The 141,677-nt window shown below is 53.3% G+C and overlaps 1 protein-coding gene across 1 annotated transcript; it reads left to right on the top strand.

Annotated features, from left to right (window-relative positions):
- Nucleotides 1-21,943: 21,943 nt before the first annotated feature.
- Nucleotides 21,944-140,997, top strand: SEMA5B (semaphorin 5B). Its single transcript, XM_038583039.1, is given in 23 exon segments — nt 21,944-22,036; nt 100,084-100,285; nt 105,668-105,767; nt 110,745-110,790; nt 120,632-120,694; nt 121,088-121,186; nt 121,698-121,911; nt 122,516-122,801; nt 125,139-125,274; nt 126,408-126,615; nt 126,716-126,923; nt 133,751-133,868; nt 134,033-134,113; nt 134,115-134,215; nt 135,189-135,332; nt 135,496-135,643; nt 136,670-136,895; nt 137,772-137,990; nt 138,406-138,576; nt 138,680-138,829; nt 139,150-139,194; nt 139,496-139,701; nt 139,923-140,997. Coding segments are annotated over 22 exon segments (3,282 nt in total). The 5' UTR covers nt 21,944-22,036; nt 100,084-100,131; the 3' UTR covers nt 140,082-140,997.
- Nucleotides 140,998-141,677: the final 680 nt, after the last annotated feature.

Below are 141,677 nucleotides of genomic sequence, written 5' to 3'. Positions count from 1 at the left end.
CTATGAAGACAAAGCAATAACATGAAAATGCTTGTGCTGTAAAGTTAAATGAAAATGCAGGACCAGGACCGTGCGGATACGTTATATTCACAAACGCATGCAGGGAAAACTAAATGTAAAGGAAACAAATTAGAAAGCAAAAGAACAAAATGCTAACATAGACTATGTTAGCATGATGATGATGATGATAGGATAATTTTTTCTCTTCCCTACTCCCCAAGATTTTATAATGTGATTGCATTACTATTTCAATGAAGGCAAACAGTAAGAGAATTTTGCCTCACGTGTATTTTCACTTGTCTGTCTGGGACTGGGAACAGTCACTACACACCGTGCCGAGGCCACTGAACAACACCCAGAGCTTCACGCAGCACAAGAGTCTTGACAATAATGGGTCAGAAGTCAAAGGATCTGGTTTTCAGTCCCTGCCCGCATTTTACAGTATGACCTTGAGCGAATCATTCCTCCATTCTGAACCTCAGTTTCCTCATCTGTGAAACAATGAGTGTAACTAGGAGGATGCACAAAAACCTGGTCTCGTGCTGAATTGTGACCATGCTGATGATGCTAATGAGCCACAGGTGCATTCAGAACTGGAGACTAAGGGGCAGGAAAGTCCCTCCCCTAAAATGTCTGCAGACCAAATGCCTTTGCTCCGTATTGCTACATTCAGAACCGTCCGTTGTCCCCCACCCCACCCCCGTTGAAATCCTTAAAAGCATAACTGAATAAATGTAAGGCAAATCCCACACCTCTCTTCCATATTTGGTGATTTCCCTCCACATCACTCACACATAGTCCTGACGACTTGTAAATATAAGTACTTCTGGAATATGCAGGAGTGCATGGAGCCAAAAAGGAAATCGTGCTCCACCCCCACCCCTGACTTTTCATCTTGATAAAGTGATTTCCCTCAACAGGCAGAGGACGGGGAGTCATAAATCAGTGACAACACAGCTCCTTGGGTCTGCGCAGCCCTCTGCTCGGGAGAGATGGCTCTCTTATAGGATGTGGATGCACCAGCCCGGGGCTACAGAATAACAGGGAGAGAGGTCTGGGGTTGTTAAAAGCAGAATCATTCTGATGGGAAGGGAAATTGAAACCCCAGGATTTAAAGAGAGCAATAAAGGTGATGATGGGAAACGGGAGGCCTCACTCATCCGGCAGGAGGGGATAAGCTGTTAGGATTAGTACATTTTCCACATGACTGATGTTTAACTGTTGAAGTGCCAGGACTTGACCCATAACCCCATTATGATGTTTCTCCATCTTACGAGTGTCCCATATGGGGCATAATTTAGCCTTTTTCTCCCAACACAAGGGATAAACACCAAGAAGTATATCATATATTGTTGGGGTGATTATCTGTGATGGCCATATTCCCCACTGAACCGTGAGTTCTGTGAAGTTTGGGACTGTATATCCCATCCCTAAAGACGTGCCCAGCGTGGAGTGGGCACAGAGACGTATCTGTTGAGTGAGGGAGAACCCACTGTTGTATAACACGCTCCATTGCTATTAGCAGAAAATGACTGTTGCTAAACTAGGCAAAAATAAGGATGATCAGAGGCATTTATGGGGTCTCTGATTGCAATCTGAGCACCAGGAGTTGACGGGGACCAGGCTGGAGTCCGGCTCTGGGGGGGTGGCGGAGTGGGGGGAGGTTGGAGGGAGCATGGGAAATTCACCCTTCTCATGTCTGCTTATCTTTACACTTCTCCTTCCTTCTTCTCTCTCATTGCTGACCATGTTTTTTCTGCTCCGCAGAATAGGGTCACCTCCTTTTCAGTTTATTGGTTTTCGGTTTCAGAAGCAGATTAGTCTTTCTGCGTTGTTTCAGTTCCTCAACTTCAGTTGGGTTCGTGTGTCTCTCGGGCCAGTCAATCGTGGCCATGACACAGGAGTCCTGGTACCAATATGACAAACGCTCTGAAAACCTGGTAGGTGGAGGGGAGTTTCCCAAGCCAAAGGATTATGGATTTACAAAACAATAGGCATCCACTACATTCATATTATCTCCTTTAATCTTTATAGTAAAATTTTGGGGCAGGGGAGGCTGTGATGGGTACTTTACCAGAGGAAAAAAATCAGGTTAAAAAAAGATCAAGAGTTTGCCAGAGGTCACACAGCTGGAGATGGGTGGGGGCTGGAGCAGGGAGTGGTAGGAGGTAGGTGGCATCAAAGCCTGGGGTGTCCCCCTCACGCCACGCAGTCTCCCTTCAGCCTCTCAAATGCTGGCCATCACTTTGCACTGCGGTAATCGTGGCAGACAAGGATGGCCATGGGGCTAAATGATCACTGACCCCGGGAAACCCTGCAAATTGCTCTCCTGGAAAATCCCAAAGTCAGCTTGCTTCTTGGCTATTTGCTTCTCTCTCATAAAGCTAGGTGAAGGTTGCATTCCTGCCTATTCTTGGGGGCAATGTACTGCAAGTTGCCTTTCTGCAAAATTAATTAGCGAATCAAAGGCCAGAGCTGCCTCCTCCCCACTGATTGCTTGGTCCTCCAGAATAGCTTTCCCCTCTTCGCTGTGGCCAACGTGTCTTTGAACCTCCTGGCAGCCATGGAAACCATATCAGTCATCCCTGTATCTCTACCTTCTGAACTGCACTGGGACCCAGGACGCCTTCATGTGTGGGAGGTTTGTGTTTGGATGTGAAGCAAGATTATATTTTGCCATTGCCGAGAAGTTGTGCAAGAGTGCTTTGACACCAATTTATTCAAAATATCATTGATATTATCATCCTCTTTCTCGTCAGGTGACACTTTTCTCCAAATATGCCACTGATCATGATTTCCTCAAGTTCTTTTTAATGTTTGAGTTCTGACAGACTCTCAGGCACAAGCAATATGAAAGCCATATCTTTAATATTGTCACAAGGCGGAAGAAATCCTCTATAGTGTCTACATGATAAAGCAGCTTGCTCATGACATTTGTTTTGTAATAATATTTCATATTCAGCATATCCCCTGGTCCATGGGCCAGATCAGGGAAGTTGCATGGAGCGGGAAGGGTGACAGGGGAGGGCAAGAAGCTGGTAAAAATGTTATCAGACCATAACCTCAGGGAGCATTTTATAATTATCTAGTAATAGGATAGCTTTGCTTACCTAGGGAATTCTGTGGTTCTCAAGTAATCTTTCATATAAAGTTCAAAGACTGTTAGTACCAGTAAGGAAAAATATCTTTGACAGAAATTGCAAAAATTTTAAAAGACATTATAAAGGAGACATTATAAAGGAGATAACGCTCCTTGAGGAGCAAGACTTCCAAATACAGAAAAACAACTCCAAATGACCGGGGGGGAAAAAAAAAGATTTACCATTAATTCTCAGAAGTCTAAAGGTAAGACCATTTTAGAGTCGGTCAATTAATTGATTTAACATTATTGGTGATCCACGTCCTGTCTACCTTTCCTGTTATCCAAGCATATTAGTTAGCTTTCCTCATGGGCACAGGGTAGCTGCACAATCTCTGGGCGTCACGTCCTCACACACCACCCTCCAGAGGCCGAAGAGCAGCTAATCTCTTTCTGGTGCCTTTGTTTAAGACTAAGCAGTCTTTCTTGAAATGTGCTATCCAGCAAATGGATGCTAATATCCCACTGGACACAATTCAGTCACATGTCCTTTTCAAAGCCCATCGCTAGCAAAATAAAGAGAATTATTTTGAAGGACTAAGATGACCTGTTGGATTGGGACTGGGGTGGCATATCCCTGAAATACATGACTCCCTGACATCTGAACAGTACACATATTCTGTTAGGGAAGAGGTGATGGTAGGAGGATGGCTATTAAGCAGGGCACCAGCAATGTCTGCTACAGGCCTCGACATACATTTCTTAATTTTAATCTATTTCATCTGCTTAAACCTCAGGACATTTGATTCACTGACACCTACTAGGATAGAAATCATTAAGCCTCGCGTAATAACAAACCAGTTTCAGAAACACTATAAAACTGCTCAAGAGAGACAGTATTCAGAAAACAGTTTCTTGAAAAAAGCCACAAAATTGGTCTATAGCTTCATGACGAAGTGATTGCTTTTCACTAACTTGGTATAACCTTCTAATTATGTGCCTCATTTTGAAATGCCAAAGCAGCTCTTCAGAAAATACATGACTCTGCCAACCACACTTGCTCGTTCAAATCCATACGTCACTTCCATTAGCACTGGCCTAGAGAGATGGCTCTATGATATATGAAATACAAATTTTATCCATATCTACGTACACGTCTGGCTACCTACCTACCTACCTACCTACCTACCTACCTGCCACGTTCCACAAAAGCAGAGATGTGCTCTGTGACATTTTCATTGGAAGAACCTGGGAATCCTCCTCAAAGGAGGATGCTCATCACGTCACCATCTCTGTTCTGGCACACATGGTTTCTCTCCGGTTTGACACTTAGGATCTTTCCATTGCAAGCAGTACAAATTAGCAATGACTGATGTATGTGGAAAAGAAATTTCTTTGAAGGATATTTTAAAAAATTACATTAAATTTTAAAAAATGAAAGACATGGGGTGGCCCATAGAGTGAGGGAAATTTCCAGAGATCTGGATAGAGGCAATAGTCAGAATGGCAGGGAGGAAGTAACTCTAACATGCCAGTCCTGCCTTCGAAGTCCAAGAGTCTGGAGAGAAGGTCCAATGGACTTAGTTTGGGTCCGTGCCCTTCTCTGAGCCAGAGCAAGGGGGCGCCTGGATTATTAACAGGTCTACCCAAACTACCACCTGGAGGAAGTCATTCCCCGCCCCAGGGAAATCAGGCAGGATAGTCCAGGCTATATAGCTGTCCACTTGGACAGGGCATCCCCGCCTGAAAACAATACACAATCAGTAAAAGGATTCATAGGTTGTAATAACAAAGCGACTCTTCTTGCTTCCCATGTCTCTTTAATCCTTGCTTTGCGGAGGAAATCGACTTTCTGTCCCTGAATGGACAAACTTTACTCATTTTTAAATAGCCAAGCAGCCTGTGATCACTGGAAGGTGCAAACACAGTCTTAAATTCAGTAAGCAGAATGTTAATGCTATTAGCACTTTAATCTGCATTCAGAGAGAAGACTTCTCCCCCATTGGCCAACTGGGACCAGTGGTAGGCAGGCTGTCTGCCTGGGGCGATGAGAGTGGTCAGCCTGTGTTCTCTCCTTCTCACTACCTGCTGCTTCTCATCCCTCCATGGGCACAGCAGAAGACGAGGGAGTGGGAAGGAGGAAAGTCTCTCTTTAACTGGTCCTGTCATGAAATGGCCTGGTGCGCCTCACAGCACGGGGAGTGGCGAAAGCTGACTCTCCTATGGGCACTTTCATGTGTCTTCTGGAGGCTTCCCTGCTGTGTCTCTGACTGTGACTCTCCTGCCCTCAGCCTCCCAAACAGTCCATCCACCTGGCTTGCCCTCTAGGCTCATAGGAACAGATACCAGCCTCCTGTACTCCCATCCTCCAACCGTAGGAGCCACATGTCTAGTTTTCGGAGCTGCCCTGTTGAAATCCCCTTCACCAGGCTTGAGTTGATGGCTAGGCACTGGCTTCCTACCCCTGACGGGGTGCGTGTGTGTGTGTGTGTGATTCTCTGCACAACACTCTCTAGGAAATTCTCTTAAAATAATTCTTTCTTCCTCCATCACCATCCCCCGGACTTCATTTATATCTTCATAGAATGTGAAGGGTTCAAGAATTAGGCTTTTTTAAAATAAGCTTTGCCAACAGGTGACAACGGTATTTTGTTTTCTTTTGCATTTCTTTAATTATTAACAAGTACCCATTTTTCATATGCCCCATGGGTGTGTCTAATAATCAAAATAACAGAGCTCTTATCATGCACCAGTTACTTTGCTTATGCTAACTCATGCAATCCTCACGTGGACCCTATGCAATAGGTACTATTATTTTTTTAAAGGTTTTATTTATTTGTTTGAAGATTTTATTTACTTATTCACGAGAGAGAGAGAGAGGCACAGGCACAGGCGGAGGGAGAGGCAGGCTCCATGCAGGGAGCCCAATGTGGAACTCGATCCTGGGACTCCAGGATCACCCCCCCCCACCGCCCCGAGCCAAAGGCTGACGCCCAACCACTGAGCCACCCAGGCATCCCAAGATTTTATTTATTTTCATGAGAGACACAGAGAGAGAGGCAGAGACACAGGCAGAGGGAGAAGCAGGCTCCAAGCAGGGAGCCAGATGCAGGACTCAATCCAGGGACCCCAGGATCAAACCCTGAGCCAAAGGCAGATGCTCAACCACTGAGCCACCCAGGTGTCCCAGTACTATTATTTAAAGATTCTTTTTTTTTTTTTGAGAGAGAGAGAGAGAGACAGAGAGAGTTTGTGTGTGTGTGTATGTGCAGGGGGAAGGGTCAGAAGGAGAGAAAATGGGGAGCAAGGAGAGAGCAAGGAGACTGACCTGGGGTTCAATCTCATGACCTTGAGATCATGACCTGAGCCAAAACTAAGAGTCAGATGCTTGACCAACTGAGCCACCCAGGTGCCAACCCCCCCTTAAAAAATATTTTATTTTATTTTATTTTATTTTATTTTCATTTTAGTAGATAATATTATCATTCCCATTTGGCAGATGAGGTCCAGCATGATGAATGACCTCGGCCAAGGTCACACAGCTAGTGGGTCTGGCTCTGGAGTGCTCCTGCTTGACTTTTCCACTGTTTCTTGCTCTGTTCATTCTGCTCTGCTTCTGGCTCTTTTTCTTCTCCTTCCTCTCCTTATTCCTCTTCTTGTTTTCTTAATTTTCCCAAGGAGCATGCTGACCTTACTAGCTGGGGTCAACCTGTTTAGTTCAGTTCAACCCACATACAGCGAGCATTTAGCCGTGCTGAGCACTGGATCAGGGGCCGAGAGGCAAATGCAACCCAGTGGGACCTGCAGTCATGATCTGGCAGGGAAAGCACACACTGCAGTGCGCTCACACTTCTCCCACTGTAGTTCTTGGTCTTAGAGAGGTTAGATGACTTGTCCAAGGTCATACAACTAAGAAGTGGTGGAAAAGAGAAGAGACAGTGAAGGCTTCTGGCATACAGATCAACCATCTCTTAGTGAGCTCTTCAGCCCTTTCCTACTTTTACCATTTAGTTGTCACTCCGCATCCAGGGACATTTTTCATTAGAAAGATCTTTAACTGGGATGCTTGGGTGGCTCAGCAGTTGAGCATCTGCCTTCAGCTCAGGGCGTGATCCCAGGATCCGGGATCAAGTCCCACGTCGGGCTCCCCGCATGGAGCCTGCTTCTCCCTCTGCCTGTGTCTCTGCCTCTCTCTCTGTGTCTCTCATGAATAAATAAATTAAAAATCTTTAAAAATAAAAGAAATAGCTTTAATCTCCACTTTGGGGCTCTGCCTGAAGTTTAAAGCCTATAAGGCTGCTCTCTGGTTACCTGAAGTATTACTGTAGCAACAGTAACAATAAAAACCAAAACAGCGGGTACAAATTTCACATCCGCAGATTAGGGTGTGCAAACAGGCAACTTCATTTGCTTAGAACTCAGGCTAACTTCTGCTCTCATTCTGCTTGAGACAAGAAATGTATTCTAGTCACTTTCAAGTAAACTCAATAAAATTCAGTATTTCCAGGCCATTTTTTATTTGACATTTTGTCAATTTAAGATGATTTCCCCTTTCTCCTTGGGGTTGGTATTGGGTTCCTGTAAGAAGATGGGGTTCTGCAAAAGCTCCTCCTTTGGTGGGGTTGTGAGGTGGATGGTGGCTTCTGTCTGCAGCTTCCAAGGCCCTTATGGTTGGGCTTTCCTGGGGTAAAATTTGATCCTCTTTTGGATGGAGACTCCTCTGTCCCGGGACTGGGGCTCCCTGACTTGTGGTCACATCCTCAGCAGCTTCGCTGTGGGACTGTCCAGATCTCATCCCTCTGGTGCCTGTCTCTTCATCCTGAGACATCCCTCCCAGGTTCCAGCTTTCTCTCTGGTGCTCTCTCAATTAACTCACTGCCCCCCCACCCCCCAAGAACTAGACATGCCCTCTCACATCATTCCCAAGGTCCAGAAAATTCAGGGGGCTTTCTCTTCTCTTGCCTTGAGGCCAGAATGAGATGGAGAAGAGGAAAAAGAGGAGAAAAGAGCACAGTGGTTAACCTCTCAAATATTGCTCTGTTGCATCCACACATACTATCTTCCAAGCAGTCCTATTTTTTTATTTCCAAGTTCAAATAGATCAACATCCTTTATTTGGTCATATTTTAGCTAGATTTCTACTTCATTCTTAGGTTGACCAAAGAAACACTGAGCACTTCCCTCACCCAGGACTCCCACAGATGTATCTCTATAGTGTCACCCCCTAAAACACTCTCCTATGACGGGTTCATCCACCAACAACCATCTCGGCCCAGCCATCGGGCCCTGCCCCGGGGACGTGTCACTCTGTCCCCAGCGTCACTATCTCCATCCTTTCATTACACAATCCCACCCAACCAGTCCACATATTCATTCTTCTTTTCCTCCTTAGATACGTGTTTGTTTTCCAACTTTTTTTTGCTTGCCTTCAATCCTCTTTGGAACTAGATAAGCATCTAAAGTAAAATTGTAATAAATAAAATCCATGTAGCCCTTTTAAGGTTCAGTGAGTAGAACTACCCACATTATGTCACATGTGGATGCACCCTAATTTTCCTGATTCCAAATTGCTTTCATTTTGAATCAATTTCTTTGTGTGAAGCCTTTGATGTTTTTTCCCCCTTCTGAGTCAGTGATCCTAGTTAGGCAAAAGAAAGAAAAGGAATAACAATGTTGAATTATCTACAATATCCCAGGCTCTATGCTGAACACGTTTATCTACATTATCTCATTGCATGCATCTTGGATTCATAGGGTCCTAGCAGAAGCCTAAGCCACATTTACCCTAAGGTTCAGACAAGCCCATCTGGAGTCTGAAGAGAGAATGAGGTGAACAAGTATGCATGGGCTGGTTTGAACCTCCTGGGAAAAAAAAATTAATTTTCTAAGTTTAAAGAGAGAATCCACTGGAAGAGAAATTTGCACACTAATTCATTTGACAAATATTTGTTGAGCCCCTACAATGTGCTGGGCACCAGGGATACGATTGTGAGAAATTGAAGGGCAATGAGCCAGTTTTGGAGGAGAGGGTGGATTCTGAGAGCAAGCAGGGACTGAGCCATTCAGATTGTCCTGTTGCCCAGACCCCAATCTCAAGATATGACAGCTGCGTAGGAAGTAAATAAACACCAAAAATTATTTTGTTTCCATTTTTGAAAAACAATGAAGGGGGGGTACAGCAAGAGGAAACCCAGTGCTTTCTGCACCCTGTGTGACAATGTTCTCTACACAAACACCAGGATTGGACTTGTAGATGCTATCGGACACCAAGAGGGCACTCAGATGGGACACCAGTAGAAGGTGGGGACATTAACCCAAACAACCAAAGCAAGGAGGAGGGACATAGCAAGAGCCGCCAAGCCACCCTGGGCCCAGAACTTGGCTGAGATCTAGGCTGGAGGGTGCGAGGACCAAGTGGGAGGCATTTGGGGAAAGCTACCATTCCAGCAGGAGGATGGGCGAGGAGTCCGAGAAATACAGCTTTGTGACTTGTGCCAAGTTTCTGCTGTCACCCCAGGCCTGGCGAGGGTTATGTTCTTTCACAGAGGCCCAGGGGAGACAAGACACCTGCTAAAGGTCATTGATTTCATAATGATCTTTCTCCAAAGTCTTTCCCAGATCCAGTGCACCACGCGGTGAGGTAGAAAGGCCTCAGGATTCTCCTCTCTGCTCTGCTGTCAACACATTGTGGGACCCCAGGCGAGCGACTTCCTCGCTTTTCATCCTATAAAGGAAAGGGATGGACTAGAAGAGCTACCACATTCTGTGGCTCTTGGACTAATTTTAGCCCCTCAGCTCCATCTGGGTGCTCTTGATAACCTCACCCAGTCTTGCGTGTCCAGATAAACCCCCCTCACTTCCTACCATGGCCCCTTCACTCAAGCCAAACCCGTTCTCTCACTGTCCTTGAACAGAGCACATTCATATTCATTCCTGACCCTTTGCCAAATCCCTCCATAGGGACACTAAGAAGATTGGAATACACATCCTGGTCACACCGGTCTCTGCAGGCTTTGTTGGAAAGGACAAGCTCATTGCCTTCCCCAACGCCGACCTCAAGGTGGCCATACATCAGCTCCCCTGGGCATCCCTTTTACATCTCTGACATTAATTTGTCCAGATCCTTTGTGAATTCATTTATATTTCCCTCATGTGCTACATCTCAGAGTAATGTGTTTCACGAATTTATTACCCATTTCCTTTATTTGTTCTAACTGTTCCTCACTCATCTTCCCCTCCAGCGAGTGTTTGGCTTGAATGAGTCCTTGTTCCCCTTCTCCTGGTTATTGATGAGTTTACTGATTTCCATCATGTCCTTTTCCAGGCTGGAGCATTCTAACCTTTATGGCCTGTCTTCCCTCCGCAGACCTCAATTGTTCTATCTCCTTTCCTTCTCCAGGGTGGGAACATCCCTTTGGAGGTTCGCGGACCAGAACCCGCCACAAATCAATTAGGGGAGGATGTATGGTATTTGGAAAAATGCAAAGGTGTGAAGTCAATTATTCTCAGTCTCTTCCCCCCACCCCCCCACCCCCCCAACCCTCCCCCCCCCCCCACCAGAGCACTTGCTGATGCCTGATGTGTGTTTTCTTGGCCTTTGGAGCAAAGCAGCTCTTCAAACTCATGCATTCCAAAGACATGGGTTCTTTCCCAGCTTTTCACAAGTTTGGATTTGTTTATTTTTAAACATATTTACACAGGCCATGTTAAATTCATCCGCCCCCTTTCTGCCAATTTGTACAAAATTGGTCGATAACAATGATAATTAACATTTAGTAAGCTCCGAAAATGCCCCAGGCACCATCCTAAAATGTGCGGTATCTTTCTTAATCCTCTCTGCAACCCTCTGAGGCAGGGATTATTATCACCCAATTTTGAAGACGAGGATTTTGAGAAGCAAAATATTGAGAATGCTGAGAAATGAGAGTATTAAGAAATATTGAGAAAAAGTCACTGGATCATTGCATAGCTGGCAAATGGCAGACTTTAGACTCCAACACAGAGAGGCTGAGATTTTTCAGCCCGAATACTCTATGCAGTTAACCCTGGCTGTAGACTAGAATCACCTGGGAGCTTCCCCAGCCCCACCCCAGGACAACAAAGCCAGACTCTGGGGGTGGGGGGGCGGGAGGCTGGGGTCCAGGAGTTAGGCATCTTTAAAAGCTTCCCCAGGCAATTCCATCCTCAATCCAGGATTGAGGACCATTGCTCTGGTGCCTCCTACTGTCAAAGTCTGTTAGTTTATTTCTACGGTGCCCAGAATACACTTAGTCATCTGCTATGCAGAGGTGCATCCTGTGACATTCCCTCCCTCCAGAACATTTATAGAGATGTTAAATCTGGTCAGTCTCAGCACAGGTTCTTTTGTGATGGTGGCGGTGGTGGTAAAGTATACATAATATAACGTTTAGCAGGTTAACTATTTAATTTTTTTTTTTTAGGGGTGCCTGGTTGGTTCAATCAGTGGAGTGTGTGACTCTTGATCATGGGTTGTGGGTTCGAGTCCTACGTTTGGTGTAGAGATCACTTAAGTAAAATAAAACCTTTAAAAACATATTGCCTGGGATCCTTGGGTGGCTCAGCGGTCCAGCCCCTAACATTGGCTCAGGGTGTGATCCTGGAGTCCTGGGATCAAGTCCTGCATCAGGCGCCCTGCATGGAGCCTGCTTTTCCCTCTGCCTGTGTCTCTGCCTCTCTCTCTGTGTCTCTCATGAATGAATGAATGAATGAATGAATAAATAAATAAAATCTTTTAAAAATAAAAAAAAACATATTTCCTTTTTAATACATAAACTGGATCATTCTACATATGTCGGGTTTTCCCCCATTTTTAGTTGTGGTGAAATACACATAAAATTCACCATCTTCATGATTTTTTTAAACGTACAGTTCAGTGGTATTAAGCATATTCACATTGTTGTATAACCATCACAACCATCCACCTCCAGAACTCTCATTATTATAAACTGAAACTCCATACCATGAAGTACTAACTCCCCATTTCCTCCTCACCTTAGTCCCTGGCAACCACCATTCCACTCTATCACCCACTCTATCGCCACTCTATATCACCCTCATATAATTGGAATCATACAATATCTGTCCTATGTCTGACTTATTCCATTTAGCATAATATCTTCAAGATTCACCCATGTTTTAGCACGTGACACAATTTCCTTTCTTTTTTATTTATTTAGTCATGAGAGACACAGAGAGAGAGAGAGAGGGAAAGACACAGGCAGAGGGAGAAGCAGGCTCCATGCTTCTCAATGCAGGACTCGATCCCAGGACTCCAGGATCACGCCCTGGGCTGAAGGCAGGCACTCAACCACAGAGCCACCCAGGCATCCTGAATTTCCTTTCTTTTTAAGGCTGAAGACTATTTCACTGTCTATGCTACATTTTGTTTATCCATTCATTGCATCCAGTCTTGAGGAGGGAGTTTTAACAGTACACCATCTGGAGAAACCAAAATTTGCTCCTAATTTTGTTTTCTGAATCTAAGCCATTCACTAATCTTAAGAAAAGAGATCTCATTCTCTCTTATAGCCACATGGTGACTTAACCTTTTAAAAGAGCCTTTCTCAGGGGCACCTGGGTGGCTCAGTCAGTTAGGCATCTGCCTTCAGCTCAGGTCATGATCCCAGGATCCTGGGATCGAGCTCTGCATGGAGCCCCACATAGAGCCCAGTATTGGGACTCCCTGCGCAGTGAGGAGTCTGCTTCTTCCTCTGCCTCTCCTCCCAACTCGTGCTTTCTCTCTCTGTCTCTCAATTAAATAATTAAAATCTTAAAAAAAAAAAAAAAGGAGTCTTCCTTAGGGAACTTTGTCAAAAGTTTTAAAAAGTCTAAGTAAACTATAGTTTATATATATATATATTTTTTTACTGTCTCAAAGAACTCCACTAAATGTGTCTCTTCACGCCTGTGTCTGTGTCTGTCCACGCCTGTGTCTGTCCACGCCTACATTTTCTGTGTGGTCCAGGGCAATTCCCATCTTCTTCAAGGAGCCCTCCCAGACACAGCTCCATGGGCTCCTTCGCTCTGGAGCTTGTCTGGGTGTTTACTGCCTATAGCAGCCAATCTGGCATTTACCTGCTATTTACTTCTTCACGCACCTCACACTCCCAGCAACATGATCATCCCCTAAGTATTACTCATCCTCTGTTGTCTTCTCTAGCCTCGCTGCAGAACTGAGCAAATAACAGCGGGGGGAAAATTCTTATTTAATTGAAATGAAGGTGTTTGCTGCCCCTCCATGAGAATCGGGGCTTCTCAGCCAAGGTCTGAGATCCGAGCCACCTGCAGCATCACTAGGTTGTGTTAAGGGCACATCCCATCCCCCTGCACTTCCCAGACTTGGGGAGGAACCAACCCTAAGCCTTACTGAGGGGTTGAGGGGGCGGTGGCAAAGTTCTCTCCATCAAGCCTTCCCTTATTATTCACTTGTCTCCCTTTCCCAGCTTTCCTGGGCACCTGTGTCCCTGCTCTTACTCATTTCACCTTTTTTTTTTTGTCTCTGTTCTCTGTCATGCACTCCAATCCCTTAGCTTCCTTCCTACCTTCCTTTTCCACGCAGCAAAGGTAGACATGGTTTTTCATGCTTTTTGTCATCTCTGCCCTGGTCAAAGTCTCAGCAGGTTGCAGAGGCTGTTGTAACCATCTCCTAGCTGGCCTCTCTCCCCCACATCCACCCACAGCCACCCATCTCACCCCATCAGGCTCCTGCTCCACACCTCAGATAATGCTCCTCACCTGGCCTGTAGGATTAAATCCAACCCATTTCCATGGAATCCAAGGCCTCTTCAGGCTGGGCCTGCTCACAGTCGGGCATCACCCCCTACTATATCCCTCCCTCCATGTGTTCAACAGTGACAATGTATGGAATGATTCTTCTCCCCTGGCTGGGGTTCTAGGGACATTCTGTGGTCCCAGTACAGTAGTGTGCTAAGTAGATAATACAAAAGGAATGACTGGCACCTGGGTGGCTCCATCAGGCGTCTGCCTTTGGCTCAGGTCATGATCCCAGGGTCCTGGGATCTAGCCCCTCTTTGGGGTCCCTGCTCAGTAAGTCTGCTTCTCCCTCTGCCCCTCCCCACCCCCCACTCATGCTCTCTCTCACTCTCTCTCTTTCTTAAATAAATAAATAAATAAATAAATAAAATCTTTTTAAAAATATAAGAAAAATATATAAAATATATAAGAGGAATGACTGTTTATCCCCCACCTCTACAAAAGTTCTGTTAATTTATGGGTTGCTTGTCTAGATAAGGCATTATGCCAACCTATTGTTCCCCTAGCGGAAGGATTTCTGAGGTCACCGAATACCAGAGGAGAGACATTTTGGTTAGGGCAAAGAATCTTTCTATAACCTCTCAACCAGGTTAGTGATTTGCACCCCCCTCAGGCAGCAGATCTTCCTTGTTTCCTGTTCAGAGGCCTAGCCCTGCTCGGGTCCTCTCAGTGCCAGGCCAAGGCTTCTTATTGGCTACAACTTGGGATCCTTTTCTCAACAGGATTTAGATCCCCCTTCTGGGAACACTGCCTTAGGTTTCCTTGACCAACATCCATCCTGTCCTGATCAATTTGGGACCTCTGTGACCTCACCCTGGTCTTGGGAGAAAATCACATACACTGATCTCATATTTTCAAATGTCATCGAGAAGAGCGACCACACTTTGTCTTCTTCCTTGAATCCAAATGTCCATGGGACACCTGGGTGGCTTAGCCATTGGGCATCTGCCTTCAGCCCAGGGCGTGATCCTGGAGACCTGGGATCGAGTCCTACATCGAGCTCCCTGCATGGAGCCTGCTTCTCCCTCTGCATGTGTCTCTGCCTCTCACACACTCTCTCTGTCTCTCATGAATAAAGAAATAAAATCTAAAAAAAAAAAAAGAAAAAGAAAAAAAATCCAAATGTCCTGACAGTGACCCCTGCCTGCTGGCTTACAGTTGAGTATCTGACTTGTCCCTTTGCAGCTCATCCATCAGGAAGCCTGGTGTCACCTGTTGGACCAGCCATGCCTCTGTCCTTCCTTCTGATCTTCACACCCCTCCCATACCTCGCTTCCTCCTGACTCATCCGCAGCCCAGATCTGGTAGTGTTGGCTGGGACAGCGACAAAGAGGAAGGTGGAGAGACACTGTTGAGTGTCTGGGGAGAGACATGTGATCACCCCTGGGTGTTAGTGCAAGGACAAGCTACACAGTCAGCTTTTATTCTTTCTCATCACACCCCTGATTTAGGAAACATGAAAATGATGTGTGTGTGTGTGTGTGTGTGTGTGTGTTATGCATGCATGTACACACTCGTTTATACATGTTGCCAGAGATAATGTATGAGGGTAAATATGTGAAGGCCTGGAAGGGGATTTATTTTTTCAAGAATTGAGAAGAAAAACCAGAACTGTAACATAAGAAACAAAATGATGGGATCCCTGGGTGGCGCAGCGGTTTGGCGCCTGCCTTTGGCACAGGGCGCGATCCTGGAGACCCGGGATCGAATCCCACATCGGGCTCCCGGTACATGGAGCCTGCTTCTCCCTCTGCCTGTGTCTCTGCCTCTCTCTCTCTGTGTGACTATCATAAATAAATAAAAATTTATAAAAAAAAGAAACAAAATGATGTCAAGATGAGTATGAATATGTGGGACTAGTGACACTTTAGAGGTTCAGGGTTTTCAGAGCGAACTCTACTCTGTCTTGACTGTGTAGCTCAATGGACCCATGTCGTTAACTGAATGGAAAACCATTTATATATTTTTTCCTCTAATATGCATTTTCTATTAAAAAAGTTTTTTTGGGGGGCACCTGAGTAGCTCAAGTCAGTTGAGTACCTGCCTTGGGCTCAGGTCATGGTCTCAGGGTCTGGATCAAGCCCCACTTCAGGCTCTCTGCTCAGTGGGGAGTCTGCTTCTCATTCTCCCTCTGCCCCTCACCCCACTAGTGCTCTCCCTCTCTCTCACTCTCTCTCAAATGAATAAATACAATCTTTTCAAAAGCTTTTTTAAGTGCAAATATGGATGTTAATTAATAATCAATTGGAGAGAACAGTTTGATATGGAAAAACCTAAGTTCAAATTTCCACTCTGAAAATGACCAATTGTGCTATTGTGCTTCAATTCCCCTACCTGTAAAATGGGGATAGCAATTCAGTCATCAAATTGTTATTGTGTACTTCTCTTTACCAAGCACCATTCTGTGGGCTGGGATGATAGTAATGAACCAAGCAGGCAATCTCTCCACTTTCATGGAATTCATATTCTGGTTGGGGAAGACAGACGATAAATAGGTATGTACACTGTTGGGTGATGATAGAGAGTAAAAGGGGGTTGTTATTTTTGAAATGATAGCAACGTATCTCCAATGAACTGATATTTGAGTGCGGACTGAAGGAAATGAGGGAATATCCAAGTGGACATTTGATGAAAGAGCTTTCCAGGCAGACAGAAGATCAAGTGCAAAGGCACTAAGGTGGCGGCCTTCGTTGTTTGGGAAACAGTGGAGGGGTTGGTGAGGCTGAAGAGGAGTAAAGGAGGGGAAGGTGGTAGGAGATGGTGTCAGCGAGTCCTCGTGGGCTTGTTAAAGATGTGGTATTTCCTCTGGCAAGGTGGGGTGTTTGAGCAGAGGAGAGGCAGGCTCTGATTTAGAATGGCTTCTGCTTAGAGAATAGACTGTAGGTGTGAAGGTGAAAGCAGGCAGAGCAAACACCCAGGTGAGAGAAGACAATGGTTTGAATTGAGGTGCTAGTGGAGGAAGAGGTGAGAAATAGTTTGATTCTAAAAACATTTCCAAGGTCGAGACCATAGTATATATGATGGCTTGGGTGTGACATCAAGATTTTGACCCTGGAGGACTTCAAAGAATAGAGTTTTTATTCACTTCGTTAGAGAAGTCGGGAGGAAGAGCTGGTTTTGGAAAAGAAAACCACAAGTTAGGTTCGGGGAACGTTCCGTTTGAGATGCCTATCACATGTTCACGTGCAGGAGAGCAGCAGACAGCTGGGTCTCTATATCTGGGTCTCAAGGGAATGGTCCGACCCAAAGCTACAAACTCGGATGTTGTCAGCACAGGAGGGTGTTTACCACCTCGGAGCTGGACAAGATCATCTGGAGTGTCGGTGGAGCTACGTCCTTCCCAGGTGTGCGGAGGTCAGAAGATACTGAATGGAACATAATTCTGTAAGCTGAGAGCTTACATGGAAAGGACCAAATGCATAAATACAGAAAATAACGTAATTGTAGGGAGTGTCTGCCGGAAGAGTCAGAAGCAATAGAAAGTGTGTGCAAAGAGGACCTTAGAAACCAGTTGATCAACCCCCCTCTCTTACCTCTCTATTACTCTGGAGGAACGTAGGTTAGAGAGGTTAAGAGGCCTGCCCAAGGACACTCAGCTCATCAGCAGCTGAGCTGGTCTTACAACTGAGAAGCCCTAATGGCTGGTGCAGTGCTCTTTCCGAGAGACACACACACACACACACACACACACACACACACACACGACGCACCGGCTCACATTTACTGCCTCAGCTCTCTCTGAATCTGTTAACCAGGGCCAAGCAATTCTTCCAAAACAGAAATCTAATGATATCGCCTGGTGCTTTCATACCTGCTATTTCCTCTGCCTGGAATGCTCTGTGTCCTCCTGCTTCTCTGTCTGGCAAATTCTTGCCCTGTCTCCATTCCCGGCTAGAAGGGCCCTTTGCTGTGGGGACTTCCTTGCCCCGCGAGTGGAGCCGGTCACTGGCCCTCCACTAGCCTGTGGTGCTCCAGCCCTGCGGCAGGCCTTAGATTTGCTGTGATTATATCTGCCTCTCCCGCCTGCCCGTGAGGCTCAGGCTTTCTCCTCGTCCTATGTGACCTCTCTAGTTAGCATAGTGAATGGCACTTAAATGTCTGGAGAGGAAGGAAGGAAGGAAGGAAGGAAGGAAGGAAGGAAGGAAGGAAGGAAGGAAGGAAGGAAGGAAGGAGGAAAGGAAGGTCTTTTCTCTCACATTAGCTCAGGACAATGGCAAAGCTGCCATTTAGTGACACTTCAGTTCCTCTGACCTAAGTGTGCTCTTGGTCCACAAATTGACAATGACTTGTGGGGTGGAGATGTTCTTTTTCCTTTCCTCTCTCCCCAGGCGCAATAAGCAGGTGACTCGGGGACCTGGCAACTATTCAGACAGTAAAAGTGATTGGTGCCTTCTTTTCAAATCTCTCTTTCCTATCAATGTATGTGTGGCTGTTGCTCGTTTGCCTTTTGCTACAAGGCCAGATTTGTGTTTGTGCCCGAGCCATGCACAGGCGTGTATACATACGTACACACACATGTATGTGCCTTCTTGGGAGAAGCTGCAGTAGTAGTTTTTCAGAGGTACCTACATCTCCCAGAAAAATGCCCTCAGATGGGAGGCAGGAGGCAGTGTTGTGCTCAGGTTTGTTATCTTAGAGCAGGAAAATTTGGACTTACTTCTCTTGGCAACTTCATTCAAGATAAGTTTGGAATTTCCAGGTCGAGTGAATTCTAGCACAGCCCCGGTGGTGCAGTGGTTTAGCGCCGCCTGCAGCCCAGGGTGTGATCCTGGAGACCCAGGATCAAGTCCCTCGTCAGGTTCCCTTCATGGAGCCTGCTTCTCCCTCTGCCTCTCCCCCGCCCCCCGCCACTCCCCCCCGCCCCCCCCCGTCTCTCATGAATAAATAAATAAATAAATAGAATATATTTAAAAAAGAGTGAATTCTAAGAACTCCTTTTCACCCCCTTATGTTCACTGCTCTTTAGCATGTTTGTTTTGGATAATTCTGTATTAATTGCTGTATTTGCATTCTACTTAATTAACACTGTTCCGATAAGTAGGGAAGTGCTTCTAATAGAAGTAATTGCTGTACAGGTTATTGCAAAGGTTTTTTTTAAAGATTTTATTTATTTATTCACGAGAGACACAGAGAGGGGCAGAGACACAGGCAGAGGGAGAAGCAGGCTCCATGTAGGGAGCCCGACCTGGGACTCGATCCTGGGTCTCCAGGATCACACCCTGGGCTGAAGGCGGCGCTAAACCGCTGAGCCACCCAGGCTGCCCCCATTGCAAAGTTTTAAGGAAGGTGATAGAAGGTGATGGTGACACCATGGTGATGAGGTCAATGCTCCAGGTTTTGTTCCTAGTAAATGAGTCGGAGATTCTAACTAGGTTGGATTTGCCCAACTCGGGAGATGCCTGATGCATGTGGTGAGCCAGGCCAGTAAAGCAATTGTCCCTTCCTGAGGTTTGGACTTCTGAAGCTCTCTTTTATTGAGAGCTCTTGAGTAATCACTGTTAATCAATACAATACTGTAGGATACAATTAGGGTTAATTAGCCCAGCATCCCAAGAAGCTCTGCTCCTCTGTCTGTGTCTCCTTGGTGTCTCCCCTTCTTGGCCCCTTCTTCCCCTGGAAAGAAAGAGTCTCTGGCCTGTGTCCCCAAGACTGAGGTTTCTTTTCTTCTCTTACTGCACCAAGTCCTCTGTCATTCATTCACTCATTCATAACGTGCAGAGGGAGAGCCAGGAAGTGGCATGAAGTGATGGTGGGAAAAGCAGAAAGATAAGGCAATCAAAATATAGTGGAGAAAGAGGGAGAGTGAGAGAATGTGGTGGAGGATAAAGATGATTTTTATTACCTTTTAAGAGAGAGCTGCTGCCAGAGAACCCTCAGAAGGCATTTTGTCTACTTTCCCACCCAACAGACAAATGGAAAACTCTCAGGCTCATCCTTTTTCCCTGCAATATATGAACTATTTTCCTGTTTTTGTATTAATTAAAGTAACGTGTGTCTCTATATTGCACACATTTATATTTTTGCGATGACAAAAGCAATCTCAGGATCTGTAGGGACTGAGAATGGAGAGGTGGGGGTGGGGGAAGCAGCTCTCACAGCAGTGGAAGTGGAAGTGTCTCAGACAGAGGATCAGGAGCCCGGCCCTCACCCCAGCCTGGAGCTCTGGGAGAAGGTTTTTCCTTCTCTAGATCTCATTGTCCTTACCTATAAGATAATAGGTCTGGATCCAATGCACTGTGTTACCTCTTTCTGTTTGATTTCTACCCCTAATTAAATGGATGGGCTATCAGACTGGTATGATAGCCCCCCCCCCCCCCCCACACGTTTCCTTCCTTTTTTCCTCTTCTCTGCATCCCTGTCGTCTCGTCCAGAGTGTGTCTTTCCTTTGCAAGTTCCTCCCCATTCTGCACTTTATGAGGTCTGGCATTTCTGTTGCCCTAGAAAGTCTTTATTTCTGAGATTGTGCACTGCTTCCCTTTTTACTGCATCCCATAAACTCCCTTCTTAGGATGCTTCTTTCCTTCCCAACATCCTGGCCAAAACTGCTTCTCACCTCAGTTCAGGGGTGCGTGTGTGTGGGTCTGTCTGTGTATGTAGGGAAGTGCCTCTGGGGCTCAAACCGTCTCCATTCCTCTGCTTTATCTGGGATTTCCTTTATGCAGAATTATGTTATATAAAATGATTCATTCTAATTCTTCCATTTTTGGCATACTCTGGAAAGTCTTTTAAATGCTCTCCTTCTTCCGACGCATCCATTTTTATTTCGCAGTTCTCTCTGGTTACCTCTCAAAATCACACTCCTTGAGGTTTGATTTCTCAAGTCTTTTGTCTTTATCCTTCATTCTTCCGTTTTCTTTTCTTAGGTCACCTTTTTTTTTTTTTTTTTTTCCTTTTAAAAATACCTTTTTCTGTTCAGCAGAGGGCTCCCTTCCCATCCCTCGTGCAGCCCGGGCAGCTCGATTCGAAGCCCCCCTCGCTCCCCCCCGGGCCCTTCTCTCCCTCCCGCTGTCCAGCCAGCAGAGACGCCTGGTACCTAAACTTGCAAACCATCACATCAGCCTGGATCGCTGTGATCCCGATGAACCTTCGCTCGCAGCGGCGAGCCCTCCTCGGGCCTCCGGGGGTCACTCACCTCCTGGACGCCCTCCCAGTGGTCCCCGGGGTTATTTTACTCCCTGCAGCCCCTGCTGCTCCTCAAATCCTGCTGTAGGGTGGGGGGGTTGCCGACCCTCGTTTACAGTCGAAGAAACTGAGGCTCGGAGGGGTTCACTCAAGGTCAGGCAGCTTGTAAAGTGAACCCTGATGCAGCCGGTGCCGGCCTCCCAGTGCAGCCCAGCAGCCTCCCCTCACTCCCTTGGAGTGCAGTTTGTTCCAGATTCCCCCCGTTTTGTACGAGAGTCCCCCCCACCTCCCACCTCCCACCCCCCTCACCTCCCACCTCCCACCCCCCACCTTTGCATCTCCAGCCCGGAAGACCATCTCCAGCTAATAGGGCTGGGGGATTCGGAAGGCGGGTGTGGGTGGGGGAGGGAGGCTGCGCTGAGGCCCCCGGAGGGAGGCAGGCGAGAGACGGGGTGGGGGGTGGGGGTCGCCGAGGACAATAAGGCCGGATGTGGCCACCGGCAGCAAGCGCTCCGGGCGCCCTGGGTCTCGCGGGCCCGGGGTCCGCCCGCCCGGAGACTCGCACTGGGCAGGCGGGGCCCGGGGCGCGCAGATGCTCGGCGCCCCCTCGCGCCCCGCCGTGCGCCTCGGGGCCCGGGGCTGGCGGGGGAGGCGCGGCCGCCGCAGGTCCTCTCCAGCCCCCTCCTCCTTTCGCTCCCGCTCCCTCCTCCTCCTCCTCGCTGCCGGCTCCCAACTCCTCCCCCACCGCCCCTCCCTCGCTCCGCGGGCGCGCTCGGGCTGCTCCTCCCCGCTCTCACCCGCGCTCGGGGTCGGGAGCTAGTTGGAGCGCGGGGACCGCCGCCCGAGCCCAGCTCCGCGGAGCCGCGCGGAGGCGGGAGGAGCCCGAGCGCGGCGGGCGCGGGCCGGGGCCCCACTGCACCCGGAGCCCGCAGCCCGGGGCCGCCCTGCGCGGCCGCCCCGCTCCCGGCTCGCCTCCGCGGCTTGGCGCCGCCGGGACCGGGAGCCACGGAGAGCCGGGCACCTGCGCCCGCAGCCCCGGAGGTGAGTCCCGGGAGCCGCGGGCGTTTCCCCTGCGCGGGCTGGGGCTGCGAGTTGCAAACTTGCAGCAAGTCGGTGGGCAGCGGGGCAGGGGCCCCGGGGCGCCCGCAAGTTGGAAGCAGGTGGAGGAGGCTGCGGGCGGGAGCGGGGGGGGGGGGGGCCCTGCGCCTCCTCCCGGTCCTCGCCCTCCGCGGGGCCCTCTCCTGGGCCGGGGCGTCGGGGCTGCAGCGCCGATGGGGACCCGCGCGGAGATGAGCTCCGGGAGGGCCGCCGAGAGCCCGGGCGGCGCGGCGCGTGGGAGCGCGTGGGGGGCCCCCTCCCCGGATCCCACCCAGACCCCGCGGAGCCCAAACTCTGCCCCGCCGGGGAGCCCCAGACGCCGCGCTCCCCCCCCCCCCGCGGGAGGAGGGGAGGGAGCAGGGGAGGAGGGGAGGGGAGAGCAGGGGAGAGCAGGGGAGAGGAGGGTCCCGCGCTCCCGCCCGGGCCGGAGCGGAGGGGTGCGGCGGCGGGAGACTGGGGATGGGGGGCGCGGAGGGCGATTCCCTGATTTATTTTTCTCATGGTAATTTGTCTTTGTGGTTGGGGCTGCGCATTCACTTTCCGCTCACGTCGTGCGGGAGCTCCGGCGCGGAGGGAGGGCGCAGGGGGCGCGGCGCTCGGGCCCGGGCAGGGATGGAGGCAGCGGAGGGGATGCGGGCCCCGCGCGGGGCGGGAGCCGGGGGGCAGGGCGCGGGGCGCGGGGGCGAGGCGGCCAGCGGAGGGGGACGGAGCCCGCGCCCCCGGCGGCCGCAAACTTTGAGCAGCGAGGAGGAGCCACCTGAAGCGCCGTTCTGGCCTCGTCCCCATCCCCCGTGCCCGGGGTCGGGAGGCTGCAGGCGCACGGGAGCCGCGGGCCCTGCGACCCTCGCCGGGCGCCCCGCGGAGGGGGCGCGGTGGGGGCGGGGGCGGGGGCGGCCCACCCTGGGGTGCGCTCCTCCCCGGCGCTGCGCCTGAGCCCGCGCAACCGGGGCCCGAGCCGGGGAGCCCGCGCGGTCCCACCTGCTCCGCCTCCAGCCCTCGCCGCCTCCTTCAGGCCCCAGCAGTTCCAGCTGCTTCCACCTTTCCCGGGCGCCCCGCTCCCCACCCTCCGCAGCCTCCCACTGGGGCCTCCTCCGCCTCTCTCCCGCGCCCTCCGGGCCCGCCTCTCCGCCCCCCCCCACCCCCACTTGGCATCTTTTAGCCTATTCTTGCCCATTCTTTCCCCCTCCCTCACCTCCCGCTCTCCCCATTTCTTGTTGACCTTTAAAAGTGACCTCTCACCTTTTCTGAGCCTGGATGGGCGACCCTGGGGACGGCCCGGGGTGGTGGTGGTGGTTGGGGAGGATCTGGAGCCTGAGACCTGGACCTCCCAACAAAGAGAACGGGGTGGACGGATTAAGGAGCAGCTTGGAAAAGCCGCCCCTATCCTGTCGGAAAGGTAGACCCCCCAAGAGGAGGAAGGGGGAGGAAATATGAAAGAGATAGGGAGTTTGCCACTTGGTCACCCAGAAGACACAATTGCCTGGGGGAGACGCGCTCAGCGGGAAGGGCTGCCTCTGGCTGCCAGGTTGGGGGGGGTGGGGGGGGGGAGCACCTCGCGGTATCCACAACTACCAGCACCAGTGTGGGAGGCGGTGGCCAATCTTCCATCTCCTTTCCGGTTCTAGGGAGTAAGTGCCAGAGCCTTTCTCCTCCAGAGCTAACAGCAGTTCGTGATGTCATCACCTGAACATCAAACACTTTTTAAGTACCTACTGTGTGCCAGGCGCCAGGCCAGGTGCCCATAGATACAAAGAGGTGCGGGGCTGAGCTCATGCCCAGAGAACTGGCTAAATTCATCAGTTTCGGGGATCCCTGGGTGGCTCCGGGGTTGGGCACCTGCCTTCGGCTCAGGGCGTGATCCTGGAGACCCTGGATGAATCCCATGCAGGGCTCCCTGCATGGAGCCTGCTTCTCCCTCTGCCTGTGTCTCTGCCTCTCTCTCTCTCTGTGTCTCTCATGAATAAATCAATAAAATCTTTAAAGATAAATAAGCAAACAAACAAATAAATAAATTCATCAGTTTGATCCAAAGAAGACATTTGTGCGTCTGTCTGGGGAGGGAGATAGTGAATGGAGAGGTTCATGGGCAGTACCACACATCGAGGACTTGGTGCCAAATGGCCACCCAGGGCTTAGGAGAGGACTATTTGAAGAAAGCCTCTATACTCTGGGACAGAGAGCTGGGCTTGTTGACTCTGCCCCCCTCCCCACCAGCTGCTGGAATAGAAGGGAAGGCCAGAAAGGGGTTCCCTTTCCACTTCTAGAGCCAAACCAGGAAGGCAGAGAAGCTGAGAGAGGTCCAGCCTGGCTCTGTGGACTGACCTACACTTTGGGGCTGATGGAATCATAGAAGCTTTTCTTTTCTTTCTTTTCCCCTTTTTTTTTTTTTTTTTCCATAGAAGCTTCCTATCCTTGGTCTACCCTTCTTGGCTTATTTGAAAGCCCCTCTGTTCTTTACTTCTTATTGAGGCTCAAACCTGGAAGAGGGCTTGGGGATTGTCCATGTCACAAACTCTGATGCCTACAGAGGGCAGGCAGGTGACCATGGCTGTCCAACCAATGGCTGGACAACTGGATAGTCATAGCAAAGTGGTCCAAATAAAATGGTCTAAACAAAAATGTGCTGCCCTTGAGCAGTCTCATGCCCTGTAATTCTAGATCAACAAATTAAGATGAAGCATTATGTCTTTGTGTGTATGTGTTATCATGTCTTCCAGTACTTTGGGGGTTGGTGGACACCACACAGCCTGATCCTACCTCTAATCTGCTGGCCTCCAAGCCCACCCTCATCCTCAGGGCCCATGAGGATTCTTCTATGACAACTTCTCTAGATGATGGGTTTCTTGAGGTCAGGGAGTCATCCGTCTTACATAAATCTGAGCACTTCACATCCACTGATGCAAGACTCCAGATGCACAGCCAGGACTGGGGCTCAGGTCTCTTCTCCCTCCCCAGATCCCCAGAAACCCAGTGAGTGTAAGCCACCTTTGTTCTTTACACAAAAGGAAGAAAATCCAACCGTGACTTTTTGCTTCTCCTAATGTAGTAGAACCTTATTCAGAGGTAGATAAGAAAAGTCTAGCAGCTCACATTTGATGTTCAGGGATCCCAAGGAATATCCAGAAAGTCCTGAGCCCTGGGTGTGGGTCTAAAAAGGGGAAGAGGAGCCCCGGCAAGGGAGGAGGGATGGCAGACATTTATAGAGGATTAGCCTGGCAGGGCTGAAGATCAGTAGGTGGAGTGTGCACACTTGGGAGGAAGATGCTGTTGTGTCCAATTATTTTGAACATTAATCATGACACTCTTGTTCTTAATCTTGGTAACCCTCCTGTATCCCACAGGGAAATTCAATGAGGTAGCAACTCAGATCTCAACCATATAATCAACCTGTTCACTACTTTCATTGAGGACTGAGGTGTAGAATGGACACAGAGGGCAAAGGACAGTTCTCTGAGTAGAAATGCATTCTACTATGGAAGCCTTAAGTGATGCCGGCCTGAGCCCCATGCCTCCAGCAGCCAGATGTTCCCTAAGATCCTCAAGTGTTGGCTTTGTTATTTCCTAGGTGCAAGGTAGAGGAGACCAACAGTGGGGGCAAATTCACATGTTCGCCATTCACTGAGCATCTACCTAATACCAGGCGTTGTGCTAGAAGTTATGGATATGATGGTGAACAAGATCTATCTCTGGCCTGAATGGAGGTGAATTGGTATGACTAGGAGGACACAATTACTCGCATCGCCTCGACTTCTATGATGGAATTTACTGTGAGGTGGTTTTTAGGTTTTATTTTTTACCCCTGTGGTTTGTCTTGGTGATCTGACCGCTAATGTAGAGTTGTCCAAAGGACTTGGAGTCCAGGGTTGTGGGAAGGGCTGAGAGGGCTAGGATCGCATCACCTCAGGTCTTCCCTCAGTTCCTCAGATTTCTCACTCATCAAGTGGGGCTGAACACCTACCTTGTTCCTGTGGTGTGCACAGGAGCAAAGCCAGGCACCCGAGGATCTGGGGATGAGAACTGTTGGGAGTGTTGGTTATTTATTCTTCAGAGTCTGAATGACCCTTTGCCTCATCCAGTCACCTACATCATTAACCTGTCTTCATTGATTGGTGACTTTGTGTGTGTGTGTGTGTGTGTGTATGTGTGTGTGTTGGAAATCGTTACCTGCAATGAATGACTTTCCTTCACATTCAGATCTTTGCATTGGAGTTTAGGCACCAGTAAGTTGGTCTTAAATCCATGACAAAGCTTAACTAACTTGGTCTTAAATATATGAAAAGAAGCCAAAGCAAGTGGCTTGACTGATGGAGTCATTGAATTGCCGAATGGAGCCCTGGCTTTTACAGCTTGTGTGGGCAACACCTGGATTTCACAGTGCTTTACTGTTGTGAACCTCCCTCTCGCTGACGTTCGATTTGATAACGTGGGCCTTAGCTATAGAGATGGCCCAACGATGGGCAATCTGGAAGGGGATCTTTGCGTATGCCATTCTCTGTCTCAGATGGAGGATTCTCCTCCCAAGACTTTTTTTCTGAAAAAAAAAAAAAAATTTTTTTCCCCCTATAACTGGCTTGAATGCTAGAAAGTAGCAGGGAAAAATTCCAGCTGGGAGCAGAGTTCTTAAAAGGAAGCCGGGTGCTGAATGTTCCATGGCTCTGCGATGTCACTGTTCCTCCCGTCTGCTGTAGTGTTTTGCTTTAGTGAGCATGAGAGATGAAAACCGAACCTTGCAGAATGCACTCTTTAATCCTGACATTAGTCAGGGTCTTACCGATGAGAAATTACTACACATGGTAGCTTCAAAATGGAAGAAAGAAGAAGGTGGTTTCCTGTCTCATTTGCTGCTGGGCACAGTGGGGAAAGCAGGAGGGGGGGAACCCCAGGGACGGAGAACAGGCTTGGGAGGGTTTGACCTTGAGCCCACTTCCCAACAGTTGGGCTGTTGATCCGCCTCTACTCTGACTGGACACAAGAGGATAAGGATTCTGCTGGGCTGTCCCTGAGCAAATGAAAGCTCTAAAGGCAACGCTGTGCGTGCTGAGTTGTGCCATGACACTGCCCTCATTGATCTGCGTTTAATAAGGATGACTTAATCAGACTTGCACCTGGAACTCGTTTGAATTTGAAGCCTTGTCGATATTATCAGAATATCTTTGCATTTGAACCAAGAATGTCTCTGGCTGGCCTCTTCTCTGATAGGAAGGGTGGGTTCTGGAGGATGGCTGGTGACCATCTGCTCTTGTCAGTCCCCTGAGGATCAAATTGGAGAAGATAGGTTTAAGTTCCCAAAGGAGGAGTCTGGGTTAGAACTGAGGGAGTCTGCCCCCCCTTGAGCACTCCTGCCAGACCTAGAGTCCCCATCTGTGAAAACGAGGTGGTGAGATGAACCCTGAGACTTTGTGGCCCTCGAGGTCAGCAGCCTTGAGTGGAGACTGTAGTCACTTCTCGATTTTCCAGGAAGATCTCTTTTTTGTGGATCACTTGTGGAGAATGTTTAGTCTAAGACCAGCTTCCGGTTCCTCCTTGCCCCCGACTGCCAGTATGTTCACAGAGTGCATTCTCCTATTAGCCTCTGCCTGAGGCCAACGTCATTTGGAAGGTAAATCTGCTCCATATTAGGTATACGTGTGTGTGTGTAAATATACTCATACACGTCCATGTGTAAACATAGGTGCAAGGCATTGCAAAGCTGCGTTATGGTTTGATCGTCTGGCATTTTGGACTATGTGCAGCTCCGTTCATCTGCCTAGAGAGACAGTTTCTGGGAAATGGCTGGTGGGGTAGCAATTTGGATCTATCCCTACTGCCAACCCTACTGCTCCACCTGAGCCAAAGCTCCCTCCATACTGCCCTAGTCCCCTAGTCGTTGTCCTGAAGGGCCCCCAGGAGCTCCCCTTCAAGGAGTACAAAGGAGCTGCTGCAGTTGGCTCTTAATTATTCAGGGATGGATGGATCCAGTGTGTAAAGCAGCCGACCCAAGCCTGTTCTTTCCCTTCTTTTGGTGCCTGGGGTAACTCTATACCTGTCGTGAGAAGCTGGGGGAGATCTTATCATTTAATACAAACTTTTGTTTCTAGCAGCTGGTTCTCTCTGCTCCTCTTCCCTCAAGGCGCCTGGGGGAAGCCAGGAGCCCTGTGAGAGGCCTTATCCACCTTAACCAGGGTGTGTTTCTGCCCAAAAGCAGGACAGAAGAGGAAAATACCACTAGACTAACTCCAGCTTCTGTGGCGTCAGGTCCCTATAGGTTTCCTGGGATCCTGGTTTTCTTCCCACCTCCCATTTGTAGAGCCACCCGTACTTGCAGTTTATGGAGTCAGCTGGTCACCCTGGGCCCTATCAGGAGTCTCAGGGGAGAGCAGTATCCTTATGGCACAAACTCCCAAACAGCCCAGCTCCCAAGAAGCACTTCTGTGAACGCCGATCAAGGCCGAGGGGCATTTCCCTGCATAGACCAGGTACCTTAGGGCCACCTGCTCCCTTTAAGTATCTCTCTAGCTTGCAGAGCAAGCCTCTCTTGACATACGGGGCCCAGTCTGGAAAGCTAGGCTCCAGTGGGCTCTGGTATTCGGGTAATAGAAGCCTGGCCCAGTTCGATGCTAATTCACTGATTTCTGTTAGAATCACCTAGAGAGCATTGAAAAAAAAAAAAAAGAAAGAAAGAAAGAAATAGAGATGACCAGCTCCAACCTAGACCTTAATTAAGTCGGGGTCCTTGAGGGTGGAGCCTGAGCAATTGATATTTTTTTGAGCTTTCTAATATGCAGCCATGGTTGAGAGCCACTGACCTAAATCTTCTTGCCTAGGCTCCCGCTGGCCTTACGCCAATGGCATGCAGAATCTCGTTGCCCTCAGCCCTTCAAAACAGCCAGGTCCTTTCTAGTAGCTACCAGCTACAGCTCCTGGCATTCAGATCATAGCTACTGTTTCTGTTCCTGTGTTCTGAATTTAATGACTTTCTATTATAAGCTGATTGTGGGAGCACCCTTCTAGTGTAACATCATCCTGGTCATTTCTTCTTAAAACCCATTTATAAAAGTAATGCATATTCATTCAACACTGTTGCTTATTTCCTTCTAGATATATATGTAACAAAATTGTGATTGTGCTGAGGTGCTTTGTAACCAGCCCCTTTCATTTAATAACACATTATGATAATTTTCCCATATCTGTCTGAGGTATTCTCAAATGGGCTTTCTGAAGGCCGCCAGTATTCCATCATGTGGATGTGCCATAATTTATGTAATGAATCCTCTGTGGGTTGGACATCTAGGTTGTAAACCATTTTTTACTATTATAAATAATGCTGCAGTGAACATCCTTGTATATAAATCTTTGTGCCTATTGATGATTATTTCCTCAGAATAGATTTCCAGAAGGGGAGTATTTATGCTTCTTTTTAACATGGACCATCTAGACGATTTTTGACTGACTTCCTATCACAATAAACATTTTTCTTATTCAGAGCTGAAAAAGCAAACTGTTTTCACTGGACTCCTATGAGGCTTCAAGCTGGCTGCTTCACCCCACTTGACCCAAAAGTCAAAAGCTTCACCCTGACTGGGTGCCGCAGCTCCCCCTCCAGGTGTCCCACAAATTACTGCTTACCCCCTCCGGGGGAGCTCCAAGTCTCTCCTGCCCCTAACTCCCAGCATCTTCAGTTTCTTCTTTCACCTGGTTGGCTTTTTCCTCTTCACATCTCCAGCCCAGGAAGTATGGGCAAGCATTCAGTGCCTTCAAGCTATTGTTCCATTGTGGCAGCTATTATTTATTGAGCTGTTACTATGCCCCAGACAGTCTTTTAAACTTTGGATACCCATTCTCTCTTTTAATACTCAACGGGCCTTATGTGCATTTATTCTACACAAAGAGCCTGAAACCTTGAGGGACAAACCATTTGCCCAAGGTCACCCAGTTAAAACGTAGTAGAGCTGTTTTTTTTTTTTTTTTTTGAGCTGGGGTTTAAAGCCACGCTGTCTGACTTCAGAGCCTATCCTCTTAACTACAAATACTTTGCATACTTTGGGTGTATGTATACGTATGTATATTTTGTCCTATCTGTGGCTTGCGGTATCACCGTGTTGTTCACAAAAGCCCTGTCAGCATCCCATGGACATAGACTGTGCCTTTCTCCAACAGAAGAGCAGTTCTCTCATACGAGTGGCTTTAGCCTTTTCACTTCCTTGATTCTGGGCTCACCCCTTCCTCCAGGGACCCCGTGCCAGAAAACATTTCTTGCTTCCTCACTGACCAGCTGCCAGGATCCCAGCATGCCTTGCAGCCTAGCGGGTCCCAGTTTGACATATCCCTATTGCAGCTTCTCCACCCAGTCAGAGCAATTTGGATGCTACTTGCCCAGTATGGCTTATAAAGCTGTCAGGGAGGCATGCTATAGTAATGATGGGGGGATAGGCAGTCTGACTTCTGTTGGACGTCAAATACAGTTTAAAGTGGAGGCCTGGATACATTTTTTGTGTACTTGCCTCTTGAACATTGCCATTGCCCAAAAGAGAGAGGAATAGCAACCAAAACTATCCTTCTGATTTGATTCTGACCATGACCAAGAGCTAGGTGATGATGTGACGGTGCTCGGATGAAAGACACCGCAGCAGCGTGGTGTTAATAACAGCCGAGGAAAGAGATGACATGGCCACAGACCTTCCCTAGGATGGAAGAAGTCTGATTTTAGGAAGCCTCAGCTTACGATTAAGGATTCCAAAAGGGAAGATGGTTTATGGCAGGTGAGATTCTGAAAAATGAAGCCTCAGAGTTTTATCTATGAGTTGGATGAAACTAGAGTAAGCAAGCTTATCAAATTTGTTGATGACAAGACTGTGATGGGCAGCTCCTATAAAAGACAGAATAAATATTCAAAATGATCTCAACAGACTGGAATGCTGGGTTTAAACCAACAAGATGAAATTTAACAGGGGCAGATGGAAAGTCACATTTAGATTGCACAAATTAATTACTCAAGTTCATGAGGGGGGTGGAGGGTGCGAGCAGACTTGATTTGGCTGAGGATCCGGAGGAAAAAATCTGAGGGGTTTAATTGTGCACAGGCTTTATAGGAACCAGCAGAGTAGACGGGCTTGCTCCAAACAGCACCGTCTTCAACGGTACTAAGAGAAGTGCAGGGACCAGATTGGGGTCATTGTGTCCTCATCTCTGGACATGGATTTTAGAGGGGACCCTGACCGACTGTAGTGTGCTCCATGGAGGGCAGCGAGCCACAGGAGGGGTTTGAGAAACCCAGCCACAAAAGATCTGGTGAAGGGAACTCTTCCACTTAGCAAGAAAACCCTGAGGGTCATGATGGTTGACTGCCAAAGAGGCAGCACTTCGATAGGAGAGAACACAGCTCATCCATTTGGGAGAACCAGAAGACTCCAGAGTAGCGAGTACAGGAAGCTGGATTTTTTCAGAATGAGCATCTTCCCAACCAGATGGGTTGTGGTGAAGCAGCACCAGCTGTCAATCTTGCTGCCCAGGACCCTGCTCAGGGACTCCCGTACTGGAGGTGGATGATCGGCCCGGTGAATCTCTATCTCTGTGTGGCTCGGAGTCCGGAGGACACCTGCTGCCTTTCCTGACTGCTCTGGAGCCGTTGTCCTCAAAATGACGTCCCCGACCAGCGGTACCAGCACCACCTGGAACCTGTTAGGAGCGCAAGTGTTCTTGGGTTGAACCCCAGACCTCCTGACTCAGTGATTCTCAGGCTGGCGCCCAGCAACCTGCCCTTTAACAAGCCCTCCAGGCCATTATGTGCGCTGAGGTCTGAGACACTACCCTAGAACCCCCCCCGCCCCGACCCCAGGCCATTTTTTTCTGTTGCTGGGTGCTCGTGGCACTTCGACAACCCATAACACTTTACTGGGGAAATAGTGTGGAAACTTGGAAGGCATGTGGGGTTCGGGATGAGACAGCCCTGAGTTCAAACCCAACCCGACTGTTCCTGGGGGTTCTGTGAGCTCCATTCTCTCTCTGAGCCTTCTTTTTTTTTACTGGAAAATGAGGGAGGACTAGTTTAAGGGAGGATTAAATGACGTAGCATAACCCTTGTAGCTAGATGCTCACTATGAGTATCACGTCATACTGGGAAGGGTTTTATTGGCATAGGAGTTGGTCAGAGGGAGGCCAGGGTGCGGCCTCTATCCCCTACACCCACCAGGAGGGCACTCCTTCAGGGTTGGAGTTGGTTACCTCTGGGGCTGCCACCTTCATCCCTCCGTGGACAATGGAGAGCCACGGCCACTTTCCTTCCACCCCTATTCAGGACTGCGTCCTTGTGAGCACGAGCAGGTTCATCCTTCCAGTGGACGGGGTCTTGCCAAGCCTGATCTCTTGAGGTGTATGAGTCTAGCGTGCAGTTTGACCCACCGAGGCCATCGATGAGAGGTCTTGGGCCCGAACAGCCCTCAGCAGCCTCTAACTTTACATGGGTAAGGAGCCTGAGTTCCTGGTGTCAGCCAGGCTGGGGAATGAGTGGGCCCTTCTCGGAGCTGGAAGGTGCCAGGGTCACCTCTAGGAGTCCCTACGGGGCGGTCAGCCGGTGGCATCTTCAGTTCTTCAGAGACACAGAGCTCGTTGCCCAGCAGGTGCCCATTCAGTTTTGGGTCGACAATGTCTAATAGAAAGCTCTTCTATTTCTCTGAGGTCTGTGTCTCTCCCCGAGGGCTCCATCTCTTCCCACGTGGCTGTTCCAGGCAAACGCAGTCCCTTCCACGCCACAGCTTTTCAAGCATTGGGGACCAATTGCCTTCACGTCTCCCCCGCTTGCATTAGTGCTCCTCTGACTTGTCTCTTCCTCCCTGGGCACAGAACTCTGAGCATCCTCCCGCTTGTCTTAACTTGTGGTCACAAGGACCAAATCTGGCCTTCCAGGTGAGGCCCGGCCAGCCACCCTCATCAGTGCAGGCACCACAGCTTCTGTTAACGCAGCCTCAGTTCTGCGCTGGCTATTTTTGGCAGCCACGTGGCCCTGCTGACTTTTACTGAGCTTGCAGACAACCATTCCCCTCAGGTCTCTTTATTATAACTCGGAACTCAGCCCCATCTTCCAATTTTGTCTTTGTGTTGCGTTAGTTTGCTAGCGCTGCCGGAACAAAGTACCTCAAACTGGGGAGGCTTCACAAACAGAAGTCTGTTGTCTCGTGGGCAATAGAGGCCAGAAGCCTGAGATCAAGCCCTTGGCGGAGTCGGTTCCTTCTGAGGCCTGCGAGGGAGAGCTTTCCCCTAGCTTCTGGTGGTTTCCCGACAATCCTTGCCCTGCCTTGGTTTATAGAAACATCCCCCTAGTCTCTGCCTTTATCTTTGCATGGGGCTCTCCTTGTGCACCTGTCTCCAAATATCCCCCTTTGTCAGGACACCAGTCGTGTTGGATTAGGGGCCCACCCTCCTCAAGTATGACCTCATCTTCACTCATTACATCTGCAACAACCGCTTTCCAAATTAGACCACATTCGGAGGTACTGGGGACTGAAACCTGAACGTGTGGGTTTTAGAGGGACACAGTTCAGCCCAGAGCAGCGCTGTGGCCTTTTTGTTCTTATGTTTGGGACTCTACCTTTTTCCCTAATTCATTTCATCTTGTCTACGTTCAGTCCATCCCTCTAGCCCACTAAAATATTTCAGATTCTAAAAATAAAATAAGATAAATAAAATAAAATAAAATAAAATAAAATAAAATAAAATATTTTAGATTCTGGGGGGTGCCTGGCTGGCTTTGTTGGCGGAGCACACGACTCTTGATCTTGAGGCCGTGAGTTTGAGCCCCCAGTTGGGTGTAGAGATGGCTTAAAAATAAAATCTTAGGGATGCCTGGGTGGCTCAGCGGTTGAGCATCTGCCTTCAGCTCGGAGTGTGATCCGGGATCCAGGATCAAGTCCCACATCAGGCTCCCCTTGAGAAGCCTGCTTCTCCCTCTGCCTGTGTCTCTGCATCTCTCTCTGTGTGTCTCTCATGAATAAATAAATAAATCTTTAAAAAAATTAAATAATATTTAAAAACAGGTATTTCAGGGGCATCTGGGTGGCTCAGTCAGTTAGGCGTCTGCCTTTGGCTTGGGTCATGATCACAGGGTCCTGGGATTGAGCCCTGCATTGAGCTCCCTGGGGAGCTCAGTGGGGAGTCTACTCCCTCTCCCTCTGCTTCTTCCCTTGCTTGTGCTCTCTTCTCTCTCTCTCTCTCTCTCTCAAATAAATAAATATTTTTTTTAAGAAAAGGAAACAAATGTTTCCGATTCTGTCTCTGACATCCAATATATCTGCTAATAGCTCCCACCTTCAAATGCTTCCCAACTATTGGTCCAAGGAACTGATAAGATCTTGAATGCAGTGGGATGATTCAGAGCCCTACATGCACCTGGATGCTTCCATCTACAGGGACTTGATCCATTGGCAAGCACCCTTGGATATGATTGCTCAGCCAGCTCCATGCCCTACTAATTTTCCCACCTTTTAGCTTCCTTTCTCTAGCTTATATGCAACGATTTCATGAAGAGATTGTCAAATGGTTTCGAGATCAGCTATGGCAGCAAACCCCATTTCCCTCACCTACCAGCCTGGTGACCCCGTCAGCAGAGAAGATGGGCTTTGCCTGACAGGACTTTATTGCTGAACACACACTGCCTGCCCGTGATCTCAGCCGCCTTTCCCAAGTGCCCACCACCCCTCGTTTACAGTCTTTTCAGGAATTTTTCCCGGGCAGCAGAGTGAGTTTCCTTCTGTGTGGTTTGCAAAAACCACCCCAGACCCGTTTCTAGAAGCGCCTCTCGTGCTTGCCAGGATGCTGTCAGGATCGCTGTGAGATCCCCGCAGCTGCTCGGAGCCCCATCTGCATGCACCCTGGGTGCGCGGCTGGGCCGAGTGGCTCAGACGCACGCGCAGCAGCTGGTGCTCTTACAGCCTGCGTACCAGCCTCCAGCTTGGGCCTCCTGTGCCCAGGCTCCTCTCGCCCTTGCCTTGCCCTGGGGTCCCGCGCCCTGATGGAGAAGACCGAGCAAAGCTGCAGGAGGAGCTGAAGGCCCGCCAGGGAAGCCCCCAAACCTGTGGACCCCAGATTAGTTCCCTCGGCCTTCGTTCCCCTTCGGCTCTTCCCCTTCCCCGGTTCCTCTCATGTCCTATGACCTCTCCTTCTCTTTTTCCTGTTCCTGCTCTTCGACTCCCTGAGGGTGAGCCACAGGGAAGGTGAGATGTGCATCAGGAGCTGGCCCACCTGGGCCGGGGCCTGGCTGAGGTGTCTGGTGCGGAGGGCAGCCCGGGGCCACGCAGCAGGGCTCCGGTCCTGGCTCTCCGGGTTACCCGGTTACCCGTTACCCGCAGAGTGACTCGGGCGGAGGATTTCTCCTCCCCGAGGCTCGCTTCCTCGGCTGTAAGGTGGCCCTAACACCCGCTCCAGAGGGCGATGGGGGGAAGTGATTTAAAGAGCTCCTTTTAGTGAGGCAAGACATCTAGAAGAGTCCCTGGGGGCTACGGGGAGGAGGCTTGCGGGGGAGCTGGCCGGAGGATGCGGTGGGGACGGGGGGCCCCTGGGGAGGAGGCAAGGTCACAGGCTGGGCCCAGCACGGGGGTGTCGGCCGTGACTCTGGGATGGGAGAAGGAGTCTGAGACAAAGGGGGAAGGGAGAAGCCCTAGGATTCTGAGCAATTTGTGAAAGAGGACGTGGGCGTTAAGAGGATTTCCTAGAGTTTACTGAGAGCTTACATTGTGCCAGGCCATTTAAGAAGCTGTTTTCTGTATTTTAGCTCACGAAAGCCCTAAGAGTAGGAATGGCATTATTACCCCCATTTTACAGATGGGCTGACTGAGATAGGGAGGTACTGGGTAGCTCTGGTACAGACAGAGAGAGGCAGAGACACAGGCAGAGGGAGAAGCAGGCTCCACGCAGGGAGCCCGACGTGGGACCCGATCCTGGAACCCCAGGATCACGCCCAGGGCCGAAGGCAGGCGCCAAACTGCTGAGCCACCCAGGCGTCCCTACTGGGTAGCTCTTCAGCCAAGCCAGGCTTCCAACCCAGGTGGGCCTGCTACCTCCTAGCTGGCTCTCTGGTCCATCCAGCCAACATGCTTTTCCACTGCCCACTCCCCGTCAGCCCTCGTCCCCGGCTGGATCCTCCTGTAGGATCCTCGCACCATCTCCTCTTCATGGTGGTGGGGTGGGGCGCAAGGCCCTGGCCTGCTCTAAAGACACTTCTCAGGGCACCTTCCTGAAGCCCTAACTCACATCCACGTCAGTTCTCCCCATTCCCAGCGTCGATCTGTAGCAGGATAGATTTATGTTAGACTACAGGGCGAACTTCCCAAGGGTGAGTTGCAAGAGCAGTGGACACAGCTAGTTGCAGGCGACTCTGGCATGACTTAGCTGAGGTCCCGAGGGCTGAGGAGGAGCGCGGAAGAGGAAGAGGACCGGCCTTCTGAGTGGATGGTTCTGGATGCTGGAGCAGCGGCGGTGATGAGGGGCTCCTCTTGGCAAGACGGCTGCCGCCCGCTCGTAATTAACCCATGGCTTTAATTACACTTCGCAGCCCGGTCCTGCTGAGAGAGAGGATTGCTTTGAGATTGTCGCGCTGGGCTAAATGTCTGGAGCAGTTTCCACTTCACCAACTCCTCTCCTCGAGATGGCAGGACCAGGGGGGACGGCTTTGCGTGGGCCCGGGCCTGGGGGATAGGAATGGTGGGCATGCTTGTGACTGCCACCTGCCCTGCTCTGCCCGGGTCGCATGTCTGGGGAAACCTCTCCGACTGTGAATTAGGCTTCTGCTGGCGCTTTGGTGCTGTGGCCTCCCAGGGACTCTGAAAGCAGGAAGCGGGGAGCACAGTGAGAAGGCCCGGCTAGTCCTCGGGGTGGATGGATGCCTTCAGCCCCAGGGACTCATTGTGGCGGGATCTGCTTCATATTCTCAAAGAATAACCCCAGCATGCGGGAGCCTACTATGGGCCAGTCTGTCACTTAGGTCTCCGGGAGGGCCATAACGGAGGGGGTTAGCTCCTGCTTTACGCAGGACAGAAGGACCTCAGGGAGGTCAAGAAACTTACCGACCATCGCACAATATAGAGGTGAGGTGGAGAAAGGATTTAATCCCAGGCCCCAGTGAACCCAGAGCAAGGGCTCTTTCCACCTGACAATGGGCCTCTCCCAGTAGCTGGTGGCCTCTCCCAGTAGCGTCTCCTGTAGACCAGGAGTGCAGGGAAATGTGCTTGGCAGTGGAGGGAGATAGGAAACCAGGGCGTTCAAATATTTGGCGCATGCAGTGTTTTCCGCTGCAATGTTGTGCATGAGTGCTTACTGCTGGGAAGCCGGGGGCTCTGGGTCTCTCTGGGTCATTCTGTGTCCCGAGGAGGTAATGAGGAAGCTTTATGGGAAGCCATCCTACTCTCCCACAGCACAGCCATGGCCTCCCTCCCACCGACTCTCTCTTTCTCCCTCACTCCCAACCCCTAGCCCTGTGCTGGTTCTCAGGCTGTCCGTCTCCTATGACCTTCCCTGGGGCAGCTACCTGGGTGCCATCCTGAGCCCTCTAGTGACCACTCCCAGGCCTGCATCTTTGCCAAGAGCCAACGTCCTCGGTACTTCCTGAGCCTCCAGGATCGAACCCTCGGGCCTGACTCACAGGCTGTGTATGTGTGCACGTGTTGGGGGATCATTTCACAGAGGCCTCGGGTAGACTCTGCTGCCCCGTGGAGGCCCTTCCTCCCATCCGAGTCAGAATTCATATCCCCATGGTTCTTGGGCAAAACTCTAAACTCCATCTCCTGTCCTCATAGATGTCCCACACTGCCCTATGTGGGACCTGCACAGCCCTGCGCTTGCTCAGGTGTGACAAGGAGACTAGACCAGGGGGACCGTGTCTTGGATGCTCAATGTGCCTGGCACTCTGCTCTCTAAATTACCAGGGGACTGTCCCAAGAGTTGTTTCCTCATCGTTTGAATGGGGAAACTAAGGCTCTGGATAGTTCGGTAACTGACCCCAGGTCAATGTCTCTACCTTACTGACTCCCTTTGTTCCCTGGCAGCCCTGGCAGTGGAGGGCTTGCAAGAGAAAGAGGCTCAGCAGCTCAGAGACTACCACCCGCCCTCCTCTCAGTGTATTCAGCAATTGGCTTTGGGCCTGCCCCCTGGAGGCTGGGCTCCCAGGACAGAGTGCCTGGATATTCAGCCCAAATCACACCCCGTCTTGGAGATTCGGGGTGGTGAGGCTGGGGGCGCACAGCAGGGGGCATTTGGAGAGGCTCACATCTCAGAAGCACTGATAGAAATCCAGCTCCACTCACCACAGGTCTCGGATGATCTTCCTGTGTTAGAAGGACCGGTTCTGTGGGCCTGACACAAGCTGGCACCTTCATGAGGGTGTGAAGGTCAGTGGGAGGGAGGCCCGGCTTCGGACGCCGGGTGGTCTTCGTGCGTGGACGATCCGTCCTTGCAGGCACGAAGGAAACTGAGATTTCTCCCGCTGGGTTTGCTCTGATGGGACTGTGGCCAAGTTGTCCCTGGTTCTAAACTCAAGACCTTGTGCAGAGCTTACATTGTGGCTACAGATGTCAGAGAGAGCCGACGGCTTGGAAGGACCGGGCGGGCATGTAGTGCAGGCAGCAGGAGCTGGGGCGTGGGGGTTGCGGTGGTTCTGGAGTTCCAGCCGGGCCAGGCCTCCGCATTGAGCCACCGTGGACGTGGCTGAAAGATGGGCCTCTCTGGCTCTGGGGAGGAACACGCTTCTCCGGTTCTCAGCATCTGGCAGTGATGTTTACATTCAAAGCGAGAGGCGGGAAACCAGGGATACCCGGCCTGCCTAGGCGGGGATGCTGAGATGGGAGGAAATGGCAGGATCCAAGTGTCAGGATCGCTGCAGCCTGGACACCCCATGTGCAGGCCCACATGCAGCAGAGAAGAGCCAGGGAGGGGAAGAGAAGGTGGAGGCTGGCAGCGGTGCCCGGGATGGAGCTGGGCGCCTTGGTGCCACCTGCTTGGTTCTCTGGACTGTGACAGCTGTCAGCGCAGCACAACACAGGGACCTTCTCTGAGGCCACAGACTTGACCCCCGACCCGTCCTATTAACCTCTTCCGTTCCACCTTGAACTGACCGACTGTCCAATAATGAGGAATGTTGACCTGAGCACCCGTCTTGCACCAGGACTGTGCTGGATGCTTGAGAGATCGGAGGGGTAGCTGTTGCCTTCTAGGGGGGTGGGGGTGACAGTTCCAGGCAAGGGCAAGAAGGCTTAGCTGGCGTCGCCCACACCCGTGCCTGCCCTGCGGCGCTAAGTTCCCAGGAACTGGCGGGGTCACTCACTGGCTCCATATAGTCTCAGGTAACTCACCCTCACCTGCTCTGGGCAAAACGAAGAGGACGAAAGCCATGTTTTGAAGGGGTGCCTCTCTGTTGCCGGAGAGCATCCACACCCGAAGTTTCTTCTCCAGGCAACTGAAACTTCCCTTTACCGGAGTCTCTGCGGGACACGGCTCTAATTGCTTCCTACGTTATCCCGGTTGATTCTTACACCAAAAAACAAACAATTCGGAGTTCGGTGCTGTGATACTCATTTTAGAAATGAAGAGGGGAGGGGCAGCCCCGGTGGCTCAGCGGTTTAGCGCCGCCTTCGGCCCAGGGCACGATCCTAGAGACCTGGGATCGAGTCCCATGTCGGGCTCCCTGCGTGGAGCCTGCTTCTCCCTCTGCCTGGGTCTCTGCCTCGCTCTCTGTGTCTCTCATGAATAAATAAATAAAATGTAAAAAAAAAAAAAAAATGAAGAGGGGAGCCCAGGTGGCACAGTCGGTTAAGCGTCCCACTCTTGTTTCGGCTCAGGTTCTGATCTCAGGGTCGTGGGATCGAGCCCTGTGTTGGTTTCTGTGCTCAGCATGGAATCTGCTTGGGATTCTCTGTCTCCCTCTCCCTCTCCCTCTGCATCCCCCCCCCCCACTCATGCTCTTTCTCTTTCTCTTTAAAATAAATAAATAAATAAATCTCTAAAGGAAGGTAGTTGCACTGCCATTGACTAAGAGGCAGTTTCAGATCCTTGTTTCCAGTTCCAAACTCCATGTGTCCCTTCACACCACATGGTGTCTGCTCTCGGTGTGAGTGTCCTGGGGGACTGTGGTCCTGGGCTCTGGTGAGCCCTGTGTTCTGGGCTTGCGGCGGGCTCCCTGCCCCACACCCAGTAGAGCTAGCCATCCTGGGGACTCACCCCATTCCTTACGGGTAAGCCCTGCTTGCTCCCCTCTAGATCTGATAGAATTGGACCTGAAGCTGCTCACCCCCCGTGCCCGTATCAGCAGCGCCTCTCCCTTCCCTGGGCATCTAGGACACTCAGCAGGGTGCTCTTCCTTTTCATTCCTCCAGCACACTGGAGTGCTTAAAAAAAAGGCAACAATAAAACTCAGAAGGAGTTTCAGAAAGAGAGGAACAGATGCCTCTGGGCTCTAAGTCAACGAAATCTCTTGGTCGTCTCCACCTTTGAGGTCAAAGTTCTGGGGGAAAAGAGCCCAAACCATTCCCTTCTTGCTCTGGGTTGTCCTGGCACATGGGCCAGGGTGGCCCTCTGAGGAGGGGGCGGGGGACTGTTACTGCCCACTTGCCATACCACGCTTTGGTGGGGAGGGGCAGATCTGAGCTGGTGCATTTCCTTGGGGCCCTGACCCCTGTCATCCTTTCTCGTGTCCATTTTGAAAAGGGACGTATGCTTTAACGCTTCTCTTCCCTGGCAGCACCGTAGAACCACCGGGGGTGGGTGGGGGGTGATTAAAACTTCTGGAAGCCCAGGCCCCACCATCAAAGAGAGATTCCATCTATTGGGGCAGGGGGCTGGGCACTGGTATCTTTGCCAGGGCTCCCCAGGAGAATCTCGGGGACAGTCAGGGAGAGAAACCCTGGGGCACCTCTTTGCCTTGCCCTCGGCCCTTGGTGCTGCCTGCATGGCGTGAGAGCCTGTGATGGTCTCCCCGATGTGAGCTCCGTCTCCCAGAGTGAGGAGAGGGCCCCGCTGGTCTTCGCGCCCCTTTGCACTCCTAGCACCTGGCACTGAAGCCTCCTCGAGGTGTGCTGTTAAGGACAGCTCAAGTCAGGAAGCATCCTGGTTGCCCCCTCCCTTTCTCTTTCTTTCCGGGCACCGATGGGGCGTGCATGGGTCCTCGATTGTGTACCTCTAGCTTAGGGTGAGGAGTAGGGTCCTGAACCCCTGCAGCACTTCAAGGTCCCTGGTGGATGTCTGTGGCCGGCAACAGCAGGGGACGGAGGCGGCACCCTTTGTGGAGCAGCGAGGGAGCTGCACTGGCTCGTGTGTTCTCTGTGTGTGTGTCTCTCTCTCATACCCGGTGATCCTTGTAGCCGAGCCCGTAGGTCCCTCCACACAGGGGTGGGGTGGGGCCTGACGTGCCAGGGGCGAGGGCACAAACCTTGGCTCCGTGTTTCCACCTGATGCATGTGCGGGGCCCTGCCCTCACCCAGCAGGGGAAGCTTGTCGAAACCTGCAGAGATAGGGAAGACCCTGGGTTCCCCAGTCTCTCTCTTTACAGACCCCCCCACTGGGAAGAGAAAGTGGGAGTCTCCCCACGCTGAGAACCCCTCCCGGGGAGCAGAGAATGGGCTGTGCGTGTGTCGGTAGGAGTCTGGGTGCAAACTCCCTTTCATCTCCGGCTGAAATGCTGCGCCTTGATTTCCTGCCAGCCCCGCCACGGGCCCGCGGGCCCACATCTTCTGCGGCCTCATTGAAGACTGGGTGGCATTGATGCAGCGGGCTGCACTGGGAAGCTCGGGTTTCCTCGGCCCCACAGGCCGAGCCACATCAAAAGCACACCTGCAGTGGGGCCCGGAGCCCCCCACCCCAGCCCTGGGCAGCTGCAGGCCCTCCCGGCCCGCCTCCCGCCACTGCGCCCCGAGCCCAGGGCCCAGGGGAGAGCCCCGTCCAGGAGGTGTGCACCCTACCTGCCGCTCGGATGGCCATGCCTCTCTCCTCCCGTCCCCAGAGGGGCCCAGCTTGGCCCTTCTCCACGCACCTGCTCCTTGGACTGCCTCTGCTTTGTCTCCCGTCTGTAGGTTTTCAGATGTGTGGTCTCTGCCCGCGACCTCTGTGCAGTCCCTTCCCCCGTTCCCACCTGACTCTGACACTCCGGTTGCCTCCTGGCATCCCCCACCTTACCACTCTCCACAGCCTCTTCTCCGAACCCTGTCCCTCCCGGGCTTCTGTCCGGCCAGCCTGCACACTTCCCCCGCCAGCTCTCTCCCTTCCCGTCTGATCCCACCCACCCATGAGGGCCGGGACTAGCCCGCCCGACGCAGGCGGCCCCTTCTCCCGGGCCCTGAGCGGGGGCGCACCTCAAGGAGTCCTTTCACAAATACCGACTGTGTGCCCCCGGGTGCAGATCGCCCGTGTGCTTGTGCGTGGACAGCACGGACGGGCAGCCCTGCCCCCACGGAGTTTCTATTCTAAGCGGCAGAGACAGAAAAACCACAGTAAATCGTGTAGCGTGTGAGAAGATAATAAACATGTGATAGGATGTGGTTTTAACTGTTGGCAGGACAACAATTTGAATATATTTCCAAATAGGACGATGCTTGCATTCCCATGTACCCCTTACTTGGCTTCGACAGTTGCCGATATCTGGCCCATCTCGTTTCATCCATTCCGTGCTGCCCACCCCCCCACCTCCCTGCCAAACTTTTTTTTAATCCTGGCATGTTTTACTTATTTATTTATTCATTCATTTATTCATTCATTCATGAGAGACACAGAGAGAGGCAGAGACACAGGCAGACGGAGAAGCAGGCTCCATGCGGGGAGCCCGATGCAGGACTCGATCCCAGGACCCTTGGGATCATGACCTGAGCCGAAGGCAGATGCTCAACCACCGAGTCCCCCGGGTGCCCCTATCCTGGCATATTTTAAAATAAATCCCAGGTATCATGAAATCTTATCCATAGATACTTCAGTGTACATCTCACCTGGTTAAGATGTCTTTACACTGTACGTAAACACGTTGCCATTGTCACACCTAGCAAAACCAACAGTGATTCTTCTGGAAGTCTTTAATTCTGCTGTGTCTGATCATCTTGCCTCACCAGGTGTGTGAAGCCCCTTGAAGGCCAGGACCACGGTGTTAAAAAAAAAAAAAAAAAAAAAACGCATCCAAAGCTTGGAGACCTGCACTGGCCACCTCATCCTGTTACCTAACAGGTCCACCCAAAGATTATTTAATTCTCTGGGGAGATGTACTTTGGCTTGACTCTCAATTTATTATTGATTGGGGGCCAGACTTTATGAAGTTAATGCTAACATATAGGTTGATAAGATAACACAGATCCTTACCCAGTGGAGATGCAAATGGTTTCTGTTCAGTGGAAGAGAGAACACTGGAGTTACGGGTCTTTAGCCCTGTAGGTCATTAACCAGTTTTGTCTCTGCTTCACCAACTCGTCCCTGCATGCCTTCCCTGACCCATGATACAAACCCCTGTTTGGAAATTCTCTTTGGAGCTAGCTTTACCATCCCCCATTAATGAGTTAAATTATAAATTGCATCGACATAAGGACATTTGACACGGGCTTATCCATTTTCTGCGTCTTTCCTTAGCTGAGTCTACTGTTTGGTGTGGAGTAGACGTTTGTGGACTTGGATTTATACTTGACTCCGTATCCTATTATAAAGGGGAGATTCAAGGTTTCAAGTTGAGAGGTGCTTCGCAGATGTCACAGAGCTGGGGAGTGAGGATGGAGGTGGCCGAAGCGGGTCCCCTGGCTCTGGCTCCCCGTGGAGAGAGAGAGGAGGGTCAGGTTCGGGGGATGCGGGGCTATCTAGAGAGCCCCTGGCCACCCTCTGCTCCTGGAGCAGTATCCTGGCCAAGCTCTACCAGCGGGGAGGGGAGGAAGTGGGGAGGAGTGGGGCATAGGAAGAAAGGAAGGAGGCAAGAACAAGATGCCTACAGGTGCATGCGTGTGCATACACGTGTGTGGCAGGGGTGTGCCCAAGAGGGGTGCTCGTCTGCCCGTGTGCCCCCATGCTCAGAGGCCAAGGGTAACGTTGTGGGAGCATTCTTCTACACCCCCTAATTACCACCTTCTGATTCCTAGTGCTGTTCTGAGTTGGGAGCGGGGGTTCCCCTTTACAGCTTATCCCGATTATTCCATCACAGTTTAGGCCCGGGGATGCAAAGGAGGCAGAAGTATTGACAATGAGGTGGAGCCTGTCGTGGGAGGGATTGTGTGTGGTGAAAAGCAGCTGCGCTTTTCATCCTCTAAGGGGTCGTGTTTCTGTTCTGGGAACTGGGGTGGTGGTGGTAGGGTAGGTACGGGGAACAGAGCTGATGGGGGTGGGGGGTAAGAATTGCCTGTGGGTTCCCAGGACTGGAGCTGCTCCGTGTGTGGAAATGATTCCTCCCTTTACTTAAATTACCCAATTTCCACCCAGGCTCCCTCAGCCTCTGGAGTGCCTGTTCCTCCAAACCAAAGCAACATGGAGTTAGGGAAAGCTTTGCCCTCCAGGGCCCCATCCCAAGCTTCCAAGTCCCCCAGTTCCCAATGTCAGTGTTCCATGTGGCACCATCCAAGGCCAGCAAGCACCCTGGAGGGTTGTTAACAAAAAACGTTTAAAAAAAAATTTTTTTTTTGCATGTATTTATTTGAGAGAGAGAGCGCGCAAGTGTGGGCACAGAGAGGGAGATGCAGACTCCCCACTGAGCAGGGAGCCTGACCCAGGGCTCCATCCCAGGACCCTGAGATTAGGACCTGAGCTGAAGGCAGACCCTTAGCCAACTGAGTCACCCAGGCCCAGTTGAACCCCCAAAAGGGGGTTTTTCATTTAGCTTAAAGGTTGGATGTGTTCGAAATTTTATTCAAATTGGCATGGAAAAGCTTTAATAACATCTTTTGCTATTTCTACGTGGAGCTAGAGTAACTTTGAAAAGCTACCTGTCGAATCAGCACCAACTGGGGGACATTGTTGGTCCTGGAGACTGGAGGGGGAGAGGAAAGGGGCGGTGTTTCTTGTCTCCCTCGACTTTCTTCATTATCACTGTCCTGGCTTGGCAGGCCCTCCCACCCTCCTTTATTGTCCTCTCCTCATTCAGTTCATGTGCCACCCCCAGCCATTCCTCGGGAGACATTTACCAACTGCAGACACTGGAGACACAAAGATGAATGAGACGCTCTTCCCAGCTGGAGATGCTCTGGGCCCGGTGGACAGTGATCCTTCATGAGTGAACAGTGCTTTCTGGTCGACGGAGCACAGTCACATTTGTTGTGTGTTTTAAGCCTCATGAGAATGGGGGATATGAGCCAAGACCACCAGCATTATCCATCCCAGAGGAAAGGGAAGAGGAAACTGAGGCTCAGAGAGGTTGCGGGCCATGTCCAAGGTCACACCAGTGGTGCACCGAGGGGCCAGAACCAGAAGAGCTTTTGGATAATGGCCAACCCCCTAATCTCTGGCTGCACAGAGGCTGGTAGCTGGAGGTCACGGGAGTTGGGAGGCGGAGGCAGAGGGTCAAAGAAGCTGAGGGCTGGCCTGCAGGACATGGTGACTTGTTTGCAGTCCATTTGTCGGGCCTAGGACCCGTGTCTCCCTGGCTGGAGTGTTTGAGGCCAGGGCATCATGCTCTCCCTTGTCTGGACAAAGGTAAAGAGTACATCTCTCCCCTTTAGGCCAACCACTCTTTGGTTCCTGGGAGTCACATTCTCGGAGTCCCGAGTCCCTCTTCTACCCCACGCTCAGCCAGCTGCAATGAGAGGCACTGGGGCTGGACATGACATGAATAACACCTTGAAGAGTGAGATTGGATGGAGGGGGGTGGGGGGTGGTTGATTACAAAGGGAACCCGTGGCATAGAAACTGGTGGTGGTGCCATTTAACAGGTGACGAAGACTGTCCTTCCTGGCTGATGGGGGGGGGGGGGGCCTGTCAAGCTGTAGGGAGCTGTAGGGTGCTATAGGGACCTGTAGGGAGCTGTAGGGGTTGGGCCTGGCGGGTGGGATGGGGAGAGGGGGAGAGCAGAAGGCTGGAGGCAGGAAGAGGTGGAGGAGGGGAGCCGCTGGGTCTAGGAGGCGGGCTGGCTGTGACTCTCCAGCAAGACACTTACCTGATGGTGGTTCGTGCCAAGGACTCTTGGAACATTCCTGTTGGGGGCGGAGCAGAGCGGTGCCTGTCCCCAGAGGGCTGAGAGCCCAGAACATCTGTTGTTTCTGACGTTTCATGCTGGCCTTCCTGTTACAAGAAAGCACAAAGGAGGCTACCTCTTAGAGGCTTTTCCCCTTTGCAGAGCATTCTGGATTCTCAGAGACGTAGCATGAGGCTTGGTGTGGCTGCTCATGAGGTTTTTCTGGAGGAACTTTAAGGAAAGAAGAGTGCGGGCCATGCCCGCGAGGCTCTGATATGATAGATCTAGATGGGGCTGGCAGCCTGAATATTTGTTCTAGAAGAGCAACACCATAATACAAATACCTACTATTTGTTTGGCATTGGTAATCAGCCACCTTGTCGGGAGAGGAGGTGCAATCAATTTCCATCAGCGCGAAGGAGTCTGGGAGGAGGCCAGCCGTGACATCTCGCTGCCTGCCGGGTGTCCCCTTTACAGTGTGCACAGTAAGGCCCAGCCCTCCAGGGAAGCTGGGCTGGGTCATTCCAAATTTCAAAGTTTTCTAACTAGCTTGCGATGTGTCTGTTTAAGCCGCGACACTGAAAAATCGTCAGCCACCGTGTTTGTAAAATTGTATTACATGCGCCCCTGCCTTTGTAAACAGTCACAGGAGCATAAATGTAACCTTTCCTTGATGTCCCATGGGTATGTTAGGAACCTTAATTAATGTATTGGGCTGTAATTCAGCGGGGCTTTTGGGACTCTTTGCTCATACCAAATGGACCCCTGAGGTTTTGAGTTTTCATGTCTGCTTTTTAGTTTTTCCAGCTGCTCCTCCTTGCTGACTGATGTCCCTTCTTGCTAGACACAATGTACCTGCCTAAAGCAAAGCTCTCTTCACTTCCAATTTGCATCTATTATATGGGTTTGGGAAATGGATAACTAAAGGCCTTGTTATTGGGTAGGAGATCGTACGTAGTGGTTCACTTCCCATTATTCATTCCGCACCCTCTCCCCAAGGAGCAGCAGTGACATTTAGGTTTGACTTCAGCCTCGGGAGGCGGCCTGATTGGTTTAAGGGGACGTTCTCGTCCTTCATTAGTGGCTAGGTCATACGTGCACACGTGACACAATGTTGACTAATGGGATCTGAAGAGCGGTTCTCCGCTGATTTCTGAGAAAGTTCTTCCTCACTAGCGATAGAGGGCCACAGGAAGTCATTCTCCAAGTAGATAAAAATGAAGAGACACGCAGCCCTGATTGCTCTTGGCAGCCCAATTGTAACTTTGAGAACTTTCTTTGGGAAAAATCCTACTGGGGATGACAGAGTGGGACGTGGAATGATGGAGACTGGCATAGTGGAGAAATTGGAAGGAGCCATGAGCCGGGTGGGTTTTTTTGTTTTGTTTTGTTTCTTTGTTTGTTTTTTTTTTTACTATCTAAACCTCTCTATGTGAGTTATTATATTTGCTTTGGTTTAAGCCCCTTTGAATTGAGTGGGGTTTTGGGTTACTTATAACTAAAAGCATCCCAATGGATAAATATCAAGTGGATGAAATAAAAGTGAGCAGGTTCTGGATGAAGCCTGGAGATTTTGGTACATGCACTTGGTGCCTCTGTTTTGGTTTCTCAGAAGTTTGATTTTTTGTGTGTGTGTTTTGATTTTTGAGGGACCTTATTTCTTCCTGAGCTTTTCCAGGGTGGCTAGTGACTGCTTCTCATTCACCTCTGTATCCCCAGTACTCTTCACAAGGGCCTTGCCCTTACTAGACATTCAGAAAATTGTTAAATTGACTTAAACTCAGCAGTCTGCATGTATCTGCAGGGTGCTTTCTCCTTTCCCGTTGGCACTTATGTGAGCTTGTTGTTCTCTACCTATCAAGTTTATCAGGATGTTAAAGACACACCACAAACTCCACGCAAGTAATTTTTCTGTAGTGCTTCCCAGCTTACAAGACACCGTCTCAACCTTATCTCAGGAAGTAGGTAGTGCCTGGATCATCCTCATTTTACAGATAAGAAAACCAAAGGTCAGTGGATTTACATGAAGCTTAATTTTATAATTAGTTCTTAACAAATTTAATTTCGAAGTGGCATCCAGAGCACTTCATTTAGAACAAATAATCCTGTGTGCTTATAAAGGAGCTTCTCTTGCGAGACTTCTCCTAAATGGGTGCTCCTCTGGTCGCTAAGAGACATAAATAACGTAATGATCAGCAGCTGCGGGTCGGGTCTTCAGGATGGCACTGTCTCTACCTCCCACTGCCACCCGAAGAATTGCAATTTGCCATCGGCGCGAAGCTCTTCAAGATTCACAGCTTGAGCTTCTCACCTAGCTAATTGGTGCTTACTCTTCAAATTGGGTTGCTCTCTCCCCAGTGGAAGAGAAGCAGGAGTTTGCCTCCGTCTGCTCTCATAAGTTTTGCAGCTAAAAATGAATCGTGAAACTGGAGGGTTTCCTGCTCCGGACACGTGTCAACGACGGTTATCGACATGAAGGCTTTTGGGGAGCTCTGACGTGAGGCTGCTGCCCAGGGAATGCAATCCCCTGTGTAAATCAAAGCTGGGAAGGGACTTCTTCCGTCCCTGTATATAGTGCAGAGGTTCATTGAAGTGTTAAAAGCGATCCCAACCGCATCCTTCCTTTGATGCCTGTCTGCCTGAACCGAGCACGAGCCCCCAAAACCGAGCTCCCGAAACGATGCTTTCATACCGCCGCTTCCCTTCTCACTTGCCATTGCCCCACGGACCTAACCCATTTTTGTTTTCCTGCCCTTGAACTTCTCCTGCCAGGGCCTCTCTAATGATGCTTGCCACGCCGGGGTGCACAGCCTGTTCTGATCCTTTGGTTCTGAGCCTTTGGTTATGGTGAGCTGATCTCTGCTTCACTTCCAAACATCAATGGAAATTATGGTGTAGAACACTTATTTGGACATTATTTCAAAAATGACATTGTGCGTATGCCTTGTTTCCTGCAGGGCAAGGATTATGTTTTACGTTGCTCTTGTATGATGCACAGCATCTAGCATTTACCTTATGTAGGTAGAATTTTAGAGTTTTCAAAGGAATGCGTGACCCAATAAATACCTGAGGAATGTCATCGCCTTTTGGAGTTCTACTTTATGGATTATGCGCGCTTACTCCCTCTGCCTCTGAGTACCTTGCCTGGCCACTCACTGGGAGAATGAATTCCAGACTCACAAAGCCTGGGCTTTTAAGAGGATGAGTGGGCGTGAACATAGTTTATAATGTCTGAATGCATTCCTCAGGACATTACAAATACATCCTGGGTGTCTGGTCCCCAGGGGTCCTGAAGGGGAAAGCCTGGGAAACGCAGAGTTGCACTCCATGGGGTTGGTGTATTGAATACTAGGAGAGAAAGGTTCAAAGGTCCCCTGCTCTGCTCTGTTGCCACATCTGATGATGACCCGGGTTCCCTACAGACAGGGACATGGGGCCCTCCCAGCCCATTTGGGGCTGCTGCAGCACTTTGTGAACTTTCTTTTTTTTTTTTTTTTTTAAGATTTTTATTTATTTATTCATGAGAGACAGAGACACAGGCAGAGGGAGAAGCAGGCTCCATGCAGGGAGCCCGATGTGGGACTCAACCCCGGGTCTCCAGGATCACGCCCTGGGCCGGAGGCAGACGCCCAACCGCTGAGCCACCCGGGGATCCTCCTTTGTGAATTTTCTTTTTTTTTTTTTTTTTTTTTTTTTAAATTTTTATTTATTTTATGATAGTCACAGAGAGAGAGAGAGAGAGGCAGAGACACAGGCAGAGGGAGAAGCAGGCTCCATGCACCGGGAGCCTGACGTGGGATTCGATCCCGGGTCTCCAGGATCGCGCCCTGGGCCAAAGGCAGGCGCTAAACCGCTGCGCCACCCAGGGATCCCTTTGTGAATTTTCTGATGCCACCAGCCACGCTTAAGAAAATGTTGGGTCGGGGGGCCGGAGGGCCTGGGTGGCTCAATCAGTTAAGCATCCGACTCTTGATTTCGGCTCAGGTCATGATCTCGGGGTCATGATCTCAGGGTGAGATTGAGTCCCTCCCTATGCCAAGGCCCCAGTGGAACCCCACATGGGGCTCTGTGCTCAGTGGGGAGTCTGCTGGAGATCCTCTCCCTCTCCCCGTGCCCTTCCCCATCCCCCTCAAATAAATAAATAAATCTTTAAAAAAAAAAGTGATGGTGGAATAATTTCTTTTCCAAAGTCAGCAGCTTGGGTCCTCAGACTCTGGTCTTTTTTTCTACCCTGGCCTCTGCAGAAAAGTTCAACCTCTGAGGTTCTGAGAGGTTGATGCTAGGGTCAAGGGCGGACATTGGGGGAACCCACCCTCAGATTCGCCTGGACTGTCTGGCTTTAAGGCTTCTTCTCACTCTTTCTATTTTCATGGCAGCATCAGCCTTGCCTACCCCTCCTGCATTGGCCGGCCCAGTACTCTGAGCATCGAGGGGGCTCTTGGACACAAACTCCACGCTGCTCCAGGAGCATCTCCGCCCTCATCCTTCATGCCCACCTCCAGGTGATGCCCCTGGACACCCAGCACACAGGTGTCCGGAAGTGCGGGGCTCTTTCTGCTGGGAGTGACTTAGGAACTCTACCGTTATTTGTTGGCAGAAGCCAAGGAAGCTAAGTCTCCGCAGGGCACAGGGAAGGCTTATCCCTCAAAACATGCTGTAGGCTCCTCCGTCAAGAAACACTGTGCACTCCAGGCTGGATGATGAGCTTCTGGTCTTCTCCAGAAGCAAGAGGCAGTTCAGCAGAATCAGAGGCCTGAGTCCCCGCCCTGCCATTTACCGGCCCCGGGACTAGTTTTCTAGCCGGGATCCTCATCCTAGCCAGGAGTGATAACCGGGCCCCCACTACACAGACTTTAAGTAGAATTAGCTGTTAGCTGTGTTAAGATACATAGAGACTCAGGACAGCCCGTGCGCGCCGAGTGCCGGAGAGGCGTTCGCTGTTCCTGCCTGGGCTTCACTACCTGAGGCCTCGGGTCCAACCTGTGGTCCAGGCAGACACTTGCCTCAAGAACAACTGGACACCAGGACTGAGAGCCTTAGCTCCAGGTGTGGGCACTTACCCATAGTCCTGCACCTGAGCCACCCCAGGGTGCGCCTCCTTGACTCTGGTCCCCGCCTAGCTCCTCCCTCCTGCCCTCACTCCGTGGGATCATTCTGGAGGGCTGCTCCTCTGATCCTCTCATTAGAGTCTACTTCTACTGTATTTCTCTTTCCCTGTCTCCATAATTGTTGTATATGTTTGTTACGGGTTCTTTTTTAGAACCTCTGTTAGGCTCTGGTACTCAAAATGCAGACAGGGGAGGGGCGCCCACTCCAGATTCTGACTCGGGATATCCAGCTGGGGAGCAAGAATCTGCATTTGACTTGCTGCTGATGGCATCCGCAGAGCCAGCCTCTAGTCCCTTAGGTCCAGTGTCTGTGTCTGCTCTTGTCCAGGAGCCGGGCCACTGCCCCCCCCACCACTCCCAGGGGGCACGAGCCCCATTAGCATGCTAACAGCTGCTCACCACTGGGCTCAGGTACATATATCATCATTTAAAAATATCTACTTGGGTCGCCTTGGTGGCTCAGTGGTTGGGCGTCTGCTCTGGCTCAGGGTGTGATCCCACAGTCCCAGGATCGAGTCCCACATCGGGCTCCCCGCATGGAGCCTGCTTCTCCCTCTGCCTGTGTCTCTGCCTCTCTCTGTGTGTCTCTCATGAATAAATAAATAAAATCTTAAAAAATAAAATAAAATAAAAATATCTACTTAAAATTCCACATCTATGTTTTCTTCCAGCTGGGGTCATACATACCTCAATCTAGAATCGCTCCTTTGAGAAAAGGACAGGTGAGAGAGGTGAGGGGTGGTGTTGCTTTTCTTTAATAAAGCAGAGTAGTGGGAAGGAGGGTCCTTGGGCTGGAACTCAATGGCTTCAGTTTCTAGTCCCAATTCTATCACCAGCCTGCTGTGTGACCTTGGTTGAGTCACTTAACCTCTCTGGGCCTCAGCCTCTTCATTTCTGACATAAGGGGGTTGAACAGATTGGACTTGCCAAAGTTCTCTTCCAACTCTACAAGTTTGTGAGTTTACAAGTCTATTTAAATGTGCTGACAGCTTTAGAATGGCTAATTAATGAGTTTTTAGTGGAAACACAATTAGGTGATAATGAAGGCCTCAGAAGTAAATCTCTCCACTTCTTGTAATGAGTTGAGTGGATGAGACTCAGATTGTGTTTTCACCTAATGGGGCCCTTGGGAAGAGGGAGCATAGAGCCACTGGCTCCTACCTGGGGACTCAGGGAGGCCAGGAATCAGGAACAAAGCCACACATAGAGGAAGCTAGGTGGCACTGTCCTAAAACAAAATGAGTCACCTCTCAGGGTAGGCTTGGAGCCATGCAGACAGAGCCAGATAGTGGCTGCTCCGCAGATCTGGGGAACCGTACTTCTGCCCAATATCCATTTCCAGAACAAGTCCACCTGCATCGTCTTGTTTAATTCTCCTATCCCTGGCAAAATAGATAAGCTTGGAACTTTTATCTCCCCCATTTAACGGATGAGGAATGGAGGCTCGGAGGAGTGACCCACTCAAGGTAAAGTTGCTAGTAAGTGATCACCAGGATTCAGCTCAAGCGTCCTGACTCCAGAGCCCACGTCCCTTCTACCCGCCCAGGCTAGCTCGTCCTGTGCCTGGCCGGCCACGTCTGCGAGCGCCCCTGCTGAAGGCACCCTGAGGGGTCGCAGAGCCACCCAGGATGCAGCGTTGTGGACTGGCCCTGGGAGTGGGAAAGACCAGGCTGGCCTGGGGGGGTGAGGGCATCTGAGGGAGGCCCCACGGTTCTCGACAGACGGAGGCCCTGCCGAGAACTGGGCACAGCCACGCCTGCCACCGAACCCAGCACGGCCGTGCTCAGCGTGCACTGAAACCCCGAGGGTGCATCTACGGGACGAATGCCCGAAAGCCGGGGTGTGAGGATGAGAAAGGGTGATCCGTGGAGGTGAGGAGGATCCCTGTACCAGGGAGACAAACAATAAGGGGACCCCGCAAGGAGAGAACCCCATCTGTGTGGTGTGGGGAGGAGCAGGGTCTCCTGGCCTGGGAGCGTGGGGGGCAGGGACCAAGCAGATCATGTCTCCAGGCCCCGGGCTGCTGATGACTTTGACTCAAGAGACAGGAGACCTTGACCTTTCCCTTCTGAGTGAAAAAGGGTGCAAGCATTATGCAGAGATGCAGTCTTTGCTGCAGAGGCAGGGAGGGAGCGAGCACGCCAGCGAGCATTTGTCTGCGTCCTGCCCTAGAAATGCTTCGAGTAATAAAATCAGGATGACTTAGGAAATCCATCATCCCCTCTCGGCCTCCCACAGGCACCCACGGGCCCTGGTGGAGATAGGGGAGGAAGCCTGGCGACCCAGCCAGGTAACGTGGCCCTTGTCTCCTCATCTGCAAACCAGGGGATGGGGCAGATGGTCCCGAGGTCCCCGCCTGCTCTGAGCTCTAGTGGTCTGGAGGAGGTCTTTAGGGGAGCTGGCGGGGAGCAGAAAAGGATTGAGAGGAGAAACCAGAAAGAAAGGGGAGAAGAGAGGAGGGTAGAGATAGAGGCGAGGAGAAGAAAGCCGTGGTGAAGCGAGAAACCCGGAGCTCAGGCCTGGTCTCCGCCCTGCTGTGAGTCAGGGCCTCCGAGCCGTGGCTTCCACACCTGAGACGTGGCACTGGGGGGACAAGGGTAAAACTGGCGGGGGTTACACACCGGAAAGGAGCACCCAAGCGACTGTGGAGAGAGGCAGGGAGGGCCCGGGGCAGGGAGCAGGGGGAGATCCTTTGAGGAAGCTGTTCTTTCCTGGGGATGCGGGATGGAGGGGACTGTGGGGAGTAGGAAAAGAAATAACCCAATGGGGAGCCCGGTTCAGCGCCACCGTCTGGTCTGCCCAGGGCGTGATCCTGGAGCCCCGGGATCCCTTCTCCCTCTGCCTGTGTCTCTGCTTCTCTCTGTGTGTCTCTCATGAATAAATAAAATCTTTTTAAAAAAAGAAATAACCAAAGGTGGACCAAGGAGGAAATAAACCCCACTTTGGTGGAGCTGTGTGTGCTCCCTCCAGGAGGCCGGGGAGGGGCGGCTGCCTGTGGTGGGCTGCCTCTGTGTCCCTAGCCCGTCTGCGTCCCTAGCCCACCTGCGGCTCTAGCCCTACTGTGTCCCTAGCCCCGCTGCGGTCCTAGCCCACGTCCCTAGCCCGTCTGCAGCCCTAGCCTGCGTCCCTAGCCCCACTGCGTCCCTAGCCCGGGAGCCTTTGCCTGGGAGAGAACAGGCCAGGCGAGGCTAGTGCAGCAGGAAGGCCGCTTCTACCTCCCCCGGAGGTGGGGTGGGAGGAGGAAGAAGGCAGGCTCGGGCCCCGGGTGCCGTGGAAGCCCCCCGATTCCTGTCAGACTTGAAACTCTTGACTCAGGAGGTTGCTATGTATGGGGTGGGGGGCAGGGGTTGTGTGGTAAAAGCCCAAGGCCCGAGTCCCAGACCGGAGGAGGAAAGGATTCGAGAGGCAAAAAGAGAGAAATCCGGATGAGGGAGTTCTGGAAAGCCAACCCAAGACAGGACCTCCAGTCCATGTGGCCCAACTCCACCCACGGTCCCTCCTTCTGCTGCTTGTGCCTGGATCTCCACCTTGGCATGAGGCGAGGCCAAGACCGGGGTGGGAGGGAGGAGGAGGCGCAGGGCCGGGGTCAGGGCAGCCAGCTCCCCTGGCAGGCTAGATTTATGATTTGGCTGAGTTGGGGAGAGCGGGAGCCTGCAGCAATTTCAGAGTATGAAAAGCGGCCCAGTGTTTCCTGGAGGAGCCACGGTGCCAAAGGCAGGGGCATCCATCTGGCCTCTCTGTGTAGTACATTTGTCACCCTGGAGCCTGGAACCAGGCTGGCCTCCCTTCTGCCATCTGTAGCCGCAGCTCCCACCTTCCATAGCCTCTCCCTGCAGGGCCCGCGGCCCCAGCAGGTGTCCCTACGGGGGCAGCTGCTCCCTTGGAACTCGCTCGCTGACCTGGACCCTCTAGCTGGTGCCCGTCCTAGCTGGTATCTAGGAATAAAAGGCCTTGGTGCCAGGGAAGTGAAAGGACTCCAGAGACAGCTGGTACTGTCATTTCATGCTGTGTTCTGGGAGCTCTGGGGGTCCTCCAAGCTACCCTGAGAGCCTCTGCGAGAGGCTGAGCATCCAGGGCCCGGCCCCTCCTGCCCAACCCTGCTTCTATCGGATTCGGATATAGATGTTCTTGTTAAGTTTTAATTTGAAGAATGGGTTCTGCTGCGGAAAACAGAGTTTGAGGGCCACAAATCTGCTCTCCTTTCCAAGAGGAAGATCCAGAGGGTCAGAGAAGGCCAGTAGCCTGGCCGGTTGCTGGCAGAATGGGGCCTGGAGCCCAAACCCCTTGGCTCTCCCATTGCTCCATGATCCTGAGCCACCTCTTCCGGAGTGCTAGGCTGGGCGTTCCTGGCCTAGCGGTGCTCCCCTTTCCCCTGCCCCGTCCGACAGGGTCAGGCCCACCTCCTGAGCTTGGGCACCACGCTGCCTTAGCTTTTCCTCTGCCAGAAGGGGCTTTAGGATGTCAGCCTGTGTAGCCTAGGCAAGCCCACTTCAGGCGTGAAGCAAGACTTCCGTGGTCGCCCCCAGGCCTCTTCAGCCCTGGAGCTGCCCAAATCCTTGGGTTGTGACCCCTGTATCATCCCGGTGGGCCTTGGTGATTATCGAGGGTTTTCTGGGAGAATCTGCTAGAGTTGGCTGTCTTCTATTTAGGCGTCAGTTTGTCCATTTGGGTTGCTTTGCTGTCATCGTCGTCGTCTTCTCCTCCTTCTTCTTTTTAAGATTGATTGATTGATTGATTGATTGAAGCCATCTCTATACCCAACATGGGGCTTGAACTCACAGCCTTAAGATCCAGAGCCTCACGCTGCACCGACTGAACCAGCCGGGTGCCCCTGTCCACTTTGGCTTCTCACTCTGGGTGCTGATCCAGCCACTCCCGCCTCCGTCTCTGGATTCTTTTCCAGAAAACCCCAGACTAACATTCGCTCTGGGCGGGTGGCTCTCTCCTCCTCCTCCTCCACCACCAGCACCACCACAAGCACCCGTGCCCTGTTGTCTCCTACGGTTCCTACGGGCCCCGTTCTCCAGCACGGTTGCTCTGTTGAACATTCTCTCCTCGGCGGGGCTCACTTTGCCAACACAGCGCCCTGTGGCCTCTCCTCTCCAATCTCCACGCTGGCTCTGCTCCCCCTACACACCTCTCTTCGTGTCTTAGAGCCGAGCCCTTTCTGTAACCAGCCCCCCGGAGACCTTCCCCCGTAGGAGCCACCGTAACCATCCTGGGGGTCCACAGATGAGGAAAACGAGGTCCAGGCTTTCCCGAGGGCCTGGCACGGGCCAGGCGTGTGGGAGGCACCTTATATCTTTTATCTCGTTGGCTCCTCGCAACAGCCCCACAAAGTAGATTTTAACATTCCCGATTTTCCTGCAGGGACACTGAATGTCAGAGGTTTGGTAGGTTGCTCAAGATCACACAGCTAATAAGTCTTAAAGCCCTGGTTGTGCCTAACTCCTGAGCCTGGGCAGGTCCCCACGATGCCAAGCTGCCGAGGCGGTCAGCTCGCATGGCCAAGCTCATGACCTTTAGGTGTGACCACCTGGTGGTCTTTCCCCAAAGCACTCATCTTATTCTAGATCCTTCTCCCTAGTTACTGGCTTCCCCATTTTCCGATGGCTGGCTCCTCCTTCTTCCCTAGCCCGGGACCCCCGGGAGGGTGGAGAAGAGGGACATGGCTCTGTGATGGGAGCAGAGCACGGAGGTTTCTAGGCTCTGCATCTTTGGGAGCACGGGCACTGGGCAGGGAGCAGGGAGGACGGTGACCAAAATGGGGATAGAAAAGGACCTGGGCTGGAAAGAGGAGAGATTGTGCCGCTGACTTTTGTGAGACACGGCTCCCTCCGAAGTTGTTACCCGAGAGAGAGTGTGCGGCAGAGGAAGCTGACTGCTGACAGCAGCAGCTGTGGAGGCGTCGGGAGCTAGAGGGGTGGCATTAGCACCCTGCGGGGCGGGAAGGGGGATGGTGTCTCCTGCCTGTTCTGGAATCTGCGTCTCTCACCACCCATCCCCCCCCACACACACACACCCTCGGGCTCCAAACGCGGGAGGAGAGAGGGACAGACACCCCAGGAGGATGCACACACCCTGCCTCTCACACTCCTGCTCACATGCACACCCACGCACAGACACACACACGAACTCTCGCAGGTCTCTCTGTCTCCGTAAGCATCACACCACTGCTCTCTGGTCCAGCCAAAGTTGGAGTATTTCTGGGATGAGCAGTCTACTCCATGAGGATAAATCATCCTCAACCATCCTTGGGCGCCTTTGAAGAAACTCGGGAGACAGAGCCAGCCCTCGATGGGGTGGCCGGGAGGACAGCCTGGGAGCCCGTGATTGGTGTGTCACCGGCTGGGGCTGCAAGCTGTTTCCAGTGCTTTTGTCTGATGCTGGGAGCAAGGCTCGGCAGTGTGAGGGACAATCGGAGCCACTCAGGCGGGCTGCCGCGTCGTGTCCTGCTTTCCCTGTGGCCAGACCAGGCTGCCGGAGCCACCGGGCAGGACCAGGATGTTTTCTTGCTAACCTGAGCGCGGAAGCCCAGGGTGATTTCACCAGCAAATGTTTCTTGCGGAGAGCGGTGGCAGCAGCCCTGGTCCCCTGGACTGAGGGACATTAGCAGGGAGGGACTCAAACCCTGGCCTTTCATCGTCCCAAGGAAGCCCCAGCTCCTATCAGAGACCTAGGAGCCGGGCTGGCCTGTGACTCTGCATCTGCTCCCGGGCCAGGGCCAGAGTCCTGAGCGCCAGCCCTGGGGGTGACGTGCAGGACCGCAGCTGCCAGCCTGGGCTCTGACGACAGCCGGGCTGATGGTGCTGGCCTCCCCACGATTGCTTCTCCTGCCTCTGCCGTGTTTTGGTCTCGGGTGTCCACGGCGAGCTGCTGGTGGTAAGTACTTGGACAGATGTCCCTTGTCGTGCTCACTGGCCGTGCCCACGTGAGTCACTGTGGCTAGCTCTGCAGCTCTATCTCCAGAGAACAGAATTTGCCTCGCCTCATGCCAGCTGGGTGGGGTGACAAATCTGGGGAGCAGGGCCGACCTGGGGTTAGGAGGTGAGGGGTCACACACCTGGGCCGCAAGGATTTTTCTTAGCACGAAGGGAACCCTGGAAGGAGAAGGTTCTCTCACTGATTCCCCCTCCTGGTTGGGTAGAGATGTGCCTGCGAGTGTGTGGAGGACTGGGCACCCCCAAATGCCCGCTCCTCACAGGTGTTTCTGGCTTTGGGGCCAACTTGCGCTCCTGCTGCCCAACCCCTGCTGGTTGAAGGGCTCAGTGAGGTTCCCCTTCGCTGCCCTGAGGCTCATTGCCTCCTCCCGCACAGATGTCACCATCCTGGGGCCATCAGAGGGGGCCCTTCAGTTCTTTTCCTTGCTCTCTTGGGCCCTGCCCGCTGGGCCCCGAGGGCTAGACTGCTGCCGGCAGGACTGGCCCAGGGCATCGGCTCGGGGGCCCGGCTCGTGGGGCTGGGAGATGCAGCCTCGGGCCCCAGGGGCTCCCTGCGACAGCCCCGCTGCCTGCCTACCCCTCGAAGCGCTGCTCGGTGCTTACGGGTATGTTCTCAGTGTGGGTCGCCTCTGGGAGTGGGGGGGCTGGGGGGCTGCCACGTGCAGCCTGGGGTCCTGCTTCTCATATTCCTGGATGGGCCCTCCACGGTCCCTTTAGGCTCCGCCGTCAAAGGCCCGCTCTCTAGCGTTCCCAATGTGTCTGTGGTCATGTTTTCTGCCCCCCTCGTGATTGCACGGTCTCTGCTCTTATCTGCACGGGTTTCATACAGTGAATGTGTTTGGACATGATGACTTCTGAGGTCCCTTTGGGGAACATCTCCAACTTTCTGGACATTTGTGGGGGGGACAACTCCATACCCCTGTGTCCCATTACACCCCGGTCCTTTGGGGCCTGTCTGAAATCTGAGGCACGGCTGGAGAACTGTGATTCTGACTCATTTGAGAATTCTAATCTTACGATTCCAAAATCAAGGCATGGGGCTGGGGCAGCAGTGTGTGGTTAGGGTGGGCTTTCTCGGCACCGTTGACGTTTGGGGCTGGATAATTTTTGGTGGGGTAGGGGGCCTGTCCTGTCCCTTGTAAGATGTTCAGCAGCATCCTTGGGCTCCACCCACCAGTAACACCCTCATTTGTGACAACCAAAAATATCTCTAGGCATTACCAAATGTTGCCCCAGAGACAAAACTACATCAGTTGAGAATTGTTGGTTCGGGTTAATGCTCTTCCTGCTACATTCTCTGCTTTGGCCTCACGGGAGTGGGTCCAGTGTGACCAAGGGAAGTGTAGCCATCTCCGGCCTGGGAATACAGACACCTGGGCTCTGGGCTTGAGTGATGCAGCTTACACTCCCATCCAGTCTAGGCTGAGAGTCACTTCTCGCCCTCCCTTGTCTCCATCAACTTCCAGATCTTCTTAGTGGAAACATAGTGGTGAGGCTCAGGCGGTGCTGGGTAGGGCCTTCCCTCTGTGGGGGATGAGGTCCTGGGAAAGGAAACCCCACTGCAGGCTACCACCATTTCTTCCTGACATTTGCCCAAAAGCCAAAAGTGCCATGGAAGCCAGGATGGGTTCAGTACCCAGAACAGGTGTGAATGGGCACGCATACTTGCTTGCCGCTGTCTGGATCCTGTACTGAATAAATGATGCGGAGGCGAGCCCTGCCTTAGGAAACCTGCAGGGCGAGATGGACATCCTATTATGTACCAATAAAGAAAAAAATCAATCCAAAGGATTCTCTGCCATGTTTGGTTAAGTTCCATCCTTCTAGGCAAATTATTTCTGAGGAGGAACAAACAAGAGGAGAAGGTGGCTCTTGAGTTTCTTGTTTATCAGAATCTCTGTGGGGTCATGGTGGTCTTGCTCTTTATCAATCCAGGAGGACTTCATGAAGGAGGAGCTATTTCAGAACCTATAATATAGATAGGAGGCAGCATGGTGAGTGAGTGTGTGTGTGTGTGTGTGTGTGTGTGTGAAGCCTGTGGACTTCAGGCCGGTAGGTAGAGAAGTTGGCTAAGGAGTGTCCTTCCTTGCTCCTTGAGCAACCGAGGTTCCAGCCCCCCCCTTTTTTATGCCGCCTATCCATTCTGCTAAAACTTGTCTCCAGAGCTGGAAGGTAGATTCCATCCCTAGCACAGAGGAGGGACTTACAGGAAGCCCCATGTTGCAGAGAAATTATGGCCAAATTCTAATTTGTGGATAGAGCAGAGAGGTGCTTCGGGTGGCACAAACCAGCAAATCATCGCCTAATCAGCCCGCTGGGCTTTGAAATGCCTCGTGTGATCCATTTGCAGCAGATTATGTCTCCTAATGATGCTTGATTGTGGTGGGTAAGTTTACAGGCTCCAAACAAACGGCATGGAAACTGCAGGGATGTGGAAGCGGTCGCACAATGCTGCCTGGCATTTCTCGTCACCCCAGATGAGCCATGGCACGTCGTCCTTAGGCCTGAGTCTCCACGGTGTCCACCGACCACATGGACTGTTTTCCCCAGTAATATTTGGGAGCCTTTGACCTTCCCTTTTCCTGGCCCTATCTCCCTCAGCAAGCCAGTTTTCTCTGAAAAGCTTGATGGGCATTAGAGAAGGGGAGAGGTCTCGTTATATGGGGGAGTTTGGGGGCAATCAAGAGCTCTGCAGCTTTTGAACCTATAGTGTTGTGGTAATGCTCTGAGGTTTGCAGTCTCATGGTCCTAAGACGGAGCTGGGTCCTCAGCTACTATTCTGTTCTGTTCTGAGCTGGCTGGTCGCATAGGAACACAGGGCCCACGGGCAGGGCCAGGCCTGGGTTTATGTAACTTCCAGGACTTCAGTGAAACTCATCCACTGTGGAACAGAGACAGAGAGATCACTCAGACTGACAGAGGCCCTCGGTGCTCCTACAAAGGACACAGGCATATGGATGTGAGATTAAGCACAAACCAGAAAACCCACCTAGGGTCTTGGAGGGCCATTTCAGGGTCAGTTTACAGGGGAAAGCCATGGTACGTCTCTGCACCTGGGACCTTTCTCCATACCAGTGTTTCCTGATAACATTAGGCAGCAACCCTAAAACAACCCGAAAACCAGCTGTCTCTTTGTGGCCGCTGGGACACAGCAGGGCTCTGAGCCTGGGAACTAGATGGGCGGTCGTGGGAAGCTTCTGACAGGGTCACAGGTTCCCAGGCCCAGTCTCCTAAGTAGTGGTCAGACTCTCAGACTCTACATGTGCGATGTGCTGCTCAGATGCAAAAATATTTTTTCCCATAGTGAGCAAGGAGAGAGAGGTGTGGAGAGGGCATTTGGAAAGGGACTTCTGCACATGCAATGCCAGCGGGCAACAGGAACCCTGCTGGCCGCCCCAACCTGGGAGTTACCCCGAAACTTAAGCAGATGTGGCTCCTCTTGAGGCAGTATACTGAGGGCCGAGCCCACTTCTTGGGGAGCAGGAGGCTACATTCATCACGGCGTCCCTGCCTTTATCCAACTTTTTAACGGAGGGCTTGCCAGCCTTGCGCCAGGTGACACCATCTCCGGCTTCACGGAGCTCACAGCCCGGGGGAGGATGGAGGCCGAGACATGGTGACCCTCACACAGCTGTGGGAGCCCATTTGAAGTCCAGATTAATTGGGTTTTTGGTTCTTCTCCCAGCAGAGCTTTCCAGGACCCACCTCAAGGCTTTGGGGAGATAACTGAGATGTGGGGTCAAGTCACAGCTGGAAGGAGTGGAGCCGTTCCCAAACTGCCAAGTCCTAACGGGGCTTGTTAATCTCTGCCCCCCAGGGCTGGCAGGAGGCTCCTCCGTGCCCCTCGATTCTCTGCTCTCGGTTAATTGCTTTCCACAATCTGTTTGCTCCCTCCCTGCCCTTCCTCCTCCTGCGGCTGTCTGCATGCTCAGCTTTGGGACCGTCCCTTCCTCCCCAGTTGTCCATCCAGACCCTCCAGTGGGACCCACGTGGCTGGTGTCCCTGTAGACCCCACCTGAACACGTGGCGGACAGAGAGGGGGTGTATTGGATTTTAACCGTGCTGGTGCCTTTGCTCTCCCTAGCTCCCCTCCACATTCTCCTGTTCCACTGGGGGCAGGGCTTAGGGAAGGGGGCTGTTAGCACCTGGTTCTACTGGTGAACCCCAGTGCTTCTTCCTCATATGGAAAATGAAGGGGTGTTCTAGATAGAACAGGGGTCTTCGTTGTGTGGTCCTCAGACCAGCAGCAGCAGCACTGGAGCGCTTGTTAGGAATGCAGATTCTCATGCAATCCCCCCCCACCCCAACCACCGAATCGGAACGCCAGGGTTGGGGTCCAGCACCCTGTCTGACGAGCCCTCCGGGTGACGCTGATGCAGCTCACGTCGGAGGACCACAGCCCTGGAACGCTTTGGGCCTCTTTCCAACTGCGGTGCTATGGCTGAGCCCGTCATTTCCCACCCTGCAGTAACTGGTGACTTGCAAAAACCCAGTGGCCACATTACTATCGTGAGGGCGGCATGGAATTCTCAAAATTAAACGCACCAGATCGAGGGAAATAAAGCCCACTGTTTATGCCCTACGTTTCTCCAGAGAGGACTTACGGTGGTTTCCTTTCCCAGTGTCTTTTATTGTTTTTTAAAGGTTTTATTTATTTATTCATAAGAGACACAGGCAGAGGGAGAAGCAGGCTCCATGCAGGGAGCCCGGTGTGGGACTCGATCCCGGGACCCCGGGGACACGCCCTGAGCTGAAGGCAGATGCTCAACCGCAGCGCCACACGGGCATCCCCATCTGCAGTGTCTCTAGGGAGGAGCCCTTCCAGGCGAGCCACGCTCCCTTGACCCTCTCCCCCAGCCCCCACAGCTCTGACCTTCTCCCTGCTACAGGCCCCCTCCCTCTCCAGCCCCATCCTCTCCTCTCCACAGCCCAGACCCTCTCCCCTACTCCAGACCCTCTCCCCTACTCCCGCCCAGCCCCACCCTCTCCCCCCACAGCCCAGACCCTCTCCCCCAGCCCCCTCTCCCCGGCCCCTCCAGCCCCCCCAGCGGGGCGCAGCCCTGCCCGGTGACTCCTCCGAGGAGCAGAGTGCCCTAACATCTCTCTCTCTCTCTCGGCTGCTGGCATCTGGCCCGTTGCTGAGTTGATCCAAGCAATACTAATAACCGGTTGGCCGGTGAGAAGACCTCGCAGCCCCCCAAGTCCTACGGGCTGGGGGCTGATGACAGGCTAGGAGTCCTGCGGGCCACCTGCGGGCCTGCACAGCCCCGCGTGGAAGTGCCCCGCGTGGAAGCGCCTGCCGCAGCCTGGGCCTGGGATGATACCACAAGAAATAGAAGCTGTGTCCCTGCCCCCCCCCCCAGCAGCCCAGGGGGCCCGGGGGTCGCCTGCAGCCTCTGATAAGGGCCCTCGCCCTCCCTGCGCGAAGCCTCTCTCCCTCCTCGGTGCCCGCAGCTGGCTCCGGGCTCCCGGAGGTCCCCAGCCCCGCTGCTCGGGCTCCGCCGGGTCACGCTCAGCATCCCACTTTGCACGGGTTCTGTGCCGGCCGGGCCCCAGCTGAGACCTTTCCCGGCCTTTCTCCGGTCTCCAAGGAGCCTGCAAGAAATGCAGCCTGAGAAAACAGCCTCCCTTCCCTTCCCCCACTGCTCTGTTCTCCCTGCCCGCTCCCCCCGACTCCCCAGGGCTCCCCAAGCCTGCAGCTCCAGCCCTCCCAGACTCATGTTTTATGCAGGAACATCCCCATTCTCATGGAAAGTGCAGCAAAGTTGGGGGAGGAATTCCAAAGCTCCTTTGAAGAGGGCCAGCGAATGCAGGGTTATGGGGGTTAACCTCAGCTGAGAGGGTTTTCCTGGTTGAGTGGATGCCCCGTGTGTGTGTGTGTGTGTGTGTGTGTGTGTGTGTGTGTGTGTGTATGTCCGTGTCCCTTGTCTCCCTTCTGTCCACCCTTTGCACCCGGAGGGCCGAGGACCGACATACACAGACACACACGCGTGCACACTTGGGTCTGGAGCCGGCCTCACCTCCCAGGCCTCACCTCCCAGTGCCTCGTCTGAGCCTCCTGCCTCTCCTTCTGCTTTGGGGGGAGGGGGGGCGGCCGGAAGCACCAGGAGTGTCTTATTTTGGATGGATGTAAACTTTCTCAGAAATTTGGGAAGCATGGGTGGGGGAAGAGATTGTATGTTTTTTTCAAATATTCAGAAAAAAATGCACATGCCTACAAAACTTTCTTTCGGTGATTTTCACAAATTCTAATTGCCTTTGTTTTGAAACATCAAAAATGGTTGTATATAATCGATTTAAAAAAATAAAATCAGCTTGTTGGGTGTGTCAAATTGCTACACTTTATTCTGCTGGTAATTCCAAATTTCCCATGGTAAAGGCACCAGCCCTTTCAGAAGCCTGGCATCTCTCTCCTCTTCTGATCATTTTTTTTTTTCTAAGAAATAGTAAAACCTTGAACAGAAGACTCCATCTACAATACACTTAGAAGAAGACAAAGGACAGTATTATGTTTTCTGGACTTGCTGCTGGGAGAAACAGAAAAGCACTTATTTTCAGGAAGGGAATTGTGGAAAGAAAGAAGAGGGAGACCTTCCAATCTCACTGGACACAATTTGCTCCACGGAGCGTTCTCCAAGCAGCCCAATCCTCTGAGCCCTCACCTTGAGTCATTCTTGATTCTTCCAGCGTTGCATTTTATGGTCTCCCCGGTCTTCAAAACTGAAGATTTGCCTTGATTGAAATAAGTGGCTCTCCTTTTTCACATGTTAATTCATCTCTTGATTTGCACCCTGTTTCTCCAAGTATGGCTGCATGTCCGTCATGTGCAGTAAGAGACTTGGGGGCAGATTGGAGCCATAGGGTGGCATGGCCAGCCTGTTGGGGGGATTTGCTTGGGACCCTCCTCCCCCAGCTTTCCCTGAACCCAAGCCCCCCATGTCACCTACGGTCTGCAACCCTGAGCCTCTGACCCCGTGTTTTTCTGTCTCCTCCGGTAGGCCCTTATCACGGTGGCTGTTCCCTTCCCCACGGATCTGCCTCTGAATCCTGGACCCGGGGCTTTCACAACAATTTGAGTTGCTGAGGACAAAATTTTTACCATACTTGATTAGAGTAATTTATTTTACTTTCCCCTGTACTTAGAAGTGGAAATGTACTTGGATTCCCAGGAACAATTGATTTTTCTGGAGGTCATTTAAAAAGGAATGTCAAACAAGTTGCATCATTATATACGGACAAAAAGATTGATGCAGTTCGTTTAACGTAAAATCTTACTGCACGATTTGTAGAGACAGTTTGGAAATGTAAAAACACTCCACCCTCCACACTTTATTCATTCTGAAAAAGTTTTAGAATACAGAAATATATTTGAAATCATCTGTTTCAAAGAAGTCCTTGGGACTAAACAGAAGGGGCGATTATTTTTTTCCCCTTATGTGTTTCTTCTAGGCCTTCGCATTTTCAGTCTTGTCCCTGGGGAATCTCCTGTGCTGCGCAAATTTAGAATGATATCTACCTTCCTCTTTCCTCCTCTGCTTCTACCTTTGTCATTTATTCTTAAAGAAAAACATTTAGGATGCGTTCAGAATTCTATCGTGGCTTTTGGTTCAAGCAGGGGAGCCCAAGAGAGTCAGAGAGGGAGAGAGCAAAGGGATGAAGACACGGGCCCAAACTGAAGACCACAAATGGACATAAAGATATATGGATGGGGGGGCACCTTGGTGGCTCAGTCGGTTAAGCATCTGCCTTCAGCTCAGGTCATGATCCCAGGGTCCCGGGGTTCCAGCCCCCACATCGGGTTCCCTGCTCAGTGGGGAGCCGACTTCTCCCTCTCCCTCTGCCCCTCCCCCTACTCGTGCTCTCTCTCTCTCTCTCTCTCTCTCTCAAATAAATAGATAAAAACCTTAAAAAAAAGAGAGAGAGAGAGAGAGAAAAAAAAAAGAAAAAGACATGGACAGATTGGCAGTCCCAATAGACAAGTGACAAAGAGAGAGGACTTTCGTGGCAGACACAGACACCCTCCTGACAATGATCCTGTCCCCGGCCAGGTTGGGAGTGAGGATGTTAGCTGTGGGTGTGGGGAGGTTGGACGGGCCGACCCGACCGGAGACGAGAGCCCACACTGAGCATCTGCTGCTTCCAATATCTGGAGGATGAGCCTATGGGGGCCTCTTGGGGGAAGCAGCCAATGAGAAGAGAGGGGGGAAGGGTAGTTGGAGAATCATGGGCCAGGCCAACCATGTGAAGCAGAACCCTGTAGGATGGTAAAGGGGGCTTCTGTTAGCCTTGCCAGCGGTTTATTTATTTATCCCTCTTCATAGCAGGACCACTTACGAGGCTGATGAATTAATGTCTTTCTAAGGCCAAATCCTGAGGGTGACCTGCCCTTGTTTCTCTGTCCTCCTTTCCATTTTTCCTTCATATCCCATGTCATGCCCCCCCCCCTTCTTCACAGCCGTGGTAATGGGGAGAATCACAATAGCTACTGTTTATAGACCAGTTACTAGATGCTGGGCTGAGATGAACTGAGTCTTTCTTGGGTTCTTTTTGGTAAACTTGAGTCCCCCCAACCTGGAAGGGGAAGTGAGGGCTGTGGGCTCCCATCACACCTCACTACCAGGGTGCCATGAAAGGCGGTGTCGGGCCACATTCTCTCTCTCCGTAGATATTTATTAGTGAGCCAGCACACAACAGTCCGACAACCTGTTTTGGACATTCAGGGAAATGTCTGCTCTCTGTCCTTTTAAATAGGCCAGCAACACCTCGCCCGAAGGGTTCCCTTGAGACAAATGTCACAGGATTTGGTTAATCATCTGGTTCAGGGGTTCTGAAACTTGGAGGAGATGCTAAAGAAGTTGGGGGGTTTGGGGCAGCCTGGGTGGCTCAGCGGTTTAGCGCTGCCTTTGGCCCGGGGTGTGATCCTGGAGACCCTGGATCGAGTCCCACTCGGGCTCCCTGCATGGAGCCTGCTTCTCCCTCTGCCTGTGTCTTTCTCTCTCTCTCTCTCTCTCTCTCTGTCTCTCATGAATAAATAAATAAAATCTTTAAAAAAAAAAGAAGTTGGGGTTTTTTTACCCCAGAGAAGAGCTCATAGGGAGGGGGCCTGCATGATGACTCAAGTGACTGATTATTTTTAACACTATGATGATTTATTTTTTTCCTTTTAACTTTGTTTTTTAAAAGATTTTATTTATTTGCTCATGAAAGACACAGAGAGAGGCGGAGACACAGGCAGAGGGAGAAGCAGGGTCCCTGCGGGGAGCCCTATGCGGAACTCGATCCCAGGACCTTGGGATCATGACCTGAGCCAAAGGCAGACTTTGAACCACCAAGCCACCCAGATGCCCCTTCCTTTTAACTTCTTTAATTGAGATATTATAAAACAAATATAGAAAACCACAACATAGATGTTTTAGTAATGGGTTATATTCAAGTTAGTGCCTTACACCACCACCCCGGGTGGAGAAAGAGAACACTGGCAACCACTCCAGAAGCTTCTCTGCATTCCAATCTCAATCTCCCCGGAAAGGTAGCTTGGCTACCTGTGTGTCTTTATGGTTTGCTTTTGTTTCCGTGATGATTTATTATACGAAAGAGGTGAGGCCTCAGCTTCCTGAACCCAGAACAACCCATAATTCATTGAACCCACAGCAGAAAAGATTAAAGTCAGACTGGGTAAAGAATTTAGAATACTGGAAATCAGTGACACAGAACTAGAAAGAGAAAGAAAATTCCATGCAGTGACTGAGATGTGGTTCTGGTCGGGGACAGGGAAATAGAGATCACCCCAGTCCTGGGGCTGCCCTCGAAGGCTGAGGCTGGCTGGGTATCCCTTGCCTTTTCTGACCAGCAGGCTGTTGAGGAGGTTTGGTGGGGGGTGGGGGGGTGGAGACAGGTGGGACTTCATCCCACTGGCGCCTTGACTGGCTGGTCTTGGAGGTCGCCTGATGTCGTGACCCCTTCTTCTGTGATCAGAGGCATGCTCTTCCTCCTGAAGCCTCTAATCCTGCCTTAGCCATCAGAGAGAGAGTGACTCTTGAAAGAAAGAATGACCAGCTGGGGGACAGGCCTGGGATCTGAGCCCACCCCATTCCCGGGTGACCAGGGCAGCCTAACAAACACATTCTGGCCCCAGGCCCAAGGGACACCAGGCAAGGTGCCGGAGGAAATAGGGCAGTGGAATAAGAGGAAAGTGAATGGCCTCTCTGCTTTCCCTCCATTCAGTGTGTGGTTTCCATGGGGCCCCAAGTGTGTTTACAGGCAGCAGACCTGAGTGGGGGGAGCACCGGGGACTGGGGGACTGGGGCTGCAGGGATAAGAAAAAGAGGACTGGTGGGGGGGGGGGGGAGCGGGGGGGGGGATGGTGGGGGCACTTGAAAAACCAAATGAAAAGTTGGCTGTCGAATGCTTTTTGCCAACCATAGTCAATTCTTAATTATCCCCGTAATGGGAGGGAGCAGTGGCAAGAATGATTCAAAGCAGCAAATAATCCCAAACCATTTAAGCTACATGATTTTTAAAAGAGAGAGAGGAGATTTCCCTTCCTAATGATGTCTGGCTCCGGCTGATGTTAAATGAGGGAAGTATTAACAGCGAGCTCCCCAGGGATCAAGGCTAGAACCAGTCTTATTTAACATGTTTATAAATTATTTAGAGTTCACATTTCGTGATTTTGTGAACGGGTGCTGGGAGGGGGCTGTAAATCCTCCCAGAAGCCAGAGGAAACCTTCTTCCAGGGATTATGCACTCATTGGAGGGAATTCCCGAGGTGGGAAATGGAGAAAAGAATGGAAGTGTTAGGCTAACCAGGCCAGCCTCACGGGAGGGCACTGGCCAAGAGGGACACCCCCATCCCCCCACCCCCTCACCAAGCCCATCGTAAAATAAAAGGAGTATGAGTCTCCGCTCCAGAGCATTGAATGGCTCCCAGCTTCTCCCTGAATTAAGTGCACTCAAGGGCCTCTGTAGCCTGGTCCCAGCCTCCTCTCCCATCCTCCCAGCCGTGCTCCTGACATTAGGAACAACGGCTACGGGGCCTGGTGACTTGCCACAGTCATGTGGCTAAATGCAAAGCACTTGGAATTGTACCCAGAATCCTGACTCCGAGTCTTTCCCTTCATCCATATCACACTGGATCCTGGCTGACTCCCAAAGCCACACCTCAGCTCCTGCCTCTTCTCCTGTATCTGCTAGCGCGGTTCTGTTGACCCCAAGTGCCACCTCTTCTGAGGAACTGTCCCTACTCCAAGAATGCTCTTTCTCTCGCTCTCTCTCTCTCTCTGCTCAGAAAACCAGGGGCTGATGTGCCTCTCTTACGGCTCACGTCAAGCTTTACCTGTGTGACAGCCTCGGTTTTCGTGTCTCATTCCACCCAGACACCCCAGAGCTTCTTGATTAGTCTGTCCTCCCCGCGGAAGCCCCGGAGCACTGCCTTGCCATTGGCAGGTGCTGTCCAGGGGTTACTGGAGTAGAGAGGATGCCACCTCCCCTGGAATGGGTGTGGCGAGTTAGAGCTGACTGGCCCGCCCTCCCAAACAGGGTGATGTGACCTCATCTCTCGACAGAGCCCTCGCCTGTCGGTTTTCACAAGAAGCCACCCACTGCCAACTGTCTACACAGGAGCTCAGGCTGGGGCGAAGTCCTTTCGTTGCACATGGAGCAGTTTCGATGACTGTAGGTCTCCCAAAGTGCGGTGCCTGGTCCCCTGCCTCAGCATCACCTGCTGTACCCTGTCTCGTAGGAACCCCTGCAGGGCGTGGGACCAGCACCGTGACCAGCTCTTCACACGTCTGTAATGCACAAGGAGGTCTGAGAACAGCTCCCAAAGGGCAGGGGGGCAGCCCTCTGGGATTTGTGGAAGTCACATGGAAGAGAGTGTGCAAGCACGTGTGTATTGGTCCTGTGGGACCCCAGTATGTGTTCATGCCATATTTATGGGTGCCACTCTGCTAATTGGGCCCATCCCTACTTCACCATGCCCCCAAAGGGCCACCTGCTGACATGCTTTAAAAATATTTTGGTGAGGGGGCACCTGGCTAGCTCAGTCAGTAGAGCACGTGACTCTTGATCTTGGGTCAGGAGTTTTAGCCTCACGTTGGGCATAGAGCTTCCTTTAAAACAAATTGTTTTTGTTTTTGTTTTTTGGTGAGACCTGCTACAGCATGGATAAATCTTTTTTTTTTTTTTTTTTTTTAGCATGGATAAATCTTGAGGATGTTATGCTAAGTGAAATAAGCCAGTTACAAAAGGCCAAATACTCCATGATTCCACTTACATGAGGTTCCTAGGGTAGTTAAATTCATGGAGACAGAGGGTAGAATGATGGTTACTAGGGGCTGTGAGAGAGGAGGGAATGAGGAGTCCGTGTTTCATGGGTACAGACTTTCAGTTAGAGAAGATGAAAAAAAATAAAAAATAAAAATAAAAAAAAGAGAGAAGATGAAGAAAGTTCTGGAGATGGATGGTGGTGATGGGAGCAATGTGAACGTACTTAATGCCACTAAACACTGAAAAATGGCTAAAATGGTAAATTTGTGTTATGTGTGTTTCACCATGATAAAAACACAAACTATAATAATCTGAGCCATTGCCCTGCCCCTGGGAAGAGCCCTGCTCTCTAGAATGCTCAGCCTTGCCCTGGCCTTGAAGCTCTCCAGAGAAGGCGATATCGCATCCTCCACTGCCCTGCCCAGCATCCCACACCTCTGGAGACAGACCTTCGTTGAGTCCTTCGGCTCCACACCACAATAAGTCATTCTGGGACAGGAGGGATTTGTGTCACGCATGAGTCAGAGACTGGCCTAACAGAACAGAAGGAAATGATACTTTTTCTCATGGGGGAAGCCAAAGGCAGAGATTCTCATAGGAAATGTAGATGACATGAAAAGCTTCCAAGTGATGAGATCTTAGATCAGCTGGTGTGTACGGCCCCAAACAGGGTCAGTTTCACTTTGCCCACGTGTAAACGTGTAAGGCCATACATTTAGGGAAAATAAGTAAAGCCCTGTCCACGATTGGGAGTTGCCAGTGGTCTGACACGGCCCAGCCAATCTAAGAAGTTGTTGGAAACATTCTGCTCAAGGCTTTGGACTAATGTGCTGCTTTGGACAAAAAGACCAGCCAGACGGCCAGACATTACAGTGAGGGTGCTGGAAACAGCCGGCGTTCGGTTCCGACCTCGGCAAAACTGGACACGTAGCCTGTCGCTCCGTCTTGAAGGGATTGTCCTCTCGAGGTGAGACTAAGTCTACCGGGGACCCCAGGACAGGAAGGAAACCAGGAGGTGGGGGCCTCCTCCACTGTGCACGGCCTCTCCTTATTAACGCTGCGATCGCCAAGCCCCCCCAGTCACAACGAAGAGCTGGCCGAAGGCTGCAGCCTGAGTGCGCGCTACGTACGCGGCAGGTGGTAGGCGTAGACGGGACCCGTGGCCCCCAGAGGTGGCACAAGCTAAGTCCAGCGTGCACCCGGGAGAGCACGGTCATGCTCGTGGATGACAAGCCACGATGGGTGGTCAGGGGCTGCGGGGGCTGTGGCCGGTGGCCGGGCAGCTCCTGCGGACGCCCCCGAGGGCTCTCTGGGAGTTGGGTCTGGTTTTTCTGACACCCTCGTTGCCTTGTTTTGTCCTCAGAGCGACGGCTGTCTCTGGTCACCCCCTGCAGGTGATAGTCTTTCAGAGACTTGAAGATTTTGACCCCAACCCCACCTCCTGTCCCACTGATATTTTTTTTAATTTTTTTTTCATTTATTTATGATAGTCACACAGAGAGAGAGAGAGAGGCAGAGACACAGGCAGAGGGAGAAGCAGGCTCCATGCACTGAGAGCCCTGACGTGGGATTCGATCCCGGGTCTCCAGGATCGCGCCCTGGGCCAAAGGCAGGCGCCAAACCGCTGCGCCACCCAGGGATCCCCCCACTGATATTTTATTCCTGTTCCAGTCTGTAGAGCCCCAGCGCGTTGTCCTTTCTTTTCGAGGCGTCCCTTGCATCCCACACCTCCCTCTGAACCGCCACTCCTAGCCACTCTGCGACCGCAGGACAAGCTGGAGACGTCAAAAGCACGTGGGCAGGATGACTGGGGGTGAGGGAGCGTGGAGGCTTGGAGATCACGGGAAAGGGGCAGACTCAGAGCAGCCCGGAGCTGCGGGACATGGTGACAGGTGCCCAGGGGCCCGGCCTCCCCTCCTGCCCTCTTCCCTCCCCCACCCTTGGCCTGGTTGAGCGGATCGTGGGTGTTTGGAGTACCCCCCACACTCTGGGGAGTGCCGAGAGCGAATGAATCTTCCAGAAAGGAGCCCCTGGCCTTCCTCCGTATCCCCACAGAGCTGCACAGTGGTCCGTGGGGCCGAGGCCACCATTCCTCTAAGTCCCGTTGCTCCGCGAAGCTGGGACACAGGCCGATCAAGCACTGAGCGTCTCTGTCTGCCTGCCCCCCTCCGCTCCCCGGCGGTTTCCTATTTAGCTGTGAGGTTTGCAGGGACATCACTGTGACCCGTGGTTTATGGGAGTCCATTACAAAACACGCTGTGTTATAATGGGCTTCTACTGTCCTGGATCGATTTTCCTCCTTTCTGCAGGAAGGGAAGCCTGCCGGCTGGCTGGCACTGGGACGCTGCGATCCTGCAGCCCCGTCCTGCGGCCCCATCCTGCGGCCCCATCCTGCAACCCCATCCTGTGGCCCCATCCTGTGGCCCCATCCTGCAGCCCCATCCTGCGGCCCCATCCTGCGGCCCCGTCCTGCAGCCCCATCCTGCAGCCCGGCGCCCTGCCTCCCCCGCTGGCCTGTGCGCCTTCAGCTGCTCACTTCCCCAGCTGAGTGAGTGGTTCTTTTCAGGGGCAACCGACTGCACACAGATTCCTGAGCCATGATCTCATCGGCTCATGAGAGGCTGGGCACGTACACGGACTCACACTGGAGAGACCGGGGCATTCTGGGGTCCGAGCGGGGTGAGGGGAGCTTGTGGGGTTCACCCCTCAGGTCAGCGCGAGGGCTGCTGTAGGTGCAAGGCTTGCCCTCTGTCCCCCGCGTCTGTCCCCACACGCTGCTGTGGGTCCCCACCTGGGTCAGGACAAGCTGGCCGGCTCCCTGTCTGCCATCACTGCCTCCACCCCAGAGCCCCCAAGACACGGTCTCGCAGAGGTGACCTGGCCCTGGCTTGGACATCTTCCTGCCCACACTGTTGCCTCCAGCATTCCTTGAGTTGGCAAGTATTTATTGAGCTCAAACTGTAGTGCTTCCCAAAGTGGGTCCATGGAGCTTCTGGATTGGAACCATCTGGAATGACGGTTAAAATGCTGGCTCCTGGGCACTATGCCAGACCGAATGCATCAGAAACAGTGGGTGGAGCCTGGGGGGGGGGGTTCTGCACTTAAATCAGTTTCCCCAAGTGATACTTTTGTGCCCTAACGTTTGAGACTTGTTGGCTGTGATGGTAAATTTTGTGCCAACGTGGCTGAGCCACAGTGCCCAGATATTTGTTCAAAAATTATTCTGGATGTTTCTGTGAGGATATTTTGGGATGAGATTAAGATTTAAATTGGCGGACCTTGAATAAAGCAGATTACTCTCTGTAATGTGGGTGGGCCTGGTCCAATCAGTTGAAGGCCTGCGTAATGCACTGGCTGGCTGTATGTAAGACCCTGGTCATCACATCACAGTCGTACCTGGGCAGATGTCGGCTTAACGCCGACCCTGGCTGCCTCTGCCCACCAGTCTTGGCTTTGCAGGCACGTGCTCTAAAGCGCCAGAGAGCCTGGCCAAGCAGAGCAGGAGTTGCTGTGGCCCGGCCCTGACTCTTCTCTGGGTGGAGGGTCCTGACCCTGCTGCCTTCCACAGGACAGGGCTTATATCTTATTGCCGGATTCGGCAAATGGAAATCCAGGGTGCCCAACGAAATCTGAGTTTCAGAAAGGCAATGAGACACATTTTAGTATAAGTGTGTCTCATGCAATATTTGGGACATACTTATACTAAAATAATTCATCTGCAATGTAGACCTCAGTGGGCACACTGTGCTTCATCTGGCAACCCTGTGACAGCTCTGCACACTTTTCTCTCGAGCCCAGAGTCAGCAATTGGTTCTTGTTAATTGTATTCCCTTTACAAAGGGCTTTTTCTGATGTGATCTCATTCCATCCTTGCAAACGAGGGGGAACCGGAGCCGACATCCTCGCCATTATCCCCATTTCACAGTGGGCACTGGGGGTAGGAGGCTGTCAGGGGTTCCCAACTGAGATCAGAGCAGCCCTGGCTGCACAGTGGAACCACCTTGAGGGATTTTAAATCACTCCCCTGTGTCTGGGTGACGTGTACGATGTCTGCAACCTGCTTTGAAATGCGTCAAAAAATAAAATGGATGGATGCATGGGTAGGGGGATGATGGATAGATATGTGATAAAGCAAATACGGCAAAACATCGATGGTGGAAGCTAGGTGGTGGGTATACAGGTGTTCACTGTACAATCTTTTAACTGTTTGGTGTGTTTGGAAGTATTCATACAAGGTTGGGAGGAAAAGCACCCTGGATGCATAGGTCCTGCCCCGGCGCAATTAAATCAGAATCCATGCAGGTGAGGCCCGGGCAGCAGTGTCTTTTCAACGCTGCCCAGGTGATCTGGGCTAACCCATCACTCCTCACTGTGCACCAGGCACCACCTGCAGGGTACAGGTGTCAGGTGTCAGTGGTTCCCCGACTGAGAGTGCATCCGAGTGTGGAGGCTTGGTTAAAACAAATTTCCAGGGCAGCCCCAGTGGCGCAGCGGTTTAGCGCCGCCTGCAACCCAGGGTGTGATCCTGGAGACCCCGGGATCGAGTCCCACATCGGGCTCCCTGCATGGAGCCTGCTTCTCCCTCTGCCTGTGTTTCTGTCTCTCTCTCTAGCTGTGTCTCTATGAATAAATAAATAAAATCTTTAAAAAAAAAAAAAAACAAATTACCAGGCCTGGTCTCCAGATGTTCTAATCTAGTAGGTCTGGGGTAGGGGCTGAGAATTTGCATGTCTTAGAAGTTCCCGGGGTGTGTGCGGATGTTGCTAGTGCAGGGACCACACTTGGAGAAGCCCCGACCACACATACCAGGGCGGATCAGTGCTCAGAGTCCCGTAAGCCACACTCTGCATCTGTCAGCGGAGGAAGCCGGTACCTGGGTGCAGGTCGGAACGGGCCTCGCGTGAGCCCCGAAATGTGGGGAGGTTTCCCCTGGAGGAGAGTGTGTTCTGCATGGAGGGAAGAGTAGAAGCAAAGATAAGGGGGCGGGGGGGCAAGTGCCTGGGGATGAACTGAGGGAGGTGGGGATGCAGAGGGAATGGCCAGAGAGGAGGCAGGAGGGTAGCTCGTGCCAGATGGAAAGAGGGTTTGGATTTGATCGTGTTGGCAGTGGGAAGCTGGGGAAGGTCTATTAGCAGCAAAACGATGTGCCACATCATCGCCGTAGATTTGCCCTGGCAGCCCTGTGGAGCAGGTCGGAGAGGAGAGATGGAAGGTGGGCAGCGTCCTCCGGAGGCTACTGCGTGATGTGCGGGGTCCGCATAGTCGCAACACTGATGATGATGAGCAAGTAACGGCTGGCATCGACCGAGTGCCTTCTAGGTGGCAGCCAGCGCTCTGGGCTCTCGCAGACATTACTGTCTAGTCTTCACAGCTGCCCTGCTTGGTCTAACACAGGTGAGGACACCCACTCGGAGGGGTAAAGGGATGCCCAGGTTGGGGTTTGAACCTGGGGCCACGTGCTTTGTGTGGGTGCTCACGCAAAGGCAAGCGGGGGCGGGGGGAGGCCAGCAGCTCCGTGCCTTGGTCCTCCCCTCCCCCGAGAGGCATCAGGGCCCCTCTCAGAGCTCCTTGCGCTTGCCTGCTGAGGCCTGAGCTGGGAGAGAAGCGGCCACCCCTGTCCCCCGCCACCAGCCGGCAGCGCTGCTCTCCTGGCAAGCGGACGCTCAGCTGTGCCTCCCCCCACCCTGCCCCGGGCCCAGCGCCCACTCTCTGTCCCTCCTTGTCCAGGGCTCCCCACAGCTGCCGGCAGACCACACCTGTAGGCACTCAACTAAGGCTTCTGGAAGGAACACAACGTTGCTCCCTACCCCCTTCTACGTCCCTGCTGTCCTTGGGCCTGAGCAGGGGGCACTTCCAGGCACGTTCTCCAGAATTCCTGCATTTCAGGTGTTCCTCCAGCAGGCCCCTACCATGACCTCTCTATACCCAGGCAGTTCCATTACTGGAAAGGAGATGGGGGTGGGGGCAGGACCTGCAGGGTGAGTAATAGATAAAGTCATTAAAAAATGCCTGCAAATGGTAAGCCTGTTAGCTGTTATTCTTATTATAACTGGGCTCCATGAATGCAGAGCTTAGGGACTTTGGCACCAATGACCAGGTTTAAAGAGGGACATTCATTAAGCACTGGAAGAGCTTTGTCAGATCTTGACCATCTTTTCTGTCCCTAAGAAGGGCTGCTTTTATACCAGGTCAGAAAGAGCTCACTGTACTTCTCTTAAAGAGCCCCCCTCCTCCCCTCCCATCCCCTGGCCCAGGGCTGCAGCTCTCTGTTCTGCCCTCCACCAAGTCCAAGGCTTGCTCACCTCCTGGACACTGTCCACCTGAGAGCTCTTTGAGCGTGTGCCCTGCCCCACCCCCATCCCCCCTCAAGAGCCCCAAGCTAGAAGGACCTGCCTCTTAGATGCCTGGGGCTGGGACAGCATTGAGGAGGCTGTGGTTGTCCTTGCAGGAGAAGCCTTGTAGGCGTGTGTGTGTGTGTGTGTGTGTGTGTGTGTGTGTGTGTGTGCGCGCGCCCGCACAGGCATGCCCACAGTTGAGTGTGCACACATGTGCACACATGTGCATGTCCACATATCAAGTGGTGGTGGTGTAGCCCCAGACCTGGCCTTCATTCAGACCCATTTGTGGGTCTTCCCTGTTTGTGCAGGAGAAATGGGGCTCACCTGGCGAGGGAGGGTGATGGAAGCATTTCCTGGAAAGGCTCCTCGCTCGGGCTAGACAGTGGGGCTCTGTGTGCCTTGTCTCTCTCCCAGCCTCTCGTCCCCATCAGCCAACCACCTGTGAGCCTTCTTCCTCCCTGGGCTGAAGTGTGTAGCATGTGTGGGGAGCAGATGGGGGATGGTGTCCCTGGGCTTTTTCTCCCAGCTTCCCTCAGCCAACTATTTGCTGCCAGATGGATCTGGGTGCCGATGGGGCATGCACAGGGAACGGCAGCCAGCTCCCAGCCACCCCATGGCCTTGCCCAGTGAGGTGGGACACAGTTATGTTCTGGAAGTTTGGGGATCTGAGCAGGACCCAGACCAACAGGAACTGAGCCTGGTAAAGAGAACTCTCAGCCCTCCAGGAGGAAAGCCTTCTGGAGTCACTCCCGCCTCCCCCCGCCTCCCCAAGCTGGGCTCCACACTGTCTGCCCTCCCTGGGAATCTTCAGCCCACCAACTCTGCTTGAGCACGGACTCCAGCCTCTTATCCTTTTGCTGTTTTATTTATTGCACAAACACCACTGTAAGAGCAATAACATAAACCAAAGGAAAAAATCTCCCTCTGTTTCATGACCTTAACAGACAAGCTGTTCAATTTTCTTTGTTCCCTTCCCTGTCCATATTACATCCCTCCTCCCTCCACCCCACCCCACTCCACTCTTTGGCTTCCTTCCTTGCCATAAGAGGAAAGGACGGCAGGTTCCAGCACCTTCTGCAGCCTGCCAGGCTCTGCCCCCCTCAGGTAGGGGACGAGACACGCCTGCAGCACAGAGGCTTGGGTGCCATCGTTGGCTGGCTGCCTCTCAGGAGCTGAGCTGGCCCGGCCTGCGCACCCTGGGCTTGGCAACTCCTTGGCTGGCTCCCCCCAGGGGTCTGAGCACCCAGGCCCAGTTGGCTGCTCTAACTGGAAAGCTGGGGGCAGGCAGAAAGGGGACAGAAATGCAACCTGAACACGGGCCAGAGTCGGGGAGACCAGGGATCCGGGCTGGATGGATGACTAGCAATTGTTTCGCTTTCTTGCCCTCGTCGCAGTCCTGCTCACTCCCCAAAGAGGATATTAAGAGCTGTTTTTCTGGGGATGGTGTGATTCAGTCATTTCTAGCTCCCAGACTTCCCAATCAAGGTATGTGGACACTCTGAATTACCTGTCATCAGTGAGGAGGGGCTCTCGGCTTCAGGCTCCCAGGCTCCGGTGGCTCAGAGCCTTATCCAGTGTGAGCCATCAAGGCTTGACTTGGGGAGAAAATCGTACCCAAGGTCCGGAGAAGGTGTAGCAGGGGAGGGCAGGCGTGGGTTAACTTCACACTCTGACCATTCGGGCTTGAGGCCTCCGACTTCTCATCTGTTGGATGAAGGAATGGCAGCCTGCCTGCAGACTTCACGGGGCATCTGACGGGGTCATCAGAGGGGAGGGGGTACGTGTGATCCCTGACTCCAGCCTTTCCACGGAGCCACCTCACCTGCCCCCAGGCCAGCATCCTAACCACTCTCACCCACGGCCAGGGAACTCTCTCCCCAGGGCTGGACCTCTTAGCCCAAGAGCTTGAGTGGAGCTAGTGGGTTAAAGGGAGAGCTGAATAAAGTCAAACCGTAGCCCGTAGCACAGATAGTGCAAAGCAGTGTGTAAGCCCCGAATGACTTTTATTTGATTCCAGTTCTGGGGATGTCTGGTCTAGGCCGAGTTTTGCACATGCACAGCTGGGGGAGGCGAGAGATCCAGAGTGTGCTGGCTGGCGGGGACAACAGCTGGCACACTTCACACGGGGCAGCAGAGCCTTACGTGTTACTGTGTGGTTTGGAATTGCACCGGTCGGGACTCATCATCTGTTAAGTCAGTGCACACTCTTCACAACATCCGTGCGTGACTCCCAAAAGTCTGTTACTGCTGGTTTCCTGGAAATACTGAAGAACTAGTCTTGTAGAAAGGTCTCACCAACGGCCACCCCAGTCCCTGTCACCATGCACAGCAGAGTAAGAAGCTGTGTGTTGCTGTAGGAGGAAGACAAACGAGACCTTGGAAGAGCTTTCTGTCTGGAGAGGCGAGGGCCTGCTTCTCCCACCTGTCTAGACTGGAGAGTGACCCAGCCACAGTGGGCCGATCAATGAATTCATTTGGTCAGTAGGCATTTGTTGAGCACTCGCTCTACTCACGGTGCCACCACCTTCACAAGCGTTTCCTCTCCATGCCACGTCCATGACGTAGCTGTCATTACTGCTGGTGTTGATGTCATTGTCCCTCTTTTAAAGAGAAGGGAGGTGGTGGTGCCCAGTGATTCACATACAGTGTCTGGCCTGGCCCCGCCTGGGATCGTGCCCATTGACTAGCTCAGGGAGAGAGGCCGGGCACGCACAGTCTACACTCTCGTCGCCACCCCCCACCTGCCTTCCCGAAAGCCTGGGGGAAGCTTCCTCCGCGGAAGCATGGAGCCACCCATGCAGCCATGTGTGAGCACCTTCCCCATTGGGCATTCGGGATGGGAGCCTCGCATTCATTCATTTAACAGACATCGGGGCTGAGGATCCAGAGGTGAATATGACCCTATTCTTGTCAGCTCTTAGCAGGCCCGTTAATACCTTTGCTTCGCAGCCCACACTGGATTCAGAAAACATCTCCGATCAGTTACCTTGAGCAGAATTATCACCTGCCACATTTTCCTTCTCAAAGTCGGCTGCTTTATGAGTATCTAACTTTCAGCCGTGAGTGGGCACATTATCTAGAGTCCCTCTGGCAAAGAGCAGAGATTCCCTACCTTTGTTCCATCTTTTATTTTATTTGTTTGTTTATTTATTTGTTTATTTATTTATTTATTTATATTTTTGTTGTTGTTGTTCCATCTTGTAGTCATTGTCTCATTCAACAAATAATTTCGGGTCTACATGTCAGGTATTGTATTAGGAGCCGGGGATACAGAGCGGAGCGAGAAGGACATGAGTCCTGCCCGTAGGAGTTTACAGCCTTTAACCAGACAGTTTCCCCATCGTGCTCTGAGGTATTCCGAAGGACTTAGGTGTCTTGTTCAGGAGTGGCTCCCTCAGGCATGGCATTCCTAGGGTCCCACGGTGACCCTGACTCAGCCCATCCTGTCTGCTGGGAATGATGAGCCACTGGGCAGTGCCCAAGGACCAGGTGTCGGTTGGTCCTTCCCTTTGGAAGAGGGCGGAGGACGCGTGGAACTCTCTCGGTCTCCTGGCTCTTGATCCAGCCCTTCTTGAGAGAGGTGCCCCAGTGGACAGACTTAGCAGGGCCTCTGACAAGGGGAGGCCATTCCGCTCATCTCCCAGAAAGAGGGCAAAAGAAGAACCTTGTTTCTCCTAATGGAGCCTGTTGGCTTGGGAAACGGGGCATCAGCAGTTGGGCTGATGTGGATTCCAGGCCCAGAACCCAAGGCATAAGTAAGATTTCATTTGTTTATTTGAGTGAGAGCGACAGAGGTGGTGAGAGAGAGTACAAGCAGGGAGGAGAGGGAGAAGCTCAGCAGGGAGCCCGATGCAGGACTCGATCTCAGGACCCGGGGATCATGACCGGAGCCAAAGGTAGACTGTGGACCAGCTGAGCCACCCAGGTGCCCCTGACTTTCAGCCTTTGAAGGACATGACTGCTTCTGGGACTGATGCTTACTGACAAAAGGCCAGCAAACATGAGAAAGTAAGGAGGTACCAGGCCGCCTAGAGCAGGACCCCGAGGCTAGAACAGTGGTTCCCCCAGTGTGGCCCCGGACTCAGCTGCACCTGGGAACTTGCTAGAAAAGCAAAGTCTTGCGCCCCACCTCAGAACCACTAAATCAAAAATGCTGGGGAAGGGGCCCAGCAGCCTATTTTGCCAAGCCCTCCAGGCGGTTCTGCTGCATGCTAAAATGTGGGAACCCCTGGGCTGGAGATCGCAAACCGGCTGTCAGGGGGCCAAATTCTTTCACAGATGTGTTTTGTTTGGCTTCTGTCATCAGCTGGAGCTGAGCAGCAGCTGCCCCGAGGAGCGGCTGCACCCTTCGGAGGGGGGTACAGTCCTCCCCTGCTGCTCCCTTCCGCCTTGCACCAGCTGGCCTCGCTTACTGGGCTGCCCAGCCCCTGGCAGCCGGCCTCTGAGTCTGCAGCCCGGGCCCTGGGTCGGGGGACCAGAGAGGCAGCGGCTCTGCTCTGGCTGATCCTGGACATCAGGAGGTCAGGAGAATGTCCCGAGAGGCTGAGCTACCCGGTCCAGCAGGAAATAGGAACAGGGTAGCCTGTTCTCTGATTCCCCAAACCAGCAGCCAGGTCCTGCTGCTTTCACTTCAGGATTTGGTTTGAAGTGTTGTGAATTCCCAGCACATCACACACACCCACATTCAACTGTAAGTCCAAAAATACCTTCCACAGCCAAATAGAGATGATTTTTACATTCCCCATACCTTGGATTATCTGCCTGGCTGCTCTGTGCCACCCCCGCTGTTGGCCCAGGGATGAGCAGTGACTGGAAAGAGACGGCTAACGCAGAGGAACAGAAGGGCCACAGAGGGACAGAAAGGCCGGTGGCTGCAGCTCTGGGGCAGCGAACGGCTCAGCCTGGGGTGGGGATTGGCCTGCCCCAGAAGTAGAAGTGCAGGTGGGGTCCAGGGAGGCTGGGAGGCCCAGGGGCTGTGGTGAGGTGCAGGGGGGAGAGGGGGGATGGATGGAGCAAGTGGAGCTGGAGCTGGAGCTGGAGCTCCCAGGGCTGAGGCTGGAACAGGTCATCATGACTGACAATGGACCCAGAACCCAGCATGGAGTGGGATGGAGTGGGACGGAGTGGGATGGAGTGGGAGGTGGGGAGGAAGCTCTGGGTGGTGGGACCGGGACTGAGCTGGACTCAACCTTGGACACAGGGGTGTGGCGGAGACCCGGGACGCATCCCTGCTCTGCACCCGACCCCCCCGACCCCGCCGGGCCACCAGCGCCCACCTTCCTTCTGGAAGGAACACACCTCTGTAGCAGCCCCGTCTGGAGACAGGAAGCAGGCTGGCTAAGAGCACAGGCTTTGCCACCAAAGGGCTCTGAGGTCCTATCCCGGCTCAGCCACTCCCTGCGTGACTCTGGACAAGCGACCCTACCTCTTCGTTTGCTCATCCCTCAAAGGTCCAGAAAGCCAATGTTACAGGCATGCGGTGAGGATAAAATGAGATAACATTTGTGAAACAATTAGCACACTGTCATGGAATAAAGAACACAATAAGCTTAGGTATAATTATAATTATCAGAGAACAGAAACCATGTATTTTCACCGGAAGACTAGGTATTGAATTTGGCAAGTTGGAGTCATTGGCGAGGAAAATGGATTCGGATGTGAGCATTGACGAGTGAGCGGAAAATCGAGGAATTCTCGAAAGAGGGCGCTCCCCAAAGAAAGAGACGTGGTCCGCCCCTAAGATTTGGGGCCCCGTGGCATTTCTTAGGGCCCTTGATAAGTGTCGGAAGGAAGTTCCAGATTTACCCGATTGCCCCCTGCCCTTTCTTGCAAAGAAGATATTTCCGGTTGTGTTGGGGGGGAGGGGTTGGGAGGCAAAGAGCTGCCCTTCTTCCAATCTAACCGGGAAGGTACTAGGGCGCCTGGATGGCTCCGTTGGTTAACTGTCCAACTCTTTATTTTCCCCTCGGGTCATGATCTGTGCTCAGTGGGGAGTCGGCTTGCCCTCCCCCTGCTTCTCCCCACCCCCCAACCCTACTCTCTCTCTCTGTCTCTAAAATAAATAGGTAAAGTATTTTTAAATAAATAAAAAGGACAGTACTGGGGGCCTGGACCCCTCCAGTCCTTTCAGTCCACCCCGCCCCACTGCTAGATCACCCCCAGGTCCACTGTTCCTTCTGACTCAGGTTCATTGCTCCAGGAGAGACAAGCCCTGAAAAGAGGGCCTGGAGGGGGGGATTAGCATCCATGCATCTCTGATTCTGTCCAGCTGTGTAAATGGCTTAGCGAAGACTAAAGCAGCCCGTAATTATCACAATTATAATGAGCGGGAGAGCACGATGCAGGAGTATAATCCAAATTAAACTGCAAAGGGGAGCACACTATCCCCCGAGGCTCTTTCTGCCCAAATACTGTGTGAGTCTAGGAGCCTAAGCATTCCTGGGGGCCCATCCTGGCAATCAGGTGACATGGAGACCAATTGATTTTTAAATTCACAGTTTTCCAGGAAAACATCATGAGGCCTTGGAGAGGATTCACACCTTTCCTTGCTGGGGAGGCAGGTGTGGAGGAGAGCAGGGCAGCCTGGAGGACGGAGGTGCAGACACCAGCTCTGCTCCCGGTTCGGTTCGGGGCCTGGAGGGGGTTGAGGGCTGGGCCTGCCTCCCCCCCCCGCCCCCGCTTTGTCTTGCACACAGGGCGAGGGGTTAGGAGCCCCAGACCAGTTTGTGCAGTTTGGTCTTGACCCCAGCTCACTCCTTCCCCTAGCTCCTTGTCAGCCCTCCTCGGCAAAGCCTCTTAAGGACTGACCGGTTTTAGGACAGCTTCCCTGGAAGCGGAGCCTGAGCTGGCCTTCCTGCCCAAGGGGTTAACAGGGAGAGCCCCTGGGAATCACCTGGGAGGGGTGAGGGGAGCAGGATGGGAGATGAAGATGCGCTCTCCAGGGAAGCCTGCCTGGTCCTGCTGCGAGCTCTGGGGCACGAATTACACCACAGAAGTTGGTACCCCAGGACAGGGGACTGGGCTTTTATGCTTTTGCATCAGTCGTGGTTGCCCCCCAGTCTCCCAGACATAACTCCACGAGGAGACTGCCCTGGGCTCAGGGCCAGCCTCTCAAGAAGGGGGCGGGGGCTGGGGGGTGGGGGATGGGTACTCTGGCCCAGGAATGGGGGTCTGGGCAGGGTGCCAACAGCACCTGCTACACAGCTATTCCAACCCCACATTTGTCCTCTCCTCTTTCTCTCTTGTGAAAAGCCACATTAATTAAACTCAAGAAGTTCCTCATGTATTTCTGAAGATCATAGAGAGGTCATTTGTGGGGTGGTTGGGAAGGGGAAAGTCTAAGGTTCTTCTGTATTCTAAAGTCTATAAGATTACACTCAAAAGTGAATAATTATTGGGATAATTCTTCCAAGACTAATCACATGTAAAGGCTTATTTTAATAAATGTCCTTACAATGAAATTTCATGCTGACTGGCTTCTCAAGAGGGCACTGTGAAATAGCTATTATTATTATTATTATTATTATTAATTATTATTATTATTATTAATTCCCACTGCACAAACTGTTGGTCAGTGGTGGAGTATTTTACTGAAGGTGACTCAGCTAGTCAAAGTAGTCCATTTCTTTTTTTTTTTAAGATTTTATTTATTCATTCATGAGAGACACAGAGAGAGAGAGAGAGGGCAGAGACACAGGCAGAGGGAGAAGCAGGCCCCATACAAGGAGCCCGATGTGGGACTCAATCCCAGGACTCCAGGATCAGGCCCCGGGCCGAAGGCAGGCGCCAAACCGTTGAGCCACCCAGGGGTCCCAAGTAGTCCATTTCTAACAGTAAAATTTCAGGTAGTATCACAGACATCTGGGGACTATTTTTGTTAGGAGGGCTCTTTCCTCAAAAGAGCTCTTTAAATCATCAACCTCTTAGCCCTCCTCCAAAGCATCAACCTCAAATGAAAAATATTTATCAACTGTCTTCAGGGTTCAAGACCCTCGTAGTGTCTGGGGACTTTAAAAAGATTGTGGCATCTGCCTAAGATCCTTTCAGTCCAACCAGGGAGCCAGATATATAACAAACAGGGAGGTTGGATCAACTGGCAACCAAGTGGGTAGGTGGGCGCCATAGGAAATGGGTGTGGGGGGTCTCCTGAAGGGGAGGAGTGCTCCAGGCCGGCCTTGGAGAAGGGCGGGTCTTGAATCAGCTAGATCCAAGCTAGCTGCTAAATAATCCCTTCCTGCCAGCTGGTTGTCACTGGGAGACCCGTGCCAGGCAGTGGCACATCCATCCGCTCATCCATTCATTCACACAACACGTGTCAGCTGAGTTCCCACTACATGGCAGGCTCCGTGCTTGGCTCTGGGGAGGCAGTGAGGAGAGTGCTCCCCCTGAAGCTCACCATCTAATGCAGACATGGCCCACACTGCTGTCATCTTTCCAAACCCTAATCCTGGGTCCTGAGCAGTCCAGGCTGGGAAATGCTCTGAACAGCAGTGTCTGTTCTTGACTTCACTCAACTCTAAATAAGCAAGTGATCAGTTTGTTAACCTCCCTAGAGAGAAGAGGTTTTAGAGGAGGGAGGGTGTCCCCCAGGAATGCTTTTGGCGCATGTAACAAAAACCACCACCAGAATGACCTTCAAAGTGAGGACGTGTTTAACCACTCCAAGGTGGTTAGAGGTAACTGCAGCTGCTGGTCTCGGCCTGTCACTCATGGGCCTTTCTCTCATGGTGCCAGGATGGCTGCCGTAGCTCAAGACGTCGCATTCCTCTGCAAGACAGGAAGGTGGCAGGATGGAAGGGGTTGGTGCCAGCTGACTGTTCTCTTGTGAGGAAAGCAGCGCTCTCCTAGGATCTGTAGCTGACCTCTGCTTACTTCTCGTGGGCGGGAACTATGCACCTTCAGTGACTGAAGGGGGTGGGGGGTGGATGTCAGGGAGGCAACCACTAGTGTTGCCCCAAGAAGAGCTGTGGACTTCCTCGTACGAGCTTAGGCACTGAGCTTCTGCCCCTGGCTCCTGCCAGAGCAACTTCTGGACGGATCTGAGTCCCTCCTGCTGAATCATAGACCTGCTTCATCCTAGCCCACCCTCTTCCCCTTCTGCACATGGGGACCCTCCTGCCCCTCTCCTTCGTGCCCCTCCCCTCCCCACCCCACTACCAGCTGCGACCTGCCCCATCCCATTCCCCACATCTGCCTTCTGCCCTCCTGCTTTCCACTTTACTTTTTACCCACCATGAAATCCCTTTGGGAAAGGAAAATGGGAGGGAGGATGAAAGAGGAGGGAAAGTGTTAATTAAACACCAGATGTTTAACTCTGTTAATTAATGGCTCTGTTACCCTGAGTGGCATCAGCCCTCTCTTATCTGTCTCCTTCACCCTCATGACATTGGTGCAGGGGGCCTGAGACCAGGAGAGGGAAGATGGAGAAAGTGGGCCAGGGTGACCCTGAGGAGGTGGTTCCCTTGTCCAGGAGGGGGGAGCGTAGACGTGCTGGCATATCGGCTTTGGGAACAGAGAGAACCGGAATGGTGGGAGAGACGCTGAAGGCCTGAGGTCACAAACAGACAGGTTTTGTTTGGTGCATGTGGGGATTTCAAAAAATGCAAGTTAATTACCAGCATTTAAAAAATAAGGGGGGCAGCCCTGGTGGCTCAGCGGTTAAGCGCTACCTTTGACCCAGGGCGTGATCCTGGAGACCCGGGATCGAGTCCCACCCACGTCAGGCTCCCTGCATGGAGCCTGCTTCTCCTTCTGCCTGTGTCTCTGCCTCTCTCTCTCTCTGTGTTTCTCATAAATAAATAATTTAAAAAAAAAAAAAGGGAATTGCACATAAATTCAAATGTGTAGACATTCTTTAAAAATGGACAGGTCGCGGCCCGTGTCAGCTAGAGAAGAGGGAGCTGAGTGGCAGCTGTCCTGTCCAGACGGGGTCCATGCTTCCCATCCTCCACTGTGTCCCCTCCCTATCCACCTGGTTCGTGTGTCTTTGCTGCCCCTGAGGACTCCTGGGCTTGGGATCCACTGCAGAGGTACAAGTGCCGGGACTTGACAATGGATTGGATGTAGGAGATGAGGAGTCTGGGAATGCTGAGACATGAGCCTCAGGGTACCTGGGGGGGCTGCAGTTCCTTTGACAGAAATGGGGGATCTGGAGGGAGCAGGTTAAGAGAGAAAGATGGCAAATTAATTTGGGGCAGGCTGCAGCGGGCCTGTTGTGGAGATGGCCATGGGGTCTGGAGTTCAGAGTGAGGGGCTGGAGATCTGGGGAACTGATGGAGCCGGGGTGCAAGTGGGAACCCCGGAAGGAGGGAGTGGGAGCTGAGATCACCCTGGGAGCAGGTCAGAGTGAGAGAAGACCGAATTGAGACTAGAACCTTGGAGAACCACATACCTGGGAGAAAGAGCTAGAAATGAAAGTTGGGGCCAGCAGAGAGGTTGGGAGGAAGCTGGACATGTGACGACAGAGAAGGGAGTATGGTGTCCAAGGTCGATGGCGCCTTCCACTTTTATTTGCCTTGAAGCCCCAGGGGTACTTCCAGCCAGCTCTATGCCCCTGGGGGAGGGAAACGGGGCTGAAGCCCTTGCTCCTCCTGCTGCCCTGTTTGCTGGTTCCCCAAAGACCCATGAAACCAACCATTTACATCGTGGCAGTGTTACTCTTTTCAGGACACCCGGAGTCTTTTTCTCGAATAACTTTAGAATGAAAGACTTTGTCCCTGATGGAAAGTTTCAGTATCATCCCGAGAAATGACCCACTAGGTAAGCAGCGGCCCTGCGTCAGTGTGCGCGGAAGGAGGGGTGCAGCGTCTGGAACTGACACGGACACGCAACTCCTTGCAACCCCAAAGACTCTCTCCTACCCTGGAAAGGCTGAAGGAGCAGGGCTGTGGAGCCCGAGAGGCCTGGGGCTAGTCCCCAGCCTGTGTGGGGCCCCCCTTCTTCTCAGCTCTCCAGCGTGGCTTTGTACGTGCGTGGGAGGAGGGCAGCTTGCCGGGGTTTCTGGGCTGCAGTCTGGGCCCGGCCCCCCAGCAGAGGTTCCCTCCCGCTCGCTCTGACACCCCCAGCACAGAAGGCAGCAGATGTTACTGGTCTCACTTCATTTCAATAGATTTACAAGCATCCCTTTATGTGTTACTGAAAAATTGGGTGTAAATCCTATTTTAAGAACACAGTGGAACTCATTACTTGAAGAACGCTTCGGAAAATCCTTTCGAGAAGTGAATAATAATCAGCCTTTGGTAAAACTTGTGCGCCGACGTTCAAGAATTTCTTCCCGTGAAGCGCAGTTCACCTGGAAGGCCTCTCCCATGCTCTCCTGTTCCCGTTTGATGGAGGTCCTCTCCCCCCACCCCATCACACTGCTCCCCTTCCCTGTGTGTGCTCTCCCCCTGACTTTGGTCCCCTCTCCCCAGCCCTCGGGCTCCCACACCATGCCCCCGGCCAGGGGCTCAGCGGCCTCTTCCCCCAACCCTCGGCCCCCAGACTGTGGGGCCATGACTTGCCGGTGACCCCCTTACTGGCCGCCGCTCTTCCTTCTTCCACATTTCAGGGCCCAGATGCACCTCCGGGTGTCAGAAATGTTTGTCACGTGTAAAGAGTTGGGTGGGAGTGCATCTGGTGGGGGTGGTGGGCAGAGTCATGGCCCATGTCCTTACCCCCAGAACCTCTGAGGGTGTCACCTTATGCAGCAGAAGGGACTTTGCAGATGTGATTCAGCTAAGGCCTGGGGTGGGGAGGTCATCCGGGATTTTTTTTTATTTTTTTATTTTTTATTTTTTATATTTTATTTATTTATTCATTCAGAGAGAGCGAGAGAGAGGCAGAGACACAGGCAGAGGGAGAAGCAGGCTCCACGCAGGACGCCCGACGTGGGACTCGATCCCGGGTCTCCAGGATCACACTCCGGGCTGCAGGCGGTGCTAAACCGCTGCGCCACCAGGGCTGCCCGTCATCCGGGATTATTAGCCCGGTGGGCCCATCGTCATCTCGAGGGTCCTTAAAAGCCGAGACCTTTTCCCAGCTGTGATAGAGGGAGCTGTGAGTGTGGAAGGGTGGCTAGAGGGAGGCAGTGTTGCTGGCTCTGGAGATGGGATATGGGCAGCCTCTGGAAGCTAGAGAAAGCAAGGACATGGGTGCCCCCCTGGAGCCCCCAGGAAGGATCGCAGCCCTGCCGACACCTTGACTTTTTAGCCCAGGGAGACCCATGTCGGACTTCCAGCCCGTAGAATGTAAGAGGACGAGTGTGTAGTCTGAGGCCACCAGGTCTGTGGTCACTGGTTACAGCAGCGCCAGGAGGCCGAGACAGTGGCAACCACACGGTCTGTCGGGAAGGCTGGCCTCACCCCCAACCTCCTCTCCCTTGCCTCCCCTCACCTCGCGCTCATGGACTCACCCGAAATCCTCCCCTTTCCCTAGTGATTCCAGCCAGTTCTGCGGTCTCCAGGGTGCCCCCCTCTCCTGCTGCCCACACCTCATCCCTGAGCCACTCGACGTCCCAGCCACGCAGCCGAGGTGCGGGTGGACAGGATGGGGCTCGCTTTGCTCCGATCAGGGGTGAGGGTGTCCTGCGGGAGAGAGAATGAGGGGCTGGCAGGGGGCCCACGCTGAGGGGAGGGCAGAGGGAAGACCCGGGCATTTGCGGGGTCAGCAGCACACCTCCTGAGAGCTCCTGGTCCTCCTTCCTCAGCCCAATGGATCTTGGGAGCTCTTTTTTTTTTTTTTAATTGTGGCAACATACACAGAAGATAAAATTTACCACCTTAGCCATTCAGAAGTGAACAGCTCAGTAGTATTGGTGCATTCACACTTGTGCAACCGTGATGGCCATCCAAGCCCAGAACATCCATCTCTTGCAAACTGACACTCTGCACCCATTAAATAACAACCCCCCACGACCCCATCTCCCTGGTCCTGGCAACCACCACTCTAATGTCTCTACTATGAATCTGCCCATTTAAGTGGAATCACATAGTATTTGTCCTTTTGTGTCTGGCTTATATTAATTCAGTCTTAGGTCCTCGAAGTTTATCCGGGCTGTAGCGTATGTCAGAATTTCCTTCCTTTTTAGGCTGAATAATAGCCCATTGCACGTACGCACCACATTTTGTTCACGGTTCATCTGCCAGTAGACACCGAGGTTGCTTCCCCGCTTTCGGCTGTTGTGAATAATGCTGCTGTGGGTGCGGGTGTACAAATACCTTTTCGAGTCCCTGCTTTCAGTTCTTTGGGGTGTATACCCAAAGTGGATTTGCTGGATCAGATGGCGATTCTACTTTTAATTTATTGAGGAACCACGATATTGTTTTACATTGCAGCTGCACCATTTTACATTCCCATCAACCCAGTTTAGCCAGTTGTGAGCATACAGGTCGGTGGCATTAAGTGCGTCCACACTGCTTGCACGCGCCGGCACCACCCATCTCTTTGGGAGCACGGGCTCTCCGGGTGTGGAGGAACCACGCTCGGGAGCGTTGAGTGGAATTGGGCCCTCTTTGCAAAGGTTTACGTCGAGTAAGTGAATCTGTCATTGAAACCCCAAGGAAGCCTGGGCCTTTAGCTGGATTTGCCTTCTATTTTTGAGCTGTAGGCATGTTTTCAAATGCAGTTTTCATTTTATACAGCAACTGAATATCTGATAGCAAAATGTTTCCACGGAGAGAGCTTGCCCATGGGGAGGAGAAAAAGAAGGCTGCTCTAATGAATAGATAAGCTTGATTTGTGTTTGGCAACATCCTTAGCATTTAATTCCAGCAATTAAAGTAGGCAAGTCTTTGTTTTCCTTTTCCTTGCAAAAACAATAAAATATTACAGACTGTTTGGGGGGAAAAGCCCTACTCGTTGTCGCACCCCCTTAGTGGGACCACCATCACCATGCATAATGCTTACCTGAGCTTGGTGTGAACACTCATTCGCCCTACTGCACTCGAGCTGCTCTGCAACTATGAGCAGCGTCGGGGTCCAATGCACGCATCCCCTCCCCACAGCGGTCCTCTCCTCGTGCATTTGGTCCACCTTCCTCCACACATGCGTCATCTCCCACAAAGTTGCCCTCATGAGGTTCACGCTTGCTTGCTTTCCCAAATGATGTGAACATTCCCTTTGTGTTCTTGTTTCCTGTTCTCCCCTTGTGCGGACATACCTCGTTCATGGGAGCGAGCCCTGGCTCCGTGATCCTAAATACAGAATGACTGGGGACCGTGTGGGAGGGGACCCTCGCTTGCAACAGATCGCCGGGGTGGCCTGAGCCCTGGTGAGAAGCTCACGAGGCTGTGTCAAATAGTGCCATGTTCCTGCGCGGGGCACTGAGACTCTGCAAGGGGCAAGCTCTGCGGCTCTACTGCCTGGGTTTGGATCTGGCTACCAGTTTGCCCTTGTGCAGGCTACTGGACTGGTCTGTGCCTCAGTTTCCCCAGCCGTGGAGTGGGCATGATAACAGCGCGTGCCTCACAGGGTTACTGTATGGATGAAATGGCATCAGGAGCATAGGATACCCCCTGATGTGGGATAGCATTTCCCTCTTACCTTCCCACGGTGTGTAACTGCAGTTGGGGGCACGTGGATGAGACGGCAAGGAGGAAGGCCCGTCCCCCATCAGGGCCCGTGCACGGCCTGGGGTTTGCAAGGAATAGACAGAGGAGAGGGGAGCCCAACCGGGACCTGCCCCGTCGCAGAGCAGAGAACATCTTGCACAGGCAGGGAATAGACTTGATCCTGGGAAAGAGGGTGGGAGGGCTCGCTGCTCCCAGGTTCTGCAGCTGAAAACTGCTGGGCAGTCTCTGTCCCTCCCCCACCTGGTCCCAACCTTCCCTCTGGGCCCCAGTCGCCCAGATGGTCTAAATGGGAAGAAAAGAGGAAAATCCGTATCCAATCTGCTCTATTCAGAGCAATGGGAAGGAATCTGCATCTCAATTTTATCTTTGTGCTGAGCTTGGCTAAGCTTTGCCCCCCAAGTGGTGAGTGATGGGTGGGTGGGAGGATGGCATTGGTGGCCCCCCGTGGGGGAGTGAGGGGCGCCCCCACGCCCTCCCCTCCTTACCAAACCGCAGACAGAATGCATTCTTTCCTGCTTTTGGTTTCCCCCTGTTTCCTCTTCTTTTCTTTTCCTTCTCTTTCTCTCCCTCTTTCCCAGGCAGGCAGCCAAGGAGAGATTTTGAATGGCAGCAAGGAGGGAGGGGCCGGCCAGGAGGAGCGGTGCACCCTTCTGAGAGGTCCAGGGGCTCCTGGGCTGAGCAGGAAAGAAGCATCCCTGGCCCCCCACCCGCCTGGCCCCTGGCTGTGGGGCCTGTGCTGGGGGTGTGCTGCGGGGGTGCCGGCTCTGGGGTCTGGCAACCTCTGGAATTTCCTTCTCCATAGGCGCTCAGGACTTGGAAAACTGGCTCCCGCAGCCCAAACTCACAGGAGACTGATTTGCAGCAGGAAGAAGTCAGTTTAATAATTTATAGCCCGAAAGTGCTCTCCCTGATTGGGAAGGCAACTCAGGAACCCAAATTAAACTCTGAGGGCTGCTGGGAGAGTGTGCGGGGTTAGGGCTCTGGAAGGTGCCAGGAGGGCTGGGCCCAGTTCTCCTCAAGGGAAGGCCGGGTGTGTGGAGTGGCCCAGTGCGTGGTCTTGGGTTCAAATCCCTGCTCTCTTACTAACTGGCACTGGGACCTTGGGTGCGGCCTTCCTATCAGCTGTGAGTGATGATCTTCGAATGACAATCACAGGGTCATCTCTCGGCGATCTTGCCAAATTGCCGTGAGGTCTTGCAGGGAAAGAGCTTAGCACAGTTCGTGGCACTTCTTGATACACGGAGGCCGTGTTTATTTAAGCCCTCATCCTTAGGGTCCTAGGTTGTCTTTTCCCTTCCGATTACAGTCGAAGTTGTGATTGCAGGCGGGTGACCCGCTCTAACCCATTGCCCCTGCTGCCCGCTGTCACCCGACTTCCCAAAGCTCAGATCTGACCACATCCTTCCACTGCCCCAACCACCAGCTAGGCCTTTTCAGCAGAAGGAAACCTCCTGACGCTTTAGGTTTTTTCTTAAAGTGTCCCCCTGTTTTGGCCTCGGTCTTCCTCTCCAGACTCGGCTCCCTCTGCTCCAATTCTCCAGCCTTGCTAGATTGTGTAAGGATGGTCCAGGGCCAAGTCTTTGCCTGTACCGTTTGCCATCCCGTCATTCTGGAATGCTCTTCACCCCTGATGGCTGTGGAAGCCCCCCCTCTTCTTTCCTTTAAGGAGTTCTCCCTCCTGTAGGAGGCATCTTAGACCTCCAGCACCCGGCATTCCTCTCTCTTGTCTTTCCCAGGGCACCTGGCACCTTGTCTGCAGGCCCCCCTCCTAATCTGCCTCCTGCTCATCTTCCACCCAGGCCTCCATCTGCTTTGTAGGACTGTCACCGGCAGGACATTAGGACCCCTTTGTTTGTCCCCGTCCTGAATGGCTTGGGGAATGAAGATGGTCTCCAATGTTGAGTTCAGCTTCTCCCCACTGCAGGAAGGTTTGGGCAAGTTAGCTCTCCAGCAAGCAGTGGGGGCCACTTTGGGCTCTATGGGGGAGGAGGGGGTTACTCTCTCTCTCTCTCTCTCTCTCTCTCTCTCTCTCTCACACACACACACACACACACACACACACACACTCCACCCCTGTCTCCCTCATCCTTTGCCCCAGAGAGCAAAGGTCCTTCTGTACCTGGGCCTTGCAGCCGCTCTGGCCCTGGCCCTCTGCCCTTCCCTTGCTTTCTTTCCCTCACACTCAGCAATTTCATCCCCTCCCCGGGCTGCAGCGAATCCTCCTCCCACTGTCTATGCTGGGGAAGGAAATGAGCCCTGGAGCAGTCCCGTGGAAGGCGAGGCGTCCTCAAGGGGTGCCTGTGTGGGTGTGCATCCTCTCTCACATGCAAGCACATGCATCACACGCCTCCCAGCATCATTAGAGTGACCCCATATCGAGGACCACAGGGAATTGGGGCAGCAGCGGAGAGAAGGCAATAGAAGCTCTGGCCAATGATTTGGGAAAATGTTTTCCTTATCACTGAAGGTTTCCCAAAATAGCAGGAGTGCTCCAGCTCCCTTTCCCCCACTCCTGGAGAACTCTGCCACCGTGCCAGTGACAAGTGGCTCCGAGACGGGAGGCAGGATGAAAGCACAGGCTCTCGGTGCCCCCTTACCTGTCCGGCCCCAGGCCCTGGGTTGCTGTGTCTGTCCTTGGGGAACTGTCTCCTCTCCTCTATTAAACTGTAAGCTCCTTGAAAGCAGGGACCGTACTTTTGCCAGGCCCCCCCCCCACCGCTCCCCCACTTCCCCTGTCTGTACAGGCACCAGCGCATAGCGGGTGTTCAGCAAATGCTCAGTGAAGCATCCTATAAACGAGCGAGTGGGTGAGCCTGGGAAGACATTTCAGCGACTAGTGAAGGTTTTGTGCACAGGAAAGCATTTATACGAGCAGATCTCCTAAGGGCCTGCTCCATGGTCCTGAGGCAGGGAGCTCCTAGCCCTGTTTTATGGGTAACAAAGCAGGATCCTCCAGGAAGAGCTACACGGGCCTGGTGGCCCCCTGAGCTCAGGCCTTGCCGTGGTCCTCCTAGCCCTCCAGCAGATCGGGGGTCTCTGCTGCACACCCCCCATAGAGAGACGCCCAGATTACTTTAATGTCAGGTCAGGCTAGAAATAGAAATTCCTGTTTGTCTCAGGCATGTTTGGTTATAAGAATGAAAACCCAGACCGCATGGGACAGGAATGGTGCCTGGCTGGTGATACTTGAGACCTGAACAAGGCCTTAAACAGATGGGGAGTGAGTTACTCATCATCAACAGCAACAATAGCCACCCCCCTATTCCGTGCATTTCAGGACAGGTGCGGTCCTCGGTGGGGGAGCGCCAGAGAGCGACCCTTAAGCAGGCTTCACGCCCAGCGCTGAACCCAGCCTGGGACCCGATCCCACGACCCTGAGATCATGACCCGAGCCCTAATCAAGAGTCGGGCGCCTACCTGACTGCACCACCCAGGTACCCAGGTCGGGGGCTCTTCCGAGCCCCACTCAATCTTCACACCTCTCCGAGGCAGGCGTCCCTAGTGTCCTCGTTTTACAGACAAGAACACAAGCACGGCAGTGTGGTGGGCAAGCGTCACAGCATGAAGTCTGGAGGTGGACAGAGCAGAGCCGACCGATCCTGCCAACCTCCCAGGTCCCACCTTTCCTCTGCACCACAGTCCATATCGCGGGCCTGGGGGAGGCTAATGAAGCCCCTTGCATCCTGGCTGAAGGCCACGGGGAGGAGGAAGCCCCGGAGCGCTTTCCTGCAAGCCCCCTGTCTGGTCTGGTGGGCCAGCAGGGCCTTCGGGCAGGGCCCCCTGCCCCTCAGCACCCACCAGTGCAGAGGCCCCTTTGGGGCAGGAGGAGGCAAGAGAGGACACGAGGCTGTGAGACGCCTCCTGGTCTGACAACTCTGGCTGGCTTCAGCGAAAATGCAAGGTTTTATTACAAGGATCCAGGAGTAGCTCATGGCTCATGGAGGGAGGAAGTAGTCAGACCTCGAGAAGGGGCTGGAATCGGGAACCAGAGTCTGTTAGTATTCCAGGGAGCCTCCGCGGTCTGATGCTGTCACAGCTCTCTGACTTCAGGTGGCCACCTCATCTGCTCCCCCGCTCAGCCCACATGACAGGCGGGAGAAGGCCACCCCACGGGGCCCACGGGGCTCCTTCCAGTTTCCTCCACAATGACCGACCTGCCCCTGGGGCGGGGATGGGGGTTAGACACCCAGGTTGTCGTGGGGAAACATCGATGGGCCTGTTTTGACCGCATTTCCCCCCGGTGCAAGGGGCTCTGATGGGGAGGGCGGAGGTACACCTAAACCTGCGGGGCGTCCTCCCTTCCACCTGTGCAGGGAGGGGAGATGATTTCCAAAGAAGGGGGACTCCCGGGAGTCCAGCGCTCTGCTCACGACGACCAATCCTAGCGCTCAGGGATGTGGGGTAGGGCACCCTTGGCTTTTGCTGACATTTGCAAAGCAGCAAGCCCTGGCTTATCAGGCTCTGCCCCGACCGTCAGCACCCCACGCTCTAGCCCTATGGCTCGCTGCCCTACTTCTCCTGCCCCTCCTTTGCAACCCTCTTCAGGTCCACTGGCTTCCCTACCAAAGGCAGAGGAGTCCTCGAGGGTGACGGCAAAATAGGCCCATGCCTGGGTCCCCGTCCCGTGGGCTCTCTGACATCAGCCTTCTGGCCCACACTTGCTCTCCTAAGGCTTGCAATGCTCATCTGAGTTAAAGCTCTCCCTGCCTCCTCCCTGACTCCTCCCTGCCTCCTCCCTGCCAAGGCTAGGCCTCTCTCTGGGGGGCTGACTGGTCTGTGTGCAGTGTGCGCCACTGAGCTCTAGCTCTCTCTTCCTCTCTCTCTCTCTCCTCCCTCCCCTGAGTGGAGCTGATCTGGAATCGGGGTCCTGCCCCAGCCCTTCCCCACCCACATCCGTGTGCTGCACCCCCGCCCTTCCCCCCAGACAGCCAGCGTGCCCTGCCGGGGCCCAGGGGGACCAGGCCCTACTGATCTAGTCGTTACTACTTCAGAGGGGACCTGGAGGACATAGGTGCCTAAGGGCTGTGGAAATCAGATATCAGGTACCCTAAGGCCCGGGGCCCGGGGAGGGCGGGTGCTAGACCACTCGGGTGAGGGGCTGATGGAGGAGAGGCCCCAGCTAAGGTCTAAAGAGATGATATTTGCACATGGGTCAGGGTCACCCAGGGGATCTGTCTCAGCCCGGGGCCCCCGAGGCAGCTGGCATGCTGATTGGGATCTGCGAGGGCGGGTTAATAAAGGAACAATTTGCGAAGGTGGGGGCAGGGGTTGGGCTCTCCCCAGCAGCTGAGGATCTGGGGTGGCGGCTCTCCCAGGCCAGGGCACCAGGAGGCCTTAACTCTGACCTTCTCTGCGGGGCGCTCACCCTGCTGCCCCCTCTCGCCCTCCTCCCTCCTGCCTTGTGCCAATGCCCGCCCTGAACGCACAGAGGAGAGGAGGCCCCGTAGCAGTCCACGCACCCGGCAGGGAGGAGGGGACGGAATAGGGGCACAGATAGAAAGCCTCTGGCACAGGGGACGCCCGGGTGGCTCAGCGGTTTAGCACCTGCCTTGGGCCCAGGGTGTGATCCTGGGGTCCCGGATCGAGTCCCGTGTCGGGCTCCCTGCATGGAGCCTACTTCTCCCCCTGCCTGTGTCTCTGCCTCTCTCTGTGTCTCATGGATAAATACATAAAATCTTTAAAATAAAAAAGAAAGCAAGCCTCTAGCCCAGACGTCAAAGGGCGAGAGGAAATCCCATCGCAGCGGCAAGCCCCGGGCGGCAGGGAAGAGCCAGCGGGGCTCTGGGGAACAGCAGCGGGGAGCGGGCAGGCAAAGACCCCTCCGGGAGGAGGCCAGGGCCGGGCCTCCCTCCCAGCGGCTCTGCCCCGAGGGGTGGGCCAAGCTTTCTGCGGGAGACGGGGCCAGGGAGGTGCACGTCTGACCCTGAGGCTGAGGGGCCCCAGGGCCCCCGTGGGATGCGGGGTGGGACAGGGCAAGAGAGAAGAGGTGCTGTGCTGGGCGCACGGTCCGCAGAGTCACGGGAGGATTTCCTCGAAGCCTCCAAGCAACACAGTGACAGGTGTTAGCCAGTCTCGCACATGTGAGAGAGGCAGGAAGAAAATCATCCTGCTCTCGTTTCCCAGACCTGGAGTAAGGTGGCGTCGGCAGGAAGGGAAGAGAGAGGAGGGGTTAGGAGCAAAGGGCCTTAGAGTGGGAAGGAGCCCAGGGGACTCCAGTCCCTGCCAGGCGTTGGTCACAGTCACCTTTGGGATGACTCACCTGCCAGCCCCGGTAGCCGCCCCCCCCCCCCCCACTGCCAGTGGAAATGATTCTGATTTGCTCCCACCTCCAGCGGGGAATCCCTGACCTAGTTCAACCTTTTATTTCATAGAAGAGAAAAGTGACTCCAAGGAGGTCACTCCGTGGTTCAGGGACTTGTGAGGCACCTGGTGTCTGCAAGGCTTGGTGACACATCGGATGGGCCAGGGAAGGAGAGAGGTGGTGAGCTGATTCAGAGGGTCCGAGTCCTGCCCCAGAGGAACTGCTGTGCTCCCCTGCATTAGAAGTTTTAGGGAACTAAAACTAGGCCTTAAAAGGTCTTTAAACTTTTTATCGAATGGGCAATATTAAACCTAATTATTAAATTAAACCCTAAAATTTGATTATTTAATAATCAAAACTGAAAATGGTATAAATAAGGTATATATTGAGATGCCTCTATCATGATTTTGCTACTCACAGGTAACCTGCTTTTAAAATCATTTTGGGAAAAAATAAAAAATAAAAAAAAATAAAATCATTTTGGGGAAAAAATAAATAAAATCAGTTTGGGTTTATTTTCCTAGTGTATGTCAATGCTAATAAAAGCCAGCATAAATGTATGTTCTTATTTCTATCCCCTTTTTTACACAAAAGGCTACATGCTATTAGACTGTTCTGCATTGTGGGGGGATTTGTTGGTTTTTTTTCTTTCAGTTAATACACCTGGAGATTTCTCCCTATCAAAATCTAGAGAAAAAAAACCACCATTCTTTTCTAGAGCTGCGTAGTATTCCATTACAAAAATACACCGTAGCTTGTTTAAGCGGTCTCCAGTTGCCAGATATTTGGTCGTTTCCCCGTCTTCTGTTAGTTCAAACAATGTCCCAAGGGATGATCTTACGCATAAATCACTCTGCATATGTGCAGGTGCCTCTTTAGTCTATTTTTGCTTCTCCGCGATCTGTGGCGAAGGAGCAGGTTTCACATTTCAATTTACAATCTGTCGCAGATGGGTACTTATATAAAATTCAATAAAAGTGAATTACTAGAGAGGTAAATTGACAAAAAACTATGAAAACTACAAGCCCCCAAATTGTATTGGATCCATTGGACATAAAAATTACTCTGTCGTACATTACTAGGAGGCTTTTATTTTTTTATTTTTTTTTTATTATTATTTTTTTTACTAGGAGGCTTTTAAACACTCACTCTGAATTTCCTGCCTTTATCTTCCCACAGAGTCGTCACAGTGTACCATCGTCATCGGTCCGTGGACCACACTTTGAGTAGCACGGGTTCAGATTCCCAGAAATTAGGTCAAAGGGTACACGCCTGTGCCATTTTGCCAGAGTCCTCTCCGTGGTGGGTGTACCATTTGGCACAGTGGTTTGTGAGAGTGCCCCCTTTCCCACAACCTCGCCAAGAGTGCCTTCCACCTTGGATTTTTGCTAAAGTGATGGGTGAACGGTGCTTCTCTCTAAGTTTTAATTTCTGTTGTTCTTATTTTGAGTAGAAATAGTCCCATTCATATATTTTTTTTTAAAAGATCCCATTTATTTATTCATGAGAGACACAGAGAGAGAAGCAGAGACACAGGCAGAGGGAGAGGCAGGCTCCCTGCGGGGAGCTCGATGCAGAACTCGATCCCAGGACCCCGGGATCACACCCCGAGCCAGAGGCAGATGCTCAACTACTGAGCCACCCAAGGGCCGCACCATTCATATTTTTAAGCCCTGTTTGTATTTATATTCTTTTCCCAAGGATTGTTGATCTTTTCCCTCTTGAGCCTCAGGAATTATTTCTATACTCGGAATATTAGTCCTTTGTCTGTGATATGTGTTGCAACTATTTTTTCCAGTTTGTCATTTGCCTTTTGATTTTGCTTGGTGTTTGTTTTTTAGGGGAGAGGGGCCATGCAGAAGGTTGGGGTTTCGTGTAGTTAAGTTTGTCAATCTTTTCTTTAACAGCTTCTGGATTTCGAGTCATGGTTCTCTCTTCCAAAGTTATAAAGAATACTGCCCACATTTTCTTCTAGTATTTTTATGGTTTTATTCTTAACACCTAAACTCGTCTCTAGTTGGAGTTTTTCCTAGTACAAGGTGTGGGTTCTGGATCCAAATTTATCTTTTTACAAATGGCTACCCACTTGTCCTAGCTCCGCTTATTAAAATCCCTAGACACCACCTTTATCATTAAAACTAATTTTAAACCATTTGGGATAATAGAAAAAGCTCTATAATTTGTCAGTTTTATCCAGAATACCATTACAAGGGAAATTAGCTCTCAAGATGTGATCTATAACTTCGTGTTACTAGGGCAAGGTAAAGTGTAAGTAGCATAAGTCAAAGATAAATGTATTTAAGCAAACAAACGAAGGAAACCGGTGGGACCTCTCACAACCATGGCTGAAGCTGGGAGAAATGGGCACCGCTGAGGGAACAGGTGGTGACTTTCAGTATTTGCTTTGCAGATCTTACCCAGGCTGCTTCCAGGAGCTGGGACTGCAGAGGGGCCCACCATGGTGTTCCCCAGACCCCTGGCTGTCACCCTTTTGCCGCCCAGCCTCACGCTGCTGGTGGTCCACCTGTCCAGCTCCCAGGATGTCGCCACCGAACCCAGCAGTGAGCAGCATCTGTGCACGCTGAGGGAACACCCCACCGTGGCCTTTGCGGGTAAGAGCCGCGTCCCACTCCGTCCTTTATTGAAGGACTTAGGTCTGATTTTAGTCTCCAGACAATTTATTTAAGCCTTTCATCCTTATTTACCTGGGGGAGGAGGGCGACCTTCTCTGGCATTCCTGCTAGAAGCGGGGCTGTGGGTGCCCCGGGGGGAGTGGGCAAGGGTTCGTCGGCCGTCTCAGCTCTAACTCTTCTGCAACCATGAGCTCTATTTTGTAGCTTCCCTGGGAGGCAGAATGAAGATGAGTCACTGCTTAGGAAGTGCCTGGCGATCTCTGGAAACTTCCTGCTGCTCTAAGACCGTTGCAGGGATGCCTGTCCTCAGGGCCCTGGGAACCCAGAGGGAAGGAGGCCTCGATGACTAATAATTCCCTTTGTCTGTCAAGGGAGGGCATAAGATGTCCTCTTAAAGTGTTTCTCAAACTGGGATTTGTGAATCACTGGACATATTCTGAGAGGTCTATAATTTCTCAGTATGAGTTTCTAAAATTAATATATATATTCCATGATAATTTAACTTCTAAGCAAAACACAAATATTGGAGCAGCCCGGATGTTTTCCCATGACCCGGTGGCCAGTTTGGGGCTCCCTGGTGGTGCTCTGATCGCAGCACCACTTCAGGATCCATTGAGTGGCATCTCACACTAGAATCTGTGGATGTAGCTTCAAGGATCGCCAGGTTCTTAAGTCCCTGCCCTGTTTCCACATCACGATAACCCTGGCAGGGAGGCAGGGCAAGGACTGTCACCTCCTTTTACAGATGGCAGGGCTGGGGCATGCCTTGTTAGAGGCAGGCCTTCGCGGTGGGCATCCAGTGCTCTTTCTACTCCCCGTGGCAGAGGGATCAGGGCTCCACCTTCAGGCCTCCCAGGCAGGAGAACGAGAAGCTGCCCTTTGGGGTTCCACACAGCTAGTCCAGGGGGGCAAGGTGGAAACCAGAGCAGCAGAAGAAATGCAAGAGTCTGAGGCTGGCATGGGATTTGGGGGGGCGGGAGGGGTGGTACGGACAGGAGTTGGGGGTGGCAAGGTGGGGAGGCCGGGGTGTGCAGAAGTGTGGGATCCCCAGCTGTGGGCTGGCTCCTGTCTCGGGGAGGAGAATTTGCAGCTGTCTTCTCAGTGCTGTCTTGTTTGAGCTGAGATCCAAGGCTTTGAAGGCTTAAGTGGATTAAAGTAAATTAGCGATGTCCTTAAGCCTACAAAACACGGCGTACACTCTCAGACTCCTGATGGCTCCCAGAGTTCTGGTGGCCGGGAAGGGAAGGACCAAGTGGGGACAGGAGTGGGATTCTGGGGGCTGTCGTCTTGTTGGACGCCCTGTGGCAGCTCCTAATGAACCATTTCCTCTGCGGGCCTGGCTGATTCTGGGACAGGGACAATGGGAGGCGAACAAGGGAACTCCTGTTTCACCCCCCACCCCCCAGGCTGGTCTGTACCAGGGCAAATGGGGCAGGCGGTCCAGGTAGTGGAGAAGTAGAAGTTCCTTGAGTGCCTGGTTTCTTTGGTTTCATGTTTTATTTTATTTACTTATTTATTCATAAGATTGTATTTATTTATTCATGAGAGACACAGAGAGAGAGGCAGAGACCCAGGCAGAGGGAGGAGCAGGCTCCTCGCAGGGAGCCCGATGCAGGACTCGATCCCGGGACCCCGGGGTCACGCCCTGGGCTGAAGGCAGATGCTCAGCCGCTGAGCCCCCCAGGTTTAACCTTCGGGTGCACATCACCTGAATGAAACCAACCTCCCGCCCCATCTTCTTTCCGAACGGATGTCTGAGGCTCAGATGGACCTACAGGGCTGACGGGGAGTAACTGAGGAACCCCCAGCCCCAGCACGCAGAGATGGTCCGTCGCCCCAGACTGACCGCCCTGGGGACAGGTGTCACCTCTGCTCTTCCCGCCCCCCATCCCGGCTCGCCCGGCCACCCCCCAACTCACCCAGGCCTCCACTCGACAGCTTTGGGATTTCCTGTCCATTCAGCAGATTTGTCCTGGGCCCTACTCGACATCGGGGACCGAGCTGGGGGCTGCGGGACTTGGGGGGTGAGCGAGAGTCTCCTCCAGGTGCTCCATCTCTCCCTTGGGCCTTAGAGGTCGCCCGGAGCGGGACTGGGCCTCTGGTCCACTCACAGCTGTTGGCGCCCGTGGGTACCCTCGAGAGGCTCCGTTCGTGTCGGGTGATGGGCTGTGTCCTGGGTGCGGCCTCGTTCCAGAGAAGCGGCCCCATAACCCAGGCCAGTGCCGGGCTTCCAGAAAGCCCTCAGGTGTCGCATGTTATTTCTGACCCATCAGTAGGTTTCCAGCCCCGCACCCCGAGTTTCCCAACCCCTACCCCCCGACCCCGACCCCGACCCCGACCCCCGACGGCTCTGTGAATAAGGCCCGAATGCCCTCGAGGAACCGCCAGGTGCCAGCCTGGCAGGCATGTCCCCGTTCCCTAAGGTTACATGTTCTCCCGTGGGCTTCCCGGGGGTGGGTGGCACCTGCGTGGGCTATTCCCTGGGCCCCGCAGGAGTCCCTGGGCCGCAGGGCTGCGGGATGCGGTGAGGCCGGTCGGGGTTAGTCCTCCGAGTGGGTAATTGAATTGACTATAATTAAAATCACAGGCGCGTCGCGGAGAATGTCATCTTCCTCCTAGAGTCGCCGTCCACAGCCTCCGCTGCACACGGAGCTCAGAACGTGCGTGCTTGGTGTCTTAAAGGCCTTCCCTTGGGCCGCTGGCCTGTTTCCTAAGACGAAGCAGCTCCTGTCCCCAGACAGCTCCCCCGGGACCAACCTGCTGCACCTGCTGCCTCCCGGCCCCCTCGCCCCTGTCCCCTCACCCTTGCCCCGTCCCTTTGGGGCCAGGGGAGAGGGACAGAAACCCAGAGGGGCTGCCCCCCTCCACTCCCACCGCTGCCCCGGCCTCCCAGTGCCATCCCCCACCCCTGCGCTGCTTCGCCTTCCTTTCTGCTCCCCTTTCCTCCCCGGGGGAGGGCGGGGACCTGAGCGCAGGCTGGGGCTCAGCAGGCCCCGGCGGGGCTCCTCCTGGCTTGCTCACGCATCGCACCACCTCTCCCCCCACAGCGGGCACATCCCTGTCGGCGGGAAAGAAGGGAGCCAGAGCGTGACCCAGCTGCTACTGTTGGGGAGCCCTCAGCCTGATGGGACAGCCAGGCCCCTCTCCCCTCCCCAACACATACACGGAAACAAACTTGAGCATATTCAGAGAGATGAAAACGCACAGTGTGAACAGAACAGACACGGTAGAGAGATTATGTAATAAAATAAAATCAGGGTGGAGAGGTTCTGATCCAGGAAGCCTTCCTGGAGGAGGAGGACCCTTGGCTTAGTCTCTAAGGTAGTGTATACTCTTCTACCAGGATTTCTAAGTGGCCCTGAGGTCAACTAAAAACCCAGCGCACCTGACTCCAGATCCACTCCTCATACCCATATTGCGTGGGTGTCATTGCACGTTCATGACAATCCTTGCTAACCCGTAGTCACCTGCTGAGGGCAGAGGCAGACCGAAGGGTTTGCTACATTTTGCTGCAGAACTTCTCTCTCCTTCTTCTTCTTCTTCTTTTTTTTTTAATCGTGGATATCACAGTTTTCTGAAAAACATCCAGCTCACAAAACCTCGAGTTCTCCGGGGAGCGATTAAGTGTTTGCCTATCGTGCAGAAATGAAGGGCTGCTTTGACTCTGGAGTGGAGGGATAATGAGCCATGATTTATTCCCTTGGATTACACAGATACGCACACACATACACAATCCTCTGGACCTTCTGTGTGCCAGTTGCTAATGCACTGTGGGGAGCAAGCACAGGGCCTCACGTTACTCCCTCATCGCTGCCCCCTTGACGGGAAAGCTCTGTGGCCCACGGCTCGATGGTGCCCCACGGCTCTCTCGATGGGTCAGTTCCCTCCGGTGCACGGGGTGTGAGGATGGGATGGGAGGGTCTCCAGTGGGAGGGAAAGAGGGAAAGTCGGCGAGCACTGCTCTTCGGGTGTACCTTCCTCAGACCACGCCCCATCCATCCAGAGGGCCGTGAGGTCTCTGCCCACCCAGTCCCCATGGTAGGCTTTGGCCTTCCTTGGAGACAAGAATAGACACTGACCACCCACGTGCAGTTTCCGCCACCTCCATGGAGCCTTGTCTGAAAACTTGACTCTTCTTATACAAAAAGGAGTTGAGAGGGACACCTGGGTGGCTCAGTTGGTTGAGCGTCTGCCTTTGGCTCAGCTCTTGATCCCGGGGTCCTGGGATCGAGTCCCGCATCGGGCTTCCTGCAGGCAGCCTGCCTCTCTCTGTGTGTCTCTCATGAATGAACAAATAATTGAAATCTTAAAAACAAACAAACCAGAAAAACCCAGAAGGGAGTTGAGAATTACTCATGCATTCACTCAACTCCTTGCAGGTGCTGGGCGGAGCCTACAGCTCTAAGAAGCAAGATCTTCCCTACCCCCCCGCCCCCCGCCCCAGCAAAAACAACGGGGCTAGACTCCCAACAAGAAGGGGGTTTGATGGCAGTAAAGACCTTACCCTGGCCTGAGGGAGTCAGGGAAGGCTTCCTGGAGGAGGCCAGGTGGGGATGGGGGCGAACAGGAACTGTTCCATTGAGGGAGCACAGAAGGGCAAAGGTTTGCAGGCTCTGGTGGGATAGATCTGCACAGTGTTCTAGTTTAGTGTGGCCGACGTGGTGGTTTGAGGGGGAATGTAAAAGTGAAGCATTATTCTCTCAATGAATCGCTGAATAATTGACGTGCCAGGCATTCGATTGGGAAGCCAGGGAGTCCAGAACCCAAAGGCCTTCACGGGAGTTGCAACTTATCCTTGGGGCAACCGGGAGCTATTATAGGGTTCTAAGCTGGAGAGGGACATGGACCGGACTTGCAGCTGGGAAAGATCGCTCTGGTTGCCTTGTAGCAAGTGGACCAGGGGGGCGGGGTGGAAGCCAGGCTAGATGGGATGCCCTTGGCACCAGTCCAGGCAGGAGGTGATAGTACCTTGGATGGGGGTAGGATGCAGAGGGCAAGAGGACGGAGTTCTTGGAGGTGGAACCCCTATCTAGGATTTGTGAGTGTTTCTAAGCGCTGGTGAGGGTCTAGGGGAGTCAAGGATGATTACAGTTCTCCATCTGGGCAGCCAGGGGTCAGGGGGGAGCCCCTGTCCGAACTAGGGAACATAGCAGGAACAGGGCCACATCCCCACTGCCTGTCCCCCAGCTGGCTGCTCATGGGCGGGGGCAGGGCGGGTGGGACCAGGCTCGAGGGTGCCCCGGCCTCATTGCTCCCTGACTTCATCCTGACTTTAGCCCTTCCATTCTGGGGTCCGATGCTGGTGCAACTGGAAGCCCCCGGCCCAACAGTAACCAGAACGGTTGCCTCTCCCTCCACCAGATCTGAAGCCGTGGGTCTTTAACTTCACCTACCCTGGAGCCCGAGATTTCTCCCAGCTTGCTCTGGATCCCCCCAGGAACCAGCTCATCGTGGGAGCCAGGTAATGAGGTGTAGGAGGCTGGGTGCCACGAGGGGCACTGTGCTTAGAGTCGGGTGGAGGGAATATTACTTGGGATATGCCCACGGTGGGCGGACCCTTCCTGGCCTTGGGCCACGTTCCTCTCTCCCAGGCCCTTTCTATATGTGAACGTCTGTCTCCCACTGAAGGGGGCATTAGTGGGAGCAAGGGTAGGGAGCGGGGTGACCCCTAGACCTCCAGATCTCAGCCAGCCGTGGTCCTCCTGTGCCTGGTGGCTATGGGGAGCAGGAACACCTGCTGTCCCCACCCTGCTGCGGGGATGGAAGCGCCCCGCAGAGAAGGTGCCAGGAGCCCCCTGCTGGCTGGCTGGCCGCCTGCCCTCACCTGGCACGCTGCGCTCGATGAGCTTCTCCCGGGCAGCACCTTGCTTCCTTCTCTGTTGCCTCACTGGTCCAGCTCTAGGGAGGACTTGCGGAGACATTATGGAGTGGAACAATAGGTCCAAAATCCTGGGCCTTCAACTCCAGTAGGGAAGGAAGCTTAGGGATGTTTACTCCAGGGGGGTCTCAAAGAGTGGTCCCCGGACCTGCAGGACCAAAGGCACCTGGGAACTTATTAGAAATGCAGATTCTCGGGGTGCCACCCCCTGGCTGCTGACTTGGAAGCTCCGGGGTGAAGTCAGCAATGTGTTTTAGCACACCCTCCAGGTGAGTTTGAGGACTAGGGTTTGAAAATCCCAAGTCTAATCCAACTGCCCTAGATTTAAATGTGAAGAGGCTAGGGACGGACGGGGGAGCCGAAGGGGACCTCCCCAAGATCACATAACAAGATTGATGGGGGAGCAGAGGACTAGCTGAGGACAAAACACAAGCCCCAGGGGCCACATTGAGGAGTCCTTGAACCAGGCAGAGGGACCTTCCTCTACAGACTCCACTGCCTCGATGTTCATGCTTTGCTAAGGGGCAGCAGGCAATCTCAGCCCAACCCCCAGGAGCCTGTAAATCTACTTTAACATATAAAAATTCCTTTAGAAATGTCCTTTATCTCTAAGCCCCCAAGATCCATGTTGGCAATCATCCCCAAGCACTTGGCCCACCGATACACACCTGAAGGGGCTCATGACTCAGGTTTGACTAGACGGTAATAAGTGACTTTTTCCCAACAATAGCCAACCCCCTCCAGGTCCTGGAGACCTTGCTTCCAAAATCCCTTAGAGAAGCCACTGTCCCCAAACCCCTCCCAACTCCCAGGTATAGAACCAGCCACCTCTCACAGGCCAGGGGCTGCAGCCCTTCCTGCCCAAGGGTCCTGTCCCCGGGCTTTAATAAAACCACCATTTTGCACCAAAGACGTTTCAAGAATTCTTTCTTGGTCATGGGCTCCAGACCTCACCCCACCAAACCTCACCTATATTCCAAACTTTCATAAAAAAGGACAACAGAGGGTGGGAGCTGCAAATCCTGTCTCCCTACCCCAGGGTTAGAGTTTTTTTCTGCCAGTTATCCACTTCGGTGGCACTGGGTTTTTTTGTTTTTTTTCCAGAAGCTCTCCAACCCAGCCAGTCAGATTCTGCAGGTGTGAGGGCGGGGGAGGGTGGGCCACCCCCAGGCTACCTCGTGAGGTTTAGGCTCCTCTCCTTGACCACCAGCCTTTCCTGAGCATACCCACCCCCTATTCACCCTATGAAAAGGGAGCCCGTGGGGCAGAGCTGTGGATTCAGACCCTGGAGCTTCAAGGGTCTGATGTTGACTTTTGAGCCTAGACCTGACCTTTCTCCCTTGTAAAGTCTAGCTAGATTCCAGTCTTTGTGCAGCCAGTCTCTCAGGACTGTTGGGAAACCAGGGTCTGAAAGCATTTTCTTTTAATTTTTTTTTAATTTTTAAATTAACTAGGTTGCGTCAGTGATATGCATTATGATAAAACATTCAAAAGGTACAAAAGAATCTACAGCGGAAGGCAGGGCCACCCCTGCACACCCCGAGCAGGACCCTTTCCTAAGGGCATGTCCTGCGATGAGCACAGGCTTATGCAACTATATGAGCGCGTGTAGGCTTTATCTTCCCACAAATAAAATAGTTAACTCTTGAACCACAGGGGACGTGGGGTAAGGACGCCGACAGCCCCTCCCATCCCGTGCCCTTGAACACCTGCCTGTAACTTTTGGCTCCCCCCACACTTAACTACTAATAGCCACTATTACTGATAGCCTTACTAATAACACAAACAGTTGATTGACACTTTTTTTTTCATGTTACATATGCTTTATAATGTGTCTCACAATAAAGTGAGCTAGAGAAAAAAGTGTTATTCAGAGAATCCTAAGGAAACACGTTTACGGTACCGGACCAAATTGAAAAGAAATCCGCGTGTGGAAATCCACGCAGTCTGAGCTTGTTCAAGAGTCAGCTGCGATTGGCTTACTTTTCGTTTTGTGATAATTGTGGGTTTCCCCGCAGTTGTGTATGTGCTGCCCAAGCAAGTACCAGATTCCCACGCGGTTGTAAGAAATCCTATGTAGACCCGGTCCTCACACCCTCCCCCAGCCTCCCCCAGTGGTGACAGCTTGGGGAACGATGGCGCATGACGGTGAGGGAGCTGACCTCCAATGCCATCCTTCTCCCTTCTTCAGATTCCACCGGTTTCACCAATGAGTTTTCTTAAACCCCAAAGGTAGTGCCGATGCCTCCCCCCTGATCCTTGTGGAAGCATCTTGAAGGCTGCCATCCCTTTGGTGCCAGGTGCCACTTTATGCACCATACATGCAGCAAAGCACCTCCAGCATGCAGGGAATGAGGCGCCTAACAAATCACCCCATCTTCACCCCGGAGCTCCTGGACTTCAAAGCTCAAAGCTTGCACACCTCACTGCAAATGAAGCGAGGTCCTCAGTTTCTTCCCTTCCTCCTCTTCTTCGTTCTTTCTGGCCCCCTGGGTCTCTGGAATTCAGGCTGGGGATTTTTTTGTTGTTGTTGTTGTTGTTGTTGTTGTTCATTTATACCGTGCCCTGTTCTGGAAGGGAGTTAGGGGCGGGCAGGCTGCAGAGATTTCTCTCTGTTCTCCTATCCCAGAAGAGCAGACTGCGATGCTGGGATGAATGATTTTTGATGGGATAAAAATTAATAAAGTGATGCAATGTTTCCCCTAATTTTTTAAAGCTGTGAGCAGATGCCAGTGTTACCTGAGCAGACAGCTGGGGCAGAGCCTGAGCCCGTCTGTCCTCAGCAGGGGCTGGGAAGGTTTCGCAGAGGCCCAGAGCCAAGGTCGCTGGTGGGGCCTGCCCAGCCCCGGGACAGCAAAGAAGCTAAGTGGAGGCTGGGCCTGGAGCCCAGAGCTGGGGAAGAGAAGCCTCCAGGCTGAGGTGTCTCTGCCTCAGGCCCCTGGATTCATTCAGCAGGGCCCCCCTTTTCCTGCGGGCCCCCTCCCCAACCTCTCTCCTCAATTCTCTTCTCAGGACAGCTGAGGCAGGCCAGAAGGTTCTAATTATTCCTGAAAACCTCAGAAGCCAAAAGAGGAATGGCCGAAAGAAGATGTTAGAAGGAAAGAAAGAAAATTCTTAGGGAAAACCAGACCTCACATCTGCTTGACATTAATAAAGCCTTTCAACATGCACCACACCGTTCCCCCGTCTCCGCAGCCCCGGGAAGTGAGAACGAGAGGCATTAGTTTCTCCATTTTACAGATGCGGACACTGAGGCTCCCAGAAGGCCCCCCGGCAGGTAGCGGAGCTAGAAGTTTCCCTGCCTCTGCAGCCGGGTCTGATCTCATACCTCCTCCGGCTCCCACCCATGCGTAGCCTCCCCCACCAACGGGGTCCGTCTGCACCCTGACAGGCACATCATTGTCACCCAAAGCCCAGAGCTGACCTTGTGGCCTCTTGGTGTGGTACGCTCTGTGGGTTTGCACAAAGGTGTGTAAGGACACGTGTCCCCCATTACAGTGTCACACAGAGTAGTTTCACTGCCCTAAAAATCCTCTGCGCTCCGCTCGTTCATCCTCCCACCCCACAAGCACTGATCTTTTACCACCGTCTCCACAGTTTGCCTTTTCCAGAATATCATAGAGTCGACATCATACAGTGTGTGGCCTTTTCACACTGAAAAGAAGATTGGCTTCTTTCATTCGGTATTACGCATCGAAGTTTCCTCCCTGTCTTTTCATGGCTTGATAGCTCGCTTCTCTTTTGCACGGAGTAATAGTCTATTATTTGCATACACCACAGTTTATTTATCCGTTCACCTGCTGAAAGGCCTCTTGGTGGCTTCCCAGTTTGGGCAATCGTGAATAAAGCTGCTACAATCATCCACGCACAGGTTTTTGTGTGGACATGTTCCCTGATTTCAGGGGTTTGGGCAGCAGGCTAATGTGATGGAGACCGTGCTTGAGGCAGATGAGGCCGGCAGCACTCTGTGGGCTGGACGGTGCGGGACAGGAATCATGAGGGGACGGAGGGGGTGATTCGGGAAGGGGTGACACGGCGGTCCAGGGAGGTGGCCGTGGCAAAGTCAGATCCAGAGTCCCCGCAGGAGAGGAGGAGGCAGCCGGGACCGCAGGGGCCGAGGCCTAGTGTCTGGAGAGACGGCTGGCCTGTCGGAGGGGAGAGTGGGGCAGGTGGGAGGAAGGAGGTGGCTTGCTGCACAAGGCAGGAGCTCCTCGAGGCTCCAGGTTGAACAGAAGGGGCTCCCTGGCTGGGAAGATGGGGCTGCCAGGGAGCAGGGACAGCGTGGGCTTTGGGAGCAGACCAGTCTCATTTTAATCCCAGCTCCTTCGCTTACTGTCTCTGTGACCTGGACATTTACCCCACCTGTTTCCTCATCTGCAAATGAAGTTTTCTATCTCCCGGGGTTGCTCCGAAGGTTAAAAGAGCCCATGGGGAGAAAGCTCTCTCACCAAAGGCCCCCTGTGGTCTGTCCCCCACCACGCAGGAGCCAGGAAGCTGCATCCCGGGGGGAGCTGCCTGCAGAACCAACTTGACTCATGATCTTTGTCTCTGTTTTCACAGGAACTACCTCTTCAGACTCAGCCTTGCCAATGTTTCCCTCCTTCAGGTACATTTGCCTCCCTTCCCTTCCATTCCATTCCCTGTGATTTCCCTGGTATTTGGGAGCCAGGCCTGGGGGTGCACAGGGAGCAAGATTCAGAATTCAGCCCTAACAGGCGAAAACAGGAGCCCTGTGCTCTTTTCACTGGCCCCGGACTCCGGCTGGCTTCCAGGTAACTGCTGGGAAGGTAGTTGGAAGCGGGGGTGCAGCCACATAAACATAGAGGCACACATGGGGCTCCTGCCTTGTGCAGAGGAGCTGCTGGCAGAGGAGAGAAGGAGCACCCGAGCTCCGGCGACCAGCTGGCCCCGTTTGCCTGGGGATGGGGCATCCCAGGGTACGGGACTCTAGGTACTAAATCTGGGATGGTGCTGGGCGAACCGGAATGGTTGGTTATTCTAAGTCCTACAGCAAGGTCTGAGTTTTGGCCTCAAGAGAAACGGTATCCCTGGTTCCTTTCTTAGCTTGGCCGAAGTGATCCCATCCTAACTCAGCATTTTCACTGAGCTGTGATTGATTTATTATCTGCTGCCAAGAAGGACTCCCCAAGCATAATTCCCTAAGTGCTCTGGGAGGCATTTTAATGGGACTCCCTGATCCAGAACATTTATCCCAGATTGAGAAACAGATGCCAAACTGCCTCTGCAGAGGCTGAACTTTCTAGAGAAAAGAAGTCCATCTTTTCCTCAATGAGGAGAAAGACTCAGTTCTTGTGTCTGGGAGGCTTGAGCATTTATTGCATCAGAGCTGAGGGTGGTGGGGGGGCTATAAGGCCAACAGAGTCTCTGACCTCTAGAGCTCCTGGTGTAGCCAAGACAAGATGATGAGTGCTGCACCTGACCTTATGACAGAACAGTTAAAGGAGATGGTCAGGGCTAGGCTGTATGGGATAGGGTTTCACTGCAAAGGGTATCTGGGGGAAGGGGACCCTTCCTTGGTGAGCTGTTTTGACATTCTGGTCTGACCATCAGGAAGGGAGAGGGCCCGAAGGAACTAGGGCAAATTGAGAAGAAAATGCCATTCATCCATTTATGGGTCCATCTATCCTTCGGGCCTTACCTTAACCAGCCAAGCTGCCCTCCATTCATCCACCTACCCACCCAGTAAACACGTGTTGAGGACCTACCGAAAGCCGGGTCTGGTCCCAGGCATGGTACTAGGCATTTGAGCTCCAAAGATGAATCAGGCTCAGTCCCCGGCCTCAGGAATAAGCAGATGAGATCACAAGTGATTCCCTGTTCTGGATGGGATTTCTGTGGCTTGGTCCCAGAGCCTGGACAATGGCAACATCCAGTGGCCTGCCAGCTTGGGCACAAGCAACTCATCCAGAACCTAGTTACCAGGTGACATCCATGGCAAATGAAGCCCAGCAGGTCAGAGCCTGGGGGAGGTCGGTGCATGCAGATGTGTTTCAAAGTAGGTAGGAGGAAGTGGGTCCCTGCAGGGGTCCTGCCCTGAGTTCAGGCAGTTGGTGTTTTGTTAGATTTCCAAGTTCTACAAACGAAGGTCTTCTAGGAGCAATAAAGAGGTCAGAGAGGAGAAGCGGATGCACAGAAATAAAAGCAACGCTGTGGGAAGCACGCAGGGAGGGGTGAATGCTAGTAGGTTCAGCTGTGGCCCAGAGGCGCGAGGAACCCACTGGGCTCAGCATGGTCTGCAAAGCCTTCCTGGAAAGCTGCCCTTGGGCTGGAGCTCGAAGGGTGGGGATTTGCCAGGTGGTTGAGCGGAGGACACAGAGGTGTGAGATACAAGGAGCACCGAGGGGTCCAGCGTGCAGGATTCTGGGGTGTGAGTAGGAAAGGGGTGGCAGATGAAGCCTGGGAAAAGAGAGGCCACACTGCAGAGCAGAGGAGTCCGTATTTTATTTCGAAGGCAATGGGACTCGCTAAAGGGTTTTAAGCAGAGAAGTGGCATTGACCAGTGTTGGTGTTTAGATCATCTGGCCTGGTGCAGAGAATGGGTTAGTGGAGGAGCCAGTTAGGAGGCAACTGCAATCGCCCAGGTGAGGGGTGGGGAAATTGAACTAAGGCAGTGGAGTGGGGATGGAGAGAGGAGGGTGGAAGAGCTTCAAGGGACAGAAGTGCATAGGGTCACAACATGAAAGGCAACCTAGGTTTCTGGCTTACAGAGCTAAGTGGCATAAGTCAGGTTGGGAATGGAGCCAGCCTGGTGCACGGCAGTGGTTCACTCTTGGTTGCCCACTAGAGTCACCAGGAGAGATTTAAAAAACACTGACGCCTGGGTCCCACACTCAGAGATCCTGACTCGTTTGGTCGAGGTACAGCTGGGCACCGGGATTTTTCAATCCCAAGTGATTCATGTGCAGCCAGATTTAGGATCACTGCCTTAGGATACCAGCATCTTTTGTGTAGGTGCTGCCCGCTGGTTTGGCTTTGCCTGGTATCCTTGACAGCTGGCCTGCAGGGCCCAGGGCCCACAGCTTATCAGATGTTAGGACTCTGGCTTACTGATGAGGCCCGGCACTGGGTTCATCTCTGTGTGTTGATGTGGCCACAGCATGGGAGGATGTCTCAATGCCAGCCCCATACTGGGGACAGAGGCTCAGCTTCAGCCTTCACTGCAGGGTGCTGCACATCAGCCACAAGTGCACCAGGAATTGGTTTTACCACCTCCTCAGGGTGTCTCTCTGGGGCCTGAACTCAGGAGTCCAGAGTGGATTCTCCATAATGGAACTAAGGAGAGGAGTAAATACTTTCCATGCCCACATCTCCACTGTAGTGGGTCCCGTCTAGCCACAGAGCGGAGACAAAGGAAGAGAAATTGGAGTGAGCTGTCTGGCATTCCCTGGAGAGGCTGGGGGTGAACCCTGGCCTCCAGTCCCCTACTCCGTCATCTGGCCTGGTGAAAAAGCCCTGACTTTTGACCACAGAAGCCTGACCTCAGCAGGTGCCCTGTCATTACCCTAACTAGGGCTTTGGGTCCCTGCTTGTAAGTTCCCAGTCATCAGCATCTGCTCGCACAAGTGGCTCTGGACAACCAAGTGCTAAAATTGATCTGCCCCCGCCCCCCCCCCCCCACAGGAGGAGGTAGGGCCGAGGCTCCCCAACCCAGCCTCTTCTACTCTATACTGCCTGGGACTATGCATGGCTGTAACTCTCCTTTACAGCCAACCGATCCTCCCCTAACGTAGGATTTAACCAAACTTAAAACTCAAGGTTTTATTGATAGTTTAAATAATTAAAGGAAATCTAAATACAAACAGTTTATGCAAACCAGTAGCCATTAAAAGGACTTCTAAGTACCTAACTCCTATTAAACAGTTTATGTAAACTACTATTCCTTCAGGAAAATCGAAATGCTCCTTCCCAATTCTCCAAGAAGGAAAAGCAGCACAGAGGACAGTGAGTGTGTGAGTGTGTGTGTGTGTGTGTGTGTGTGTAGACTCGTGCTTGTGGACAGGGAGAGGAAATCAAATCAGTTTATTTGTGATGCTTATTTATCAGCGTACTTTAAACTGGTTTGGGGAAAGAAAAGGTGACAAGTGGCCAACAGTGTCCGGGGGCTGCTGTATGATGAGCTCACTTGGATTTGGCGATTTTCTGACCTTTGCCAGAGTGGTTCTAAGGGGCTGATGTGACTGGAGGCCTAATTGCAATGGATTTATGAACTTGGGCTGCCAGATGTCCCGGAAGTGCAGAAACTTGGACGGTTCCGCACACACGCATCAGGACGCATGTGAGGCTTTGTTGGGCCTCAGCAGACAGTGAAGCTGATTCTGAGCTCTCTTCTAGTTATCTCCACAGTCTCTAAGCTAGCCTGGCAGCTCTCGACTTACTTGAAATCTAAACTCTGCTGCATGGTGGCCTTGATGCTCAGGAGATGTTTTAATGTTGAGCCATTGTCACTGGCGTACAGGAGAAGTGCTGAGTCTGCCAGGAGATTCTCCAGGTCCTGGCCAACTTGCCTGTTCTCTCCCGTAGCAGAAAACCATGCAGTTACTCTGTTACAAGAGATTGCCATACTGGAACTTCTGGGACGGTCCTAGTTTAAAGTTTTATGCGTGGCAGTTCGATTGATCATACACGTCTATCTCCACCACTAAAATGATGGTGAGGAATTTTTAAAGGTTCAGATCCACAATGACAGTGAGAACAAAAGAGATGTCAGTGGAGAAGAGATTAAACACATTTTAGGGGGATGGAAAGTGGATGGACAATCATAACTGATTTAGCAGAGCAGAATAATTTACAGAGGACAATATGGCAGAGAACTAAGCTGACCACCACCCTGCTCCAAAGGTTCAGAAATTGGGATGTTGGGTACTGTGGAATGTGAGGATGAAGTATAAAGTGAGGAGGGGGAAATAGTTGAAATTGTCTAAATTGAGTGGTTGGAATCCAGGGCTCGTATCCCCCGCCCCCCATAGCAATCCTTTCATCCATTTTACCCCTAGATTACCCCAACAAAGAGAGACTAAGAGCCTTTCTCTAAAGAGTTGACTGGTGAGTCTGCAAATTTGAGACTCCAAGAAAACTGAAGGACACTAATGGGGTATGAGACTAAAAGAGTATTTCTCTTCTCTCTCTCTTTGTGCAATTTATTTATTGAAGAAACCTGGTCATTTGTCCTATAGAGTTTTCCACAGTCTGGATTTTGCTGATTGCAAAATGGTACAAAGTGGTAGATTTTAACATGTTCCTCTATTCTTTGTATCATCTGTAAATTGACAGCTAGATCTAAAGACTTTATTCCAGACTCACCTTGGTTGCACATTTCCTAACCCCAGACCTGGAATCAGCTGTTACTCGGTTCCTTTCAGTGGGAAGTGGCTAGTCTATTTATTTATTTATTTATTTATTTATTTATTTATTTTTAAAGATTTTATTTATTCATAGAGACAGAGAGAGAGGCAGAGACCCAGGCAGAGGCAGAAGCAGGCTCCATACAGGAAGCCTGATGTGGGACTCGATCCCGGGTCTCCAGGATCACACCCCAGGCTGCAGGCGGTGCTAAACTACACTGCGCCACCGGGGCTGCCCAATTTATTTTAAATAAAAGGAAATAGCCCCAAATCACCAGATATATCAGGAAAGCCTCTAAAGTGAAAGAAAAACAAGTGAAAACAAACAAGCAAATAGCATGAAAGCTATAAGAAAACAGGGACAATAAGAGAAATATAAGAAAACAATTTTAAAAACTATTTAGGAAAAACTAAGATATAAAACCGTATTGAAATATAAAAATATATTGTTTTATAAAACAAGTTTAAAATATGGAAATTAAAAATGTGATTGGGGAAATAAAAGCTGCACTGAAGAATTAAAAGATGAAGCTGAAGAAAAATCTCCCAGAAATTAGACCAACAAAAAAAAAAATAAAAAATTAAGAACAAGGGAGAAAAAAACAAAATTAAAGGATCAAAACACAAGGGCCAACCAATGATTGGATTAAAGAGTTACAAAAAAAGAGAACAAAGGAAAAGATGAGGAAGAAACTCAAGATGAAATTACATAAGAATATCTCCCAATGCAGAGGATGGACTAGTCTTCACATTGAAAGGGCTAAATGGGTTTCCAAAAGGGAGATGCACTAAGGCACATCAGTGTGAAATTCAAGATATTGTTATGAAAGAGAAGATCCACAAAGCTTCTAGAGTCCAAAGAAAAAACTGTCATTAAAAAAGTTGGGGAATAAGAATTACAGCAAACTTTGGAGCGCCTGCATGCTTCAGTCAGTTAAGCATCTAACTCTTGATTTTGGCTCAGGTCATGATCTCAGGGTCGTGAGATCCAGCCCTGTGTCTGGCTCTGTGCTGAATGTGGAGCCTGCTTAAGATTCTCTCCCTCCCCCGCCCCTCTTCCTAAAAAATAAAAATAAAAATAATTACATCAGACTTATAGCAACACTGCAATCTAGGAGACAATGGAAGAATAAATGCCTTTAAAATTCCAAGTGAAGATTATTTCCAACCTAGAACTCTATCAACACTACCAATCAAGTATGAAAATAGAATGAATCAGAAATGCAAGAATTTTTAAAGATTGATCTGTCATGGGGCACCTGGCTGGCTCATTCAGAAGATCACTTGACTCTTGATCTCAGGGTAGTGAGTTTGAGCCCCATGTTGAGTGTAGAGATTACTTAAATGAATGAATAAATAAAAACTTGAAAAAATTGATCTACCATCTTCCTTTTCTTAGGAAGATACTGGAGATGTGTTTCACCAAAATTAGCAAGTAAATCAAAACATTGGGAAACATGGGATTCAGCAAAAAGGAAGGGAGAGAAGGTAAGTCCCAGTCCCAACAGCCAAGTTGGAGGCTCCAGGAGCAACCAGTCCACACTGGGGCAGGAGGCTGGAGGCTGGGGTAGGGGGAAGAAGACAGGAAGAAATGGATGATCAGAACCATTTGTATTTACAGTTAGCAAATGATATTGAGAGGGATTTGTAACCCCTGTTGGACATTTGGGGAAAAAATTAATGGCAAGTACATTGCAAAACAAGCAAATGAAGAAAATCAAGGCAATTATGCAGTCCAGGAAAAACAAAAAGTTGGTCAAGAAAGAAACCTCATCAAAATAGGCATTATTTCACAGAATCTCAGCCGCACATTTTCACATTTTAATGAGTCTGAAATCAGGCCACATCTTACAGTCACCGTCATCTAGACTGCCGTCCTGATTGAGTTGTCCTCGCCTATGCAGGCATGAACTTGGTCATTATTCTGATAACAGCAACCCGTTCACATTTCAGGCCACAGAACATTTTAGGATCAGATGAGGAGGCAATATGAGTCCTGATTTTTCAGAAAACCTTCTGTGGACACCTTCTGGTAAGACCAAGAAAGTACCAGCATCCAAACTTGCAGAATGGGATCCATAGCTTGGAAGAAAATTCTGGAGACCAGCATGGAATACTCTTTAAGAATTGCTACATCACTGAAGCACTGGGTGGTTAAAAAAATGATCCTCTAAAACAAGCAAACGAACAAAACAAATGAGCACTGACAACTGAAAAGGGACTCAGAAGAGGCAAACTCTGAATTCAAAGGAGGTTTAAGAATACTTAATTAAGCTTGTTTCCATTTTTCTTTTTTGTGCACACGAGATTGATAGATGATAAAAATTATGTGTCTAAACAAGAGCACTTTCAATAAGTTTATATTAAAAATGTAAGGAATAAAGGATTTGATAGGCAGCATATTTTCTTTCCTGGTGTTTTATATTACCATCAATGGCATTTTATATTCAGCGAATTCCAGTAGTAGTGAATAATTTCTATAACTTCATAATAATGTAAATACCAATGTTGATTTTAACTTAAAAATAATTATATCAACATTTTAAATTAATATTACATAATTATAATGGGAAGATGGGGAGAAGGGAAATGTCTGTGTGCTTTGGGGTGGGAGAGAATGGGATGGGTGATTGGGAAAAATCTTTACTTCCATAACAGGAAGTCAGAAGAGAAAGTCTGAGATTGATACATATTTTTGAGAAAAATTAAAAGAAATTATATTAAAACACACAGACATACAGAAACAGTTAAAAGGACCTAGTTGGGGGATCCCTGGGTGGCTCAGCAGTTTTGCGCCTGCCTTTGGCCCAAGGTGCCATCCTGGAGTCCCGGGATCGAGTCCCGCGTCGGGCTCCCAGCATGGAGCCTGCTTCTCCCTCCTCCTGTGTCTCTGCCTCTCTCTCTCTCTCTTTATGTCTACATAAATAAATAAATAAATCTTAAAAAAAAAAAAAAAAGGACCTAGTTGTCCTTAGGAAACAGTATTGGAGTGGAGGAGGAGTGGGTTGCCTTTTTTTTTTTTTATAATTTTTTTCATATCATTTGACTTTTTCAACTCTGTACATCATTACTTGGGTATAAATAATTTTCAAAATAAAATAAAAAATTTAAAAATGACTCCAACAAGCCTGTTCTGTGCTGTCATCATTATAAATATACATATCCTTTTCAGGCCATATGTTCTAACTTTGGGTTTGAAAAATCTATTCACTGTGAGAAGCTGCAGGATGTAACAGAGAGAGCTCAGCTCTGGTGTCAACTGTCTGGGTTTGCATCTTGGGGTTGTTGCTGACTAGCTTTGTGACCTTGGGCAAATTGCCTGACTTCTCTGAGCTTCATTTTCCTCCCCTGTAAAATGAGCAGAAATCTACATATTTTACAGTGCCTGTCTGGGTGTTCGGCTCAGTGTGACTTTAACTGCTTAGGATTGTGAATGGCTGTCCCACCTACCTACCCAGTGGAATTCCCACCCGCTGATGAGCAAGGGCCCTCTGCCCACCAACCCCTCATCCCCCACCGCCACCCACTGTCCGAAGCTTTGGCCAGGACATCTGCAGCGTCCGTGGACCATTGCTCTTTTCAGGCTCCAGGGGCCTTGACGTTGCTTCTCTCTATCCCTCTTCCCTCTCACATCAGCCTCAGCCAGGGAGCTGATGGGGTCCCGAGGAGGACAGTGGCTCCACTGTCCAGATAAATCCCATGGCTCTGCAGCTAGATGCCAGGGGTCGTTTGCCCTCCAGGATCTGGGAGCAGAAGATACTGTCTTAGCTCCAGGCCTGGCTTGGATGAGCCCAGCTTGCTCCTAGGTCTGATGGGAGCCTGAGCAACTTGTCCCTCCGCTCCTGAATCCAGGCTTTGCAAGAGTCAGCCCTCCCTCTGCCCCGTGAAGTAGTGAAGTAACCGTCTTGGAGCTTTGCTGCTCCTTCTCTCAGCACCTCCTCCCACACCCTGGCCCTGGAGCCCTGCAGACAGGGACTTCAAGGCTCGAAGGAGCTCTACAAGAAATTAAAAGCAGGTTGGTTTTTTGTTTTGTTTTGTTTTGTTTTTCTCCTTCTTTGAATAGAAGACCTGCTTGCTCACTTCTCCCTCTCCCAGGACAGGTAGGGAGGTTCATGTTTATACATGTGACCCAGAAATATATAATGAGCTACACATCAGGGCTGCTGACATTGTCTGGACCTGGAGGGTGGCGCTCCTCCCTGCAGCTGCTCCTCAGAGGCTGGGAGGGATGTCAGAGGGTAGAGACAGAATAGGGGAAGGGGGGATCCTTGCTGGGAAACAGCCCTCTCCTGATGCCATGGGCACTTGGGAACAGGAGTCCCTGAGTGAAGGCTGCACCCCCAAGCACCCCACGAGAGCGTGAGTAATGCTCCGAGGGAAGCAGACAGCACAGAGTCGGGGAGAGGGGTAGCAATTAAGAAATGGGAAGCCCAAGGTACTGAGACAGTGGGATAAAGAGAAAAAACACACAGAGACTTTGACTCAAGAATATGGGCTCCAATACCATCTCACCACATAGCAGCAGCAGGTCTCACAGAATCTGAGTTCCTTCGCCTGTTAAGAAAAAAAGAAAAAAACCCTTTGCAGGCTAACAGTGGGAAAATTAAGTAGATCTGTCGCTAGGGTTTGCAAAGGTAGCTTTTCCTCTCTGCCTGCCTCTCATTCACTTGAGGGACATCTGGCACACACTGGAGGCACATTTTCCACCTCTCACTCTGGGTCTGGGGTGGTCCTCGAGGTCTTCCTCGGCCCCTTCCAGCTCCCTGGCTGACCTGGGGAAGGAAAGAGGAGGAGGTCCTAGGACAGAGCTGCATGTGCGTCACTCAGCATGAGGATGTTGTTACTCGAGGCTTCCCTGCCCCAAGCAGGTGGCAGGGAGTTGGATTGAGGGGACCTCCTCCTTAAGGTCTCTGAGTGAGGAGACCTGGCTGGCCTCTGAGTCCACGTGGACGTAGTGAAGGGAGCCCTTACCGTGCTGGCTGGCACTGACCCTTTCCCAGCTTCTGGTCCACTCCCCACTCTGACTGCTGCCCGCCACGGCGGGGAGTGGCGCAGCCGTGTCATGTCTGTGTGCTCCTCCCACAGGCCACAGAGTGGGCCTCCAACGAGGACACGCGCCGCTCCTGCCAAAGCAAAGGGAAGACTGAGGTAGGTGGCTCCAGTGGTGCAAGGGCCTGGCTTAGAGCTGGCAGGAGGCCTGTGGTTATGGGGACGGGGGGCACTGTGTGGGCTGAGGCCACCTGCGTGAGAGGCCCAGCCTGGAGGAGCGGGGCGCTCTGGATGCAGGTAAGGCCTCTGCGCTGAGCATCTGAGCCACGGTGCGGCCAGCTGGCCTGGGGCGGGGGTGTATGAGAGCAGGGGAGGTCCACAGATGCAACCCAAACTTCAGAGCAGGGCACATCTGGGGCAGAGGGCAGCGTTTTCAAATGTTTGCAGGCACAGTGGTGCGAAGGAAAGCCCCCCACACCCGGTGCCCCACACCTGGTGCCCCACACCTGGTGCACTTGTTCCTCTATTACTTCTCTGTCACTGTTGCTTTAGGAGGAGTGTCAGAACTACGTGCGGGTCCTGATTGTCACTGGCCGGAAAGTGTTCCTGTGTGGGACCAATGCCTTTTCCCCCGTGTGCTCCAGCAGACAGGTGGGGCCCCCTCAGGGTAAGGCCGCCCAAGGAGGGCACGAGATTCCCTCCTCCAGGCTCCACACAGCCTTGGAGCGGGGCTGCCAGATGTAGCAGAAACGACTCAAAGAGAATGTCTGGTTACATTTCAGATAAACAACAAATTATATTTTAGCATCTCTCCCGCAAGATTTGGGACATACACTAAATAATTATTCCTCATTCATCAGCATTCGAATTTACCTGGGCCTGCTGTGTTTTAGCATCAAGGTCACCTTGGAGGGTCCTGACTGGGAGGGGGGCAGGGAACAGAGGGAGATGGAGCTCCTGGTACAACCTCCTCCCTCCGGGGTGGCAGCTCCCTCAGAGGGACTCTGGGGGCTGGGGGTGGGGAGGTGAGGAGGAGGTTGGAGACCAGGAGAGGCCTAGAGAGACCAGGGACCCAGGCGGAAGCAAACTCTGGGGTTGGGGGTGGGAAAGGACAGCCCCTGGGTCTCAGGGAAAAGTGCCCCTGTCTCCCCATCGTCCCCAGGTGGGGAACCTCAGCCGGACCATAGAGAAGATCAATGGTGTGGCCCGCTGCCCCTACGACCCACGCCACAACTCCACAGCTGTCATCTCCTCTCAGGGGGAGCTCTATGCGGCCACCGTCATTGACTTCTCAGGTCGGGACCCCGCCATCTACCGCAGCCTGGGCAGCGGGCCACCACTTCGCACCGCCCAGTACAACTCCAAGTGGCTCAACGGTAAGGGGGTGCAGCCCGGGGGGCTGGGGGTTCTCCTGCCAGCCCACCCTGACCCCTGTCCATCCTCCTTCCCGCCCACCCTCTGAAAGCGATCACGCTGGCTTTGTCCAGAGGCCCCGAGTCGGGCAGATGTTTGCCCAAGGACCGTGGCATGTCGGAGGTGGACTCCGGATGAAATCACAGGTGTAACCAGAACAGGTGGAGAGGAGGCTATAGGGCAGAGGAGGAGTTGGGAATTAAGTAGGAGAAAGGGCTACGGAAAGAAGAGATTGGGAGAGGGTGGTAGGGGTTTCCTTTCCCTTGGAGTTGGAGCCGGCTGCGCGGCCTGAGCAAGCACTTGACCTCTCTCTGCCGTCATGTTCTCTTCCGGAATATGAAGATAGTCACGGTACTTCCGTCCTAGGTGGCTAAGAGGATCTTCCGGGCACTTGCCATAAGGCCTGGTAGGCCGTGAGCGCTCACTAGCGCTCATTAACTATGAAGTTAGAGCCTTCAGGCCACCAAACTGTCCAGGGGTGTCAGGATCCCCATGTGGGAAGACAGGTAGCCACGTCCTCCAGGCTCAGGCCCGACCCCCCGTTCCTCTTCTGCCCCCCGCCCCCAGAGCCAAACTTTGTGGCAGCCTATGATATCGGGCTCTTCGCCTACTTCTTCCTGCGGGAGAACGCGGTGGAGCACGACTGCGGGCGCACGGTGTACTCTCGCGTGGCCCGAGTGTGCAAGAACGACGTGGGAGGCCGCTTCCTGCTGGAGGACACGTGGACCACGTTCATGAAGGCCCGGCTCAACTGCTCCCGCCCGGGCGAGGTCCCCTTCTACTACAACGAGCTGCAGAGTGCCTTCCACCTGCCGGAGCAGGACCTCATCTACGGGGTCTTCACCACCAACGTGTGAGTCCCTGGCCTCCCCCCGCCCCTCCCCGCCTGGCGGGCTGCAGGGGTGCGCGGCTCCCTCTCCGGGCCTTTCTCCCCTTCTGTGGGATGGGGAGTGCGGGCCTTGCCCCCCACCCCCAGGGCAGCCGCTCTCCAGCCCGTCTTAGGGGGTAAGGTGCTCCCAACCACTCCCTACTTGCTGCGCCTTGCTGCCTGCGCAGTGGGGAGCACTTATTCCCTATTGCGGCCAAGGGCAAGCCCAGGCCAAAGTGGGGAGCACTTATTCCCGATTGCTGCGAAGGGCAAGCCCAGGCCAAATCTGAAGAAATAAATGGAGCCAGCTTATGGCTCCGTGGAGGAGGAAATTGCTGGCGGTGAAAGGAAAACAGCCTGCCCTGGACAAGGGGACGGCAGCCCCCAGGTGCGGGAGCAGCTACCTTCTGGTGCCTTCCAACAACAGGACTCCCTGAACCTGCTAAAGCCGAAGCGGGAGAGTCTCCTGGCAGTCCTGACGGCGCGGGGAACGCAGGCTGGGAAACAGGGCCCCGTGCCCCCAGGTGTGAGGAAGGGTAGCCTTCCTGGGGATCGTCCTGGGGATCGGGATCGCCAGGCCCTCCTCCCACCACCTCCTGTGCAAGCCTGGCCCAGCCAGGTGATGCTCACGCACAGAATGCCGAGTGGGCAGCGGAGACCGAGGAACACTGTTGTACAGGATGGAACTCTGTTGTACAGGATGCCGCGTGGGGTTCTCTGTAAGGACCTCAGAAGCATATGGGCCTGGAGCGCTGTGGGCTCACCTGAGCCCCAGGTAGCAGGGCTTGGAGGAGGGCCAGGCTGGCTATAGAAAGCATCGTCTGAGGGGATGGACAGGGATGGGAGTAAAACTGGTAAACAGGAGCGGAGAGGCCATCCGAGGCAGGGGACACCACGCATCACAGCCCACACAGGCCATGAGCTGACAGCCAGGACTCAGTGGCCGGCCCGGCAGTCAGCACCAGAAAGTGGGCAGCCGGGAGCAAGGGGCAGGGGCTGCTGGAGAGGCATCGGGGGGAAATGATGACATTGCTTTGGATGGTCAATAGTTTATGTATCGTGTGCCTTCCCCATGCCAGGTGCTTGCCGTGATGGGGGAGGGAGGGAAGCAGGGGTGCCAGTGAGCAAAAGTAGACCTGGCTCTGCCCTTCTAGAAATGGTGGTTATCAAACACCCTGAGTTTAACTGTGATAAATGCTACAGAGGGAAAGGATAGTGTGCAGGGAAGCCTTTACCAGTATGGAGGGGTGGTGATCAGGGAAGGCTTCCTGTAGGAAGTGGCATCTACAGGATGAGTGGGAATTAACTAGGAGAGAGGAGCATTCCAGCCCAAGAGAATAACACACACAGAGCTTTGGAGTAGGAAGACAGAAATGTTTGAGGAGACCAGTGTGGCAGGAGCCTGGAGGGTAAGGAAGAGGAGAAACAGGAAGAATTTTGTCCTTCCAGACTGTTTAAGGGTTTTGATCTTTATTCTAAGAGAAAGGGGGAATTATTGAAGGGCTTGGAGCCAGCCAGAGACCAGCTGGGATGCGCAATTTGAAATGTTCCCCGTGGCTGCTGTGTGGAGAATGGATTCAGGAGACTGGACGGGCTGCGGGAAGGGCAGCCACGAGATCAGCACAGCATCCAGCCGGAGATGATGGGGCGAGGCCAGGCAGAAAGGGCAGGGAGGGTGATGGACACATTTGGGAGAGGGACTAAATGCCGAGAACAAAACCGGAGACGCTGGGCGGAGTGGTCTGTTCCCATCAGACTCATAAAACACCTGATCCTGGGACTGAAAGGGTCTTAAGAGGTCATCGGGTGTTGTGGGCTGCAGCATGAATCAGTGGTTGGATAACCAGCTTGAAACAACATAAAATAAAATGAAGAAAGCAGAATAGAATGGAATAAAAATAGCCGAGTACAATGCATTTAGCAAGGGTATTGTTTCATGAGATTTCTTCATAGAGGTGTGTGCTCAGTGTGGGAGTTCTCCGGAGCTGTAACGTGGAGTGTATTTCTTACAGTGGGCTATGGGCTAAACGTTGGGAAAACACTCACTTTATGTGACCGTCCCCCTGGAGAAGGGAAAGGGACGAGGCAGTAGCACAGAGTGACCCCCCAGGGCTTCTCATCACTGGCCTTTCCCAGCGTTTCCGGAGTGTGAGGACCGCACCTCCTCCTTCTGAGACACCGCATGGTGTGCGAACCCCGGGGCTCTCGCTACGTCCTCGGTGGGCCTTGGAGCTGGGCCCAGCCATGTCCTGCCGGCTGGTGGGATCGCAGGGCACCCGGGCCCGCAGGGGGGGCCGCATCCCACCACCTCTTGCCTTTCAGAAACAGCATCGCCGCTTCTGCTGTCTGCGCCTTCAACCTCAGTGCCATCTCCCAGGCTTTCAATGGCCCATTTCGCTACCAGGAGAACCCCAGGGCCGCCTGGCTCCCCATCGCTAACCCCATCCCCAACTTCCAGGTACAGCTCCTCCTCCCCATTCCCTCTCTTCACAGACCAGCTTTTCTTAGAGGACCAGCCCCCAGCTGATTCCCAGCTGCTTGGCACACCCAAGCGGGCCGCACCCATAGGTGGAGACTCCCATAGTTCCCTAAGACGGTGGAGTGAGAAGGGGCTGGGGGGACACAGCGACGGAGCATGCTCCGAGCCATCTCTAAATGGGACTTCGCACCTCCAGGGAGACGCAATGTAGGGAGCTGAGAGCGCTCACAGCTGTTTGGCCAGAATTGTGAGATTTTAGCTGGAGTTTGCTTTCAGTCTACCCAGCCTGGGTGCTGATTCCTGGAGGGTCAGAGTGCCAGGAGTGGTCAGGGCCCAGCCATGGGTAATCTGAGCATCCCTCGTGCTGTGATGGAGAAGAGGAAAGGGCCATGGGGCAAAGGAAGCTAAGGATGGTTAACTTTCGAATCCACCCAACTTCCTGCCCGCAGGGCAGTACAGAGTTTAGGAAGATCTCAGGCTTTGCGGGGAGATAATCCTGACCCAGATCTAGCCCTCCCTCTGTGTGACCTTGACCTGGGTCAAGTCACCCAACCTCCCAGAGTCTTTTTACCCATGTCGGGTACTAGAGATAATACTCTCAACCTCTAAGAGAAGCGCAAGGCTTAAATATGCACCCGACACAGCGCCTGGAATGTAGTAAGTGCTCAATAAATGGTAGTTGCCCTCCAGCTTTGGTTTAGGAGGCGTAAGAACTTTGAGCTGGTAGGGACGCAGGAGAGGGAAGGCAGGTTGTGGCCCGGCATGGGGGAGGAGCACCTACGGGGACAGTGTGAAATCCCTGGACACTTGTTAAACACACTCAGATGATTCATTTGTAGATAACCCAGCCCCTTTTCCATCTTCACATCCCTGGCAGGGACCTCCTCCCCATCTCCCAGCCTCATGGTCCCTTAGTTCTCAAGGAAGAGGCATCTCTCCCTGGAGGGGGTTGCAGGGAACCCAAAGAGGGGGTGTTGGGGGTGAGGAGCCGGGATTGGAGAATCAGAACCTGCCGGTGGCCCCCCAGGTTATGAGGCAGGAGAGGGATAGGAGGCTAGCAGCCCGGGGGCTGGGCACGTGTGACACCCCCCTCACCCCCCACCCCGCGGCAGTGCGGCACCCTGCCAGAGGTGGGCCCCAACGAGAACCTGACAGAGCGCAGCCTGCAGGACGCGCAGCGCCTGTTCCTGATGAGCGAGGCCGTGCAGCCGGTGACCCCTGAGCCCTGTGTCACCCAGGACAGCGTGCGCTTCTCACACCTCGTGGTGGACCTTGTGCAGGCCAAGGACACGCTCTACCACGTGCTCTACATCGGCACAGGTGAGCCCTGGCCGCCCAGCCGGGCTCGGGAGGTGGGGGGTGGATGTGGAGGGGGAGATGCAGGCTGGGCCTTCGAGGCCACTTTCCTCCGCCCCTGCAGAGTCGGGCACCATCCTGAAGGCCCTGTCCACGACGAGCCGCAGCCTCCGCGGCTGCTACCTGGAGGAGCTGCACGTCCTGCCCCCTGGGCGCCGCGAGCCCCTGCGCAGCCTGCGCATCCTGCACAGCGCCCGCGCGCTCTTCGTGGGGCTGAGCGATGGCGTGCTGCGGGTGCCGCTGGAGAGGTGCGCGGCCTACCGCAGCCAGGGGTGAGCCGGGGCGGGGAGCCGGGGCGGGGGCGGGGGGGGAGGTCCCCAAGGTAGAGCCCCTTGGAGGTGGCTCTCAGAGGCAGAGCTCGGGAGCCACCTGGCGTGGCATCCTGCATCCTGGCCCAGTCTCCAGTTTGCCTTTGGACCAGTCACTTTGAACTTCGGGTTCCTCCTCATAAACTATCTGCAGGGTTTTCATAAAGGTTAATTGGGATAGTCTGCATGAACCATTCCTCATTGCCTGGGGGAGTGTGGGCTTTAACAGATGAGGGGGGCTGCTGTTAACCCTTTTCTCAACCTCAAAGCTAGGGCCTGTCAGCCTTCTCTACCTTTCTTGATTTTTTTTTAAGATTTTATTTATTTATTCATGAGAGACACACAGAGGGAGAGAGGCAGAGACCCAGGCAGAGGGAGAAGCAGGCTCCATGCAGGGAGCCCGATGTGGACTCAACCCCAGGCCTCCAGGAACAGGCCCTGGGCTGAAGGCAGCGCTAAACCATTGAGCCACCTGGGCTGCCCTACCTTTCTTGATTTATTCTTGGTCACCCCTTTTTAAAAAATATTTTATTTATTCATTCATGAGAGACACAGTGAGAGAGAGAGAGAGGCAGAGACACAGGCAGAGGGAGAAGCAGGCTCCATGCAGGGAGCCCGATGTGGACTCAACCCCAGGCCTCCAGGAACAGGCCCTGGGCTGAAGGCGGCGCTAAACGGCTGAGCCACCCGGGCTGCCCATTTTCGGTCCCTTTAATTCAGAGAAAGGTCTTCATCTTTGAAACCACAGCACTTCCTACCCAGATGTGCAGGGAGATAGGAGACATGCTGTGAATCAGCACCAGATTTTTGCTTTCCTTCCTTCCTGACTTAGAAGAGGCAGAGAGGCCTGGTGTGTGTGTTTGGGGGGGTGGGGGTGGGTGGAGGTGAGGCACCATGTGGAGCTGTTGGTTGTATTTGCTTCGCAACTGCTTCTGAGACCTTAGCTTCAAGTGGCTTCATGAATTTGGCAATACTGGCACTGGCATTTCAGGGGGAAAACAAAAGCCAAATGGAAACGTATCTCAGAATCCTACCATGTGAAGCTCCCCCGAGCTGTGCCCCCTCATTTTTGAGATAATCAAAAGCTGCCTTAGTTGGCATCGCCACAGCCACGTGGGCTTCTGTGGCCTTTGCAACACAGAAGCCTCCTGGCTGTGCCCATCTGTCCTCGAGATTTGTGAAACAAATGGTACCCCTGCTGCTGAGGGTCGCTCTCCAGCCCCTGTGGCGTGTGCTGGGAGCTGCGCAGAGGTCCCGAGGGCAGGGGAGGAGGCTGGATGCTCTGGGTGCGGCAGCCAGGGAGGAAGAAAGGGAGAGCAGTGGCCAGACACTCAGGCTCCCCTCAGCCCCATCATGGGGTTCCACCCGCAAAACACCAAACAGTTAGTAAGGACTACCATGCTCAGAGCACTTTGTAGGACTGTTGATGTGAGAGAAAGGAGACAAGATGAAACGGGCCTAGCACACTCACATTTCCCTCAGCGCTGTGGATGTCTGGCTGGAGAGACCAACCGTGGCCTGTGGTGGACGTGTGAGGGGGGTATAGCAGGCAGGCAGGGCTCCCATGACAGAATTGGACACACTTGGGCTTCTCCCTCCGCTCCATCATCTACTAGCTATATGGTCCTTTACCTTTGAAGATCTCTCCTCGGGGGAAAATAAGAGGAAATTGTGATGGAAAAAAATGATGGTTAATTTCGGCAGTTATTGTAAGGATTGGGAATCATACTCATGAAGCGCCTGCCCTGCAAGTCCTAGGCGGTCGCTAGGGTGGAGAGAAGAGGGGAATAGCTTCTGCATGTAGAGGCCTTGCAGCCTCCTGGGCTCCCTGGAGTCTCTGCACCTGTGACATTGAGTATCGGCAGCACCACTTGGCATGAATCACAGGCTGTCCGCTGACGGCCTTTCCCCCATATCTTGTATTCTTCTTTAACTCTTGTGTTGGTGTGAAACTTTTCACTGTGTCTTGTTCTTTAGGAGGTTATAAATCCTTGAAGGCAAACCCACTTGAGCAAAACCAAGTACTTTCTATGCTTCAGCAGGGGGTCACACCCAGCCCAAGGCACAGAGTGGCCTTGCACACATGACTGATCCTTGAGCTGATTGATTGTTTGGCCTGAGAGGACACTGGTGCAGGAGAAGAGTGGAGAGTGGGACCGAAGCCAGCTGGGCATGCCAAGGGAGGGTTTGATCTGAATCTGTGGCTGTGGGCCCCGAAGTGATCTTTGAGCAGAGGAGTGGAGTGACAGGCAGCTGAATAGGTGTTTGACAAAGGTCAATCAGACAGTGGTGAGCAGCGTTGTCGAGGGGCAGACGGCTGGCCCAGGTGAGCTAGTGTGGCTCCAGGCCAGATAGGAAGTCTGCAGTGGCCCCAGAGGGGGAAGATGCCGGGGCATTTCCCCGCTCACACGATGCTGCAGAGAAGGGACAGGGAGGTTGCCTAGCGTGGCCAGGTGGGACAGCAAGGTAGAAAGAGGTCAGTTTGGAGTCTGATACTTTCGTCTATTTGGATTCCTGAATTGCTATGCAACAGATTCAGACCCTGCTATAAGGCTCCAGGTGGATCTGAAAATGGAAGGTCTCATCATTGCAAAGTTAATACAATGACCAGAGCGAGGCCGTGTAGCACCCATCTGTGGTCTCCAGAGTCTAGAAGCCAACTGTCACACCGTATCAGAATCTGTGCTGTTGTGGGCTGGGTTGTCACAGGGTTTTACTGTGTCCTAGGAGACATTTCATGCATTTCCCCCCATTCCTTCCAAAGCTGGCAGGAGGACGAGGGTGGACTAGCAGAGACCTTTTCAGCGCCTCCCGCCGCCTCACCCGACCCTGCCCAGAATCCAGGGGGCTGTCTCCAGCCCCCTCCTTTTGCTTAGGCAAATCTCAGCCCCGTGGGGGCATAACCAAGACTCTGGCCTGGCCAGAGAGAGAGACCAGGGCTCACGAGAGGTGGGGCAGAGGGAATGAGCTGCTGACTGGCTCTACAAAGCCAGTGTTTTATGCATGAACCTCCCCCTTCCTCCTCCTGGCATGGGGGTGTCTACACCAGCTCCCTCAGGAGGGTGGCTCCGAGAATCTCCACCCAACCTCCGTCCCTGAAAAGAAATCTGGGTCTTCCTCCGCTGCCACCTTAAGGAATGGCCCCTCGCGCCCACGCCCCACCTTGGACAGCTCCCCTTGCGCGACTCTCGCTCCGACGCTGGAATCCTCCCGCTTTCACCTTCACCATCCATCTCTGTCCTGCCTCCCAGCCCAAGGAAGGACCTGTTCCCTTTTGTAATGGCTGCTTGAGACACTGCAATAAAAAAGACATGGTGATATATTATTGGCCTAATGGCTGCTCTTATGAAAGGAACCCTCAGCAGCTCCCCATTCTTACAGTCAGACACACTTTAATGCTCTCCTTGGAGCTTTCATTTTCTTAAGAACATTCCCTACTCCGTAAGCTTTGGAGCGGTCTTTGGCCCAAAACAGCGAATGTGGACGAGAAGAGAGCTCAAGCATTGGCTCCAGGGGAGTCGTGCAAGCCCCTTCGGGCAGCCAGGGCCAGAGGAGGGCAGGGCAGGGGGAGAATCTAGTCTCTTTCTCATCTGGAAGAACTGGGAGCAAGCTGAGAGGATGAAGGAGACGGAGTGGGGGTGCCGGGGCCAGCATCCACCCTGTGTTTTTCTTTTCTTCCTTCCTTTCTTCTTCTGTCATGGGTTGGGAAGACAAGGGACTTCATCTCTTGGCTTGAGAACCCTGACTGTGGCCGTAGAACAGCAATGCTCAATCATGCTCTTCTTTAGGATCACCTACAGAGTGTTCAAAAGATTCTAGTAACTGGGCCTATTTTGGTCCAAAAGACCCAGATAAAGGGGTTTTTTGTTGTTGTTGTTTGTGTGTTTGCTGAAGCTTCTCAAAACATCACGAGGAGATTCTAATTTGTAGCCAAAACTGGGAACCATTTTTCTGGAACTGGTTAGACCCTAGATGAAAGGAGTAGCATGAGACAAATTACATTCCTCCAGAATCTTCTGCTCGTATCTTGTATAAAACTGTTTCCCATTTTCTGCTCTTAACCGTTTTCTCTACTGGCAGGCTTGTTTTTGATGAATAGAATTTTATTTACTATTATCATTAATCGCTAGTCATGGCTCTCTTTCATTTAATTCATGTTGCTTATAAAGTGCCGTATCAGCCGCTTCGGGAGTTTGCTACTCAGGAGTGGGCTTCGTTGACTTGTGATTGGCTGCATTTGCTAGCAGCAAATTTGGTCCAAATGTCAGCCGGAGAGCAGAATCTCAAAAGCACATGTTGCTGGGACTACTTTGCATATGTACTGTATCTAGTCCCCTGGTGTCTAGTTTGATGCATTCTGCTGGTGAAGCACCCCCACATCAAACCATTGATCCCAAATGAAAAAAATATGAACACACTAACATTGTACAGCTTACACAAACTGCCCTTGAGTGGATAAAATGCAAACAGATACTTGAGTAACAGATGAGCATTCTGGATTCCCGGGTGGGCCAGTGGGTGCTTACTGGGGTCCAGCAGGGCCCTCACCCATTGAAGCCCCAGCCATCACGTCCCCTACATGAGGTCATGGGCTGCCTGAGCAAGGGGCAGCATTGTCTGCTTCAGCCTCCTCTGGCAACACGGGGAAGCCCCACCCTCTTCTTTGTAAGCTCTCTCATATCACCCCATTTGTCTTGGGAACCTGACATGGTCCATTGAACTCACTGAAAATAAAGAACTCACCTGACAGGAGACTCTCCCTGAGGCTTTGAGAGGAAAGATTCTATCCTGGAAACACCAAAAGGAGCAAACTCTTGACTCTCCCGTGTATTCCTTTAACCCTTGGCATCCTTGGCCCCTTTGGCCAATCGAAAATCCCTCTGCAGAGTCACGTCATGGTGTGGATTCCCTCCCCCTCCTTGCAGTCCAGCACCTTCTTTCCCTGAAGCCTTTTCCTCATCCTAACCTCTGATCTCTTACACATTCCCAGTGCTCTCTCTAGACCCTCTCTTGCAGGCCCACTGCTGTGGAGCATCCAGGCTTGGTAAGAGGGGTGGAAGTTGGGAAAAGGAGGCAGAAGGGATACAGGGTATCCCCTGGGGTTGGCAGTGGGGTCCCCTGGGCAGAGGGAACTTCCTTCAGGCTCCAGCATCTGATACTCTGCTTAGCAATGAACAGCAAATCCTGATTCCATAATTTCCATACTCTTTTTCTGCTCCTTGAAGTCTTATTAGTAGAGATATAACTGTTTTTAAAAGTATGTATGTATGTATGTATGTATGTATGTATTTATTTATTTATTTTTAGTGATCTCCAAACCAATGTGTGGGGCTCAAACTCGTGACCCTGAGATCAAGCATCACACACTCTTCTGACTCCACCAGCCAGGCACCCCCAGAATTAATTTGTTGTTGTTGTTGTTGTTGTTAAAAACTGTAAAGGATATAATGAATGAGTCTGAAGGAAAAAGGGAAGAAAGGAGCCCTACAATATGAGAAGTGGAGGTATTTGGGGCATTCATTGGTATATGAACCATACCTTTTCTGGGTCATTACAGATAGACCAGTCCTGAGGGCCCGGGAAGGGGGACCTGGGACACATGACCCCTCTCTTGGCAGGCTGAGCTCATCCTCATGATGCTAACCCACTAGACTCTGGTTCCTGCCACTTAGCAGCATAAGCATGTGGATGCCCCAGGGGACCCTACACTATGCTAGGTGTCCCCTGCCCCTGTGCCTGTGTTTTGAGGCATGGGCCTATGTTCACTCAGTGGGTGAAGTCCGACGCAGCCTCCAGCTGGGAGGCAGGAGTGTGGTGGTGGAAGTATCGTGGTCAGGAAGTCTTTGTTCAAGTCCCAGCTCTGCCATCTGTAATTTGTGTGATCTGCAGGAAACTCCTCTTCCTTCTCTGTAATTGTTTCTTCCTTCCTACAACAAAAAGGTTGTATTGTGGATCCCAGTTACTCAACTTGGCTCCCATTAGAATCATGTAGGAGCTTTTAAAACCTCCCCATCCCGAGAGAGTTTTATATGGGAGGGGGCAGGTATCAGTACTTTTTAAAAGCTTCTTAAGGGACGCCTGAGTGGCTCAGCGGTTAAAGCGTCTGCCTTTGGCTTGGGACGTGATCCCCGGGTCCTGGGTTCAAGTCCTGCATCGGGCTCCCTGCATGGAGCCTGCTTCTCCCTCTCCCTCTGGTTCTGTCTCTGCCTCTCTAATCTCTTTGTGTCTCTTATGAATAAATACATAAAATCTTTAAAAATAATAATAATAATAAAAATAAAAGCTTCTTTAGTGATTCTAACGTGCAGCTCGGGTTGAGAACCACTAGGCCAGACCATCTCTAAGAAGGTTCCCATCACAAATGTTTTATGGCTCTATTATCACGGTCTCTGACCGAGAGGCACTACTTCATTGGATTTCTGTTCACTACATCTTCTGTGGCCCTAGATGAGGACTATGGGGCACTCAGGCTTGGGGAAGACAAGGTTAAGTGTGTGGGCTCTGGAAGACAAGGGTTTGAGTCCTCGTTCAGCTCTCCGGGTTTCCTCCATATAACACAGGAATAACATCAGTATCTTCTGCAGTGGATTGTTGCATTAAGTTAATTCATGCTTGTAAAGTGTTTAAAATGATTACTGGAACACGCTAAGTGTTCAATGAGCTTAGTTCTTACTGTGGAGGGCAACGGGTTGGATAAGGACGCCTGAGAGGGGAGTGGCTAGGTGTGTTCATGGGATACGAGGGAGGCTGGAAGACCAGCAGCCTGGAGTCTCAGGACCTCTGTCCGGCAGGGCGTGCCTAGGGGCCCGGGACCCATACTGCGGCTGGGACGGGAAGCAGCAACGTTGCAGCACACTGGAGGACAGCTCCAACATGAGCCTCTGGACCCAGAACATAACAGCGTGTCCTGTGAGAACCGTTTCATGCCCCCCACCTGGGACCTCTCCACCCGCCCTCCACCCCCTGCGATTGAGTTGAGGCTGTGACTCTCCATCAATATCCCCCATGTCCCCTGGGACCTGGTGCCTTCCCCATCCCTTGCCTTGTGTGACCCGTTTGATGTGTATCTGCAGGTGCGAAATGTGACTCGGGATGGGGGCTTTGGCCAGTGGTCACCATGGCAACCATGTGAACACTTAGATGGGGATAATTCCTGGCTCTTGCCTTTGTCGGGCCCGAGCCTGTGACTCCCCCCGACCCCGCTGTGGGGGCCGAGACTGCCTGGGGCCAGCCATCCACATCGCCAACTGTTCCAGGTACGTGAGGACACAGGACTTGGATGGTGGCTGCCTTGGACTGGAGCGAGGGTGGAATAGAGGAAATGGGGCATCCCAGGCAGGTGCTCCTGCAGAGGGACAGACGCCACTTCGGGGCTGTGCAGGGGACTGGAGAGGTGGCTAAAACATGAGCCCCGGGTGGGGAGGGTTGGAAATTTCCATGCTAGTGGGAGAGAAGTCTCCGCCTTGTGGGGGCTCTTGACACAAAGAGGGAAGCTGGGCAGGCACAGGAGTCACAGACCCCAGGCTCAGTAGGCCTCGCTATTCCAAACACGAAGGACAGTAGGAGATGGTGGCAAAGGAGGCAGGCCTGGTACCCGACCCCATGGCCATCCTCTAGAAGGTGCGACCTTGGACTCTCTTAAAATCACTCCATTCTATGTGTGTGTATTGGTTGAACTGTCACAGCAACCTCGCGGGGTAGGAACACAATCATTATCCTTACTTTGAAGATCAAGAGTATTAGGAGGCACAGAAATCTTTGGGAACGCGCCCAGGCTCACGTAGCCAGGAGAAGCGGTGGAGCCAAAACTTGGACATGGAGTCAAAGCAGGCTCAGCAGTGAATGGTGCCTGAGGCTGGAGCGAAGCAGGGGTGCTGGAGAACAGGGGGGAGCATGGGTCTGAGTGCAAGCGCCCCCCCACCCAGAAGGCTGAACCGCAGGTTGCGGATTGCAAAGGCAACTGGAGCCTTTTCTAGAGAAGGCGTCCTTCTGCCCCGGGAGTAGCTCCACGCCGTCCTACCTGCAGGCCCTCGGCCCGGGCACAGCCTGACCCACGGGGAGAGGTTCTCAACAGCGTTTGAGGAAGGAACATGGAAAAAGGAATAACTAGGTCCGCGGGAGGCGGCCTGCTTAGGAGCCTGCGTCGCTGGCGGCAACAATACAGAAGCCACCGGCGCGATAGGGACGTGCGCTAGGGCTCACGTGTCCCTGTCTCCTGTGACCCCCCAGGAACGGGGCGTGGACCCCGTGGTCCCCGTGGGCCCCGTGCAGCACGTCCTGCGGGATCGGATTCCAGGTCCGCCAGCGAAGCTGCAGCAACCCCGCTCCCCGCCACGGAGGCCGCATCTGCGTGGGCAAGAGCCGCGAGGAGCGGTGAGCGCGCCCCGGTCCGGGTCTCGGTCTCCGTCTCCGGGGGGCGCTGGCGCTGGCGCTGCGGGCGGGTCCCGGGCTCGCCGGCCCTCCCCCTGCACCCCGCCGTCTCTCCTTAGGGAACGGTGCCGGCTCCCGAGAGCCATGACTGCCCCCCTTCCCTCAGGTTCTGCAACGAGAACGCGCCCTGCCCGGTGCCCATCTTCTGGGCGTCCTGGGGCTCCTGGAGCAAGTGCAGCAGCAACTGTGGGGGCGGCGTGCAGTCGCGGCGGCGGGCCTGCGAGAACGGAGACTCCTGCCCCGGCTGCGGCGTGGTGAGGCCCCGGGGAGGGGCGCGGGGGGGCGGCCCTGCACCCCGGGGTGGGGGGACCTGCATGGGGGGGAGTCTGCACCCCAGGGGGGCCGGCGAAGGGGGCGGCCCTGCACCCCGGGGTGGTAGGGAGGGCCAGCAGTGGGGGGCGGTCCTGCATCCCGCGGAGGGCTGGCCCGGAGGCGTGGGGGGGCCTGCATCCCAGGGAGGGGGGCGGCCCTGCACCCCGGAGAGGGCTGGCGGGGGGGGGGGGGGGGGGCGGTTCTGCATCCCGGTGGTGGGTGGAGGGTCGGCTGGGGGGCCAGCCCTGCACCCCCGGGGGGCGGCCCTGCACCCCAGGTGGGGAGGGCTGGCGGGGTGGCGGTCCTGCACCCCGAGGTGGGGAGGGCTGGCGGGGGGTGTGTGGCCCTGCACCCCAGGTGGGGAGGGCTGGCGGGGGGTGCGGCCCTGCACCCCGAGGTGGGCTGGCAAGGAGGTGGCCCTGCACCCCGGGGAGGGGGAAGACTGGCGGGGGGCGGCGGCCCTGCACCCCGAGGTGGGGAGGGCTGGCGGGGGGCGGTAGCCCTGCACCCCGAGGTGGGGAGGGCTGGCGGGGGAGGGCGGCCCTGCATCCCGGGGCGGGGAGGGCTGGTGGGGGGGTGGCCCTGCACCCCGAGGTGGGCTGGCAAGGGGGCGGCCCTGCACCCCGAGGTGGGGAGGGCTGGCGGGGGGGGGCGGCCCTGCACCCCATGTGGGGAGGGCTGGCGGGATGGCGGCCCTGCACCCCGAGGTGGGGAGGGCTGGCGGGGGGCGGTAGCCCTGCACCCCGAGGTGGGGAGGGCTGGCGGGGGAGGGCGGCCCTGCATCCCGGGGCGGGGAGGGCTGGTGGGGGGGTGGCCCTGCACCCCGAGGTGGGCTGGCAAGGGGGCGGCCCTGCACCCCGAGGTGGGGAGGGCTGGCGGGGGGGCCGGCCCTGCACCCCGGGGCGGGCCTGCGGGGGGTGGGCCCGCGCCTGCAGGTCGGCCGCCCAGCGCCCGCTCCCCTCCCGAAGGAGTTCAAGACGTGCAACCCCGAGGGCTGCCCCGAAGTGCGGCGCAACACCCCGTGGACGCCGTGGCTGCCGGTGAACGTGACGCAGGGCGGGGCGCGGCAGGAGCAGCGGTTCCGCTTCACGTGCCGCGCGCCGCTGGCCGACCCGCACGGGCTGCAGCTGGGCCGCCGGAGGACCGAGACGCGGAGCTGCCCCGCCGACGGCTCGGGAGCCTGCGACACCGACGGTACCGCCCCCCTTACCCCGGCCTGGGGCGCGGGGCGGCGGTGGCGGGGTGCCCGGGGCGTGGCGGGGTGTCCAGGGCGTGGCGGGGTCCCCGGGGCGGTGGCAGGGTCCCGGGGCGTGGCGGGGTGTCCGGGGCGTGGCGGGGTCCCCGGGGCGGTGGCGGGGTCCCGGGGCGTGGCGGGGTGTCCGGGGCGTGGCGGGGTCCCCGGGGCGGTGGCGGGGTCCCCGGGGTTTGGCGGGGTGCCCGGGGCTGTGGCAGGATGCCCGGGGCGTGGCGGGGTGCCCGGGGCGGGAGCGGGGTGCCCGAGGCGTGGCGGGGTCCCGGGGCGGTGGCGGGGTCCCGGGGCGTGGCGGGGGGTCCGGGGCGTGGCGGGGTCCCCGGGGCGTGGCGGGGTGCCCGGGGCTTGGCGGGGTGCCCGGGGCTGTGGCAGGATGCCCGGGGCGTGGCGGGGTGCCCGGGGCGGGGGCGGGGTCCCGGGGCGTGGCGGGGTGTCCGGGGCGTGGCGGGGTCCCCGGGGCGGTGGCGGGGTCCCGGGGCGTGGCGGGGTGTCCGGGGCGTGGCGGGGTCCCCGGGGCGTGGCGGGGTCCCGGGGCGTGGCGGGGTGTCCGGGGCGTGGCGGGGTCCCCGGGGCGTGGCGGGGTCCCGAGGCGTGGCGGGGTGTCCGGGGCGTGGCGGGGTCCCCGGGGCGGTGGCGGGGTGCCCGGGGCGTGGCGGGGTCCCCGGGGCGTGGCGGGGTCCCGAGGCGTGGCGGGGTGTCCGGGGCGTGGCGGGGTGCCCGGGGCTGTGGCAGGATGCCCGGGGCGTGGCGGGGTCCCCGGGGCGGTGGCGGGGTGCCCGGGGCGTGGCGGGAGCCCGCGCTGACGCGTCCCCCCGCAGCCCTGGTGGAGGACCTCCTGCGCGGCGGCAGCACCTCCCCGCGCTCGCTGAGCGGCGGCTGGGCGGCGTGGGGCGCGTGGTCGTCCTGCTCCCGGGCCTGCGAGCTGGGCTTCCGCGTCCGCAAGCGCACGTGCACGAACCCCGAGCCCCGCAGCGGAGGCCTCCCGTGCAGCGGCGACGCGGCCGAGTACCAGGACTGCAACCCCCAGGCCTGTCCAGGTGACCCGCGCTCGCGGAACCCCGCTGGGTGGGGCAGGGGCCACACCTCATGCCTCCTCTGCTTTGCGACTCGTACAGGGGGCCCTAGAGCAGGTTTGCGCCCCGACCCAGGGCACGGCGGCGTCTCCCCCCGCAGGGCCGCTCCGCGTCCTCCGGGCCACTTTTATCCTCCCCTAATGGATTGGCCAGACAAGAAGCTTGATTGGAATGGAGCTGGGCTTTGCTGTCTCCTCTGCAGCCTGCCTAACCCCCAGCACCCCCAGAGGGGGAGGGGCAGCCCTGAGGGTGGGTCTTGGGGTGGTGCCGCCGATGGGGCCAGGCCGGCCCAGGGCAGAGTGGCCCAGCTCACGCTGGGGTGGAAGACTGCCTTGGGCCCTGCACCTGCAACCCCGTCACACACCCGGTCCCCTTGCAGTGCGGGGTGCCTGGTCCTGCTGGACCCCATGGTCCCCCTGCTCAGCCTCCTGTGGGGGAGGCCACTACCAACGCACCCGATCCTGCACCAGCCCCGCGCCCTCCCCAGGCGAGGACATCTGTCTGGGTCTGCACACAGAGGAGGCCCTGTGTGCCACACAGGCTTGCCCGGGTAGGGACAACATCTGGCTGGGGCTGGGGAGCACCTTGGATCTCTCTGATCCCCGTCAGGGGGTCCCAGGGTGGCTAAGCTCATGGCAGCCCACGCCCCACAGAAGGCTGGTCGCCGTGGTCCGAGTGGAGCGCGTGCACTGAGGAGGGAGCCCAGAGCCGCAGCAGGCACTGTGAAGACCTGGTCCCGGGGCCCAGCACCTGTGCTGGGAATAGCAGCCAGAGCCGCCCCTGTCCCTACAGCGAGATTCCTGGTGGGTCCTTCACACCCACCCTTACTACTCTGTGCCCCTAAACTTCCTTCCCCTTCAGAAGAGTCTCATTGGGTCTAGGATGGGAACACCGGGGGGCGGGGGGAAGGTGCACGTGCTTTGGGCTTTGGTCCCTTCTTCTCTAGTGAATCCACCAACCCCTCTTAGAGATAGGGTCTGAGCAGGGACAGAGTGGCATGCAGGCCCCCAGCCCCCGTCCCACAGGTCAGTGCTGACCAGGGTCCTACTGGAGATAGACCGAGCCCCCGAGGGACCCTTGTCGCCTCCCTGTCCCAATATCCTTTCTGCTTGTCTTCCCGCAGTGATCCTGCCTGCCTCTAGCATGGAGGAGGCCACCAGCTGTGGAGGTAAGGAACCTGCCCCACCTCGCGGCACTGTCTTTCTACCCCTCCTCCCCACCTAGGAGGCAGTCAGCAAGTCTGTATGCAAGAAGAGTCGCCCACCTCCACACCCTCTGGTGGCCTCCTCTGACCTAAGCCAGGTGTCCTGTGAGAGAGGCCCGGGTGGCAGGCTGCCCAGCCTTCCTGTTGTCCTTGGCTCTGGCCTCAAAGCCCTTTCTTTGTCACAGAGCTTCCCAGTGGGAGGCAGTCAGTAGTCTCTCCTCTTCGCCCTGGCCCTTTCCTTACCACTTGCTTCTGCCTCTCCCAGGCTTCAGTCTCATCCACCTGGTAGCCACAGGTGTCTCCTGCTTCCTGGGCTCTGGGCTGCTGACCTTGGCAGTGTACCTGTCCTGCCAGCACTGCCAGCGCCAGTCCCAGGAATCTACACTCGTCCATCCGGCCACCCCCAACCACCTGCACTACAAGGGCGGGGGCACCCCCAAGAACGAGAAGTACACACCCATGGAGTTCAAGGTGGGAGCCTTCACAGAGGAGCAGGGTGAAGGGTGCGGCGGTTCTGACCCCGAGCAGGACATAGCTGGGCTGGGCACTTGGGAGGGCACAGTGGTGTCGTGAACTGTCAGCAGCCGGAATGTTTTTTCACCAACTGGTTCCTAATCCCCTTGCCCTGGCTGCCCCCTCTCCCCATCCTTCCCTACGTCTTCCCCTCCGGTCCTTCCTTCCTTCTCCCACAGACGCTGAACAAGAATAACCTGATCCCCGATGACAGAGCCAACTTCTACCCATTGCAGCAGACCAACGTGTACACAACCACCTACTATCCCAGCCCACTGAACAAGCACAGCTTCCGGCCCGAGGCCTCACCTGGACAACGGTGCTTCCCCAACAGCTGATAACACTGTCCCGGGGACTTGGGCTCCTTGCCTCCTTAAGGCCCAGAACAGGTGGAAATGGGACGGTGGAGCCAGCTCGGTTTTCTTGCTGCCTTGCCTGCGGGGGTCCTACCCGACTTCAAAGAGCTCTGGCTGGCGGTGACCATGGGGGAGAGGGCTGGCTTCAGGCTGGCACACGGCTGCAGTTCCAGCTCAGCCCAGGTCTCTCATGGCCTCCTTGTGACCCACGACCGTGCTGATCTCCCCTGCCGTGTCGTCTGTGGACCTACTGGGCACGCGAGGAACTGGAGAGCGGAGATGGCAGGACAGCAGGCTCTTAGGTGTGAGTTGGAAGTGATGCTCATGTGGCCATCATGGGCCGAGGCTGTCCCTCTCTGGCTGGCCCCAGGAAGGGCCTGGGCTACACCCCGATTGTCTCTGAGAGAGGAACAAGTCAAATGGCCCCAGAAGCTCCGGATTCTCCGCCCGGCGCTGGGCCACTGTGGTGCTGTCCCAGTGTGACCTGGGGACCAAGGCTGACCCAGGTTGTCTACCTTTGCCCAGCAGTCTGCACTTTGCCCAGGGACATCCCCCTGGTCAGAGGCAGTGAGGGCTGGGGACTGAAGATCGATCTTTGCTAAGAAGCCCTTTAATCTGGGCTGACACAGGCCTCAGCTTTGCCCTCAGAATGCAGGAAAGGCGGTCCAGGAGGAAGGGAGGCAGGAGTCCAGCCTCCGTGCCACTATGGAGATAGACTGTCTTCCAGTTGCTGCTCGGTAGCTACTGGCCGAGACCTGCTTGGGAGTCTCTGCTGGCCCTTCATCTGTTCAGGAACACGTACACACACACACACACACACACACACTCAACATGCTACAGCAACAAAAAGGATGTTGGGCTGTGGCATTAATAATTAAAGATGATATCCAGTCTCCAAATGTAATTCTGTCTTTGTGCGTATGTGTGTGGGCTCCTCCTGGCGTGGGCTAGCCACCCAGAGCAGTGCTCTGGGTAATAGGTGATCTTCTCGGGGTAGAGGAAATGATCCACATGGAATTTGACTTTCCCAGAGGGGATCTCTCCACTTGTGAGCATATGCACATACACACATGTTGCTCTAAATCCTTTCTGGAAAAGAGGTTAGGGACAAACAGATCTGTAAGTAGGGGCTCGAGGTACACCAAAGACAACACAGCCTGAGATTTTTTTGCCCGTTCCCTTAACAGCAATTCCAGGCAACAGCTCCAGAGTGGGAATGCATGAGTACAGCAGGGGAGTATTAATGAGGGTGGTTTTATGAGGTATTTATAAGGCTAAATTTAATAAAAGCCAAAACTCACTGAAAATGAATAAACTTGTGAAATGGGAGAAGCCCAATATAGTTTTTGCTGGATTAAGTAAATAACCTCTAAGCCTCAGCCCAAGTCAGAGAGAGAGAGAGGAGTTGATGGACATGTTAAATTCAGAGAGCAATTTCTCAGCTTAATTGGCTGGATCAGTTCTCCTAGGGCTCCCAGCAAATTCTTCTTGTAGGTCAGGCTTTAAAGCCTGTGGTCCTAGTGGTAAGGAGGAAAAGAGCATTCCTGGGCCCAAGTCCTGGAATCCCTTGTGCTCACT

This window comes from Canis lupus, chromosome 33 (genome assembly GCF_011100685.1).
Source record: "Canis lupus familiaris isolate Mischka breed German Shepherd chromosome 33, alternate assembly UU_Cfam_GSD_1.0, whole genome shotgun sequence".
Lineage (NCBI taxonomy): Eukaryota > Metazoa > Chordata > Mammalia > Carnivora > Canidae > Canis > Canis lupus.
This window is presented reverse-complemented; position numbering and strand designations above follow the sequence as displayed.